Here is a 144,179-nt window from a genome sequence, read left to right as displayed (position 1 = left end):
GTCTTTACTAAACCATAAACATGATGTCATTTTGCAAGGAAAGAAAAATCCTCTCTTCCCATGTAATTTCCATGTTTGGACATTTGTAAAGCGGTATGTACACAATATCCAACTCTCCAAGAAATTTAGGGGGAAAAATCAATGAAATATTCATTTGGGTAAAAAATATTCCAGATTCAGTGCTGGAAGAGGGTGTTCTTTGCATTTGCATCAGTGAATCTATATGAAACAGAATAAATATAAAACATCAAAACACTCTGGTCATTCAAGCTCCCCTTCGGTTGTCTTTAATACAGATCAACCACATGAAGGAAAAGTTACACAAATGTTAGCTCAAAATGCAACCTTATTTATCTGCACTTTAATTTTAATACAACCAGAGGTATGAGGACATAAGTAGCTAAATATTGTGTTCATCATTCTATTTTCTTTGAAACAAATACCTTTTTGTGATCATGTCCAACCTCATTGTTTTTGTGTTAAATTAGATGTTAGTTAAATTGTGTTAGTTCTGTCTTTTCACATCACTACTTGGCAAATTAAAAGGTTGAAGTATGCAAGTAGGTACTGACAATATTATTTTTGATTAATTTACTTGTTAATGAAAAAAAATACGACTTTGTATTTAAAACACAGGTACAATGAGGACCTTAACACAATAAAATCAGAACATAGAAAAGGGGTCGTTGCAGAGAAAAGTCAGAAGGGAAAGAAGAATTTGCAATTGTGACAACGGAGTATATTCTGCAGCTCTGAGTTTTGTAAAAGTCGAGTCAGGAGAAATGAATTGCTCCCTGGTTCTCATCGCCACATGGCGTGCGATGCCAGTGCCCCAGCTCTTGCAGCTTGTGTCCCTGTTACCTTACATGACAACAGGGACTTCGCAGTTACGATTGTCAGGGTGGGGCCAATTAATCACAAGTCCTCAGAAGTTGGGGAAACTTCCTCAGCTACAGAAAACCAGAACAGGGGCAGGGTAAGAATTCAGCCCCAGTTGCTGCTTGTGTCCTGCAGGGAGCTACAGGCAAAGACTGGAAAAGGCAATCAAGTGGATTCTTGCCTAGATGCTTCGGAGAGAATAGAGGCCGACCTTGGCTTTAAGACTTCTGACTCCAGAATGATAAGGTAATAGATTTCTGTTGTTTTAAGCCACTGAGTTGGTGGTAATTAACTAAGGCAACAATAGGAAACTAATGCAGATACAAAGATGTAGCCTGTTGATGGAAAATTTTTAAAAAAAGGTTTTTTTTGGTTTTGCTGGTCTTGACCTCCAAAAAAAAGAAAAAAACAGAAAGAAAAAAATATACACCTAGAAGCTTTATAACAGAACAACGACTCTAACTGAAATATTGGAAGGAAATTTCAGAGGTATTCTTAACATGGCTTCCTTATTAATTTTAATTACTAATTTTAATGTTTTTATTTTTATTTTTTTAACTTTTTTTTTCAACGTTTTTTATTTATTTTTGGGACAGACAGAGACAGAGCATGAATGGGGGAGGGGCAGAGAGAGAGGGAGACACAGAATCGGAAACAGGCTCCAGGCTCCGAGCCATCAGCCCAGAGCCCGACGCGGGGCTCGAACTCACGGACCGCGAGATCGTGACCTGGCTGAAGTCGGACGCTTAACCGACTGCGCCACCCAGGCGCCCCATATTTTTTTAACTTTTAACAATAGTTTTTTTAAGAGGGAAAACACAGTAGGAAGAGGGAGTGCTGCAGTTCATATGAAATGTGGTGAATCTTTACGAATAGTTAACATACACCTAATACTTGAAAAAAAACTGTATAGTAAAATGCCATTATTTTGTTACCACTCAAAATAACTGAAAAATAATAGAAGCACTGTACTGTCCATTAGGATCATGACTTTGGCCTGGACAGTGACTTTCTTTCTTCTCTTCTCTTTCCTTTTCTTTCTTTCTTTCTTTCTTTCTTTCTTTCTTTCTTTCTTTCTTTCTTTCTCTTTGTCTTTTTTTCTTTTTCTTTTTCTTTTTCTTTTTCTTTTTCTTTTTCTTTTTCGCAGAGAGAGAGTGGGCAAGGAGCAGAGAGAGAGAGAGAGAGAGAGAGAATCCCAAGCAGGCTCCACGCTGTCAGCACAGAGCCCGACTCGGGATGCCAACCCGCGAACCTTGAGATCATGACCTGAGCCGAAACCAAGAGTCTGACACTTAACCAACTAAGCCACCCAGGTGCCCCCGGACTGTGACTTTCTTGATTTGAATTCCCTGGAACATCAATTATGAAGAACACATTTACAAAATGCCTTCAAAAAAGTCATACGCTGATCCATACCGGTCAGTGTGCCGTTAAGCATATGTGACATTAAGATACGTTACAGACTTTAAATATCTTCATCCAAGGAACTGAAATGACAGAACCACGACTTTCCTATATTTTAAACTTTCCAGCTTACACAGCAGTGAGGGGCCGTAAAAGTGACGGCACAGGCTGAGACCAGGCAGTGGAAGCCATGGAAAAAATACAGCTGTTCTGCGACCTTTAAACATTGTGTCAGGGAGCGCCTGGGTGGCTCAGTCGGTTGAGCCTCCAGCTCATGATGTCTGCTCAGGTCGTGGTCTCGAGGTTCATGAGTTCGAGCCCCACATCGGGCTCTCACTGACAGCAGGGAGCCTGCTTGGGATTCTGTGTCTCCCTCTCCCTCTGCCCTACTCTGCTTACTTTCTCTCTCTCTCTTTCTCTAAAATGAATAAACGTTTAAAGAAACTGTGTCAATACATTAAAAACTCTGAGAATGTCGGTTATAAACGTATAAAGGAATCAAAATTAGTAAAACGAATTTATTTAGTACATCATAATCTCAAACGTGAGCAGCAACATTGCAGGCATGTGGTATGTTCTTTGCATACAGCGCTTCTCAAATAGTCCCTGGAGCAGTGCTTGTTTCTCTATTCCTAGCACACAGGACAGTAAGGGGTATCTTTTGCGCACCTAGGAGAGTTAGCTTACTGTAAGTTGCCCACAGCTTTCAACATTTTATCTTCTGCTTTACAATGACTTGAAACAGCTCTGAGAGTTCCTTTGATGTGAAGTCTTATGTTAATGTCATTTGCTCCGCGACATCTTTATCCTCCTTGTCACAACCACATTCCCCGTTCCTGTCTGCAGGCAGGTTACCTGTTTCCTTACCTAGGGTGGAGGGCAGCTGGATCAACATTCCTACAAGGAGCTGTTTCTCTTACAACTCCATCAACGAGCCACCCCACCTGCACCCCCGGTGTTACCACCTGCACCCCCCGTGTTACTATGCTTCTTGGCTGGGCGTCTCTATTTGGTGGCATATCTCCAGCTTCAAGTATCTGTTTTTGTGCAATGTCACCCGGGTTTAGCACTGAGCGATAACAAGGGCTCGCAGCTACACGCTTTGCTCTTTGTGTGTGTGGACCGAACCACCGCTGCGTGGGGACCAATCACCGGCAGAGTTTGAAACAAGGGACATGATGGGTCAAAAGCAAGGATGCTCAAGTGTCGGGATGCGATTGCTGGGCTGAAGAGTGGGCAGCTGAGCGTGTACTTTATGCGATTACCCACAGCTAATACAGGTGGGACTTGAGACTTGCATGGACCGTTTGGGCACCGATGTGGTTTAACTAAACCGGGATAACTGAAGTCTGTGCCCATCACCAGCAGGCAAAGCAAGGATTGTCTGTCCTGGGATCTGAGGACCCAAGGAGGTTGAATAATGAAAACTACCAGTTTTGAAAAGATGCGAGGGAGAAGAGGGGTGATGATTTAAAGTTATAATAACGTTTTTTTAAAGAACACACACACATTAAACAAAGTAAAAATGTTACTGAACACATACAGATAATCCCATGCAATATGGGATTAAGAGGTACTAGCAAGTGGGGGATGATATAAAAGAAATGTCTTCCTCCTCCTGAATATAAGTGACAAAAGAACCCCTAAAGAAATCAATATGGATGGCTACAGAGAAAGGGTTGGGGGAAACCCAGCCGGAAGTTGCATGTGGAACATAAAGATAGTTTCATAAAGGCAAAATGTGCTAGAATTTTCCCCCATGAAGCCCTTGAATTATGATGACTATGAGTGCTATGGGTGTATATTTGGAAAACCAACTATGCTTTCTGCTTTCGTTGCCTTTTGTGCACCAATAATTTCTTAAACAATATTCTATTTCTACAGCAGGGCTCTGTCACCACGATGCAGCCAAGCTTTACTTTGACAAATCAAGTATTAAATAATTCATTGGTGCTCCGAGGGGAAAGATATCCAGAGCACATCCCCGCAGAAAGTTCCCCTTCCTCGTAAACAGAACAGCATAGCACAGATATGCAGAAGCACGTCCCCTCCATGCGTAGGCGCCTTCGAAACGAGTCAGGATGGAGTGTCTCTGCATTAGGAAGGAGCTGGGCCCGCTGGTCAGCAGTCCGTTCGTCTTATTAAATCATCTTTCCTTCTGCTGTTTTTTAACGGAGGTTAATGGCATTATTATTGGCTTAATTAGCTGGGCATAAAATATAGTCTTTCACTAAAGAAAAATAGTTTTTCAGTAAGAACTGATAGTAATTTATAGGGTTTGTTTTATGTATTAACAGTCCCTTCATTTCAGATAGTTTTCTTACATTTTCTTACAAGAGACAGGAAACTATAGGAGTAGGGAGAGAACGCATGTGCTTGAACAAAAAAATTATGTTGACACAGAACGGTGCAGTGGCTATTGGCAAGGATTAAAATACATTAGATGTGGGGAGACATAGTAAGGATATGGATATCATGCCAATCACTAACGAGGACACGAACAAGGTAAAGTCATTTTTAAAAATGTTACCTTTGCTCAAAATCCAAAGAACGGAGCCAATGAAATCTGATTTTGTTTACAAAGAAACATCAATGTTTCTGCTAGACAAATGCATAGATCTTTCTCTCCCATTTACCAGGTACACAACAAGAGGAAGGAATAATGTATACCATCATAAGATATTTATGTTGCCTATCTCTAGGGGTCTTGAAGTGCCTGACAAAATTCATACCATTAATTCTCCCTCTGTCCCTGGGAGATAGGAAGCAAGCAGACATTATTAGACAATAATATAACTAATGTGCATATGTGGAAGCAGGAAGGCTGGTGAGGCTTCAGCTGGATCAGCTGCTTTTCTGCCTTTGGGGACGGAGAATGGCTGCAGGGAAACTGTACTCTTTCCCGATTCTGCCAGTCCCTTCCCCAGCGCTGGGACTTCTTTGCCTCCAGTTCTTCGAGAACTGAATTTATCTGAGTAACTCCCTAAACTGAATACACAGATGAATCTTCGAGTAAGCGAACGCTCTGTCTCTCTTCGACTCACTTTCTCCCACCTCCTAATAGCAGATTGTCCTGTGGTTCTGAGCTGCTTTGTCCATAGCCAGTTACTGAGCCATAACTGCCCCTACGCTGCACATCTCAGGCTCTACCTCCACGGGCTCAGAAGGAACTCAGAGCCCTCTTAATTTTCTATCTGCTATTTCTGCAAATCCATACAAGCTGCCCCTCTCATGTAGATCCCTTGCGAATTCAAGTCCTCTCAAAATCCTACTGGAGACCTTCTTCTAAGATTCTATACCTTGACATTGCTCCTTCTCTAATGGGCCATGGAGGGCTGGCTGGAACAAAGGTGTTATATTCAGAATCATGTCTGCCCCGACTTCAGCCTTTGAAGGATGGTGGCATTATCTTAACAACCAAATCTCTGTGATAATAATGATCGAAAGATCGTGTTACCTTTACCATGGTTTTCGCAACGTACTAAACACTTTACGTTCATGGCCACGTACGGTCCTTATGAGGCTGGTGTTTTGATTTGACGCATTTTCAGCTGAAAGCGGCTTTAAAATCCCAATTTTATGCTGTCCGAAATCACAGGTATGGACTAGAACTCAAACCCATGTTTCTTCCACTATGAGTTATACGTTCCACACCGCTAAATTTTAATGCTGCTGAAAACTGCGTTTGCCAGCCAATGCTAAGAGCTATACGTTTTTCTTATTATTAATAAATAATTTCAAGAGGGCAAGAGGGAGATTCAAAATTGAGGTGTTAGGATTAGTTAGGTAATATGCCAAACTCCTTATAGTTTTTCTTTTTTCATCTTCACACACACAATATATTTTACCCTGTTGCAGAATGGACTTAGGTTTCACAGCTTATGTAGCTGCGGGCATATGTCGTGGATAGTGCTATCGTATTTCCAACAAATATATTTGCTCCCGGCCCCACCTGCAACTTGAAACCTTGCATTATTAGAAACAGGTTTCACTCCATCGTGATGTGTATGAGGTGACAGAAGGGAACATAATGAATAAGTGGAAGTAGGAACATGGCCTCAGCTTCCCGACATTTTCAAGAGGACGTACTATGTCTCTACTGCTTCCCTATCAAGAAAAGAACACCAGATCTGTGTGTTAGCACTGTTTCAGCAATATATAACGCAGTGGCTACTGTTTTGCTCTTTTCTTTCAGTCCTGAAGTGGAGGTTTTAGGTAAAATATGAGAATAATAGTATCATTATGTCAGAAGAAATCATGTGTTTGGGATCAAGGTTTCTCTCACTACTTAAGTAGTGTATACAACAGAAGCTCGGCGAATGTTGACTGTGCCCTGTAATTTATTTAAATGCGTTCACTCTTGCAGGGGATTATTTACAGAATTATTGTTTTGCAACATGCAGGTAATGTTGGGGTATTAAATAATTCTCCTTTTAGAACTTCGCACCAGTTTAATTTCATATAACAATAATTGAAATGATCACAGACCTTCTGGGTCTCAGCTTTCAGAGGTACGTTACAGAAAAAAACAAACAAAAAAAAATCAAACAAAAAGGACCAAATCAAAAGGATGAGTAAAATGGGTTGCAGAGTGTTTGTTAAAATATCCACAGCCACGTTTCAAGTACTATGAGTCTAGCCTAAAGCAGATGATGGGTACCAATATCCCTTTTTCTCTTACATTTATGTTTTTTTTCTGAATGTTATTGCAAAGATGAATCTGTGCATTACTGGTTCTTTATGGCTGTATTCACCTCAACTATTTGGTTCATTCATAATTTCTAAGTGCTCATTTTGTGTAGAGGAAAAGCATGTGATCTCATGCCTGAGGACATCATTTTATATATTAAAATCCATAAATTTCATGGTATTTCATTCTACAAGATTTTTATACTGCAGGATTGTCTCCGTTGTTTAAAGCTGAATAATATTCCATTGTATGTATATGCCACAGTGTTTTTTTAATCCATTCATCCATCGGTAGACATTGTTTCCACATGTTGGCTGCTGTGAATAGTGCTGGAATGAACATGCAAATGCTAATATTTCTTTGAAATCCCTAACTCAAAAAAGAGGGAAATCCTGCAATATGCAACAACGTGGGTGAACCTAGAGGACATTATGCTAAATGAAATAAGCCAGTAACTGAAGGACAAATACTGCATGATTCCATTTGTATGAGGTATCTAAAATAAACTCATTGGAACAAAGAATGGAACTGTGGTTGCCAGGAATTAGGAGGAGGGAGAAGCAGGGCGTTACTAACCAATGGGTATGAATTTCAGTTATGCATATAAATAACCTGTAGAGATCTTCTATACAACACTGTGCTTATATATAATAATACTTTGTAAGTATCAGATACTTACAAGTCTGTTAACAGGATATGTCTCAGCTGCTCTCAACACAGTGAAATAAAATAAGAAAAATATTTTTCTAGCATAATAAAGAAGAGCAGATCAAGGACTAAACTCATCTAATTATCAATCAATGCTAATTACTAATGAGTGAATGAAAATAAATAATAAAGCATGATTGATAACCATTTTAAATTCATTCAAGTAATACTCACTGATCACTTATTATGTGTTAAGATCTTTGTGGGACATTGGAAATATAAAGATGAAAAATTACAGTCATTGGTCCAAGAAGTTTAAGTTGATGCTCAAATCGCAGTAGATACTCAAAGGACTAAGTCATCAGTTATGCTTGGGACGAAGGCAGGGAAACATAACAGTTGTTGACAACTGAATCTTAAAACGTGAATAATAGCATATGAGATGAAAGAGGGACTAGCAAGTGAAGAGATTTCTAAACTAACTGTAAATACTTTAGAGAAAAAAGATTCGTTTTTATATTTTGAGAGAGAGAGACAGAGTGCAAGAGGGGGAGGGGCAGAGAGAGACACACACACAGAATCCGAAGCAGGTTCCGGGCTCGGAGCCATCGGCACAAGGCCCGATGTGGGGCTCAAACTCACAAACCGTGAGCTCCTGACTCGAGCTGAAGTCGGCTGACACTCAACCTACCGAGCCACCCAGGCGCCTCTAACCAAAAATACTTTTAAAGTCATGAAGTCATGACATGATTCAAGGTCTTCAAAGGTTTTAATGTGATCGGGAGAAATGTAACCAGGACAGCAGGGAGTGAGGTAGGGCGAGGGAAGCCTAGACTCCTAGGCAATGAGGCTGATGGGAACATACTAGGTCTTAGCTCTGGAAGGCAGGCTAAAGAGTTTAGTATTTATTCCAGAGTGACAAAAAGGCACTAAAGGATTAAAACGGGCATATATGATCTTACGGTTTTCGCCTCAGTAATTCAATGATAGCAGCAACACGGCAGGAGGTTGGATAGGGAGGAAAACAAGACCAGATTTAGGGGGACCCTCTCATGGTACCTTTTCAGCAGTCTAGACCAGAAGTGATAAAGACTTGCATGCACGCGGCAGGACTACAAATGGATAGAAAGAGAGAAAACTAAGAGTCATGTAGTAGGATAGCGTGAGAGGAATTAATAACCAAATCTTTGTAGATTACGAAGAAGGGAGAAAAATTAATAATGGCTGAATTACCTGGTTTAGGTTGCTGTGTTGATGTAGCACTCATTTAAAAAGGACACTAAATTTTAGAGTATAAACTGATTCCAGGGAAAATAATGAATTCCATATTGGAAAAATTCATAACGGGGGACTCATAATTTAGAAGTCAAGCAACTCATCAGAGTCATTAGCATTCAGGTGGTAACCAAATCACTGGAATAGATAAGATTGTCAAGGGATTATATGAGAAAGGCAGTAGAGGGGCACCTGGGTGGCTCAGTCAGTTCAGCCTCTGACTTTGGCTGAGGTCATGATTTTGCAGTCTGTGAGTTTGAGCCCCGCGTGGAACTCTGTGCTGACAGCTTGGAGCCTGAAACCTGCTTCAGATTCTGTGTCTCCCTCTCTATCTGCCCCTCCCGCACTCATGCGTGTGCACTCTCTGTCTCTCTCAAAAACAAAAACAAACATTAAAAAAATAATTTAAAAGAAGGCAGTAGAAAACCAAGGATAAACACCAGGAAGCACCATCATTTTAAGAGAAGTAAAGGATAAGAAAAATGGTCAGAAAGAACTAGAAAGAGGACAGTCACTGAAGAAAAAGATGTTCTGAAATATAGGAAAAGGTCGAGAGAATCGAACACTTAGGACAAAATACCGTTAAGAATTGAAATGTGTCCACTGGTTTTAGCCATGATTGATTTGGCAGCACCAGTGAGGATAGAAACCGGATGAAATTATGGGAGAAGTATATGTGATCTAAACACATGGAGAGAGCAGAAATAAAAGCAGTAGACTCTTGTCAGTGAGGGAGGAGAGGGGTCAGATACCAAGGGGAGAAACAGAATTCAGACAGTAAGAGTGACTTCATCAAGCTCAGCATTTGAGAAGAAAAAAAAAAAAAACAAAGAAAACAAAACACTGGAAGAAAGGTAATGGATGAAATTGCGTGGGCGATGGAATACTTACTGGAAAAGATCCAAGAGAAGCTGAAGACAGTGGAATAAAGACTGTGGTTAGAAGCATCAACCTTCAAGGGGGTCGGGAGGTGATGAAGTTCCAGAGGTCTTTATGTGTGGAGGCAGGGAGGTGAGAACGCTCCCACCTGAGTTCCTCCCTGTTGTCTGTGCAGGTGCTTTCCAGGGTATTGGCTGGAGGGAGGTGAGGGAAGGGGGAGGCTTGGTCAGAAAGCTTGACGTTTAGAATAGCCCCTGAGAGAAAAGGTAGGGAAAATTCACCAAGGAAGCACTGGCTGAGATCTGATTTGGAAAAAGCATAGTGATATTTGCTCATTCATTTACATGTTGATGTACTCGACTAATATTTATCAAGCATCTCCTGCGTCCAAGGACTAACAATGAATAAAAACAGAAATCTTCACTCACTTGGAGTTGGGGGAGTAAGTAAGAAACTTATTTGTGTACAACTAGACCATCTACTATGGCACTCTGTCCCTGTTCTCTGGCTTTTTCCTGACGGGGATTACCGTTCTTATCTTCATAAGTTAATGTTAGCTTTAAATGAGCTGATTTATTTTTTATTATTTAAAAAAAAATTTTTTTTTAATGTTTAGTATTGAGAGACAGAGAGAGACAGAGCATGAGCAGGAAAGGGGCAGAGACAGAGGGAGACACAGAATGTGAAGCAGGCTCCAGGCTCTGAGCGGTCAGCACACAGCCCGACGCGGGGCTCAAACTCACAAACTTCGACCTGAGTCGAAGTAAGACGCTTAACTGACTGAGCCACCCAGGCGCCCCAAATGAGCTAATTTATTTACTTTTAAAGTTTGTTTGTTTAATTTGAGAGGGAGAGATAAAGTATGAGTGAGGGAGGGGCAGAAAGAGAGAGAGAGAGAATCCCAAGCAAGGTCCACACGGTCAGCTCAGAGCCCGATGTGGGGCTCGAATTCAGGAACCGTGAGATCATGACCTAAGCCGAAGTCAAATGCTTAACTGAATCACCCAAGTACCCCAACCTAATTTATTCTGGAAGCATTTTTTAAACCATCAAAGTATCCCCGGGTGATAACCCATGACCGAGATCTTGAACACAAGTGGCATAGTTGATGAGTGGGATATATGGACTTAAGACAAATAATAGAAAAGAAAAAAATGCACATTCACTGCAGGATAAAAAATTATTAAACATAAATTATGAATGAGGATTAATATCAAGCGAGTGCTTCTTTGTGCCTGCTAAGTTTTATATGTGCCTAAAAACGATAGCCCCACAGCTCAGCTATCGAGGAACGGGAAGAGCAGAGTCCAGTCAGGGATGCAGACGCCTGGCCAGGGAACGCTCTGCCAGTGCATAAATGTGAGGGTAGGGACCCAGAGACAGTGCTATGAGGCCACTGAAAAGTGACTGGATCTCGCTGGTGTCGCCAGTGAAGTCCTCACAGCTAACCGTGCTGAGGCTTACTCTTGAATAATGTGAAAAGAAGCGAGTGAATCGGCAGCAGGACTTACAGTCACACGCTCTATTTCCACGATTGTATTATGCAAAGACAGGACATTAAAAGTCCTGTGTAATAAATTCGACATTCCTTGCCATAGGTTTCGACTCTTCCACCCCCCAAAAATGCAGTTCCGTGGCCAATATCCATTTCATCCTCACAGCTGAGGCCCCACTGGTCTCCCACCACCATTCATGGAAAGGGAGGAGACCGGATAAAATAGTGTGAACAACCACCCTTCAAACACAGAGACAGTTTTGTATTGAATCGCCTCGGCAGACTATCCGGGTCTCCGTGTTCTTCAAAGTATTTCATTTAAATTACCATTAAAGTAAAATTAAGTTGGTATTAACCTTGTCTGTTCAAATGATGCCCCTGAAAGGTAAGCACAGCCTTCTGACATGCATGGAAATGAAATGATGAATTGATACATGTACCACTTGGGATGGATGGAGTCCTTCTAATGAGTGATCACCTGTGGTGTAAATGTATTGATTGTGTTTGTACATGTCAAATGAGGCTGGCAAGGATGAACTTGAAGAAATCAATCTTGGAACTTGCTAGGATAGCAGCCTCCTACTTTCGCAGGTACTAAATCATGAACTTGCAAAAAAAAAAAAAAAACCCATACACAAAAAACCTGCAAAGTTTGTAAAGTACCAATCTCTTCTTGACACTATTTGGTTTGGCGAAGGATTTCTTGTCAACTTAAAAGATAAACATGTGCTCAGAGAATGATTTGTGGAGGACGAATCACGGCAAGAGTTCATTTGGAGACGCACGTGCTTTCAGCGCTGTCCTCTCGATACCACGAGGAAGAGTTGTTTCCATTTCTACGTATTTTTCTTACAATTACAAAAACACGTGGAGAGATCCACATTCTCCTGCCCCCTCTTCTCACACTATAATGATGAGTTTCTGGGCCTCTTTCTTTATGTTGGATGTAACACTGATAAGAAGAAATGTGTGAAAATGAAGGTGATGAAGTTTATTTTTTTATATTTTTACTGGGAAACGTTCCAGGTCTGTGGGCGTGTTCACAGGTGGTTGTACACACGCAGCCCCATCCTCGCACACACACGCACTCGTGCAACAATGTGGCGGCGTGTGTCATTTGGCAGCGGTTGGCTGGAACAGCCACACCTGCCCTCTCGTGGCGTTGGAACTTCCATGCGTGTGAAATACCGTTTGCATTTCAGCAGGAAAACTTCCTAAGGCAGATATGGGGAGAGGAATGCTCTCAGAGCAGATAAAATGATGCAAGGCCCACCTCCCGAATTTGCTTCCCCGCCACGACGGAAGGGTGCCAACGCCCTTGATTTCTGAAGAAAGGCTTCTGTAACCTGGGGCTCCAGCGTGCAGGTGGGGTCTTACTGACCCAGCTCTCTCCTTATGCTAGGGAAGGATCTTTTCAGGATGTTGGTTTTTGTTTTCGTTTTTTTAATTTTTAAATTTTTTTAATGTTTATTTATTTGTGTGTTTAAATTAAAAAAAAATGTTTTAACATTTATTCATTTTTGAAAGGCAGAGAGAGACAGAACGCGAATGGGGGAGGGACAGAGAGAGAGGGAGACACAGAATCCTAAGCAGGCTCCAGGCTCTGAGCTGTCAGCACAGAGCCCAACGCGGGACTCAAACCCATGAACCATGAGATCATGACCTGAGCCGAAGCCTGACACTTGACCAACTGAACCACCCAGGTGGCCCTGTTTTGTCTTTTAAATAGGAACAAAATAAAAAGACATGCATAATGTCTTCATCATCCTGACACAAGAGGCTGGCTGAACAATTACTCTCTTCTTCCACACAGTAGTGAAACAGGTGGTTCAGAGGGACACGTAGACTTTACGGTAGCAACAGAACAGCACCTACTCGCCTGTCACTTCCATTACTTTCGTTGCTTTCAGTTTTATGTTTATTTTTGAGAGAGTGAGCGTGTATGCACGAACGGGGGTGGGGCAGAGTGAGGGGGACGGAGGATCCCAAGCAGGCTCTGTGCTGACAGCAGACAGCCTGACTCGGGGCTGGGACTCAGGAGACGTGAGATCGTGACCTGAGCCAAAGTCAGATACTTAAGCGACTGAGCCACCCAGGGGCCCCTCATTGCTTTTAGACCCTTTCAAAAACACCCTCGAAGGACAGAATATCTCATATATTGAATTTGCCAGGGATTCCTGCTTGTGAACATCATATCATCGTATGCCATGTTGGGCTAAAAAGCAAACTCACAGAATTACCACTCTTCTGTGATGATCTGGGCTGGAACATTCCGGTGAAGAAACTGAGACACAGACTCTGTTGGCATTTACATGGACCGTCTGCCTGCAGTGGGCAAGGGGTGTTACAGACTGTAACAGGAATACAGGAGACTAGCGTGCTCGCCTCCTTAGCGGTGTATCTCAGTTCCTATCAGTCTTGCAATCACCCTTTCCCAACCTTTTGCTCTTATGAGGAGGAAGGTATGGCTCACCATGGGAGGGGCCAAACATGAGACCATTGCCTTACATGCAGGGATCGTATTCTGAATCTATAACTTAACACATGGCTTTTAGGCAAGACATTCTAAAGGAATCACACTAGATGCATCCCGTCCTTACTATCTCAAATATTACATATAGCAAATCTCGGGAAGACGAAACTTTCACCATGATGAAAGACTTCTTGCAACATTCTCCCTTAACTCGTTGAGAAAAAAGAAAGAAAGCGATGCATTTTACTTGGTTTCCCAACTTACAGGCCTATTCATTACTCCTAGTCTCGTTGATGAACAATACTGCAATGTTAAAAAAAAATGTTTGAGGGGCGCCTGGGTGGCTCAGTCGGTTAAGCGTCCCACTTCAGCTCAGGTCACGATCTCACAGTCCGTGAGTTCGAGCCCCGCGTCAGGCTCTGGGCTGATGGCCCAGAGCCTGGAGCCTGCTTCCGATTCTGTGTCTCCCTCTCTCTCTGACCCTCCCCTGCTCATGCTCTGTCTCTCTCTGTCTCAAAAATAAATAAACGTTAAAAAAAAATGTTTGAACTCTTAGACGCTCAAAGATTTTCCATCTCTCCTTTTGTCTTTCACCTTACTGAATATTATAAATACTTGAAGAGATGATAGACAGTCAGCTTCTTGAATGAAGTAACATTTATATGGGTTAGATATCAGGCATATTTTTATCGTTTTACAAACCAGCTGAAGGGCTGGGCCAAAGTTTTTCACTTCCAATTTTTGGATCAGTAAAGGCGTGAAACTCGTTTTTGTTTTTAAAAAGCAGTCTGTGTAATTATTGCGGCTACGGATTTTCCATTTGGTCCAATATGTTGGTACATTTAAAAAAAATATATCAGAGTGTTAGTTGTGAGAGAATGGTGTGTGTGTCTGAGTATATGCACACTTTCTAAGTGAAATTAGTACTGAACTCGACCTCCTCGAAGGCGGCTACGAACTAGTACTGATCAGCCTTGGAGACACGGTGGAGTCATCCCTCAGATATAATCCTAGGCTGGGCAGAAAAGTAAATAAAATAAAACTTGAGAACCCCCACTAAGGTCTAAGATTTCAAAGAGTAGGAGTATTCACTGGAGCATGAAACACAGGTTTCACTTTCCGTTTCACTCAGGTAAGAATAATGACACCAGCAATATATTCTCATTAAATCGTGATAGATTATAATGGCAATTTCCAAAATGCAGAAAATTTGGAAAATGCATAGAAGCATCAAGAAAAACAATAAGATCACCTCGAATCTGCCTATCAGACAACCCATGTTAACATCACACCTTCTAGACCCATGTCCAGTGTTTCCCTGGGCGTAATTTCCTTAGAATTCTGAGAGCTGAATGGAACTGTATCCTGCTCTTCACCAGAATCATTAGGAGAGCATTTTTCATGCCACTGAAAGGTAACTGAATGGTGAATCTCAAAAATAAAGATAGAGATTGAAAGAGGGGATTAAAAGCACCGCTTCATTAAAAAAAAATTGTTAATGTTTATTTATCTTTGAGAGAGAGAAAGGCAGAGAGCGAGTGGGAGAGGGGCAGAGAGAGAAAGAGACACAGAATCTGAAGCAGGCTCCAGGCTCTGAGCTGTCAGCACGGAGCCTGACGTGGGGCTGGAACTCACGGAGTGTGAGATCATGACCTGAGCAGAAGTTGGCCGCTCAACCGACTGAGCCACCCAGGTGACCCTAAAGGCACTGCTTCATTAGGTCATGGATTTTGCTTTTGCGTGAGTGTGTGCATGCGTGTGTGTCCGTGCGTGTACGTGTGCATGTGCACGTGTGCATGATATTTAGGGAAAGTGACACATTCAAGGCACTCATCATGTGGGTCTTATGTTTCAGTTTTGATGGAATGTGAAAATTAACTGGTAAATAGATTTAGGACCATAGACGTCAGTCATCTGGAGTATAGGTTATTGCTTGTGCAAGCAGATATCTCATAATAATTTATTTCACTATTTTAAACTTTTCTCATCGACATGCAAAGCAGTACACCAAAGACTTTTTGGAACCGTTACATCTCCAGAGTCCCTTTTGCGCATGCGCCATGCTTGTCCCCACCCCCTGCGTCCCCCACCCGGCCATCCCTACTTCCTTGTCCTGCATCATCTCGTATCAAACTTTTAAGAATAGAAGAAAAGCTATGGATTTCCCTACAAGCTAAAACTCAAGTTGCTTGTCCTAAAAACCTAAATGGACTCTTACTATTAATTTCACAACCACATCTTTTTCAGTAATGACCTTTAGTTCGACGACTCTAGAGATAACTTTACTGTTGAAAAATTGAATTCTACAGCTCAGTGTCTTCATAGTTGAATCCCATCGAATTCCGACTTCCGCCCTGTTTCTCTGCTGTGTCCTTTCTCCCTCTCTCTGCTGTCCTCATTCATTTTACCTTTTGGTTTTCCTTCCTGACGGCCTTTCTGTTTTCCTTCGTTCTTCCTCTGCTCCTGCTCTCTTTGCATTTGTTATACTTTTATGCAGTAAACTGGCTTGAATGTGTTCAACGTGTTGAATTGCCTGAAATGTGTGCATGCACAGTTTGTGTCTTCCCCTGCAGCCCGAGGCTTGTGCGTTAACAGCCATGACTCTGCTATCAGGAACCAACATATCAGTGCCCCAGAATCTCTGTTACAAACCCAACTTCTCCTCTACAGACAGAACAACAAATGAACTGAAAGCTTCACCAACCTTGGAGAGCCTTCAAGGTGCTAATGTCTGACAGCTGAGAGTCTTTGCAGGCTGCCTGGCAAAGCAATAAAAGCCTTAAATGGTTTGGGGACCACCCAGTCCCTGCTTTCTAAAGTATTCATGAAATGGAATTACGATACCCGCTACCTTGATATAATTTCTAGTTGCCTCAAGCTCTCTCTGCATTCAGTTTGACCTCCTTTGCTACCTCTGACATTGATCTATTCTTGAGATTGTAGCTATAGGCTTTATGTTTGAACTTGAGATTAAAGTCGGAAATAAAAGTCACCGTAATGTCTCTGCCTGTACGTTGACGGGCTGCTGTGGTTGTGGTCGTTTGTGCTAATCCGGGTGGCCGCTGAAGGGTCGGCTTGGAAAACGAGATCTTGCAGGACTTGAGTTGGCATGAAACTACAGTAGGAGGTTGTAGGAAAAGGAGGACGAAAGGAATAGTGTGGTGTTGACACTGCTCCTGAACCAGACAAGGAAAGCCGAGAGTGTTGCCGTCAACGGCCACCTGCTCTTTGTATTTGAAATGGGCTCGTCCAATAAGTTCAGCGAGAAATGACCAAATCCATTTTTTTTTTCCCTTTCCATTGGGGACTTGCTAAGATGCATGGCTGGGTTTCATTTCCATTACTGTTTCCAGTCTGTTTGCTTTACTACGAAGTAGCATTGTTTATTTCTTCTATGCCCCATTCAGGATAGTCTGGACTATTTTTATTTCTCTGTGCTTAATATCCTATATCCCCCTGTGCCCTTCGTGGCTCTTATCATGATCAGCACTTTCCAAATGGGAATAGATTTCTCTTGCTTCTTCTCTCCTGTGTTTCTTTTTTCACCGTTTCTTCCCCTCCGCTTTCTCCGGGACTGTCCTGCAGGTATTCAAAATAAAGTGAAAGCTGCCCAATAGGAATGTCATGCCAATAGGAAAATATACCTGTACCACCCGGACGTTAAAAGCAGGAGCAGGAGGGAGAGGGAAGCAGGAAAAGAGTCTGAGAACCTGTTGCCTTGCCTTTCAAGCAAAGGGACTCTTTTCTGGAGCTAATTTCTACTTAGAAACAAAAGGTTTTTCAGAGAACACAGAAAGAGACGGGGCTGAATGATGCTCCAATTTGCATTTCTGTTCACATAATAGTCTTGTTCAATTGACTAGAGACAGGTTCTTTTTTTTCCTTGTTACAAACAGAAGCACCTGTTCAAAAATAGTTGAATCAAATCCTATTCACAATTGCTGTTTTTCTCAAATTTATCTCTGATAACCAAAGAAATAATTTCTGAAACCTCTTCGTTTTCTTTTCTTTTTTCAGATCTGCACTGAATAACTTGAGGTAATATGGTAATGGTAAGGGAACATTGTCAGAAGATGTAGTTTATAATCTAAACTCTATCTCATTAGCTGTGTGATATTAAGTAAATCATCTAGACGTCCTGGTCTCCATTTCTTTTCTTACGAAATTAGGAGTTTGTATTAGATAATCTGTACTATCCCTGTCAGTTAAAAAAAAAATCAAGTTTAGTCGTCTTTCACCTTTATCGTTCAAAAGCTGTTTTTCCTGAAGCAGAAGGAGTCTGTAGCCTGGCCTGTTGTAGGAAAGCCACTCTCGTGGAAATTCCCAGCACCACGATTGAAGAGCCACATTTGTGAACTCCTGTTTCTCAGACTCTGGGCTGCCATCTGATGTGGCTGACAGCGGTCTAGAATACTCATTGGTGCTTTGGAAATGTGGTTCTTTACTGCTGAATTCTGTGGCATCATTCCTTAATGGGTTGTTAGTGAGGTCAGGGACTGGAAATGAGAATTACGTTGGTAGTGATTTTAAAAAGAGGAAGTGCATTATTTTATTTTATTATTTTATTTTATTTTATTTTATTTTATTTTATTTTAAAGTTTATTTATTTTGATGGGGGGAGGGGCAGAGAAAGAGAGAGAGAATCCCAAGCAGACTCTGCACTGTCAGCACAGAGCCCAATGCGGGGCTCAATCCCATAAACCAGGAGATCATGACCTGAGCCAAAATCAACAGACTGAGGTTTAACCGACAGACCCCCAGGCATCCCAGGAAATGCATTTTATTTAAAAAAAAAAAAAAGGCCACTTAAAGTAGTGATTCCTCATGACACTAGACTATAGGCTTTTTGAAGGCATGGAAATAATTTTGTTATTATTATGGTACATTCTGTGTCAGGCACTCAGAAATCATCCATAGGCAGCCAGTATATGCGAGATTGAGAAATGCTGAGAATTCTGATATTTTAAAAACAATCTCAAAGTAATGGTGTTCTGAAGGCGAGAATAATTTTTTTGAGCTGTGAAATACGCACTATACCATTCATTCTGTGGAAAAGAACAAATATAGTCTGCTGTGGATTTGCTTATCTCTGTGATTTACCTTTCTGCTTCCCTTCTCCCCTCCCCCACCTTACTGTTCCTTCCACCTTTGCTCATCTGTTAGGAAGGGGTGCAGGACACCCAGGTGAAGTGGGCTTGCCACCCCCACTGCCCCCCGGCCCTTCCCCTAGCCCCCAGCTCACTCCTGTGTTCTCTCCATGACTCAGCTCTGGCTCGCTTCTTTCTGGAACCCTTCTTCAACGGCCAGCTTGCTAAGACGCCTTGCAGTGTGTTTTGCACAGTATCCCGACCTTACCTTTTCCAGTAGCACTAGTCAGACTCATTGCTAATATGATGGCTTCATTTGTACAAATTAGGGAAGTATATTCCCAGAGATGAGCAGTGCTCTCTGGAATATGCCGAATATGACAGCTGGCAACACTTACCAGTGTCATCACATTTCAGTAGAGAGCCTCCAGCCTGTTCCACTTGTTTTTCCCAATTTTCTCCTCTCAGGAACGCCACTTTACTCCACAATGATTTGGGAAATACTTATTCTTGCTACTGCCCAACATGCTTTACAGCCAAACAGAATCTTTCTCCAACCTCCCTTACTCCAGTCTCCCTTCCCCACCTGGCTCATAGGCGCGGGTGACATGCTACCCAGCTGGCTGCCCTTTCCTCCTTTGTGCAAGGAGCTCCTGTGGCAGCCAGATGGCCTTAAGGTCAAAGCCAAATCTCCACGCACGGGGTCCCTGGCCAGTGTGACTTCGGGCTGTGCTCCCAACATCCCTTGCTACAGATAACTGCATTTTGTTTTCTAGACACACAACATTCAATTTATATCTCTCCCATTTTGAAATGGTCACCTCCTCTTGTTTCTCCTCATCCTTTAGAACTCAGTCCTGAGAAACTTTAGCAGCCTCACTGTATCCAGAAAGGTAATTAGAGAAAGACACACACACACACACACACACACACCTCTCCGATGGCCAGGTTTCTGATACGCTGGAAAACCGCACTACAGACTTACTGAGGCCCGTGCACATAAACATAAGATAACAATACAGGAAAGAAAGCGATCTCGTTGGCTAGCTTAGGCATATATTACTTGCCTGGAGAATGGGATAAAACAAGGTACTTTTTCATTTCTTTCGTATTTATTTTTGCACTCAAAGGTAACTCATAGTTCCCTTTTGAATTCACTGATAATTGTGAGATAGATTCTCCCATCTAATCCTGCGACAGTAAAACACACAGCCGGGAGACAACATTGATATGGTCTGCTGCAAGGATCCTACTAATTCAAGTCATGTGGGATCGCATAATGAATGTGTTTCCAAATATTCTAATATTGCACAGTAAAACACATCTGTAATATAAATCTCAAACGTTTATAATAAGCTATACATTGCAAGACCTCTTGATATTTCAAATAAACAAGGGATACATATTTGTCATGATGTTAACAAGTAGACGTTCAAACCATACATTTTCACACATATGCTAATTACTATACTATGAATAGCCAATAATTGATTAAAAGGTATTTTGCAGATGATACGTCTGTACAAATACATGATCATCAAAAGAATTTTAAAAACCCAATAGCTAAAGGCAGAGATGGAAAAAAATAACCACACTCCAATTACTTTAATATCGGAACAAAAGAAACATATTTCCTACAAAACACGAAAACAAAATGGGTTTATTGCATTTAATGACACCATTGCTGATACTACTGGAGTCATATGTGGGAAAACTGCCTTTTACTCACAAATGTGGGAGCCCTTCTGTTACTCAAATGGTGTCAAGAAAGGTGAGTTGGTAAGTGCATGTAGCTCCAAAAATAAGATAGTTTTGAAATTTATGAAGTAACTAGGAAAATACAGAGTGCTGATCCAACAAGTATAATACCAATGGGAAAATACTGCTGACCGCTTTTAATCTCTCCTTTGATATGTTGACGTGTGTTAGGTCCAACCAGTTATAGGATCAGGTGACGAAAAGAAGAAGCTCCTCTTTTGTGCACTCTTTATGCTAAATGTTATCACATAGAAGACTGATCTGTCTACTATCTAGTAATCTATTTATTCGTCCATCTAGACACCTATTATGTACCTATCATTTACCTATCTATCCTTTCAAACCTGTAAGATAGTGATTATTCTCCCAATATTACAGATGAAGACAGGGCAGAGAAAGCCCATCATACCTTGCCCACGGCCACCACAGCAAAGTGGGAGCTTGAATCCACATCAGTGTATTCCCAGGCTAATACCACCTGAGGAGTCTTCTGTTTTTGTGTCTGTGTTTGCAGTGGTGACCACGTTGTATCATAATGGGCTTCCTGAGTGCTGTCTTCTCCAATAGCCTATAGGTGGTAACCTAATTATTAATATACCCGTATCCACTAGCAACATGCCTGGAACTTACAGGCCCTCCCCAGATTCATATTGAGTCCAACTGAAAACATACTACCTGTGCTGGTTTAACTACAGTCTAATCCTGGATGTTCCAACAGTCTCAGTCTTGGAAATGAGGACTCGTATGAACTGACCTAACTCCGCTGCCAGCTCTTTTCCAGTGTCCTCGTTGTTAAGTTAAACATCACCTGATATTAATTCACTTCACAGGAGAACAAAGGAAACTTTCCCCTCATGACTTTTATTTTGGCCAATTCAGTTTCCATTTCCTTTTTTTCCACTCAAATATTTATTTCCCCAACACTCAGGAAAATTTTATTTCTCCTGTTTTCCAAACAATGGCAACCATTGGTTCAGCTTGTAACAATCTCATATCTTCACTGTGGGCGAGTGCGCTTGAAATTCAAGACAAAGTAAATAAATTCTATTAGCACAAGGTTGTTATTTTTATCATTCTAGTCATACATGTAAGGAAATGTTACAATTCACAGTGAATGTTGCTGGCATGAATACAGAGACCACAGTAGAGAGAGATATATTTAAACTGACAGGTGTGTTATGCCCTAAGCTTTATCAGAACATATGGGGGGAAGGTCCTCTTTTCACCAGGGTTCATTGTCCTGACTTGCACAGTAATTATTTTCCCTGTAGCTACCCCTCCCCCCGCAGACTACTAAAGACTGAAGCTCAGGTAAAAATGATCACCACAGCCTGCCTAGGAACTTGGAGTGCCATAACTCTGGTTCTTATTGGCCACCAGTCCGTGGCTGGAAAGCATAGCACTTGGAGCCACAGAGAGACACAGAAGAGTAAATAAACACCTTTCTCCTCTGCCCCGTAACTAGCAAACCACACTCTTAGCACAAGGTGAGGGTATTAAGCTGACAGGATATTCCATTGTGTCCATTGGGATTGAAGCCTAGAAAAAATGAGTTTATCTCCAAAGAGAATAAATGGTTAGAGCAGAGGTCACCAAGCGATGGCTTCTGCTTCCTTTTGTATGGCTCACAAACAAGAATGTTCTTTTTTCCTTTTCATGTTTAAAGGGTTTGGTAACAATAAACAAACAAGCAAACATACAGGCGTCTTTAAGATTTTTAGATGACTACATTTAATTTGGCTCCAATCTACAGCCTAGACTTTTGACCAAAGATTAGCAAATGTTTTAAGGTTTTGTGGGCCACATACATTTTTTTGAGTTTTCCCCCCAACCCCTTACAAATGTAAAAATATATTATTGTGGGGCAAAAATAGAAACACACGTGTGGGCCAGATTTGGCCAGCAGGGAGGCCCCTGCCCTCGTGGATGGTTGACTCATACAAGAGAATGGAATCACCACATGGAGAAAAGTACTCTATCAACCACGAATTCTTCCCAACAGGATCACCTGCTTTGGACTATTATGAGACTGAGAAATAAACATCCATGGTATTCGAGCCAGGGTGCAGACAGTTCCAAGAAGAACATTCCAAGCAGAGGCCCCAGCTCAGGAGCATGTCTCTAGCATTTGTAGAATGCATAGAAGGTAAACATCCTGCATTAGAATGACCAAGATGGAGAATATGAAGATTTGAGGCCAAAGAAGAAAGAGACAACTAGATTTTCATAGGTTCTCATGGATGATTGTTTGGTTTGTCCTGAGAGCAACCCAAAATGGCAACCCACTGGAGAGTCCTGAGTTGGGTAAGGCACAATGTTACTCTGGCTGCTGCACTGAAAATGCATACAGGGAATCAGTGCTGGACCTTTGCGGGGGCAGGTGGAGGTAGAAGACTGTTGCATCACTCAATGGAGCTGGAACCAAATCGCAGCGAAGGATAAGGTGGGGCCCACAGCACTTGCTAATGGATTGACATGGTGCACGAGAATGAGGGAGAAGCTTAAGATGACTTCACATATTTTGTACTGGGTGAGGTTGATACTGAATTGAAGAAAACTGGAGGAGGAATAGGTTGGAAAACATTACGGGCCCGGTTCTCTGCATCCTAAGTGTGAGATGTATATAGGACCTCAAATGGAGGTGTCATACTAGCAGTTGGATAGAAAAGTCTGGGGCTGAGGGGAGGAGTTAAAAGCCTCCCTCTCTAATCTAGACTTTTTTCCGCAGAACCCCTATTTCACTGCATAGGAATATCATGTTTTGTTTGCATTATTTTTCTCTCTTTCTAGGTTGTTTACTCGTTGAAGGGAGGACTGGTTTATTTTTAAATAATTGTGTGTCCTCTACAGTACATGGCACAAAGAATGTGTTTCGCATGAACAAATGAGTGTAGATATGTGAGTCCACCAACGCCAGAGACAGTGTGTCCCTAAGTAAAGTTCCCAAGCTTGTGAAATACAGGCATTGGCCACAGAAAGCTTCTACTCTGAAACACAAAACATTTTCTTTTTAATGGGGAATAGCTAAGGCCTTCAGAAAATAGTGAAGACTGTATGTCTAAAATATTCACATGAGTTCTCAGGGCAATTTTAGTGCTAACTAAAGTTTAGGATTATTTCTATGGAATTGTGACTATAAGCATACATTTCTATTATGTGAAAGTATTAATGACGATTATATTCCATACCCGAGTTTCATGGAAAACTACCATCAATACAGCTTTTATTTTTTTTAATTTTTATTTATTTATTTTTTAATTTGAGCGAGCGAGCGAGAGAGAGAGAGACAGCATGCCCAAGAGCCAGGGGGAGGGGCGGGGGAGGGAGAGAGAGGGAGAGAGAGAGAGAGAGAGAGAGAGAGAGAGAATGAATCTTAAGTGAGCTCCACACTCAGCATGAAGCCTGCCGCAGGGCTCCATCCACGACCCTCGGGTCATGACCTGAGCTGAAACCAAGAGTCGGACACCTAACCAACTGAGCCACCCAGGCGTCCCCAACTAAGCATTTTATTCCCGTTCTCACCCTTGAGATTTATTTGCGAACGTTATGTCCACCTGACTGTAGGAAAGTAGCCTGAATTTGTTATTTTCCAAGAAAAATCACAATAGAAAATTGGAAAAGGGACAATCGCCATCATGACGTACGATAAACGTCTGAATGTCCGCTGAAATAAGTTTACAAAGTGTGCAGATCACCTGCGGAACCTATTTCTTCTGTCAGAGACCAAATCAATGCTGTATTTCACAAATGAATTATAGGCTACAGCTTTCCTTAAAAAATAAACTGCACCAGATATTAGATGGTATCTTTGGATTCACAATTGCACCTCAGCATCTTTTTTCTAGCCTCCCAGGGAGCGTTGCCAGGGGCCTTAAAAGCAGCGTGGTATTTGCCCTCATCACACCTGTGAGTAGGCTGCGGTGGGTGGAAATGGACTTCGTGATTTAAACAGATTACCCGGGAAAGGGATCTTCAGCAGGTTAAAGCAATTACTCCGTTTTCCTGGTTGTGACACATTTTCATTGTTCCCGAACATAGCCCTCCCCACACAAGGGAGGTGCGTGTTTACTTATGTCTCCTCTTCGGCAGCTGACTTCTCTTTCTTCTTCCCACCCCCGTCAGACATCAGACTTCTGCGCCCATCAGATTCCTGCGCCCACTGCACCCAGCCCCCCTCACATCCCCACACCCACCCCAACGCCAGCCAGCAGGCTTACAAATTAGCAGTGTTTCAAATTCATTTGTAGTTTGTAATTTTAAAATGCTTCTGAAGTTAAAAAAAAAAAAAGGTTCAATCATTGACTATCTGTGAACATTCTTCATTTCTAGTTCTAGGCCATTGCGGAGACAGGGGTCTCTCTCAAAGGACCATCTCCCATTACATAGAAATTTTACCCAATCTTTCAGATTCCTGGAGTTTTAAGAGTAAATGACGCCTGTAAGTTTGGCACGTGGATTTGCTGTATTTCAGTTCTGACATGCGGAAGCGTCAGAGGTCCCCATATGGATGCCTGATTTTTTTTCAATTAATAAATAAAGAGGGAGGGAGGGAAATGCAAACTGAATATCAAAATCCAGGGGCGCCTGGGTGGCGCAGTCGGTTAAGCGCCCGACTTCAGCCAGGTCACGATCTCGCCGTCCGTGAGATGGAGCCCCACGTCAGGCTCTGGGCTGATGGCTCAGAGCCTGGAGCCTGTTTCCGATTCTGTGTCTCCCTCTCTCTCTGCCCCTCCCCTGTTCATGCTCTGTCTCTCTCTGTCCCAAAAATAAATAAAAAAAAGTTGAAAAAAAAATCAAAATCCAATGAATATGACAGTGGTAACTCAAAACGTTAACCGCAATTTTCTCTAAATTGAGTTTCAAAACTTCTTTTTTCTTTATCACCAGTGGTTTGGGCAGAGCTCAGTGAAAGAATGACATTCCGTGCCTCCCCCCCCCCCCCCCCCCCCCGCATTTCCTTGGCCACATTGGTTTGGGACAAGATAGATGGTGGGGGTTCAACGTACAAGAAGCATCCTGCAGCTCCCTGTCAAACTAAAAGGTTTAAAAAAATGGTAAGGGTAAAAGCTTTTAAGGACTGTGACATAAATGACATTTGATGGGGTAGAAAGCCTCACTGTACATACAGCTTCTGTTTAAGACTGGAAGATATTCAGACCAGGTTTTTCTAAAATATGTTTTAGCATCTAAAAAATGACTGATGGGATTAGAAGTTGGGTTCGTTTTGTCTCTTAAGTTCACAATCAGCTTTTTTTTCCCCCCAGATACTCAAATGTCATCCATAGTAACTAACTCTGCTCCTTCTTTATTTACATTTTAAATGTGAGTGGCATTAAGGACTTAGAATGGCCTCTGACCTGTGGCACAATCTGTAGGATTTGTCCCCTTGAAGCAATATTCATAAGCTCTAATAGGATAGAACTCTATTTTCTATCAACATCACATCACCTTGACAGATATGGACTCCAACTTCATTTATAATAGAGCATAGAGTATATTTAAGTGCATGAATAACACTTATAGCTAAAAATCATTTTCTTCACCTATGCTGCAAATGGATCCAGGGATTTAGAAAACAGTCTCTTTAGTCCCTCTCTTCTAGAACTCAGGGGCCAGGAAAAAGAAAACACAAACTGGTTATATGATTGAGTTTGAGCCACAGATATTTCGGTCCCTGATTCTTAGCCTGTTGTTAAATGCTGCCCTCAATCTGATAGCAATTTAAAAAGCCCGGTCCAGGGACACCAGGGTGGCTCAGTCGGTTAAGCATCTGACTTCAATTTAGGTCATGATCTCACGGTTCATGAGTTCGAGCCCTGCATCGGGCTCTGTGTTGACAGCACGGAGCCTGGAGCCTGCTTCGAGTTCAGTGTCTCCGTCTCTCTCTGCCCCTCCCATGCCCGTGCTCTGTCTCTCTCTTTCTCAAAAACGAATAAACACTTAAAAAAATTTTTTTGAAAAAAGCCAGAAAGCGCCAATGCCAATCAGGAGTAGGAAAACTAGAAGTTGTTTTCAGCTCAGCTCATCAAAGGATATGTAAGTATTTTTCAAACATTAATCAGCAAAAAGGGACTTTGATTCACAACAGACATGATCTGTTTAAAGTGCAATCAACAAAGACCATGAATAACAGGGGTCCCCCTCTTTTTCTAATTCAGCGTACAGTGATTGGATTTTAGGGGGATTCACACTCATCGCACTTAGCTCGGTATGCCTGCATCGCCACGTAGAAAACTCCCATGTCCCCGTGGTGCTCTTCCTGACCCACTCATGCACCTGCTCAAGGCAGTAACAACGATTAATTTCAGTATCCTAACCTCTGTCTCTGTTTTGCTATGTCTCTCCATGTCTCTTACTTCCTACCCTCACCTCCACCCATTACCAGTAAAAGTTCTGTCTCCTACTTGACTGAGAAAATTTCACTCATCAGACGAAACTTTAAGTTCTCATTTTAAAACTTGTGTGTCTAAGGGTGTTCTATCCTCATTCATCCCAGACTCCTATAATCAACCATCTGACATTTTTGAATGAGAAAAGGCATCTCACCTCAAAGGTAGTCCTCTTACAATTCTGGACCTTTTCTAGGGGTCTCCTTCTGAGTGAGAATGAAAGAATCACTCACACGGTTATGAAAGCCATATACATGGCTGCCATTATGAAAACCTTCAGTCATGCCCCAGACACCAATACAGAACAAAATCCTTTTGCTTCTATGTCCTCAGTAGAAGCCCATCTACTTTCCACCATCCCTGCTACCATCAACATTGTTCATCTGTCACCCAGTATATGATGACAACTTCTCACGTGGTTTGGTTTCTCAGTATCCTGTCTTCTGCCTTCAATGCTTTCTTCACAGTACACTGGGATGATCCTTTCAAAATGTGATGCAGTTAAAATAACTGACTCTTGGGGCGCCTGGGTGGCGCAGTCGGTTGAGCGTCCGACTTCAGCCAGGTCACGATCTCGCGGTCCGGGAGTTCGAGCCCCGGGTCGGGCTCTGGGCTGATGGCTCAGAGCCTGGAGCTTGTTTCCGATTCTGTGTCTCCCTCTCTCTCTGCCCCTCCCCCGTTCATGCTCTGTCTCTGTCTGTCCCAAAAATATATAAACGTTGAAAAAATAAAATAAAATAAAATAATTGACTCTTCATTTTGCTCTTGTAGAATATCATTTATCTTGATTTCCTTGCGTGGTATTGGTATAGACCTGTTGTCCCAGCTGTCCCTTGATTTTTGAATGTTTAATAAAGTAGCATTATTAAGAGTTGAATTTTTAAAAATCCAGGGGGAGGAGTGCCTGGGTAGCTCAGCTGGTTAAGCATCAGACTTTTGATTTTGGCTCAGGTCACGGTCTCAAGGTTCGTGGGATTGAGCCCCACATCGGGCTCTATGCTGACAGCACAGAGCCTGTTTCAGACTCTCTTTCTCCCTCTCTCCCTGCCTCTCTTTCTCTCTCTCTCTCTGTCTCTCTCTCTGTCTCTCTCTCAAAAAGCCAGGGGAAAAATGAGGGTGTGTTTGTTTGTACTTGCAGTTTCTGCCAAATGTCCATCTGGTCACGTGTGGCATTCCTGAGCAGTAGATAGAGTTCTCGCTCTAAAGTCTATTACATTTGTAATGCAACCAGCAAAAACTCATCTCCCTTTCTCTGACTCAACACAACACCTCTCTTTCAATTACAACGTGGGGCTTTTGCTGTTTAAAAACATGCATTCAGACACAAGCAGCTAGAGACAGATCACCGAGGTCTACGATAAGCGTGAAGCCTCCAGGCTGCCAGTTGGCATCGTCAACAACAAAAAAATAGGAAACTACAGGTGTTTGTAAAATAAGTATGGGAGCTTAGCATTTATTCTGTAGAGGTTATGAGAGCAGTCTTAACTCCTTTGCTACATATTATTTGTCAGTTTTTTGGTGTCTATCTATAATGATGTTATTGATTATAAACTTTTGTGTGATGAATCTTCCATCCACAATTAGATTACAAAATAAAGTTGCATCTTTAATGAAAACTTAAAATACTAACATGATGTTTCCTTTTCAAGCTGATAACGAATGTGGAACTTACATAAAATGATTTTGTCAACATCTACCATCCAGAATAGGGACAGCAGTGATGTCACAGATAAAATGAAATGAGAAGTCAAAAATCTGCTGAGATAAAAATAATTTATTTTTATAAATTATAATTTATTTTTTAAATATATTTTATATTTTTTTATATTTTATATATATTTTTATTTATTATATATATTTTATATATTTATATTTTATTTTCTATATTTTTATATTTTTCTAAATATGTTTATAAATTTTTATAAAAATATATTTTTATAAATTTTTATAAAAATATATTTTTATAAATTATAACTTATTTAGAATTTATAAATAAAAAATTATAAATAGTTTATCTGATAAGATAAAAATAATTTTATTTTTAAAATAAAAATTTTCCATACCTGTAGCTGCAAAAGTTATATTTACCTATAACTGTGTGAACCGTGACTTTTCAATTAGGTGGAATGATTATTTTAATACTTAATTTCACTCATCTTCAGTTCCAAATGTTCTTATGAACTAATAAAATCAAAATGATAGAGTCAATTACCTTGGCCCCATTAGCAGAACTTCAAATTATTGAAACAAGGAAATGCTTCAAAGAGAAAATTATTTAGGTGGGTGATAATAAGAATACATATTTTGAGAATCATTCCATTACTGTAAAAAATGCCCTTACTGAGTAAAATCGCAATGGAGAAGAAATTTACTTGGAAAAGAGAAGTTAAAAATGGCTGCAAATTCCTGGCTCCTCCTCTTTTTGAAGGGTAAAGGCTACTCGCCTTCCCCTAGAGTCTGTGCTGGCACGACCAACTTGCTTGGCAATGAAATGCGGTAGAGCTGACATTCTGTCCTTGTGAGGTTAGTTCATAGAAAGCTATCCAGCTTCCACCTTGGCCCCTTCAAAGACACATCCTTGGGGAAGGCAGAAGCTACGTAACAAACTTGGAAATCAACCTTAGCTTCTCCAGCCATCCTCACACAGGCATTACCCATGGAAGCCCCAGTACACAAAATGTGGACAAGAAACAAAAGGGCCTCAGTCAAGCTGTCTGGGACATCTGTAGCCATGTGAGCCACGGCTCTCAAGTTGAGAGCCCAATAATTATAGAGCCAGAAAGGAGTTATGTCCTGCTAAATCTTTAGCCAGTCCATTCACCTTCCAACTTCTACCCACCAGCCAGACAGTCCACTGTGACTTCTGACTGAATCAACCAACACTCAAGACGGCCACCAAATGGGAATCCTCATGCCCATCTTTCTGCCTACATTTATTGTCTGAGATTCTACTGCAAGGACGGACTTTTCTTTCTCCTCCCAATGTCATATAATTATTCATTTGTTAATATCAGTAGGATCCCAGTTCCAGTCAATAACTTTGGATAGACTCATTATTTCTTTTGATTCTCAAATTTCTTAGATTTGGTCCTTCAAGCTGACTCCTGGGTCTTTCTGATGTACTTCCATTGTTATTTGAGAAATTTCTTGGGCACCTGGGTGGCTCAGTTAGTTAAGCGTCTGACTTCAGCTCAGGTCATGATCTCACGGTTCGTGAGTTCAAGTCCCATGTCCTGGCTCTGTGCTGACAGCTCAGAGCCTGGAACCTGCTTCAGATTCTGTGTCTCCCTCTCTCTGGACCCCTCCCTAGCTTTCTCTCTCTCTCTCTCTCTCTCTCTCTCTCTCTCTCTCAAAAATAAATAAAACATTAAAAAAAAAAAAAGAAATTTCATTCTTTTGAGAAGAGAGACTCCCAGTTCATCTCCTTTCCCTTTCCCAGATATGTCTCAGAGCATTCCTGGTTTTCTTTTTTAGTGAAGAATGGTATTTGGAATACAAATCCCAAATGCTTGGTATGTTCACTGCTACTTGGATATAAATGCAATTCCAGTCCATCTCACATGGAATTTTTGTAGCCTTCCCAATTACTGTTTGTAAATATTTCTCAGACAGAATAATGACTCCCATTATTAGTCACTTACTTCCTTGCTCAGTCAGTTAACATATTTGTTCAATATAACCAGTCACTTATCCACCTCTCCCACCTATCACTTCTAAGCCCTGCTCCTATCATCCAACTTTTGAACACCGATGTCTCTGTTAGGAGAGAGTGAAGGAAGCAATAGAATTCTTTTTTTTTTTTTTTAATTTTTTTTTCAACATTTATTTATTTTTGGGACAGAGAGAGACAGAGCATGAACGGGGTTTTTTTTTTTTTTTTTAATTTTTTTTTTCAACATTTATATTAGAATTCTAAGTCACCATGAGTCAGGGGCACCTGCGTGGCTCAGTCGGTTAAATACCTACTCTTGATTTCAGCTCAGGGCATGATCCCGGGGTCATGGGATCGAGGCCCACATCGGGCTCTGCACTGTCTGTGTGGAGTCTACCTGGATTTTCTCTCTCTCCCTTTCTCTCTCTGCCCTATCCTGCTTGTGCACTCTTTGTCTCTCTAAAAATAAATTAATAAACAAATAAATAAATAATATGTTTAAATAACCATGAGCCAAACAAAAAAGAAATCACAAGGGAAATTTAAAATATGTTGACCTGCATGATAATGAAGATATGAAACAACAAGCCTGTGGCCACAAGTAAAATATCATGGTCTACAGAAAAAAGGGACAAATGTATCAACTATTTCAATATTATTTGACTACAAAACGCAACTTTCCAACAAACTGCAGATGATTTTATGGCAAATATTAAAATAACACTATATTTAAAAAATTCTTCTCTTGACAAAATACTAGAGACAGACATGGCTGAGAAATGGGTTAAAGAATTTGAAGATGTACCATAAATAATTATCGTACATAGGTCATTTTAAGGTTCATGTCGTAATACAAAATGTTTCTGCTTTTAAATTATGCTTTCAATATACACAAATGCTAAAGTTTGTTAGGCGTACTAAATAAGATAATAAAATAAAAAATAAGTAAAAGCTGAGAGACTGGTATTTGGCGGCCAATTCGTTAGGTATTCCTTCCAAAGAGCACAGTGCTGTATTTATGGGTGGAAATTATGGTCAAGGTGTATCTCAGCCTTTCCCACCACTTTGATGTGCCTGTGCTCAGCCTCTGAATTTCTTTCAGAGAGAATTGGCCCATCTCAGGGGTGCCTTCACTGTGTCCATAGGAAGAGGGGAATTCAGAAATGATCTATGCAACCACTCTGATTAGAACTATTTTAGGGGTGCCTGGGTGGCTCAGTCGGTTAAGCGTCTGACTTCGGTTTAAGGTCATGATCTAGCGGTCTGTGAGTTCAAGCCCCGCGTCGGGCTCTGTGCTGACAGCTCAGAGCCTGGAGCCTGTTTCATATTCTGTGTCTCACTCTCTCTCCGGCCCTCCCCCATTCATGCTCTGTCTCTGTATCAAAAATAAATAAACGTTAAAAAAATTTAAAGAAAAGAACTATTTTAGGGGTGCTTGGGTGGTTTAGTCAGTCAAGTGTTTGACTTTTGATTTCGGTTCAGGTCATGATCTCACCATTTGTGGGATTGAGCCCCATTGTCAGGGTTTGGGACACTCTGTCTCTCTCAAAATAAAGAAACTTTAAAAAAAATTATCTTTAAAAAAAAGAATGATTTTATACACCCACCAATATATTGGTGGAAATTAGTAAGACTAATTTCTTGTTAGCCAATAATATTTCAAAAGTATATTAAAATATCCATTTATTTTATACAATTATATATATTTATTATATACGTATACACATATATATTCCCTCTGATCACCTTCCTTACAATAGTCATTGTGTCACTTTGAACAACTCAGGATAATGTGTTTTTTTAAACATCTTTCCTCAGCTTCAACCCTTCGCCTTTATTTTTGGAGGTTTGCAAACTGGCCTTTTTTCATTCCTTCATTTATCAAACTTCATTTGCCAAACTGTCTTCTCCTCAGGGCCTTTGGAAATGCCCCTGCATTTACATGAAATGTTCTTTACTTTGTCTCCACATTGCTAGCTTCTACGTATCTTTCAGGCTTTTGCTAAATAGTTGCTTCCGGGACCCATCCTGAAGAGGGAAATCTCCATTATAAAATCTCTCAAAGATACAAATCCCCCTCTTCTCCCTAGTATTTACCACAGTTGGAATTTTGTAGGTATTCATGTGAGGATATGTCTCACATACCATAAAGTAGCTGAAAAAAGACAAGGAACACATCTGTGTTTTCTCACCGCCGATATTAGCCCAGTACCTGTTATTTAATACATGCTCAATAAATATTTACTTGCTGAATAAATAAAGAAATGAGTGACACTGTAAATTAGCCTGCTCTTCCATTCGGTTCCTTACGTATTCAAAAGATCTTGCCCTACTCTCTCCCAGGATTCCTTCCGTTCTTGGAGGTATCACAGACTGTCAGGCATCTTCCTGGATAATCTTTTCTATAAATTGAATTAAATAAATATGTTTTGCTACCAAACAAGGTGTTAAAGAAAATTTTGATAATATCATACTACCTTGAATGATTATATCAGTTATAATTAATCTGTTTTTAATAATGATTTCCACAGAATTTTGGATATCAGGTCTTTTGATCAAGAATGAAACTTCATCACTTAAAACTATTTTAGAAACCCATCTCTTTACATTTACATGACTTTCCAAGCAACCTAACCTGAAGCACTGCTGAAGACAGGTATGCTGGCCTTGAAATAATACCTTTAGTTATGAACGGCTTTTTTCCCCTTTTTAAAAATTTATTTATTTATTTGGGGGGTGGGGAGAGAGAGAGAGAGAGAGAGAGAGAGAGAGAGAGAGAGAGAGAGAGAGAATGAATCCCAATCAGGCTCTGTGCTGTCAGCACAGAGCCTGAGGCAGGGCTTGAACTCAGGAACCATGAGACGGTGACCTGAGCTGAAATCAAGAGTTGGACGCTTCACCAACTGAGCCACCCAAACACCCCATTTTTTTTTTTACATTTTTAAAAATATTTTGGAATTAAATATTTGTTAGAAAAGCTAGTATTTTCAAAACACCTTTTGTAAAGCAAGGCTGCAGTTTGGGGTATCTGGAGAGCAGACTCTGAGCCAGAGTTCAGAGTTGGAGCTGTTTATAAGATCAGCTCACCCTCTCTGGAAGGGAGGGAGAGGAAGCAGGTGCCGGTAAAGTGTGACACAGGCAGCCTGACTCAACTCCACTGAGAGCGGCAGAGATGAAATGACCTGTCACAGTCTGTCCTGCTTTGAACCTAAACGGCAAGACTGTTACACCTACACTCTGATCATCAAGGCGCACGTCTTCCCCAAGGGATGCGGTATCTCTCCGCAGCAGGGCAATCCCAGAAGGCACCGCCAGCCAAATGCAGTCTTCTGACCACATTTACAGCAGCGGGGCCTCAGGTCCTTCCTCGAAGGGGATCTGCACCCACATCTCCGTGTCCATTACTAGCAATTTGTTATTTCATTATCCTTTCCTGATTTTTCAAAAAAAAGAGGAACAGATATTTATTAAATGCCAACTCTGAGCTAGAGACTCTAATAAGCATTCTAAATGCACCATCTCATTTAATGCTTACAAAAACTCCATCATCTCCCAAAATTTTAGCTCCATTTTACAGGTAAGGACACTTGGACACAGCACGTAGATTCCCAAAGGACACACAGAGAGAATTTAGACCCAGACACTCTAGCTGCACATGCAGAACATTTTGACCCAACTAATAGGAGTATAGAAAGTATGGCTGCTTTCTAAAAGGAATGCAAAAAAACATACAGGCAATAAATCATCTTGAATGTCCGAAATTCATTTTCGGTTCAGTGTACCTGTTTCCATTTAGATTTTATTAAGGTGAGTTACATTTGTATGAAAAAGAAAATTTTCTCTAATTATGCTATTGGACTTAAGAGGGTGACCCTTGTAATGATTAATGTTTGGTGTCAGAGAAAGGACAAATACAAATACATACAACCTCGTGTGAAAAAAAATAAACCAATATCTCCATCTAAAAGTGTTCCATGTGTATCAGAGATATAAGAATGCAGAATGAAGGAGGGTTACAGAAGTAATTTTATTTTTTACATTTATATCTCACTAGGTAACTGGCAGGAGACATGATGCTAAGGTGTATATATATATACATATATATATGTATATATATATATCGTATATGGATATATATATATATCGTATATATACGATATATATATATATATCCATTTATGTGTATATATGGATATATATATATATCATATATGGATATATATATCTCGTATATGGATATATATATCCATATACGAGATATATATATCCATATACACACACATACATATATGTATATATATATCCATAAGATTGAATTTAAGGGCCTAATTCTCAATGCAATATCATGTTAATGAAATGATTTAAAGCATACTGCCTTGGATTTTGTAGGCATTTACAAATAGCTTATAAATCTGAAAATGCACGGTACACTTATTCCCCTAGAGAGTATTCTGTACAAACCTCAACCAACATATTTTGCTATATACATTAAGGACTAATTTTTAATGTTATTAGAAAAGAAAATATCTAAACATTGAGACCTATCATTGTGTGGATTTCCCACAGGATATGACAGATGAACCAACATTAGAGTTATTGAAACCAAGAATGGACAAAGCATATTTATGGAGTATAGAAAAGGCAGAAAGGTACAAATTGACCTAGTGGTTCATTTCTATTTCTGAATTCGTAGACTGAAAGGTTATAAATTATATTAAATAGATACAGAAAATATTAGACACAGCTTATTAAATCATTACAACCCATCCACAACCACCAAAACACATTTATTTTATTTTAAGGGTTACCCATTTCATTATGAATGGTTTAAAAAAACTTATCTAAGGTATTTAATATAATATAATGGGTGGTTTTTACAAATAGAATAAAACAAATGCATTTGAAATGGCTTGATATGTTATAATTGCCATACGCCCAAAGAAATTATTTCCAAGACTTTTATATAAACTGGAGTCTACCCACACCATCCTTATAAATATATTAGTACATCTTCTTAATTCACTTATAACAATAAAATAACTACCACGGCTATTTCAAAGAAAATGGAAAATCGAGGTTAAAGGTGGTAGAGACTTAAAGGGGACTCAGACTACAGATACTACCTGTGTGTGTGTTTGTGCGCACATGTGAACACATAAGCATGTGTGTTTGTGCACACGTGGTGTGTATGTATCTCACGTATACTTTTTAGGACGCCCACCAACACTGCTCTTCTGAAAAGACGTGTGATGTTACAATGCCAATGCCAAGCATACTGAGAAAACAAAAGCAGCCAGGAGATAATGATGACTAAAAGCTACTTTTCCACCCAAGTGACTAAATGAGAGTGTGAAACTTTTACCTTTCAGCTGCCCGCCGGGACTTACCCCAAACTTTTTAACAGATCCCCATGACCACCTTGTACTTCTCCTTAGAACATTGATTATACACGCAATAGAAAGCATCGTTTTAAGAGAGACAGTGGAGACTGGATGCCATTGTCTTCTATGGGCGCATTCGTTTGCCTCTCCTTCGCTCGTTTTCCAGCCATCGCAATACATGTTCTGAACTTCTCCTACATTTTCACCATAATCCTGAAACGTGCGTTAAATTCTCCCCTGTGCGTTCAATTCCCAAATTGTACATGTGGGGATCACCTGAATTACTTCCAAGTCAAACCTTTTCAAGAGGATATTTGGCAATTTCTCGGGAATTCCTTAGTCTACACCCCTAACTACAATTTGCTGTCTCCCTTGGGTATCTACATGACAGGTGACATTCTATCTTTTGTGTTACTTTTTGTATCAAAGTCCTTCATTCTTCCTGTAAATAATGCAAAGTATACTGAAATTCTATGTCCTAAAGGAACTTAATTTGTGTCTGTTTTGTCAGTGATATATATTTTTAAGAGCAATTAAATAGTGAGCCAAAGAATTCCTTGGTGATCGGGAACATCCTATTTGTCAATTTAGAGTAAAATACCTAAGCTCGTTTTCCCTTATGAGCTCGTATTTTCTGCCACATGGTTTGCCTCCAATTTGCAGCCTGGCCTATGAAAATAATGCATTCGTATTTCTAAACACACCCAGAGATTAGAACAGAATAGATTTGTGGATGACAAAACACTGCTGTCTGGATTAAGCTCTGTGGGCATGACTGCATGGAAGCCTGCACAGCCGATAAGGGTGGAAATTTAATTTCTGCCTAAATGGAGCCTTAGTGGGAGGGCATATCTCTGAAGACTTCAGAGGTAAAAATCTAGTGATCATAATTTTACCCAGATGGGCTTTTTTTTCTTGTATTCTAACTAATATAGAGCAAAATGTCTTTAAGTGGGTTATTCCCATTGCAGGGGTTCAATTCAGGGAGTATCACACTTCTCCAGCATTGATCTGTGTTGTTGAACATGATTTCCAATTTTCTTAGATTTTTTTTTTTTTTGCAATTTGGCAACAGGGTGTTATTTTAAAAAGGGAGGTTGTATACAGAAGTATAGAAGTCAGTGAAACTTTGCTCTTCCAAATATCTTCTATCCTATCATCACCGTGACTGGCTCATTCCCCTAGTCCTGGGTGGCTTTTTTCTTACTCCCTTTAAAGATCCTTTTCCTGCTGACATGGAAGCAATTCACGTAATAAAAACAATTTTATCTCTAACATGCAATGATTCATGCACCAAACAGGCGGTCAATAGCTGGTTTCCACATCACAGTAAATGAAGCTAAAAGAACAGGTACGTGGATGGGGCTGGAAGCTTTAGAAAGCCTGTGCTGAGCTTAGCTGTTTATTCACATACTCAGTGTGAAATTAATGAAGATACGTTTGGTGGCCAAGATTTCTATTACTTTGAAATACTATAATGTAGGTAAGTACACAAGAGTGTGTTTTAAAACACTATTACTGGAATCCATATCTTGTCTTTTCGGGAAATAAATGCAGATTTATTTCCTTCATTAATGAGAAACCTAATTCCATCTAAGATCGTGCAGAGCACAGTACAACGTTAAGGTGTATAGGCAGTTCTGCTCCGCCCCGTAAATGGAACACTACTTAAAATGCAATTTTAATTCCGGTTTAATTCCACCCCGTAAATGGAACAATACTTAAAAGGCAATTGTTCTAAAATTTCTTGGCAAACAGTTTCCCTAAGCGTTGGCCCAGTTTCTTCATCACTGCATTTAAGTAAGTTCCCAACTTTATTAAGACTTCAGGCTCTTTGTTGCCAAGAAGAAAACCCACTGAAAAAGTAAACAACGGGAGTTGGGTTTTCAAATAAATTTGGGTTTGCTTAGGCTGTTTAAAATTTGGTTTGGAAGAAATCAAACATTATTCAAGCTTTCAGAGAGATGAATTGTGTCAGATCCCCCATTTTTATGAGCTTTTCAACTGAACTGTTGCCTTTGGACTGGAAAAATTTATTTTCATAATCATTGCATTTACCATTCCTTTTATTTTAAGTAGGCTTTAATAAGTAAAAAAACAAAAACAAACACACAAACAAAAACGTGGAACTTGCCTTGATTGCTTCAGGTTTTTTTTTCCTTTACCAAAACTATTTGGTGATACTAAATGTAGGCTAAATTGTAATCCCCCAGGAAGTAATTTTTATTGCCAATCTGGCTTCATCTGCCAGGAGACTATACATCATCTACCAATGAAATATGAAATACTTCCTAAAGAAAACAAACAATGCATTCCTTTGTGTTATTTTGGTGTGCCTGATTATAAGAGGATACAAAATACCGAGCATTTAAAATTTCAATCCATAGAGATAATTGGTGTTATATCGGAAAGGAAGATGATAGGAAAGCCTGCATGCTTTTCTAGTCAAAATTGGCATGAAGCCTAGGGTCAAACCTGGCAACTGCTCAATAAAGTCCAAGGGTCACACACATGGAAGATACTTTGCAAAGTCATCTACTGCTATAGCCTTTAAAAGTGGCTTGCTCTCACTCTCTGCCTTTCAACGTCAGTTATCTGAATCTCTTCTCTATTTTTAAAGATTAAATAAAGCGAAAAGAAACAGTATTGTGCTTTGACCATCCATTCCTATCTTTAATCTCTGACAACTCTCCCTTCGTGGCATACTTAATCAAATCTCTCAGGTAGCATTTTGTTGTCTGCTTCTTCTCATCCTGGGGAAAAGCTAGCCACCATTATCAATTAGCTAACACTGGGTACTTCTAAAGCTGTTGGGAAACCACTTCTTAATCACCTCGCTTCCAAAACTAAATAATCCCAATTCCTTTATCCTACCCTCAGAGGCCCCATTTTACACTCTTTAATCATCTCTGTGGCTCTTCTCTGGAATCCCTGCAAGTTCCCAGTGTCCCTAAAAGGCTTTGAAACCCCAAACTCAGTAATAATTTGTCTCTCTTTCATCTGTTGTCATGCGGTGAGAGCTGAGGGTTTGGCTTCTCCTATGACCTAGATTGTAGACAACTTCAGGGTAAACATTATGTTTCTTTGCATAAGAAGCATTTTTGTTGATAGTAATTTCCTGTAGAATCATGTACATCATGGATGCTTTCCATTAGGTTCCTTTGTTTTGTCTTGTTTTGCTTATTGCCCTAGCCTCATTATCATTGAGAGGAACACAATGACTCTCGTGTTACATAAACTTATGTAGGTGCTCTGGTCCCTTTTCCTATTTTGACCTGCCACCTAAAAGTGAAAGGTTGTATGTACTCTGTTGAGAAGGCTCTTAACACAAGTCCTATGCCACGTAACAATTGTTAAGTGTGACTTTGAGTTTTATATGTGTCTTTAAACATATTAAAAAGGAAACAGGTATTTGTTAGGAAATATTCACCAACTTTGTTTCAAAATGCAAATGAATAATCTTGTCAACCCAAGCTATAATAAAGACACTTGAATGGGGGCAGGGGGAAGACCCCAAACATTGATGTCTCTTTGAATTAAGTGCACTTGTACTAAAACTGGCTAGTTGGAATACATGGAAAAACTAACACACGCCAGAAGTAGCATTCATTAATTCTTGGCAAAAAACTAAAAATGAGGGGCGCCTGGGTGGCTCAGTTAGTTGAGGGTCCGACTTCAGCTCAGGTCACGATCTCATAGTTCGTGAGCTCGAGCCCCGCGTCGGACTCTGTGCTAACAGCTCAGAGCCAGGAGCCTGCTTCATGTTCTATGTCTCCCTTTCTCTCTGCCCTTCCCCATTCATGCTGCCTGTCTCTATCTCTCAAAAATAAATAAACATTAAACAAATAAAAAACTAAAGATGAAATAGCCTATTGAACATGGAATCTAGATTTGCAATGTAACGATAAATCATAGAAGATAAAATGATGAACAAGGCATTATGGAGTGTGTTGAAGAATTTACCCTAGAAAGAACTGGAAGAATAGACTAAGTGTTGGCTCATGTTAAAGACATGAAAGGAATACTAGTAATACTTATACAACCTAAATTATTTACTAAAAGTACTTTCCAAAGGTATACTCCTAAAATCAGAGTTTTGTTGATTTATTAAGTCTATTCATAGATTCTGAGTTGCACATCAAGGCCATGACTTTATTAAATCCATTCGTCAAACATTTATGTATTAAGTACCTATGATATGGCAGGGGCTGTTCTAGATTGAGCAATAAACAGAAAAATGAGAAAACTCTCTGTCCTTATTAAAGTTACATTATATTTATGGAATAGCTTAATAAAAGATGTATATAATTCATCAGTAGGTTGTATATACCAAAAAGAAAGAAAAAGATATAGCAGGTAGGAGGAGTTGGGAACACCAGGAACGGGTAGGTTGCTTTCATTTAGGGTGGTCAGGAAAGGTCTCTGATATGAGGCCAGATTAGCAGAGACCAGGAGGAAGTGAAGGAGAGAACTTTTCAGAGTTCTGGGAAAAGAAAATTTGGGCACAAGCATCATCAAGTGCAAAGACTACAAGGGTTGTGTATACTTAGCCTGTTCAAGATACATCAAGGAAGTCAGTGTGACAGCAGAAGAGTCAAAGAGAGGCAAAGACAGAGACAGAGAGAGGATTCGAAAGCAGAGGGACGCTAAAGAGGCCAGATTAGGTCATGCACAACCTTTTAATCCCATGGTCATGACTTTGGTTTATACTCTCAGTAAGATGAGGAGCCATTTGAAGCTTCTGAGTCAAAGATTGGTATCACCAAACTTAACTTTTACAATAAGTCCTTTGGCAACTCTATGGATGATAGACTATAGAACAGGAAAGTGTAGATGTATCAAGACCAATTAAAAGTCTGTCAATAATTTGGATAATAAGTGGATGGTGGTGATAAAAGTAGAGGAGGTGAGAAATAGTCAGATTCTGGATACGCTTTGAAGGAAGAGTGGACATGATTTTCCAACAGATTAAGCATAGGTGTGAGAGAAAGAGCAGAGTCAAGGGTGACTCTAGTTTTGGGCTTCCCAATGTTGTGTCAGCCCCAGTGTATTGAAGGTAACACTCTCAGCTAGGAATACCTGAAGCCCTCATCCAACTTGAATTACTGATGAAGAGCCCCCATAGACATTAATCCTACCAGGGCCAAGCCCTTGTAGTTCTTATTACAATCACAGGATGAAGTTCACCAAGAAACCATCAGGGAGCTTTGAGGAACTCGATGTATTACTTACAAGTCCTGTGGGGTACATTTCATGCCTGAGGGCCACATAGTGACTTCACGGGGAGAGACAAATTGAGAGACTGGACTTGGTACCCTGCCTTGATAAGGGTGCAAGGGTAAGAAGTTTGGGGTTTCTGGGGTCACTCATCGCTCGTTCATTTGAAGCATAAGAGCAAGAATTAGGGCATGGGAGAGTGGAGGCAGGGTTGCTCAAGCAATCAATTATTTAGGTCACCCAGGGTTTTCTGAAAGAGGCACGTCTTGGGTGGCACAGCTGGTGGTATATTAATTCAAGAAGAATGTCTCTCGAAACAGATGCCTCAGCACTGAGAAGTTTAATGTCAGGCACTTAGACCACAACCAAATAAAAGGATGAAGATTCAATGAACTGTCATAGGGAAGCCTGGGTGAAGATCAGACCTTCCTTTGTTGAAAAACAGTTGTGCTAATCTGTATTAATTTGTCCTGTTCTATTGAGTGATGTGTCTATCCCTTTGCCAGGACCACACTGTTTTGATAACCGTAACTGTAAAATAAGCCTGTATATTGAGTATTATAATTTCTCCAATCTTATTTTCTTTTTACAAAATTGTTTTACCGATTCTATTTCTTTTACCTCTCCATATTAATTTTAAACAAATTTCTTAGTGTTTATTTACTTTTGAGAGAGATAGAAAGAGCGAGTGAGGGAGGGTTAGAGAGAGAGGGAGACACAGAATCTGAAGCAGACTCCAGGCTCTGAACTGTCAGCCCAGAGCCTGACACGGGGCTTGAACCCATGAACTGCGAGATCATGACCTGAGATAAAGTTGGATGCTCAACCGACTGAGCCACCCAGTCACCCCTCTCCATATTCATTTTAGAATCAGCATGTCTATATCTTCAAAAAATACTGTTAGGATTCTGGTAGCAATTACATTAAACCTACAGATCTATTTGGAAAGTATTACCATCTTTGTTATGTTGATTATTGCAGTCCCTGACCATAATCTGTCCTTCCATTTATTCAGGTCTTTGACTTTTTTCATTATCATCGTGTAGTTTCCTATTCAGATTTTATACATGTTTTGTTAGGTTTGTACCTAAGGTTTTAACTTTTGGGGGAACTATCCTAAATGATATTTATTTTTAGTACGAGTTTATATTTATTCATTGCTCAAATGCACACATATGATTATCATCTTCATATAGTGACAGAAAAGTTTCCTTTCTTTCTTATCTGTATGCATTTAATTTTCTTTTCTTGCTGTATTGTACAGGGTAGCATTCTAGTACTATGATGAATACGAATGGTAAGAATGGACATTCTTGACTTGTTTCCCATCTGAGAAAGAAAGTATTCGGTCTTCTATCAATGTTAACGGTAAGTTTTCTAGTATATGCTTTGTATCAGGGTGAGGATGTTCCATTCCACTCTGAATTTACTGAGATCCTATACCATGAGTGGTTGTTAAATTCTGTCAAAAGCTTGTTCTGCATCAATGGGCATGATCACATGCTTTCACTTCTTTGGGATCTTAATTTGCAGTTTACTTTGAATAATCTTTAGAATATTACTCCATTCTTGCAGTCCTGGAATAAATTCTGCTTGACATTAGTGTATTGTTCTTTTTATGTGTTATCATATTCCATGGGCTAATATTTTCTTGATAATTTTGGGGTCTATGCTCATGTGCTCACGAGGGATGTTGTTCTGTAGTTTTCTGATGTTTATTCTCCTGGTTTTTCTATCAAAGGAATCCTGACTTTATAACATGAATTGGGAGCTCCCATATTCTGAAAGAGGTCATACAGAATTAGTGCTATTCTTTCTTTAAATATTTGGCATTGTTATATTTTAAAAGATTGCTCTGGCAGAATGCATTGAGGAGATGTGCAAACAAAACAGGATCAGGAAGGAGTCTACTGAAGTTATTTTCCTGAGAGATAAAGCTGTCCTGGATGTATGACAAAGAAGAGGGATGGAAATAAGTATATATCACACCTAGAACTCATGTTGGCCCATAGTAGGTAGTCAGCCACTTTTTAAGTTTCTTCTCTGTTTCCCCTTAGCTTCATTTTTGTGGAAGAAGTATAAATAAATCAGATGAATCTCTAGAATAAAGGTCAGCAAACTATAGCCTGTGGCCTGCTTGCATGTTTTTGTAAATGAAGTTTTAGTGGGTCATAGCCATGCCCATTTTATACAAATGGCCTATGGCTGCTTTTGCACTACAATATTGGAGTTGCCTTTGTTGCAACAGATGCCATGCTGCTCATGAGCCTAAAATATTTATTATCCAGCTCTTTATGAAAAAGAGGACCAATCCTACCGTAGACAAGTCTAAAGATATGAATAAAATTGGTAACTTATACGCAGAGGTTTCCAGTAAACATTTTCACTCAGAATAAAAGCCAACATCCTTACAATTTCTCACAACGACCTACACCACCCTGCTACCTGCCTTGCACACTTGCCCTTATCCCTCTCTGACCCCAGTACTTATTACCTTTGCGTTATTCACTTCATACCAGCCTGCTTACTCTTCTCCAAACATTCAGACAATTTTCCTTCTTGGGCTCCTTCTCTGGATATTTCTCTGGCTGGAATTTTCTTCCCTCAAAATCCCCCATGACTCGTCCCTCATTTCCTTCCATTCTCTGCTCCAGTCACCTTCTTCATTTCTTCATGAGGCCCACTCTGACCATCCTATTGTCATTAGACTTAACGAACCCTAAACTAATGTCTAAAACTTTGACAGTCCCCAAATCTATAGAACATTTAAGTTCTCATAAGCCCTTTAACATGGATGCCTAGATTTTATCATCCCCCAGTACAAATCTAGCCATTTCAAGTTGTTTAAAAATCCCCTTTGGTGCACAAAACCTAAATTCTGCCAATAGTATGGAACCACTCAAATATGATTTGAGATTGGTGAGCAAATACTTTGGTAGTGGTCTTGAACATTTCCTAGTTGCCTCTTCTGAAATTCTTCTACTGGGAGCTTGAAAATATGAATTGAACTAGTAGAGAAGGAAAACATGGGATAAAAAGGCCAACGGGGTCAGTGATATATTTTTTTGTACCAAGGGACTATTCTTTTATGAGATGCTTGACATATAATTGGCTCAGCCTAGCAATTAGCTTTCCTTCACAGAGGTCATCCCGTTGGGAAAAGCATCATCCCTGAATTCTACACATGCACCATCTCTTAGATAAACGTCATTCTTATCCTGGGAAGTGTAGAAATGACCATGGTGTTTCTATCTGAGAATGCCAGCTGCGGAATGCAAGAAAGGAGGATGGGAGTTTTGAGAAAAATAAATCTCATTATCTCAGTTTGGACTTAAAGTTCAGGAGAGCAAACCATGTATTACAATGTCAGTTTCCAAAAAAGATGGTAGGCTGAAATGCTTTGACTTCACGATGGCATCACTTTTTCTGCCACCTATTCTGTCTTCCTTAAATTGTGTCTTCAAATATTCAGAAAATCATAAAAGAGTCTGACCCATTTAAGAAAGAGGAGCACTGGGATATCGTTCGAGGACCCAAACTGTCAAATGCAGAATAAAGTGAATAGATTTGTTTCAGTTCGTCTTTTAAACTAACTTGCACTTCATGGGAGAGAAAATGAAGGAAAAAAGAAAAGAGAGAAAGGGAGAGAGAGAAGCTGGTTGCTAGGGTAACTGTGTCCTGATTGGAACAGAGAGGGTCGTGGGATTTGATGTCACTGAAACAAGCCTGTCCATGGCTGTGTTTTCTCTCATCTGCTTGGGAACAAGAAGACAAAAATCAGAGAAGGCCTGGAAGAATATTATTTAAAGCAGACCACAGAGCAGAGGATAAGATGTGGCAGGAACTCAAGTATTCTCTCAGAGAATTGCGTAGATAGGTAAGATAACAATGTGCACTCTTTTCTTTTTTTAATTTAAAAAATTTTTTAATGTTTTTATTTTTATTTTTTCGAGACAGAGAGAGACAGAGCATGAGCAGGGGAGGGGCAGAGAGACAGGGAGACACAGAATCCAAAGTAGGCTCCACGCTCTGAGCTGTCAGCACAGAGCCCCATGCGGGGCTCGAGCTCACGGACTGTGAGATCATGACCTGAGCTGAAGTTGGACGCTTAACCGACTGAGCCACCCAGGCGCTCCACAATGTTGTGCACTCTTAAGTACGTTGCAATTCGCAAACATTTTGATGCCTCTCATATTCCTGCAGTCCACCAATGTTACTCCATTCACAAACATCTTCCAGTGTTCCCTAAGAGCTCTCCTGCTGGTGTGTTTCAAAGCGAGATCATTCCTCCCTTCCTAACATTTTTCACATCTTCCTCCTTCCTCTCCATCCCCATCTCTATTTACCATACACCAGAGCTTTGTCAATTGGCAATTTGGGATTTTGGCAACAGACTGCTAACTGGGTTCCCTGATGGCGGTCTAGTTTCCACCCCTCGCTGTAATCTCTCTCTCCCATTTCCATTAGATTTAAATTATATTGGAGAGCATACACGAGGTGCTCAGCGCCGTGCCTGGGTTTGAATAAATGTTCGTTGTTATTTTTATTGTTCAGCTTAGCAAACATCTCAGGCAACATTTCCTACAATAGGACCAATCACCATTTTGGCTATATGTATATGTGTATACACACACATATACAGAGAGAGAAGGGGGGGGGGCTCTTAAAGAGTAACCCATTGATTAGCTGCAGGGAGTCTGGATCCTCTGAAATGTACTCACCTGTACACACAATACATTTTCACTTTTATCCACGACTGGCCCCCAAACCTACCACAACCACAGCTGCAGTTTCAAAGCCTAACTAGAACTTCAAACTTAGTGCCAGAGTCCACCCTACACCTAGCACCAACCCTGACTCTCAGACCCCAGGTGGCTTCCTGCTGTAGTTCAACAGGATTCCATCCAGCATTGAAGGGTCAGCATGATCAGCCTTGCCTACACATCCAACCCGATCCACTCAAGGCACATCTTCCTACACCAGCGATGCTGGCTGCCTCCTTGTTCTGTGCACATTTTCTTCCTCTGCCCCCATTACTTTGCTCATGCTCTCCCACCCACCCTGCATGGAACTGCTTCCTGCTCCCCTTTGTTCAAACCCAAACTATCCTGTGAGACTGACCCCAACTGCTCCCCTCCCATGGGCACCTGTCTTACTTCAGTGGATACTTTCTTGCTTTTTCTTCTTTCTTTGATGGAAATATACCACCTCTGTTAGGAATATGATATTGTTGTCATTTACACACTGGTGAGAGGACTTGGGATATATTCTAAACAACCAGAATTGGACTAAATAACTAGAAGTGATGTGTGAATATAGAAAGAGAAGACGAGGACCCAGAGTGACCATTTGCTTAAAGCCTTATGAACCCACTCCCAACTTAATGGGTAGCTAGTCTGGCCAAAGAGAATTATTATTCTATCGCCTACCATACACAAGGGATTCCATATGGAATCAAATAGCTAAGAAACATAGAAAGTTCTCTATGTGCCCGGAACTAAGATAAGCATTTTACCTACATCATACCATTTAAATCTAATGGTAACCCCACATTTTTTATATATTATATTATTATATTATTCCTATACCAATTTAGCATATGAGAAAATTAAGCCCTAAAGATGAATGTATGCCATGTCATACACTTAGTGTAGAAACCTTAGGTTTCCTGACTTCAAAATCTACGCTTCTAATCACAGATCCTATTTCCATATATCCCGGATGTACAAATGATAGCAACCCCGATTTCCATTCATACATTGGTTTTACTGTGAATTCAATCATTGATTTTTTAAACTGGCCTGGAAACACCTTGATGCAGAGGTGTTTAATCAAAACAGAGATGTCCTGAGATGCTCACTTAGGGGCTGTCCTGATTCACATTGACTTTGGTGACCAGTTCTTCCCAGTTATTCTCCTGCAGAAGGTTCTTTTTCCACCTTTTATTACCCCGAATTCCATTACCTAGCAAATATGGATGTTTCTTTCTGAATGCTTTGATTTTACAGTATTTTGTTAATATAAAGGATAGATGTTACATTGCCTGATTTTAGGTCTACTGATCCTGGATGTAGGGAAAGATAGAAAGGAATGTATGTGGTTCCAAGATTTTGAGGAAAGCCCAGATTGATCGATAAATGTTCCAGTATTCATGAAAAATGCTAATTGCCACAAAATTCTCCATGCTCACAAAAATAATATGTGAAACCCTCAAATAAAAATTGAAGGAAGTAGAGGAGATTAGAACTGGGGGAAATTATTAACAAGTGGAATGAGAGAACTCCTATATTTTATTTTATTTAATTTTTTACACTTACGCCTACATAGAAAATATAGCCCCTTGGAGCTAGTATGATGGCCTCAAGACCCTTCCCTTTTACAGCAGCCCTCAGAGGAAGACAGAGAGTAAGAAGGATGTGCTCGGTGTGGAGGCCTATTTTATTACTGACATTGTTTAGAATTGCTGGTGCACAATGATAATAAAAACCGGAGTAATTTTCGTAAAGTTTACTATTGTTTTTAAATTCTCAGCAGACGATGCACTCCCTTATTGCCTGTTCAGGGGCAACCCACTCTCCCTAATCTCCCCACCATATGTCAGTGCCTGTTTAATGCTAGGAGAGGTCAGGACCCCAATTTCATGTCCCGAGGTTCTTTGAACAAGCAGGTTTACATCTTCTGTATTATACAAGAGAACCCAAGGGAACCACAAACAACAAAAGGGCCCAGTATGGGTAACAACTTAAAGGCATGGAATTCTATAATATTTAATATATATATCAATTTTGAAAAGTATTCAGAAATAATTTGCCATTGAAAATTCTAGGGTAAATGTCCTAGAGTTCTAGTATCTTCTTTTTATTTTAAGTATATGTGCTGTTGAAGTGAGCACTCCAGTATTTTCTCATAAGTCACATTATTATTGAGTCTGCTTTTGGACACTGGAATAGATGGAAACATCATTGGCAAAGGATAGAAGGCAAGAAGGAATTGATAGAAGAAAAGGTTAATTGCATATTTCTCTTAATGGAATGATTCATAAAATTTAGGGAGAGAAAGTGAACATAGCAACACCTCATAACCCAGTGGATTGCTTCTGATCAAAATTAATGAGTTGTGATCAAGTTGGATAAATGAGTAGCTAGCTAATTAAGAAAAAAAAAGTTTTGGCTGTTCCTTCCAAGTTGGAAAATACATCTACTTAATGCACACCAAGTCTATCCAAGAAACTGTCAGCTGGGATTATCAGGATGGCCTCTCAAGACTTGACCCATCGCCCGGGAGGCCAATGCATGACCTTGATCTCCTTGGTAAAACAATATCTATAAATAATGCATTAAGCATTTTCACATGCAGGCTGAGTAACATTCTTCATATTTGCTCACGAATTCACGCCGCTTATGATGCTGCTTCAGTTTTCTGTATAGTAACCTTTAAAACGTGATTACATGCTTTCCTTTAAAATGAGAGGCTAGTGCCTGTGAATTCCAACATAAAGCCTAAAGCTGTGAACTGTGTAAGGGGAAAAAAAATTCCTGTAACATCAAATTAAATGTTTGACAAGGTTTTTTTTGATAAAAACATTTTACCTTTTTACTACTTTGTATGCAAAATGAATTAGTGCCAGTCCAAGTAAACCTTTGTTTTTGTTTTTGTTTTTGTTTTCTTGCATATTTCTCTCAGATAGTTCCCACCTAGTAGGGCGTTCTGGGGCTCTGGATTAGCTGACCAAGAATATTTTACAGAAACTGATTTTGTCTCCCTCTAAATCCTCAGCAGATTCTGCAGATTTACACAAACACAATGAAAAGGGGTCCTCATTATATCAGGAGCTTTTGATTTGGTTTGGTTTTCCTTCCAGTCATCCTACTCACTGTTAATGGGCAATACACACAAGGCTCTGAGTTTGCATCTGACCATCTCTGTCTAGAAAATCCAGGTTAATGTTGCATAAAGGCATCGCCAATCTGCTGGAAGAAGCATAGAATTTGAAAAACACAGAAGCGACTTCCTTTCTTTCTCAGAAATCCACGTTTACCTTCTCACTTAAGCTAAGATTTCTGGCCCAACAAATTTCCTTTTGTAATGAAACTATATCTGAAAAAGAGTAACAAACAAAGAAACAAACCAGAAGACCATCCCCCTCCCCCCAAAATCCCCACAATGCCTGAATTTTCAATATTGTTTAACATATATATTTTTTTCCTTACCAGCTTTAATTGTATATCAGCTTTTCTGAATGAATCTTGTACAAAATGAACGGATTTTATTTGCATGTTTTATTCCATATTATCTTGGACAAGAAAAGGTTGTGTGTGGGGGTAGGGGAGACAGTAAATGGACGCCCAAACTGGGGTATTACTGCCATCTAGTGTGATGTGCCGTAACCCAGAGGGGGAAAAAGAAAGAGCATCTAGGAGACAATTCTATTTGAGATTGTAGAGGTTTTGAGGGAGGAAAGCACAACTCTGAAGAAAGAGCCACCAGACCAGTGCCTTCACCATGTGACGATTCCTTCGCTACAAAGGCTTTCGTATATGTGGTCAAACAATACAAAGGAGTCTATTTCTTTCAGCAAGATGGAAAAACTCTGGTCAACTCTAAAAGCAAGTTCTTTATGAGAAGGCACGTCCCAACTGTAAAGGTTGTTAAACAGCAGGCGTGATTTATTCAAGGGAGGAATGTCCATATCCTCTGAAAACAGTACAGATCCTCATATGTCCACAGCTTTCTGTAAGGATGGTCACGTTTGCACACAGCCAGGCAGACAGTTTTAATGGCCATCTTAGTTTCTTTTCAAGCCTTCAGATTCCATGAAATGAAAATAATATTTGTCATTCAAGCAAGCCCATAAGCGGTTCACAATATTTTTGTTGCTGATAGATATAGGAGGTTGACAAAGACTCACTTACAGGATTTTCACAGTTCGACGTAAGCACAAAACATGTCACACGATACACGGCACTCTGGCCAAATATTTTAATTTATTTTTGCTTCACATGGTACACACGTATACATAAAAAGTCAGGAGGGAAGAAACACTGTCCTTCTATAATCTTCCGTAATTCTCCCTTTTCATAGTTTTTTGTTTTGTTTTGTTTTTCCAGATCTGGTACAGATTCAAGCGGGTATTAGCTGGTACCTTTGAGGCTGACATCCAGCACCATGTCTTCTATTCATCATGGGACAATTCTTCACGTCTTTATTTCACCAACTACAACTTCCCCCACCCCTGCTAACATACACACGCATCCCTCCCATCCCATCCTGCAGCGATTTGTGACGACAGACGAGGACTTTGGGGCCCTGGTTATAGTAGACACTTTGGACTCTAAAAGCCCAAAAGGCAGAAACCCACAGGGAAAACAAGAGCTAATTTGGAGAATTGTAAGTGTAAAATCTAAGCTCAGAGGAATTGTACGTCATTACCAATGTCAAAGTAACCTAGAACTGCAAGGTGTTTTTGCTGGTTTAAGCGGTGACCTGTAACCCCAGGTATCTCATTTGAAAAGAGCACTGCTGACCCATGTGAGCCCCGGACATGCTGAATGAGGAAACATCAGCAGCCATGCTCTTGTTAGAGAAAATGTAGGTAGGAAGATGAGTTGACCTCATAGCCCGAACTGGCACAATCCCCAGCTTCTCGGGCACCTTTTGGGTTGAAAAATATAGATGGGATTGTGTGTAGAATGCTTCTCAGGTTTTAGGAGGGGGATTCAGGTAAGTGTTCTTCTGGTGCCCTCCTTATCTGTGAGTTAGGAAGGCAAGAGAAGGAGGAAGAGTCCCCTAGAGAAAGGAGACACATGAAGAGGGGGGTCTCAGGTTGATGCGAGTTTCATAACATGCATAGCATGGGGGAATATTATTTACAGAAATAGTATAGAGTTTAAGCAATCTTTCATCAGCCAAGGAGAAGCACAGATAGAACTATAAGTCTTGGTTCACATACCCCAACAATCTGCCCTTTATAGAAAACTATATTATATAGTTGAATATAAAAGTAAATCTGTTCATTTATCATGAAATGTAGATCAGAAATAAATAACATCTTAATCTTGGTTACCATAGAATTCAAGTTGACCTGCTTCATCAGAGACCCTTGAGTTGAAAATTGAGCTCCCCTGGAAAAAAAATGTTCCCCTTAGCCTCTGGTGCCAAAGCCCAGATCTCCCTATTTCCTCACTCCATTTTTCCTGCCGCTCTGTATTTGTAGGTTTGCATCTGACATGAATAATGTTGCAACCTGGAGAAAACATAGCCCTCTGGTAAGGCACTCACCCAGCTTTTCTAGGATTAATCACAGACTAAAACCCTAAATAATATACTGATATATTAACTCCATTAAAATCTAATTCAGTGGCAATAACTTTTAGAAAGCCAACAAAAGGCTTATGAAGAACAAAGTGAGAAAACACTAAAAAAAAAAAAGATAAATCAGTGCTTTGACTGAAAGTAAATCAGAATTAAAGACAAGAGTATGAATTAAAAGAAACCAGTCTCAAGTCCCAATCCTTACCACAAACTCATATATTCTTGTGAGGTTTATCCTTGAATCTACATATAAATTTAAGCAAGTAATATTGATGAGCTTTTAGCTGATGAAAGGCTTGCACATGTTAGGACACCCCACTCAAAATTTAGGAAATATAATATCGCCGAATGGATTCCATTCCCACTTTCAAAGACACTACCTAGGAGTTTCCTTGAATTAATTTTTTGAAGGCTTCTACATGGAGGACGCTCTTCTCAACTGGGGCACAAAGGAGTGAAGGAAATCGAGTATGCCTCAGCTCTCATAGAAGTTGCTAGAATGAAGAAGACATGGAATAGCATTGGAAAAATCCTGAGAGGACAGAGAACAAGATGTCCATTTGAGAAGGTACAGAGGGAAGATATGAGGACATGGGGAGAGTTCAGCCATCTACTAGACAGAGAAATCTAGAACATGTTCTCCCTCACATCCCTCAGAAGGGACTAACCCTGATGATATCTTGGAATTTGGACTTCTAGCCTCCAGAGCTGAAACAAGAAATTTGTGCTTTCTGAGCCATGCATCTTGTAGAATTTTGTGATGGTAGCCCTAGAAGAAGAATACAAATTCTGGATCTGTATTATTGACTGTATTCAATATCTGATGCATAAAATACAGACAAGGATTACACCAGGGACCAAGAGAAAGACATTCCAGGAGGCTGGGCCAGGTTGAGCCAGGGCACCAGGTGGGAAGTCACAATGCACTTCTGAGTCCTGACTCAACGTGACCAGAGGTGCCACTCACATCATTCCTATGTCTCAGAAGTGGCCATTCTTGTGATTTCAATCCTGATTTTATAGGAGAGGAAAATCCTGATATTCCACCAGAAATGCTGTTCGTCCAAATCTGATATTTAAAAGAGTTTTGGACACAGACAAAAAAATATATGAAAAAAAAGAAATGGGTGAGATATTTCTGAACACTTTTTCTCCATTGTATATAGTACTGGGCTAGATCTAGTTAACATCAAGCTTCTAGACAAAAAATGGGAAATTCTGTAAGATAGACAATATTTGGTTTCATTTAACTGCTGCCTCTGTTTTAGCATTTCACCAAGAAACAAAAATTAACATAAATATTAAAAATAACAAAACTGAAAGACTAGAAGAAAATGACAATTTTTGGTCCCACAAATTGCCTGTGTCTGTGTATGTGTGCGTGTGTGTGTGTGTGTGTGTGTGTGTGTGTGTGTGTGAAAACCTGCACTAATTTTCCCTGGTCTGATTAATGTGGTCTGTGAGGCTACCAAATGCTAGTTTGTAAATCTGCTGCACAGAGCAATGAAAGAGTATTTGTGTAAGACTCACACATGGTGATTCAAGTTCTCACTGCAACCATTCACATTGTGGCTCTGGGTCAGCTCTTCCTTCTGAGCCTCAGTCACTTCATCTGTACAAGTGTGAATTTAAAAGACCCATCTGGCTTATCTTAAAAGGTTACTGTGAGATCCAGGTGGCATTCTGCAATTGAAAGTGTTTGGCAATAGCAATAGTATGATATTGATAGCAGGTCCCTGGGTCACTATCCTTTAGAAGCATATTAAAAACGCTACCAGTTGTAACATTCAAGGACCAGTATATTTCAATATCCTTCTTGCTGATGGCATCGGAACCATTGCTTGTACTGAGCGCTGTGTTTTTCAAGGAATGTCATGATGTAAAATCAAAGGCGTGATCTTGATACCTGAGGTTCTCAGTGCTATTCAGGAGTGGATCGGTAGCTTTAGGCAAATACCAGAAAGCTTCATGCTTATTAAAAACAAAACCGAAGCCAAAGCCAAAGCCAAAGCCAACGCCAAATAACAACTCACCAATGTTTTATACACTCAATAATACCAGTTACCTAATATCACTCAGCTAAGGGCCAGGTAATTAGCAGATTGAAGGGGAAAATCTAGAATCTAAGACTTTAATCCACAAAAATAACTTAAATGTACTTTTGGGGGGTCCATGGAGACCTTGCTGAAGTTCTAAAGAAGTAAAGAAACAGACTACCTGTTTACCTTGGCCTCTGTGTTACTCTCCACTCACACTCTCCTTTAGATGGCTGGTGCCTTGGCGATGTGCATCAGGTTTCATACCATCATAAACTCCCTTCGACTACTCTTAGTTTTTTAATCTGACAACTGCTATTTGAGAATGACTCTTACAAAGCACCATGGTAATAACAATTATAAATGTAGAGTTGAAGGTCAGTGGAAGCTGTGGATAGGCATACAATTTTCTATGAAATTCTCAGTGTGTTTATTGAGATGTAGATCATATTTTAATACTACACTTGAGGAGTGAAATGATCTCCATCTAGGGATACCAACAGGAAAAGATTTCATTTCACTGGTGTCACTGAGGCTGGATTTCACAGAATGGAAAGAATTGGGCCTTGCAGAAATGTCAGAAGCTTTCAGGCTCAGGGAACAGGAACAGCATGAATCATCCACGGAGACCAGATAATACAAAGTGGTTATTGAGGAGTGGAGACACTTCTCCCACTACTATCAATCGGGCAAGAATTACCTGGGACCAAACTGTAAGTGATCTAAGGGACTCTGACATCCTTTTCTTACCCAAATTATTAAAAGTTATTGATACAAAATGTTCGTTTAACAAGGCGAACATAGGGAGAGGCTGTAGTTTGGTGGTCAAGGTTTCAATGAGGATTTGTACCTGGAGAATAACAGGAAAAAGGGGATACAAAAGAGCTGTAACAGATGTAACTGGTGTGGCTCATTCATGGAATGCACGTGGGCATCATGGCCACTGAATGAATGTGACAATGCACTTGAGTGGCCCCAGAGATTCCAGGCTGTTAGCCCGAGCGAAGGCCAATCTCAGGGAGAAAAGATGGTGGAAAAGGCAGAACTCAAAACTCCCCCTTCTTGCTCATAAACGTACGAAGGAAAGAATTCACTACTCCTCCCAGGGCAGGGCTGAGTCCTAGAGGGGCAGAGAGAAGTCAGTAGGATGTGTCTGACTGGGAGCACCACCACTTGATAACAGGAAAGAGAAGGTGTTTCCTGCTGCCCCCATCCGAAATGAATACACTGAAAAGAAGACGGCCAAAGACCAATCCTTCATTAACACTCAGACCTGCTCCTCTCCCAGCAGTCCCCATGTCAGTCATTGTCACATCTTCAGGCTCAACTACTCATGTCAGATATTTAGAAGCCATTATTAGCACTCTCAACTCCTTTGCTTGACAAGTTCGGTCTATCTCCAAATCTACTGGTTTAATCTCAGAATTGTGTCTCCTTCTGTCCATCTCCATGCCACCATATGGACCAGGTCTGGGCCACCATCATGAAGCTGACGTGGTGTCCTTCCTGGCCTTCTGGCTTCTACTCCTGTCTCTCTACCATCAGTTCACCACACAAGAGCAAGGATGAGTTCTTTTACAATATAGGTTGGATTCTGTCACCTTATGCTTCCAATCCTCAAAAGCAGCCTCCAAATTCTAACCACAGCTTGCCAGGCCCTCAGTTGCTCACAGTACGGCCCTGCCCACATCTGTTTGAGTCTCCCACCACACTCCTTATCACTCTCGACCACATAACCTCACTGGCCTCCTTTCTCTTCTCAGGGTCGAGCTCCTGCTGGCCTTACGGGTCTGGCCCTTTCCACTGCTTTTGTCTTGAATGCTTTGTTACCCATCCTTGTGACACTGGATCTTTCCCACAATTTCCAGATTCAGCTCAGATACCATTTCCTCAGAGAGACCTCCATCCTCCTGAAGGAAGACCTACTACATCATTTCATGTAGCCCCATGTCCTACCTCTCAGTCACTGTCTACAAGGTCACCTAATTTTATTGTCTTTACAGTACTTACCGGTATGTTTGTTAGGAACATCATCAAAAAGACTTGTCTGCCAACTGACCCTTAGCTGAGCCTGGGCCCTGGGAGATGCCTTACCCCTTCCCTGTCCTGGAAATGTAGGCTCCTGCTCCCAGAAACCACACAAGTAGAGGTGACGGAACCCAGTTAGGGCTCCTTTATAAACCCTCAAGATTTGGCAAGTAGGTGCAGGGATCCATTCATCTTGCAAGTTCCCCTTGCTTCTTAAAACTGCAACCTAGAGTGGCCTGTCTCTTTCTTGGGTCTCTATCTGCCCTCCCCATAAGGGGGCAAGTTTCAGATCCCTCCCGGGAAGCTTCCAAGAGGGCTGTGAGCCAAAACCGTTCAAATATCTTGTTTATGTGCATGTTAATCATGTATTATTCTCCTACTGTACCCCCACCCCACAGCATACTGGAGATTAAATTGCATGAGAGCAAGGGCCTTTGCTGTCCTGGATGGAGTCTTGCTCCTAAAACATTGATGCTTAAGTGAAAAGAACAACATAATATGGGGAGATCTGAGTAGAGCTATCTGGACAAAGGTGTCACCAAGGGAGACTTGGCCGGGCACACAGACTGGTGGGGAGGAACCCTGTGGAGAAGAAGGCAATGGAGATACGTTGCTGGAATGAGGCTTCGTACGCATGAGGAGGTAAAACACTTAATATGAGGACTGATTTATCTGGAGGACAAGACCCAGTTCTTTCTCACAGGTACGAGACTTCCGTGTCTCCCCTCAGGAATCTGCTCCCCATTAGCAAAAGGGATGGGCTAATTGTGCCAGACTTGCAAATAACACCTTGGCCAAAAGGAAGTTTCCTGTTTTCTGTTGACTGGCTGTATATGTCAGATGCCCTGAGCACTGGCCCCTGAACTCCCAACATCTGGTTAAGAATTACTGGAGGGCGCCTGGGTGGCTCAGTTGGCTAAGCGTCCGGCTTTGGCTCAGGTCGTGATCTCACAGTTTGTGAGTTCAAGCCCCGTGTCAGGCTTGTTTCGGATTCTGTGTCTCCCTCTCTCTCTGCCCTTCCCCCCACACACACTCTGTTTCTGTCTCTCTCAAAAAAAGTAAACGTTAAAAAAAATTTTTTTTAATTTTAAAAGAATTTAAAAAAATTTTTTTTTAATTTTAAAAAAATTAAAAAATTAAAAAAAAAATTTTTAATGTTTATTTATTTTTGAGACAGAGCATGAACGGGGGAGGGTCAGAGAGAGAGAGGGAGACACAGAATCCGAAGCAGTCTCCAGGCTCTGAGCTGTCAGCACAGAGCCCAACGCGGGGCTTGAACTCACGAACCACGAGATCATGACCTGAGCCGAAGTCGGACGCTTAACCGACCGAGCCACCCAGGCACCCCTAAAAAATTTTTTTTCAAAGAGCTAATCGTAGCAGAGATAATTTTACCTCTTCCTTAATGGTGCCTTTTAGATGGGACACATGCATAGTTCACCCCGTAATCCAGCTGTTACAGCCAGTCGTGTGAGTTTAATAAGTGAATGTCAGGACTGCATTTTAGAAGGAACCTTAAAAATCATGTGGGCCAGCCACTACCCATATCACAAACGACCCACCCAGCCTGTATTACGAATGAAGAAAAAAACCCCAAGAGTTTGACTAAAACTCTCCTTTCTGATTCCTAATGGAAGACTGTTCCCATGCTTCATGCCATGAAGATAAAGCCAAAAATCTTTGCTATTATCTGTTCCTCTTCCTTCTCTGCCCCAGGAAGGTCCCAAAGTGCCATATAAGCTGGCACAAACAAAGCATGGTGGGAATCCCTCCTGTGGACGTCGGCCAAACGACTTGAGTGTTTCACTTCAAATTCAGCCAACCCTATGGAAATTCTTTTCCAAGTTTCTCAGGCCTCGGTCCTTTTTCTTGGTGCACTGAGCCACACTCTTTCCAAGGCTGCTCAGAATACATCCCCCAGTGAAGGCACAACACATCGGCAGGCTGGTGTAGACAATCCACCCGTGCATATAGCGCATTCTTCATATAGTGTTCATTCTTCCTGCTAAATCCAGCTTTTAGGTTTTCAGACGTGACAACCCCCTCTGTTCTCAGCACTTGTGGTTGTGTGACTATGATAGGCACAGCATTAAGAAACGTCACCCGCACACTTCCTTGGTCACCTGCGCAGAATCTTCGGGAGATCGAGGCCTCTCTCTGAGCTCCGGGAAGTGTCTCCTTTCTCCAAGGAAACCCATCAAAGACGAAAGTCCCTCCTCCACAGGTCACCCAAGAAATACGAAGAGAGGCAGAAAAGGAGACAGGAAAGGGAGTCACTGCTGAGTGCATTAGCCACGTGTGTGTTTTCTGAGTGCCCCACTCCCCGGTGGCCGCGTGCCATGACGCTAACACTGAAGGGTGACACTGGAGTGTGTGATGTGCTGGGCTGTCCGATTTGTCAACTCGAAATTATCTGGTGGAAAGGCAGTTGTCTGTCCCTGCCGCCGTCCTCCCCTCCCCTGTACTCAGAACACAGGGATTTCTTATTATCTTCGAGGTCCTTGCTGACTTTTTCTCGTGGTGTTTTGTCTGCTAGAATCTGATTGAAGAGTGTTTCTGTTCCTCCCCCCACAGCACACCGGCAGTCCTGACGCTTTCCTGACATTTCTAAACAACTCAGCCTCTTCTTGCCAACTCCCAGTTGCTCCCTAAACCTTTTTAATCCTGGAGAATGCAAACTAATCTACAGAGAGGAAGGCGCCAGGCCTGGTCTGGCAGCCAAGCTAGGAATGTCAGACTGGGGAAAATGATAAATACACCTGCCACAGAGAAAGAGAGAGACACGGCCAGACTCCACACCGCAATAAGGTTATTTAATGTACGGAGATAGGCAGGACACTCTCCAGTACCCTCGAGTGCAAACTGCATGCAGGGGATTTGTTCAGGAAGAAAAATGACAGCTATTAATCATGTGCATGGAGGCGGCCATGTTTAGGAAGACAGGCAGATGAGGAGCAGGAATGTTCCTGTGTCCCCTCAGACCACTCTCAGGTTTTCTCTCTTTGATTCGGGGTCGCAGAAATCACTCGTGCCTTGTGAATCACCTCTGTGCTGTGGAAGGAGAGGAGTGGCTGCCTCCTTCGTAGAAGCAGCTGGATTACGTGCGTATCGGGATGGCCAGAAGCAAAAGCGTGTCTGTACTCTGTATGTTCATCCCTCCCAGAAGCGGTGTGGCGGGGGCAAAGCACTGAGTTCTGAGTTACATTTGAATTGGAAAATTGTGAGAATGCTTCCACCATCTTTATTTTTGTTTGTTTACTTATTTTTGAGAGAGTGCAAGCAGGTGAGGGGCAGAGAGAGGGGGACAGAGGATCCAAAGCAGGTGCTCTGCACTGTCAGCAGTGAGCCAGGGGCTTGAACTCATGAACCTCGAGATCATGACCTGAGCTGAAGTTGGACGCTCAAACAACCGAGCCATTCCGACGCCCCAACTGTCTTTCTTTCTTAACTCAATCCATCGTGCCACGACTATGGCCTGATTCCATGTTTCCACGTAATTAAGATACAGGCACATGACTTTATGTGTACTTGTGCAAACACACACACACACACACACACACACACACACACACACACACCCCAATGCAACCTTCTGCTCTTTCAATCAAAGGCAGTATATCTGGGAATAGAGACTTGGAAGGGGGCTCAGGAAACAATCACAGCCTAAATCGCAGAAAAAAAAATGAAAGATGGAGGTCTGCAAGACTGCCTTAACCAAATCTTTCTAAGATTATAAACTCCTAGCGGGCAGAGACCACATCACTTCCCTTAATTTTAAACCTGAAGATAAGGAGCCATATGTAGTTAGAGAGTTGGGGGAAATTATTTGGATGACAATAACATTGACAAGACAGTTGCAACTGTTAAATGAAATTATGACATAGGCAATTGAGTCAGTTTCTTAGAACAAAATGAGATTGGTGGATACACAAATGAATAATGACAGACTGAATACTGAGAACTAAACACTTAGGCACCACAGGAATATTGAACTTAAATCAAAAGCCATTCTTTCCTTTTCTATGAATACAGAAAAATCAACTAGAAACTAGACCTTCATATGGAATCAGAGATTCCAGATAGTCGTCGTCTTCTTCTTCTTCTTCTTCTTCTTCTTCTTCTTCTTCTTTTATTTTTATAAAGGAAATATGGCCACAATTCTATCAAATTTACCTGGATTGAAAACAATGTAGCCTAATGAATAATATGTATCCATTCTTTCAAAATGTTGGTCTTACAGCATGTATATATATCATAAAAAACAAAATAACCTGATTTCCTATAATACTTTTTTAAAACTTTTTTAATGTTTATTTATTTTTGAGAGAGAGAGAGAGAGATAGAGAGAGAGAGAGAGCGCACAAGCAGGGGAGGGGCAAAGAGAGAGGGAGACACACAGTCCGAAGCAGGCTCCAGGCTCTGAGCTGTCAGCACAGAGTCTGACTTGGGGCTCCAACCCACGAACTGTGAGATCATGTCCTGAGCTGAAGTCAGATGCTTAACCGACTGAGCCACCCAGGCACCCCTCCTATAATAATTTTTATATGGAAAAATCAAAGTATGTCTTAGGTCCCCAAAATTAATTGTGAGTTATTCTGAAGCATACACTATAGCTTTAAGAAATAGATTTTAGGGGTGTCTGGGTGGCTAGGTTGGTTAAGCATCCTACTCTTGATTTCGGCTCAGGACGTGGTCTCACAATTCATGAGTTCAAGCCCCACATCGGGCTCCCAGCTGACAATGTGGAGCCTGCTTGGGATTCTCTCTGTCCCTCTCTCTCTGCCCCTTCCGTGCTTGCATGAGCTCTAGCTGTCTCAAAGTAGATAAATAAACTTAAGAAAAAGAGATAGATTTTATAAAACATTTTGTAATAATATAAATACTAGCCACAGATAAATTTTTCATTTAAAAATTATTTTTCTTTGACATTGAGGCCAATATTTTTCAATGTTATAGCCACAAACCTCAAAGAGAATGTATGTTACTTTATATTTCTGTTCTAAAGCTAATGGAAGCAGCCAATTGGCCACTGAAATCAACAAACACCAATACCTGATGCAGTATTTTTACAGTTCTTACAAATTCTAGAACCAGACGTTGGGGAGTTTTGATCAATGCTAGACAACAGGAAATTGAACTCTTTCCAGAACTTTCCATCTTTGAACTCTTTCTGAATAGCTTTTACTGAGAAAAAAACAAATCATACTGACTTCATGTAAGAGGAAGGGAAAATCTTGGGAAAATGTATTTAAAATTATAACATTTTCTAAATACATAAAAGTTATATTATTCATTATTGTATATAATTACATATTTGTGTATTCAATATGCATTATAGATAAATATATGATAAATAAACATTATGTATATCATATATAATTACTTTGGATAAGATTCATTGTGCTCCTAAGTCAGGCTCAGGGTCTTGTGAGTTTCTGAAAAAGGGAAATAGATCTTGAAAATTATCCAAGAAATGCTATCTTATCATAATAACATTTTATTCCCCATGATCCAGAAAAGATGAAATTCATCACACAGTATGCAGGGCTCTACCTTCGAAAAGTCAGTGAAGATGCTCATGATAACTGTATCTCCTAAGGTGAACCCATGAGATTTCCAAGGCATTGTGTCAGACTTCTGCATTTGTTAAAGAAATATCATGAAGTTCATCAAACTCAACACAGAGTTACTGAGCACTTATTAAACACGCAACCTGAGTACTCAGAACACTCAAAAAAGCCTTAAAAACAAAATTACTCCCCAAATGCTTCAGAATCATCATGATACCTCAGGTATATGTCTAGTGAGACAATATTTAAATGCCCAAACAATATATACTCACCTTACATAAATCTATCTCAGCAATATCATTTAAAAATTAATCAGAAAAAAAATGTATTTCATTTTTGGTCAACTGAACAGTTCAGTAGCCTTCTGTCTACTGAGACAAAATTTTTTTATAGTCTTTTAATAAAAATATCTTATCCAAGTAAGAGGGAAATGGGTTCACTGCAGGAATGACAGTGTTTCAGGAACTCAGAGCAGATATTAGGAGATCAAATAACTTGTTTTTGATTGATGAAGAATAATGTATTTCAAAAGAATGTGTTAGAATCCTCCTTCCTGTTTTTTCTGTTTCAAATCTGCATACTCCTTAAATCTCCATTGTACTTCTACTAAAGGAATTCTGATCAATGAAATCTTGTGAAAAATAGCACAGCAAATAATATTAAGACAAAATATTTTAACTGAGTCAATGCTTTCTTCTAATAACAAATTTGAATATAAACTTACTTATTCATGTTAAAAATAAAACAAATAATTCTTCATGTATGAAAACATAAGGTTTAAGTAGAAGCCACAACAATCCATACAAACTGTTTGAAACTGACAAAATTTGATCTCACATTGCCCACTACAATAAGCAAGCATTATATGGTTTGGGTTGAAGTTGGTTCCAATTCAATAAAACATCGTTCTATGAAACTTGAGATTATACTGAAATAGTTTATTCAATCCTATATCAAGGTAGAATTATCCTTACTACCATGTTACAGAAGGCAAGAATAAGCATCTGTATGAAATTCATAATTTTAGATGACCAGGAACATAATTATAATTATTTTCTATTAAAGGCACAGGTCAACAATTTGAAGACCATTTTTCATATCCAGATAATACTACAATAACAGCAATTATTTGCCTTGGCCATTACTTGACTCCGACCTGGGGTTATTAATCGCGTATTTACTCTCCACTCTCCCTTGTGTAAATGTGTTATTTTGAAAGTACAAAAGACCACGTTCAAGCATTTAATTAGAACACAGGCAAATGTTACTTCTCAAGAGTTGCTCCACATTCATAGCTACGTAATCACTTATTTCTGCTACCTTGTTATTGAAGCAGAATGAGTTTGGAATGACAACTGAGAGATTAGGAAAATCTAAGAGAAAACAGTAACATAGGAAGGGTCTCTGATGTAATACCCAGAGAAAGAGGCGGGCTATACCACATACAAATTATTACTTTAACTAAGTCAACATTCTAGGCAAGGAAAATACCCAAGAATCACCTCAATTGGTGTGCTGAGTTGGTAAAACTCTATAATTCCCATTTTATTTATGCTGCTTTTCAATATTGCCAATTTTTCGTAGTATCTATTACTTTATATATTTAGTCCTTTTCTGAAAAAGCGAAAGATCTTATATTAAGGATTTTAATCATTTGTATTAGTATAGTACAGACAGCAGCATATATTTGTATATGTGTGTGCATATATATATATATATATATATATATATATATATGCATTTATAAGCATGTGTGTTTATAAGCATAAATCGGTGCTAATGTGTTTAAGTTTTACTAAGTTTCTGAATGGTTTTATTTTCATTCTTATAAAAAGCTCCCTTGGGTGCCTGGGTGGCTCAGTCTGCTAAGCATCCAACTTTGGCTCAGGTCATGATCTCACAGTTCGTGAGCTCAAGCCCCGCATCGGGCTCTGACCTGTAAGGGCAGAGCCTGCTTCAGATCCTCTGGTCTCCCTCTCTCTCTGCCCCTCCCCCACTCACGTTTGCTTTCTCTCTCAAAAAGAAATAAACATAAATAAATAAATAAATAAATAAATAAATAAATAAATAAATAAATAAAAGCAAAAAAGCCCCCTTAAAGTAACTGTCTAAGTAGTTGGTTTTAAACATCTACTTAAACTGGAAGAACAACAAACGTTTCACAGGATTTCACAAATGAGAAGTACTTAAATGTCCCAAACATCGGAACCAAATGGCAAGAATAAAAATTTCTAAATGTGCTCTTCAAACCAAAGGGCGAAGTGATAAAGAAAGAACATTAGCCTGTTTATAAGATACCTAGAATCGTTGCATCTTGAGACAGACAGTCCATTTTGCCATAGGAACACTTAAAGAATAAACAAGCAATCACAGAAGCATTATGGAGAGTCGGTTATGTGTTTTAAAATCTATGGTGTAATAACGCTAATTCAATATGAAAATCATCCCAATTAGCCATTTCAGGAAAATGGCAAATTAACCAATCTCTTATTATAGAAAGTGCCATTTTCACAATTTAATAAAACACAAATCCATTATGGCAAATAAGGTTAATGTGGAAAAATGCCATAGAAAGTTTAAAAATGAGACTTTGTAATGTGCTAATGAGTTCTCCTAAAAAACAAAAACAAAAACAAAAACAGTAGGCCATTCTGACTCTCCTGTGCCATTGTTCTGAAACTAGTCTAGGAAGAAATATAGAGTAATAACATCAAAACAGAAACAAACACTAATTATGAATTCATTTAGGCTCATAAACCTCTTTGTGTATTCCTATAAAATATTTCTTTCAACAACAACAAAAATGTGTTGCTCACAGCCCAGGACTTAGAAAGAGGAAGAATAGAAAGATTGTCATGTCTCCTCTGCAGGTGATTACACAGGAAGTATCCACATACTTGCTATCTTGTTATCTGTTAACTATAATCTCCTAATACACTTTTATGACATGCCCATAGAGCAAAACATATTTCTAGGGCACCAGCAACGCCGGGATTAACAAAAATAAAAAATAAAAATAAAAACACAGAGGTTAAATCTTAGCTTTGAATAACTTACCAAGATTTTTGCAATCTGAAATAAAGCTATTTTTATGTTGCACCATAAACGTTGTGCTTTATAGTTTAGTGTTGTTTCAAGTTAGAAGAAAGAGGGAAGAATGTCATTTCTCATTGTACTTGGTCTATAAGGTGGAAGTAACTGAATGGAGGAACAGGAGAGATTCAGAGATGTTTGGACAGAAGTTATAACATGGCTTTGTGATAGAATAATACAAAGGGTAGAGAATGCAAACTCAAAGACAGTTCTAAGGATTTTAGCTGCGAAAACAGGGGAATTGTCTCCAGAACTGAGACGGAAGAAGCAGATGAGAATAAAGATATGTTACCTTTGATCTTCCTGTTTAGTTTGAAGAAACCACTAAGTAGCATCAAACAATTTGGTCCCAAAGACTACACATAAGACTCTCCAAATCATATTTGGGTCTGATGATGAGGGAGAGGTGGTCATTATTAGGTGGAGGTGGCCAACTGAAAAATACATTTATGACTTGTCCATGAGTAACTCAAACTTTTCTTAGCCCCCACGCCTAAGGATTTGATCAGATAATATTAAATAAAATGATCATGTATAACAGTAGGCATTATTTTGTTTATGATGGTGCTGCCTGGTTTTGTTTTCACCGTCCTACGGGTATTAATCTCCAATCTTAGAAACATATGACAATGGAAGATAATCTAAAGTAATCATACCAAGTTACTGCCATGCAAATAAACAAAGTAAAACCCTTCTGCCATGCCATGCCTTTGCCATGCAAATAAACAAAGTAAAACTTATTTGGCTTTTTGGGGGATTTTTTTTTCATTCACTTAGATCATTTTTATCATGATGGTAGCACAATCTTCTAACTAGTTGAATGTACCATCCTGGTTGGGAGTGAGGAGGTAATAAAGAAAGAGGGAATTCATGGGTTATTGGTATATTTTAATTGTTGGGAGTCAGCTCTCACCTTCTGTTTTGAATTCTATTTTATCAGGAGACTGCGGGCCTCTAGTAGGTAAAGTACAGGGAAAAGAATATTCGGGAGTGAGTGACATTTTGATATGGATGGTGGATTACCAACGTTAAGTTAGATCTCTGTGTCCCCTCTGGGGCTTTAAAATACCTGTGTTGCTAAGGCCATTCTCCACATTCCATGTCCATGAATCCTTCAGAGAGCCCAACTACGTTTGCTTGAAAGGGGATTTAGAATCCATAATTTGCTCTTTTTAAGAGATGATGAAACGATGCTCAAAGGCCATATAATAAGTCCAGGATGATTTGGCAAAGTAAAAGCATGGGCCAGGGTCTTCGGTTAAACCCCAGAATATACAGAACTTGTACACTGCCACTTCCAAACTTACCACAAGAAAATAAGCTGAACTAACTGAATATCAGTGACTTTTCTTGAATAATCTGAGACCCGTGGTCTTAGGACAAAATACCAGCCTAGAATCTAAAGAGACATGCATCTAGAGAGATACAGCTTCTGAGGTGTGTTTACTTGGAACAGAAGCCACTAGAATCTATAGCCATTGGGAACAGTTGAATGACTGTTTCAATAAAAAGGGATTGAGTTCAAAATAGTGGGAAAGTGAGTGATTATTGGGGGTAGCGGTCTAAGGGAGGTCCCACACTCCCCTAAGCTTCCCACTGCAAACCCCCACCAAGTTCTCATGGTGAGGATTGGAGAATGATCCCGTCACGGCCCAGGCTGGGGGAAGGAAAGAGCAGTAATCTTACAGCCCACACAGATTCGGTGCCCTAACAAAAGGCTAGACCCCAGAAGGAAGGGATTCACCAAGAGCAAACTTGAAACCTTATCCCAGTTCAGGAAGGAATCCTGCCCCCAACTCCTGCCTCCATGTCTGACTTAGGAAACAAAATATATCAGGTAAATAGATTGGGAATGTTGCAATCAGAGAAGGGAGCAGGAGAATGGGGATAAAAATCTACACTCCCCAAGGAGGAACAGAAGCACTGTCGGTCTTCACGTCTGAGACTCAGATGTGATGAGGAAATTACAGAATGTCCCTCACTCCTCCAATCCTGCAATGCCAACAAGTATCCAATAAAATAGCGGTGGATGATAACTGAAAGACACTAGTTGAAGGCTTCAACATCCCTGTCAGTAATTGAAAGATCAAGCAGGCAGAAAATCAGTAAGATTATAGATAACCTGAATGACACTATCAATCAACTTGATCTAATTGACATTTATAAAATATTCTATTCAATAGTAGAATACACATTATTCTCAAGCTCCCATGGGATGTTTACCAGGATAGACCATATTCTGTTCCATAAAATGTACCTTAATGAGTTTAAAATGATAGAAATCATACAGAATACGTTCTTAGACCACAATAGAATTAAACTAGAAGTTAAGAAGAGAAAAAGAGCTGGAAACTCCCCATATATCTGGAAATTAAACAACACATGCTGGGGGGAGCCTCAAAGGGATGTAAAAAGTATTTAGAACTAAATGAATGTGGAGACGTACCTTCAAAATTTTTGGAATGCAGCTAATCATATTTAATAATAATATATTTTAGAAAAGAAGATCTAGGGGCGCCTGGGTGGCGCAGTCGGTTAAACGTCCGACTTCAGCCAGGTCACGATCTCGCGGTCCGTGAGTTCGAGCCCCGAGTCGGGCTCTGGGCTGATGGCTCAGAGCCTGGAGCCTGTTTCCGATTCTGTGGCTCCCTCTCTCTCTCTGCCCCTCCCCCGTTCATGCTCTGTCTCTCTCTGTCCCAAAAATAAATACACGTTGAAAAAAAAAATTAAAAAAAAAAAAAGAAAAGAAGATCTATCTACAATCAGTAATTTCAGCTTCCACCTTAGTGAACTAGAGAAAGGAGAGCAAATCAAACCTAAGGAAAGCAGGAGAAAGAAAACGAAATTTGGAGCAGAAATCAATAAAATTAAAAGTGGAAAAGAAATTTAAAAATCAATGAACCCAAATGCTGGCTCTTTGAAAATGATAAATCTCTGGTTAGGCTAGCCAGAAAAAGAGAGAGGGAAAGAGAGAGACAGAGAGAAAAGAGCACTTTCCCATGTCAAGAATTAAGGAAGGGTGGGGGGCGCCTGGGTGGCCCAGTCGGTTGAGCATTCGACTTCGACTCAGGTCATGATCTCACGGCCCGTGGGTTTGAGCCCTGTGTTGGGCTCTGTGCTGACAGCTTGGAGCCTGGAGCCTGCTTCAGATTCTGTGTCTCCCTCTCTGTCTGACCCTCCCCCATTAATGTTTAATGGATAAACATTAAAAATTTTGTTAAATAAAAATGAATTAATAAAAAAGAATTAAGAAAGGGATAGTCACAACTGAGCCAGGATCATAAGGGCATACCACAAACAATTGTATAAATACAAATTTGAGAACTTAGATAAAATGGACTTATTATCTGATGAACCAAAATACATAAGCAAGGCAGAGACAGGTAACCCGAATAGTTTTATAATATTTATTGAGGATGTTGAAGTAGCAGTTAAAAATCTTCCAAAAAAAAGACAACAGTTGGCCCAGATGGTTTCATCAGTTAATTTTTCCAAACACATACGTACGAAATAAACTAATTCTACACAACCTCCCCCCCCCAGAATAAACGAGGGAGCACCTTACGACTTGCTTTATGAAGACTACATTACCCTAATAACAAAATCAAATAAAGCTATGGCAAGAAAAGAAAGCACAGACCGATTCCTGATGAAGATAGAGACAAAAATCATGGACAAAATATGAGCTAATCTAATCTCACATAACAAAATAAGTCATCACAACCAAGTTGATTTCATTCCTGGAACACAGAGATGGCTCATTATTCAAAATTAAACCAACATAATTCATCAGAGTAACAGACAAAACAAGAAAAACAATACGATCGTATCAACATATTCAGAAAGATCATTTGACAAAATTACTTATTGATAATAAAACTGTTAAAAAAAACAGTTAGGATGAGACGGGACTATCTATAACCTCATAAAAATACAAAAAATACAAAAATCTACAGCTAACAGAGTCCTTAAATACAAAAGACTGAACACTTTCATGCTAACAGCAGGCCAAAGCAGGGGAGTTGTCTCTTACCACGGCTATTCCGCTTCACACTAGAAGTCATAGGTCGCACAGTAAGACAAAAAGAGGCAATAAAACTGTCTTCTATTGCAGGCAGCATGGTTGTCTATGTAACAAACCCAAGGAACCTGGTTTTTTTAAAAAAATTCCTGATAACCTAAGTTCAAACATGTACTAAAGCTCTGTATCTTTACTCTCCCTCCCCACAACATCTTATGTTTGATTTCACAATTTACATTTTACCTTGCGTTAACAAATTTTGTAGTTAAAGTTACTTCAACTTTTGTCTTTTAAATTTCAATAAAAGTTTTCAAGGGCATACAATAGTTCCTCTCCCTGCCTCCCTCCCCACCCCCCCACCCCCAGGTCTTTTGTCTTCTGAAAAAGCATGAATTTGGAGGATTTTGCATCACCCAATTTCATGACTTATTATAAAGCTACCAGAATCAAGATAGGGTGGTATTGGAAAAAGAAAAGACATTGACAAAGGGAACAGAAGAGAGAGCCCAGAAATGGACCTACACCAATGGAGGCAACTGATTTTCGACAGAGGCACCAGGAGGATGCAATGAAGAGAGGCATCTTTTCAACACATGGGACTAGAACGTTCAGATGCCCATATGCAAAAAAAAAAAAAATGAGCATAAACACAACTCACTCACAACTTACACGAAAATTAACTAAAAACATATCTATGATTTAAAGCGTACGATATCAGGGGCGCCTGGGTGGCGCAGTCGGTTAAGCGTCCGACTTCAGCCAGGTCACGATCTCGCGGTCCGTGAGTTCGAGCCCCGCATCGGGCTCTGGGCTGATGGCTCAGAGCCTGGAGCCTATTTCCGATTCTGTGTCTCCCTCTCTCTCTGCCCCTCCCCCATTCATGCTCTGTCTCTCTCTGTCCCAAAAATAAATAAACGTTGAAAAAAAAAAATGTTAAAGCGTACGATATCAAAAGTCCAGAAGAAAACCTAGGAGAAAAATCTATGTCACCTTTAGCTTAGTGATGAGTTTTCAGATACAACATCAAAGCATGATCTATGAACCACATTGTGAAGATGGAGTTCATTAAAATTAAAAACGTGTGCTCTGTGGAAATCACTGCCAAAGGACAAGTCACAGACCAAGAGGATGTATTTGCAAATCACATATGGGATAAAGAACTCGTATCTGGAATATACACAGCACTTAAAATTCGGCAATAAGTAAAATCCATTTGAAAAATGGGCAAATAATCTGAACAGAAAACTCACCATAGAAGATGTACAGGTGGTAAGTGAGCCTATGGAAAGATGCTCAACACCATTTGTCATCAGGGAAATGCAAATTAAAACACCGAGATACCATTCCACACCTAGTAAAATGGCTAAAAGAGGGAGGGAGGGAAAATGACAATACCAACTGCTGATGAAAATGAAGAGCAGGAAATCTCATTCATTGCTGGTGGAAATTCAAAATGGTACAGTTCCTTTGGAAAACAGTTTTAGCTTCTTACCAATCTAAATAGAGCCTTACCATACAACCCAGCCATCACTCTTGTAAATATTTATTCAAATTCTTTGAAAACTTATGTCCACAGAGAAAACCTGCACGTAAATGTTTCTTGCAGCTTTATTCATAATTGTCAAACACTGGAACGTAACCAAGATGCCTTTCAATAGGTGAACACAGAGACAAAGTGTGGTGCATTCATTCAATCGGATAACACTCAGCAATAAAGAGGAGTCAGCTACCAAGCCATGTCAAGACAGGGATGGCTGTAACCTGAGTGTTATTAAATGAATAAAGCCAGTTTGAAGAGGCCATCTCATGTAGGATTCCAAGTCGGAACTCTAGAGATGGAAAACAGATCAGTGGTTGCCAAGGTTTGAGGAGGGTTATGGCTAAAGAGGTAAAACACAAAGCATTTTTAGGGCAGCGAAACTATTCTATATGATGCTACCATGGTGGACACACAGTAGCACTCATTTGTTAAAACTCCTAGAACTTTTCAGTACAAAGAGTATCAGTCAAACGAATGAGGGCTTCTTGCAGCAAGGAATGGTTCTAGGGTTGGAGCAGAGAATATGGAAGCTGAAGCTGAAGCTTCATGCAGTGCTAGAAATCAAGAGGTGCTAAACGCACATGCACACACACACACACACACACACACACACACACACACACTGATGACAGCATGTCCAAAGGACACAGGAGCCCACTGAAAAATCTCTTAATGACTAAATCTGGAACAATTTGAGCAACAAAATAAATACTACAGTATTCACTTATCACCCCAAATACATAGTTAATACCCAGGAGCCCATACTGATATAAGTCCAGGGTAGAATAAATAAATGGAACATAAACACATCTCCCATACAGAAAACTTCGAAATAATTTTGGTAAATGCTCACCCCATAATTCTCCACCCTTTAGTGTGACCTGCACAGAGCCAACTTTCTCCCAAAGAGGGCATTATGAACAGCAAGCAAGGAGGGGCTTTACAGGGAGGAACCTGGCCAACACTAATTCAGACAAGTGATCAAGATTAATAACCACAGCGTTAAGTCATGCTTTTAACAGGTACCATGTATCTATCCTCAACGGAAGTTGGTTTAGACCCTCTGTGGTCTTTCTTCCCCAAACCCGCAAACCTTATTTAGCCATGAGAAAAACCAACAGAAAAAAGATAAATTGGGGGACATTCCACAAAGCACCTGCCCAGTAATTCTCAAAACCGTTTAAAGTCTTCAAAAGCAAGGTAAATTTCATAAATTTTCATTCCCAAGGAGCCTATGGAGCATGCTAAATAAATGTAATGTGGGATCCCATATAGGATCCTGGGACAGTCAAAGAACATTCAGGAACAAATAGTGATATTGGAATAAAGTATGAGGTTGGGTGGTAATAACGTATCAACACTGGTTGGTTAGTTGCACCAAATGTACCACAGGAAGATTAACAACAGAGGAAACTTGCAGCTGTGTGTAAAGGACTCTGAAATAGTTTTGCAACTTCACTAAAGTTAAAAAAAAAAAGAGTATAGCATACCACATACCCTGCTAGCTGCCTCAAATTATCTAGGTACTTTTTAAAATATAGCAATGTAACAATCTATAGTTGTTTAGTGTTACGTTGTATTCTTTCCCCCAGCGCTTGGTACATAGCAGTCACTCAATAAATATTTCCTGAATGCGAGCAGAGTGTCCTTTATTAAGTTCCCGGGCAAAAATATTGTAAGGGGGAAAAATGGTACAGACACCAACAATATGGAAACTCTTCATCACTGCATTGCTTGAAAAGCATTCTTTCCAATTCTAACTACTTGAAAATAGAGGAAGAACCAAACTGATCTCTAATAGACAACAGCATGGAAGCCAGAAACCAAGTTCTTTCGCAAAACTTTTCTTTTTGGTGTTACGAGAACCACAATAAAAGGCCTGGGACATTCTTAAATGGGAGAAGGCAAAAGAAAAATACACGTGAGCTTACACAATTACACCGTGGAGGGGCTCATGAAGGCTCTTCAATTACAGAATTTATCCTGATGGCTGCTCGGTCTTTTGGCTAAGATCAAGTGTAGAATTCATCCTGGAGTAGAAGAGAATTCCAGATTCTAGAGCTCATGTCTGAGAAACCCTTTCCCCCTCCACTGGAGCTTTTAACACTGCTTTTAACAGGCAGCTGTTTTAACCAAGTGGCTTCAAGTGGCTGAGGTAAATACAGGGGTTATAGGTCTCACCTGCCTCAACAAAGTCCCAATTCACAAGCGTCTAAAAGAATTATCACAGAATTGCTGAAAAATTCACGTCAATAATTCTCACTATGGAGATACATTTCAGGAACATTTGTCCCCAGATTTCTAGTAGACAACGGAATAGTAGCATACTGTTAAGTCTTGCTTAACAACGGCAAATTCATTAAGGGTCTCTATTTTGCCCATCTGGAAAAGATAAGAAAAGGAAAAAGAAAATGACCTACCCTTTCTTTTCTCCACAATAACATGTGGGAATATTGCCCTTTGGAAGGGGCAGAAGTGGTGAATCTCTTTGTGTTACTAATATATTAGAACAGCTTGCTTCTATTTTAAAACTGGAGATCTCGCTGGGATCCTTTCTCCCATAGTCACCTCCTTTTATCGCCCTTCCCTTTATGAGACCAGGATGCAGACAGAATGGAAACAAGCATGAAAGAGAAGAAGAAGAAAAAAAAAAAAGAAGAGTTTCCACAATGAGTTAGAAAATCCCCAGTTAATACGGTGTGCTGTATTTTTATTTCCTAGTTATACACTCAAGATGCTCCTGTTTAAACATTTTATGTCTTCCTTTTATAAAGCCCTCTCTCTTTTAGTGGTTAAGTACCTTGAAGCCAAGATCTTACATTAAAGTAGAATCTAATTAGACCTTTCAATTCAGACAAGCTACTGGATTCTTTTAGCTCCATTATAGAAATGTACAGTAAAACCCCTTTTCCTCTCTGTGGTGAAAATAGCAGTTATCTTCAAGGAAAAAGAAAAGAAGGAAAAGACGTGAATTAGCCCACCTCAATTTAAGCACAAGGCACAGGAAGGTGACCCTGCTTCTTTGTCTACATAAGAAGGTTTTCAAATTTTGCTGGAGCCACCGGAAGCAGAGGTGTGGAAAGTGGGTTGTGGCTGCTTTTAAACCCTGAAATGCACCACATTGAAAATGCCTTCACATTGAACGCATGAAAATTGCAGTAACTACTTCAATAAGCAAGGAGTTTAAATATGATTTCTGGCAGCACATATATATTCACAGGGAAAATGAGTTAAGAAAGACAGTACGCAGTTTCGTAAAAAGGAAAACAGAATTCTACGTCATCTTGCCAGTGTGCACCCATGAAAGTAATGCCATTTACAAAAAAAAAAAAAAAAAAAGAGGAAGAATGGGTTATTCACTCGGATTCGTATTATTCGTGCCACATGTCCCTTGCTGTCATATAGCCTATGGAACAAGGTGCAGTGACAGGAAGATACCAAGTATGTCCCAATGCATCCTGTTGTGTTGTTAAAAGATGCTGAAATCTTCCAACAGCACTGCACCAATGTAGATAATCAGACACGCCCGATGTTTATAGCCAACCTCTCGCCAAGCTCTGAAATCCGCAATTAACACAAGGTTTGAACTCAGTGGTAAATATTTGGGTCGGGAAAGTTAGACAGAAAGAAAAAAGAAAAAAAAAAGAGGAGGCAAAGGTCCTTTTCACTGTTTGAGGTGGGCTAAAAAAAAGTGATACTTTTTTTTAAGATGTCAGGATGCAAAAGCACCTTGGCCTGAGTCCTGATGTGGGGTACACAGTGGCTGAGTGGTATTTACCTCATTTATTCGCTCTGAATTTCAGAGTCCTTATCCACGAGGTGAAAACAAGCATCGCTTGGGGGCTAGCGTCCTGGGTACAGCGTTCCATGCACGATAAGGATTCCTGCGGACCTCACATCCTTCATGTCTCGGGTCATATGATACTGACAGACGTGGTCTCTTTTGGGGGTTGCCTGCTGATGTATCGACCCGGTGCGGAAACAGTATAAATCACATCTTAACAATTCACTTGATCCAAAGATTTGGGGTTTCCCGATATGTACTCAAGGCTTGACTTGGAGCTCAATTTCACACCTTTTATGTAAGACTTAACTCGTATTATTAAGGTTGTTATAAGAGTGTCATTTTTTCACAAAATTCAGCCACACCGCAACTCCTCCTGCTTTTTTCATTGTGATTGCCCCCATCACTACCAATAGAGTGACAAATCCAGGTGAACGAATGCTATTTTCACCCACTCATTCTCCTCTACACTCAACATGGCACTGTTTCTAGTGTTACGTGCAAAGAGAACTGTGTTACATGGGGCTGGTGTGGTGACAAACACTATCATTGTGGGTATAGCATTTCTTGGGTTAAGCCAACCTGTTTTCTTTTTCACGCGTTCAGAGGCAGCCCTGTGTGTGCATCACACAAAGCAAGCGACCGAGTGCCTTCGGAGATGTGACAGGATAAGAGAGCACGCGCACGTGAGTCTTCCCCACCATGTGTCACAGCAATGCCACCTCTGTGCGTCTGCTAAAGCTGTGGATTCAGAAGGCCACCTGCAGAAAACCCTGCCTTCAGCATGGAATCTTTAAAAGAATCATAAAAAAGCGTGCTTGAGTTTTCATTTATTTGTTTTTCTTGTTATGTCTCCTCCACAGCTACAAATGGCCTTATAAGACACCTCCAGAATGAAAGGAAGTATACAGATGAATATAAACGAAAAAGAACATCACGGAAATCATTTTGTGATGTATAAAAATATCAAATCACTGTGGTGTACACCTGAAACTAATAGCATATCACATGCCAACTATACTTAAATTAAAAAAAAGGATATGCGGTTTTCAGAAGCAAGAAATTAAATTGCAATCTTTGTCACATGGCCATAATTAAAACACCACAAAACCTGTTCTATGTAGCAATCTATTTGCCAATGATCAAAAACTTAGAAAGAGGTCTAGGTAGAGGAAAACTACTAGAAATGCAATGCTCAGGTGTACCATGAAATTATTTTCAATGTGTCATCCATTTTCAGGAGGTCAGAGACAAAAACCCTTACATTCGTTCACGTAACACAATGTATTGTGTCAAAACTGTTCATCTGATCCTTGGAAATAAATTATCACTGCGTTCATCCAAATACCAACGTTGCCATTTTGTCCATAAAAAAAGGATATTTCAGCAGAATCTGGGCATATTCGATTTTTTTCTTTCAAATGAGGAAATTGATTATTTACCCTAGAAAGCCGAGATTAGCAATGATTCGTGAGGGCTATGATTCAATCAGAAGGGATGGTAAAAATGAGGGGAAATAGGTAAAAGATGAATATACTGCAGTTAACGTCAATAGAAACAATATGCATTTTTCTTCCAGTTTCCCAATTTGCACAAGTGTCCATTTCCCACCCCCCACCCCACCCCCCCAGGTCTCCATTGCAAGGCCAGCTCTAAGGAGGATGATTACATCCTCCAAGGGTTTACCTTAAAAATGACCAAAATAGGGGGCACCTGGTTGGCTCAGTCTGTTAAGCCTCCAACTTCGGCTCAGGTCATGATCTCGATGGGTTTCGAGCCCTGGGTCAGGCTCTGAGCTGTCAGAGCAGAGCCTGGAACCTGCTTCAGATTCTGTGTCTCCCTCTCTCCCTGCCCCTCCCCTGCTCTCTCTCTCTCAAAAATAAACATTAAAAAATTTAAAGAGTAATAAAAAAAGACTGCAATGAGACCCATTAGAACACTAGTGATGGAGGAGATCTGTGACCTACACCCTGTAAGAGGCCCTCCTCCACCACTGTCCCCCCTCCTCCTGATATTCTGGTTCCTCCCTCACTCTCCAGTCATACTGGCCTCCTTGCTTTTACTCAAGACTCCTGTTCTGTCTCATGTTAGAGCCTTTGTGTTGACTTCTTTCTGGAAATTTCTTTCCCCAGAAAGTTAGGCCTCACTCTAACTCTGTCGCCTCCTTCAAGTCTTCCTGAACATAGCTTTTCAATGTTGTCTACACTGAGAACCCCTTGCATTTTGCAACCCCGTCCCAAGGACCACACTCCAGTCAATTCTGACCAACGCCTACGTTCTTCTTCACAGCACTTCTAACCTTCTGACATATAATTTATTGTGCATTGTGTTTATTGTAAATTGTCTCATTCTTCATTTAGGGTGAAAGGTCTATTTATTATCTTAAATAAATGATTTTAGCTTCCACCCTAAGAAACCAGAAAAATTGGGGCACCTGAGTGGCTCAGTTGGATAAGCGTCTGACTTGGGCTCAGGTCATGATCTCACAGTTCGTGGGTTCAAGCCCTGCGTCGGGCTCTGTGCTGACAGCTCAGATCCTGAACCCACTTCAAATTCTGTGTCTCCCTCTCTCTCTGCCCCTCCCCTGCTCACACTCTGTCTCTGTCTCTCTCTCAAAAATAAATAAACACCAAAAAAGTCAAAGAAACTAGAAAAATTAGAGCAAATCAAACCCAAAATAAGTAGAAAAGATAAAATAATAAGCATCCGAACAGACATCCATATAATAGGAAAGAAAAAATAAAGTAAATGAAAATTTAAAAAGCTGGTTATTTGAGAAAATCAATAAACCTCTAGAAAGACAGATAGGGAAAAGAGGAAATAAACAAATCACAAATAGCAGGATTGAGAGAGGCTCCCCATTACAGAGTGTACGGATTTGAAAGGCTAATAAAAGAATACTATGAACAACTTTGAATTTGAAATTGACATATTAAATGAAATTAACAAATCCCTTAAAAGAAGTAAATTACCAGAGCTCAGTCAAGAAGCAACAGACCAAATGAATAGCCCCGTATATTTTTTGAAAAACTTAATGCATATTTAAAATCCTTTCCATGAAGAAAGCCTCAAGCTCACATTTTCCAAGAAGCCACATGCTAAAGGGAGAAAACTCACCATTACACATAAAGTCCGAAAAACTGAAGAAGCTATTCTTCCCAACTCATTCTGTGATGGTTGCCTTACCCACAGACAAAAATCAGACACAGACATTGTAAGAAAAGTAAACTACTGACTAATATCCCTCATAAATAGAGATGTGAACATTCTAAACAAATTTTAGCAAATCTAATCTAAAAATACTTAAAAGTATTAATAGGCCATGACTAAGTGGGGTTTATATTAGAGATACAAGAGTCTTCTAGCATGAGGAAAGCAATCATTATAATTCACCATAGTAACAATCTAAAGAAAAAGAGACATACGATTACTGAAATAGAAGCCAAAAACACTATTTAACAAAATCCAGCATAAATACTAAAAAATAAAACAAAGAAAGCCCTCAGCAAAATACTGAGAGGACCATCCTCAACTTAATAAAGGACATCTATGAGAAACCTATGACTAACATAATATTTGATGACAAAGACCTAATTTTCCACCTTTTATCAGGAAAACCCAAGAATATCCACTCTCACCACTTCTATTCAACCTTGTACTGAAGGTTCTAGGCACTTCAATAAAGTAACGAAAAAAAAAAAACAGAAGACCTCTATATTAGAAAGGAAGTTGGAAAAAATTGAAGAAAAAGAAAAGGATCTCAGGGTCTCATAAGGTAATAGCAAAACATCTAATGTTTTAGTAAATGGAGTCCCAAGGATAGCAAATAGAAACACGGGCAGAAAAATATTTAAAGTAATAATGGCCCCAAACTCGCAAATTTCGGGAGAGACCTAGATTTCCACTTGTGAGATGCCTACCAAATTCCAGACAGAACAAATAAAATGAAAACCCCCACTCTTGCAACCAAAATACAAAGATAGTAAAGTCCCCAGAAACACATACTAACAGGTGACCGCAGATGTTAGTAATCACAGACGTCTTCACTAAAACATCAGAGACCAGGCATCTGCGAAGGGCTGAAAGACAAAATAACCCCTGACAATCCAGAATTCTCCACCAAGACAAAAATAGTCCTCAAACATTAAGATCAAATAAAGACATTTTCGGATAGTAGAAGAACTCATTGCCAGTCGATCTGCATCACCAGATAAAGAATGTTCTGAGGCTGCTGCAAAGGAATAAATAGCAAGCCCCCTGCAAAGAACGACAGCTCTGGAAACGATAAATATTTGGAAAACCATAAGACATTTTGTTCTCAAGTGAGCAAATATGTATTTGTAGATTCCAAGATGGCTCTTCCGCACACCTGCGCAGCCGTGTGCCCAGGAGAAGCAGGTGTCTGCACTTGAAGCACCTGTTCTTATCTTTATTATGTAGAAAGCTCATTCCTGGACCTGGGTCACACTAATGTTTGCCGGAGGGTAATTCCCAATAAAACAAACAAGCAGGCAGGCACACAGAGAGAACCTCTGGGCAGAGGCATCTATGTTTGTTTATTTAAGTCTCTAGCAACACAGCTTTCCCAGGCATGTTTCGAATCTTGTTATTTATGGACCTTCAAAGAAAGGAAACAGGTAAAAAAAGGCACAGAGGTGTATATCTGCGGTCTCTGGTGGGTTTTAATGCTGGCTACTGTAATACCTAAGCCCTTAAAATCTCCACGCCTTCACCCAATAACTAGTCGTCGGAAGTCCATTTGGTCGGGATAGGGAAGTCCTACCCCATCATTCAGGAAAGCAGACATGACAGGGCTCTTTCACCTTCAGCTGGAAGCTTCCAAGGCTACCCTGGCTTTTACATCCAGCTAGGAAATAACATGATGGAATCTGGTTATTCTTCCTCTAATGTCTCCATAGAGTCATGATATTTTTAGGAGACAAAAAAAAAGTAATGAGGAAAGTTTATTTCAAACGATGGAGAATGCTGAACTTTATAAGCTGCTCTAGGCCAGAATTTCCCTCATAACCCTCTCATGTATACCCTTCGTTAACACCGACAATGCTTTCTCAATCCAATGAGGCAACCTGATGGGAAGTGCTCATCTCTATTAGGCGAGCAGAGAGCTGGCGGACGGGGGTTGGGAGGCCACAATGATCAGAAAGAAGGGAATAACAGAAACTCAGCAATCAATGAGACACACAGGGAACCAGGTTTCAGCTATGAAGACAGAGAGTAAAATGACAAAGGAGAAATAAAGCTTGAATATGTTAAAAGAGCAGTGAGCTGTTAGAGGATGGGGACTCTTTAACTCAGGCATAGATCAGCTAGACCCTTGAAACTCAAGAGTCAGTAGATGATGTTTTGAAACGTGAACCGGTTGGCCAGCATCAGCTCTGTTCGTTCTGCACACTCCTATCACCTCTGTCCCTTCAGACAACAAACGGCCCTTCCAAGCTTCTGGAGTCCTCAGGGAAAGTCTAGGCCTCCAAGGGTTCTGTTGAAAACCCACCAGCTGGTATATACCCTGAGGTCATCGCAATGTCCACTGCTGTCACTCATCATTTCATCTTGGGCAAAATCCTACACGTTTCACAGTGACCAGGTCCTACATCAGGGTCTGTCCCTGTTCCAAAACCCAAGAAGAACCCACTCCTCTTCTTCTGGACCCTACTCAGCACAGCCGACTCACCAGGAAGATTGCTTGGTGTTCCTGCTGATCGTCCAACACACCCTTAGCCCCAACAGCAACGTTATTCCCCAGTGACAGGTAAGGAGCCCCGTCTGCAGCGCGGGCCCCACCAGTGAGGGACCTCACGCCCCAAAGTGAACAGAAGCCATCTGAATGGTCCCGAGCTGCACGGAGCAGAGCTGAGCTGACCGAATGAAAGGCAGAGTTGCACGGGGGTAGGTTTCTGGGTTTCTGGAAGAATCAGTCATGAGGACTCAGAGGTCAAGAGAAAATGGAAAGAACTTCTAAACACCACAAATCCCAACTTGTGCCTGACTGGATTCAATGTTAATAGTCTGAGCCCATGGTTGGATATTTGCCTGTAATTTTTACGCAACAGAATACCCCACAGTGAGGACCGAAGTAGATTCTGTGCTTTGGCAATCATGGATCTCAGGATGTGTTAAGATTGCTGACTTAGGATTTGGCAGAGTGGGAGGGTCATGAGAATATTGTATCAAAATGCAGAAAAGACCATATATCCAATACAGGAATGTGAAGAAGAAGGAACACTCCAGACCATGTATTATTTTATTTAAGTTTACTTGTTTACATTGAGAGAGGGAGGGGCAGAAAGATTGGGAGAGAGAGAATTCCAAATAGGCTGTGCATTGTTAGCGCAGAGCCCAACATGGGGCTCAATCCCACAAACCGTGACATTATGACCTGAAATGAAATCAAGAGTCGGAAGCTTAACCTACTGAGCCACCCAAGCACCCCCAGAACATGTATTATCTCAAGAAAAATTACAGGAAAGGAAAATGGTAAATTCAAGAACATTTTTGAACACACACCATGCCAAGCACTCTTGGTAGGTAATTTCCTTTAAATTCTTTTTTTTAAGTTTATTTATTTTTTTGAGACGGGGGGGGGGGGTAGAGATAAAGAGGGAGAGAGAGGAGAACACGAGTGGGGGAGGGGCAGAGAGAGAGGGAGAGACAGAATCCCAGGCAGGTTCCACGCTCTCAGTGCAGAGCCCAATGTGGGGCTTAAAGTCAGGAACCCTGAGATCATGACGTGAACCGAAGTCAAGAGTCAGACGCTCAACCGACTGAGCCACCCAGGCGGCCAAGATAATTTTAACACATGATATGCTCATCTCTCCCAACACCCTGGAGATTTTGTAGAGGGGTCCTCTACAAAGATGACACATAGGAAAGTTAAGGAACTTGTTCAGGACTGTGCATCGGCCATTCACACAGAGAGATGTTCGGTTTCAAAACACGTGCCCTCACCGGGAAATCAAACCTCAGTGTGCATGTCCTCTCATCTTTCTGTTACGGGGACAAAAGCCCTGCCTGGTGTCACACACTAGGATCTCAGCGACAGTTCCCAGCTAGCTTTGGGTACTTCAGGTTAACAATTCTTGATATTTTTGACGTTATTGGTTAGCTTGCACATCACCTGGGAACAGATAACCCCACTGTGAAGGATGACAAATAGAATTGGAACCTCAAGGGCGATGGCCAGGGGACTTTCAGGGAGCTGTGCAACAGAAGGTGTATAACGAACAACTTCCCAAATCTCCTCCCCAGCAATATGAAACAGTTCCACGTCGATGAAAACTCAAAGCACAACCACAGGCTCAAAATTACTTGAAGACATGGGGCACCTGGGGGCTCAGTCGGTTAAGCCTCCGACTTCAGCTCAGGTCACGATATCGCTGTTCATGGGTTCAAGCCCTGCATCGGGCTCTGTGCTGACAGCTCCGAACCTGGAACCTGCTTTGGACCCTGTGTCTCCCTGTGTCTCTCTGCCCCTTCCTCACTCACGCTCTGTCTCTGACTCTCCCTCAAAAATAAACATTAAAAACAATTACTTGAAGACATAGCAAAACTAATTGACTGTAAAAAGAGAAAAATTAAGACAAGAAATCTCTAGTCTCGCACGGTACCCATGCCCTTGGTATGGCCAGCAGCAGAGATTGAGAAACAAGAAAAAAAGAAACAGAAAAAGGCCTCCAGACCAATATTACTTCTTCAATAAAGTCAGAATTCTAAAGAAAATATTATCAAACTGAGTCAATACCTTAATAATACATTAATTAATACATTAATAATAATAATAATAATAATAATAATAAAGTATGACAAGTGGCATTTATGCAAAAATACAAAGTTGGTTTGATAGGTCAGACTTTTGTCTCTAGAACTTTGAAAGGAGACATTTCTGTTACATTAAATTTCCAGACTGGGGAACCTGGGTGGCTCGGTTTGTTAAGTGTCTGACTTGGGCTCAGGTCATGATCTCAGGGTTCGTGGGTTCGCCCAACATCAGGCTCTGTGCTGACAGCTCGGAGCCTGGGACCTGCTTCAGATTCTGTGTCTCCCTCCCTTTCTGCCCCTCCCTTGCTCACACTCTGTCTCTGTCTCTCTCTCAAAAATAAATAAACATTAATTTTTTTAAAAACAATTGCCAGACTTGGATTAATATTGTGGCAACCTTTGAAAAGTAACTCAGACGTATATTTCTTGGTTTTGCTTTCTATAAGGGTCTAGAAACACTACCATGAGTTCTAGGTTTCTAAGTCCTATTCTCCACAGTGAAGGAACCAGGATTTCTTGGGAGAAATTACTGACTCCAGGGCAAAGGCAGAGAATATGCAAGATAAGTCTGGGACATCTAGTGGTATCAGAAAGGAAAGATGTACTCAGAAAGGATGAGGGCTTGTCAAAGGAAAGGGAGCCAACCTGAGGCTACTCCCAATAGACACGGCTGGAATAATCTAAATGATAAAATAAATAGTAGGACAGTTAGATTTTAATCTAACACAGACAAACAGACCAAATTTAAAATACATAAAAAACAAATAATTAGGAAAGAAGGGAAACTTCTTCCTTACAGTGGAATTCCAAGTAATAACTACAGAAACAAAGATGAAACATCAAACACCACTATGCAAACACTAGGATGGTAACTGTTGCAGACAAGTTAAATTCAGTGAGCAGAAGACAAGCCAAATTCAGTGAGCAGAAGTTTGAGGAGTCACACAGTCTCAAAGAATCTTCCCTGAGTTACTTATTAACCACAGAGGGTAGGATAGTAACTTCACAGTGGGAAAATCAACAGAAACCGTCTTAACCAAGTAAGCAAAGTCAGTGTCACCAGTAATAAGATATCTGAACATTATGAGCCCCATGAGAAGATGCACCAAAAAGGACACATCATTTCTTTGATACTCTTGCCAAAGGTGTATAATAACCTCGGCACGGTGATTAGGAAACATTGAACAAGCCCACATTAGGAAAAAGGGGGGAAAGGATATTTATATTTCAGTCAAGAGTTAGAAAACATGTTTAAATTAGTTTAACCCCACTTAAGGGACATTGGAAAACGAACTGATCAATATAACCTTTAAAAGTGTCAAGGTCTTGAAAGAAGGGAAAAGTGAGGTCTTCTTGCAGACTGCCTGGGAGTTAGGAGAAATAACTACTAACCACAAGGTAAAAACCTGGATAGGCTATTGGAACAGAAAAAAAGGACATTACCAGAAAAATTGGTGACATGAAAACACAGGGATTACTTTGGTTACTAGTAATGTACCAATGTTAATTTCCTGGTCCTGATCCTTGTGCCCTGGTTATGTAAGATGTTAGCCTTAGAAGAAGCTGGGAGAGGGAAGCTGTATGGTTTTTGTGACTTTTCTGTAAATCTCAGTTTAGTTCAAAATTTTAAAAAGTGACTGAACACACACAATAGATGCAAGTAATACAGTTTACTGAACAGTTTGTTTAAAAAAAATCACATTCACAAAATTAAATACCATTATTAATTTTTTCCTTCCCTCCCTTCCTCCCTCCCTCCCTTCTCTCCTTCTTTCTTTCCTTCCTTCCATCTTTCCTTTTATGCTTGATGAGGAAACACATCCCACAGCAGAACATTTGTTCAATCTTGTTATAGTTTTGGGAGACTTTCAAAAGCCTCATTAGAGGGACTCAAGATACAATTATTTGATTAAAGTCAAGCCTGGAAGTAATTTGTTTCCATTTGACAAACAACCTCTTTTCTTTCAATGTTTATTTATTTTTGGGGCAGAGAGAGACAGAGCATGAACGGGGGAGGGGCAGAGAGAGAGGGAGACACAGAATCGGAAACAGGCTCCAGGCTCCGAGCCATCAGCCCAGAGCCCGACGCGGGGCTCGAACTCACGGACCGCGAGATCGTGACCTAGCTGAAGTCGGACGCTTAACCGACTGCGCCACCCAGGCGCCCCCAACCTCTTTTCTTTGAACCAGGTTTACCTCCACTGCTCAGACTGTCTGGGGCAACTATAATCAAGAGCTATTTACTCCCACTAAGCCAAGGAAAATAGGAAGGGATCATAAAAACGAGAGCATGTTGGAATGGGAACAGGTGTTCAAGAAAAAAAAAAGGAAAAAGACAAAGCCAGTAAAATGTCTTTTCAGAAAGCTCTTTTTATTTCATATTAGCGCAAAATGGACAGCTTGCAATAACTATTACAGATTAGGTGGTTTTTTTTATTTGAGGGAGGATCTTAAAAATGTACAATCTATGAAATAAATATCACAAGTTTTGGCCTTATTTAAATTATAAGATATAGGACAAAATCCGTTATTCCTTTCTTGCCTGTGGGGGCATTTGTGTTATGTGGGAACCAGAGGTCAACTACCTGTCTATTCATACCTCTTGTAAAATTTTCCAATCCCCTCATCATCACCAGCATCTTAAAAAAAAAAAATTCTGTATGTCATTACCTCACTGCCCATGCTGCCCTGTCCACAACCATAAGCTGACAATGCCATGGTCTTTTTAAAAAAGGGGGGGGGGGGGAAGAGAGGGCTGTTTTCCATCCTGAAGAAAAGAGGAATCTATTGTCAAATGGAATATTAATCTCTCATATCATATAATTATAATAATGTCAGACATTTTTCATGAAGGGGAGAAAACCAGATAAAATAATTAACAGAAAATTCGAAGGCCATGTGCCACGTAGTAGAGGGAAAGCTTTGTGCAAATAACCAGAACACCTGGGGGTCGTGGGTCCTTAGGCAAGTTAACTTTTTCAAATTTCATTTCCCCCTCTAAAATTAGGAAGCATAATTATATTGCTAAATGCTGCCCAGACCTCTAAATTTGTGCAATTTCAGTAAGTCTGTTGAATTTGACTTCAAGTTTAGTGATAATTTCGCTCAGACACTTGATTCTTTCCCAAAAGCCTTTTTTAAGTCTCTGCTTTCACTCATATATTTTTCTTCTGTCTCTAATCATCACCCTGCAGTTGAGAAATTTTGATTCTAAATATACAGAGGGAGGGCGCATATTATATGTAGTGCACTTACCTAATTCTCCCAAAGAGTGCAAATGACGGTTTAGACTTCTGTTCTTAAAGACCAGAAATCACAGCTTTAGGGGAGTTTTATCTGAGATGATCAGGGAAAGCTAATATCTACATAAATCTCTCATCAGGCATTGGGTCCCACCATACCCATGAAATACTTGTTCATGGCGTTAATGAGAACTTCACTTTGTAAGCCAGTGGATACTTTTTCAGTCCTTATTTTAACTGATGTGGTTAACAAGTATCTTTATTTGAAAATAAAAAAAAACAATACTACTAATCAGGCTTAGCTCTCCGGGTCCTCCTCGTATTCATTCGGCTTCTAATGCCCTGATATACACTCTGTTCCTCAGCCTTCCATCTTTGACCCACACTTACTTTTCACCTTCTCACTGACTGCTTGTTTCAACATTTATTCTCAGGATTTGTTTTCACCAGCAAGGTAACAGACATGAGACAATGCCTTTGAAAGAAGAATTTGTGACTTACATTTCCCGAGAGAACGGGGGCATGGCATACCGCACCCCCCCACCCCGCCAGGCCACATGGGGAAGCACCTCATTTTGCCAGGAAGCATGAGGAGGTGATTAGATTAGGTTACAACTTCCTTTGGGGTTACCTACGGGATAAACAATTTAGGATGGGCTAGTTTCAATGACTCTGGCGGGCCTTCCAACATGGGGCTATTCCCATTGTCTACTACAAGGTCTTGGGTAGATTTGGGGCAGGAGAAATATGGGCTTGGTGTGTTAGAAAAGGTGCAGAACATAAGTTCTAGATTGCAGGAGAGGTAAACATCCTTGGTCATTAGTTTGACCCGGTAATCAATGGATGCCTGATAGACAAATACAGAATCCGAGAAAACACAGCCAGAGTTTACTGTCTACCTGTGGATTTTTTTTTTTAACAACACTTACATTCATCTCTTAAATCTAGACCTCACTAGAGTCTGCAAACCTCATATATAAGTGTGTGTATATATGTATGTATATGTATACACATCTGTCTACTAGACAGTTCTTTCTGAATATAAGTGAATATCTCAATCCCAAGAACTCAAAATTGGTATCCATGCCTAGTAAACTTGGTCTTTGTCCTCTTTTCCCTACCTTGTTGCCATTATTATACATCCAATCACTCAAATCATAAATCTGAAAGACAAGGTTGCCTTCTTAATTATCCTTATACCTATGACCAGTTGTCACTCCCTTCTGTCCTGATCTCTTAAATAATTTTATTAATTCTGCACACTACTTTCAATTCATGATACCCTAATTTATCAGAGTGTTGTTGCACAACATTACTTGCCAAATGTCTCTCTCTCTCTCGTTCTACAAATTAGGGACTTTGTGTTTTCCATACAAAGCAAAAGGGAAGTTAGTTGAAAATGAGATTGGGGAAAAAATTAAATGTGTTGACACCAAAGGCTTGGGTGCTAACTTCTCTTTTGTGCATTATGCTAGTATTAAAATAACTGTGATTCCTCTAAAAACTAATCTGTTATTTCACACCTCTCTACAGCTCTCTAATATGTCCCCAGTATTAGGGATGTCCTCTGCTCCCACCCACGAAGTTGGCAAGTTCTTTATTGAAATGTCCCTCAGAACCAGTGAGGGCTTTCATTCATTTTGAGAAACTTCCCTAACCCATCTTTTTTCTCCAAACTGCCTTCCCACTCCATGCTTTTCGTTGCAGTTTTCCTAATGTATGGAAAACATGGAAACTGCTTCCTACCAGCACCCCCTGCTTTAAGTTTTTAAAGGGCGGGGTTATCTTACACATCTGTATCTCACTGACTCCTGTCCACAGTCTGTTTCTTCAATCACCCTGAGCTAAATTTGAAAGATTCCAGAACACTTCTCTGATGGAGGCTCCCCAAATTAAAAGTTACGGAGTAATTTTGCTCCCAATAGAGAAGAAGCATTTCCTGGTAAGTCTATTGCTAGAACTCCTGTCCAAATATTTTTCTTTTTTGGGTTCCCTATTAGGCAGCTGTGGGACAATGCACAGTTTGCATACATCAAACAAAGCCTTCATTATCGATATGTAGTGTATTCTATGCCAAACGAGCTGTACCCAAAGATGCCCCTTTTAGAGAATATGTAGAGGAGAACATGCTGGGCAGACAGTTTATGTGAATATACAAACAATGATCGAAGAGCAGGGTGTTGTAACAGAGTTTAAAACCCTCTGAAAACATAATTTTCTTTAGGAAAAAAAGGAAAATTTCTCCATGCAAAAAGTATCAGGTTTTAAAGATATCTGACAATAGTGTATTTTTTTTAATTTATTAAATACATTCAATCATGTATTTTAAGCTACAGGCATCAGTTACTAGATATTCAATTCTTTGGAGTAGAACCAAATTTTCTTTTTATCTCAAGCTATATCACTAGGTAAACAAGTCAAATATACTTACTTGCCAGCAATAAATTTTTTAAGTCAGTATTCCAAATGGTGCCTTCCCCTCTTGCTGGATATGTTTAAAATAGACTCACTGTAGGGAGCAATATGCTTTTAAAAATGTGTGTACAAGACAAAATCAAGACAGATAAGTTGATATGTGATAGTGAAAATAAAATTAAATAGTCTTAATATTAAGGCTTTCTTAATATTACACAGAAAACATGGTAGGAAATCATGTTCCCTAGATTCAAAATTCTACTAGTACTAAAAAATAGAGAATCAGAGTTCAATATTTATACTATAAAAAGAAATGGAGAAAAAATATTTCTAATTTTTATTTAAAGACATTTTCTCTATATATGAAACTATTTTGATTCTGGAGTAAGGTAGTCTTATTTTGTTCATTAAAATACTATTTTAAGGGGCGCCTGGGTGGCGCAGTCGGTTGAGCGTCCGACTTCAGCCAGGTCACGATCTCGCGGTCCGTGAGTTCGAGCCCCACGTCAGGCTCTGGGCTGATGGCTCAGAGCCTGGAGACTGCTTCCGATTCTGTGTCTCCCTCTCTCTCTGCCCCTCCCCCATTCATGCTCTGTCTCTCTCTGTCCCAAAAATAAATAAACGTTGAAAATACTATTTTAAAAGATATCCATTTTACTAAAAATTAAATGAACAATTGAAATTACTTTAAAATTCTTAATAGGCTTCTTGAGAGTAAAAAAAGTCAACGTTCAGTCGTACAGCTACACAAAGACTTTTATTATGCAAAATTAGGGGGAAAAAGTCCTTAGATATTGGTAATAAGTCAAAATCAGCAAATAATACTGCATTTACCTACTAATTCCATAATTTATTAGGTAAAAATGTCAGTGTAGTTGAGGTCTTTTCAAATATATAATCTATCACTCTTTCTTTTCTACGTGTCCTTTTTTGTATAGAATAGCAACCTGAGGAATTTCTGACCCAGTAGTTAGGGTCACATAAACAAATATATGAGGTCTTTTGATGAGAGGTAAGGAATATACAAGAATGCAATATATTTGCAAAATGTCTAACCTGACTCACACTGATCCAAGATGTTGGTTTGCTTGTTTGTTTTTTTAATGTATATTTTTGAGTGGGGGGGGGTGCAGAAGGGGGGCGGCCGAGGATCTGAAGCGGGTGCTGACAGCAGACAGCCCGATGTGGGGCTTGAACTCACAAGCTATGAGATCATGACCCAAGATGGAGTCAGAGCTTTAACTGACTGAGCCACCCATGCCACCCCAGGGTGTTGCATTTTTATGGTAGTTTAATATATAGCAACATGAGTCAATAGTTTAGAAATATTTTTCCCACTGACCAACTAATTTGAGTTCTAGAATGTAATATGTAAGTGTTAAAAAATAGCCCCAGGGGCGCCTGGGTGGCGCAGTCGGTTGAGCGTCCGACTTCAGCCAGGTCACGATCTCGCGGTCCGGGAGTTCGAGCCCCGCCTCGGGCTCTGGGCTGATGGCTCGGAGCCTGGAGCCTGTTTCCGATTCTGTGTCTCCCTCTCTCTCTGCCCCTCCCCCGTTCATGCTCTGTCTCTCTCTGTCCCAAAATAAATAAAAAACGTTGAAAAAAAAATAGCCCCACTATTACTAACAATAATAAACATTTTATTTTTTAATTAGTTTATTTTTTTAATATGAAATTTATTGTCAAATTGGTTTCCATACAACACCCAATGCTCATCCCAACAGGTGCCCTTTTAAAACCTAATTGTGAAACCACAGGGAGATGATTATGTGTTCTGCATTGATCGGAAAGCATGTACCTATTTTGAAAAAATAAATTTTTTTTCAAAAAATATTTAGAAAGCTGAATAGGGCAATAAAATATTCTGGGCATAATACTTTGTGAACAAACCACCATATAAAAGTGCATATACATCATAAACATAACTGAATGCATGTATCCAGGCAAGAAGAAAAGTGTTATCAAAATGGTCAAAAATGAAATGCTTACAACTTAATGGTGGAATTATCTCCTCCACATTGCTCTTTAGAATTTTCTAATGTTTTGGGGCGCCTGGGTGGCGCAGTCGGTTAAGCGTCCGACTTCAGCCAGGTCACGATCTCGCGGTCTGTGAGTTCGAGCCCCGCGTCGGGCTCTGGGCTGATGGCTCAGAGCCTGGAACCTGTTTCCAATTCTGTGTCTCCCTCTCTCTCTGCCCCTTCCCCGTTCATGCTGTGTCTCTCTCTGTCCCAAAAATAAATAAACGTTGAAAAAAAAATTTAAAAAAAAAAAGAATTTTCTAATGTTTTAAATAAACTCATGCAATCTTTGCAAGTAAAATTATATTTAAAGAGAAAATTTTAGCAATAGCATTTGGGTTCAATCAATCAGTATATTAATTAAAAGCAAGGGATATCTGTATGGTGACAAAATTATAATATTCCTTAGAATTAATAATCTCTCTGTTATGTATTTCATAGCGTGTTTGATGTTCTTGAATGCAATGGAAGTACATGCAGTCATGAATGTTCTGCAAACCATCTTCTTTGAATTGGAATGAACTTACTACCAACTGATGACACGATATAGCACCAAATCTCTAAATTTTGAAGCCTGTAACGTGCCACAAGTAGATTCACCAGTACAAATACCGTGAGTGACAAGTAAGAGGCATATTACAAAACATATTACAGTGACAAATAAGACAAAGTGAGGTCCAGAGAAGAGAAACAGGCTTTGAACTGTCCACCACCCAGTAGTATAGTATGATAAAAAAACAAAACAAACAAAAAACAAAAAACAAACAAAAAACAAAACAAAAAAAACCCCAAAAACAGAAAGCAAAAACCAAAAAGCCACCTGCTGGGTGACTGAGCTGGCTGAGCATCAGACTCTTGATTCTGGCTCAGGTCATGAGATCGAGCTTCGTGTCAGGCTCTTCATTGGGTGTGGAGCTTGCTTGGGATTCTCTCTCTCTCCCTCTCTCCCTGCCCCTCCCCTGTTTAATCTCTCTCTCTCTCTCTCTCTCTCTCTCTCTCTCTCTCTCTCTGTCTCTCAAAATAGTAAATAAACATTAAGAAAACCCCAAACCAGAAAATAACAAGTTTTGGCAAAGATGTGGAGAATTGGAACCCTTATGTACCACTGGTGGGAATGTAAAATGATTCAGGCATCATGAAAAACAGTATGGTAGTCCCACAAAAAATTGAAATAGAACTACCATGTGATCTTACAATGCCACTTCTAGGTATATTCCTAAAAGAATTGATATCAGTGAATTAAAGAGATATTTGTATACCCTTAAGGCTTATGGTAGCAGTATTCACAATTTCCAAAAGGTAAAAGCAACCCAAATGCCCATGATAGATGAATGGGTAGACAAAATGCGATGTATACATACAATGGAATACTATTCAGTCTTTTCCTTAATTTAAATTCAAGTTAGTTAACATACAGTGTGGTATTCATTTCAGGAGTAGAACCCAGTGATTCATCACTTGCATATAACGCCCCAGTACTCATCCCAACAAGTGCCCTCCTTAGTACCCATCACCCATCTAGCCCATCCCCCACCCAGCAATCCTCCAGCAGTCCTCAGTTCGTTCTCTGTATTTAAGAGTCTCTTATGGTTTTTATCTTATTTTTCCTTCCCTTCCGCTATGTTCATCTGTTGTGTTTCTTAAATTCCACATATGAGTGAAATCATATGATATTTGTCTTTCTCTGTCCAGCTTATTTTGCTTAGCATAATACATTCTAATTCCACCCGCATTGTTGCAAGTGGCAAGATTTTATTCCTTTTGCTTGCCAAGTAATATTCCATTGTGTGTGTGTGTGTGTGTGTGTGTGTGTGTGTGTGTGTGTGTGTATCACAACTTCTTTATCCATTATTCAGTTGATGGACGTTTGGGCTTCCTCCATAGTCTGGTTATTGTTGATAGTGCTGCTATAAACATTGAGGTGCATGTGATCCTTCAAATCAGCACTTTTGTACCCTTTGGATAAATACTAGTAGTGAAATTGCTGGGTTGTAGGGTAGTATCCCTTAATTTTTTGAGGAACCTCCATACTGTTTTCTAGAGTGGCTGCAGCAGTTTGCATTCCCACAAACAGTGCAAAAGTGTTCCCCTTTCTCTGCATTCTCGTCAGCATCTGTTGTTTGCTGAGTTGTTAATTTTAGTGATTCTGACAGGTGTCAGGTGGTATCTCATTGTGGCTTTGATTTGTATTTCTCTGATGATGAGTGATGGTGAGCATCTTTTCATGTTTCTGTTAGCCACCTGTATGTCTTCTCGAAAAGTGTCTATTCTTGTCTTCTGCCCATTTTTTTCAGGTTTATTTCTAGGTATCTTATGGCTTTCAGTGAAATTATAAATGGTTATCAATTCCGTGGTTCCTCTTTCTGTTCCATTGATCTATGTGTCTGTGTTTGTGACAGAGATCTTGATTACAGCTTTGTAATACTGCTTGAAATTTGGAATTGTAATGCCTCCAGTTTTGTTTTTCTTTTTCAGAATTACTTTGGCTATTCAGCGTCTTCTATGGCTCCATATAAATTTTAGGATTGTTTGTTCTAGCTTTGTGAAGAATGCTGTGTTATTCTGATAGGGATTGCATTGAATGTGTAGATTGTGTTGTGGACTATAGACATTTTAACAATATTTGTTCTTCCGATCCATGAGCATGGGATGTTTTCCATTCTTTGTGTCTTCTTCAAGGTCTTTCATAAACTTTCTATAATTTTCAGCATACAGGTCTGTATTCTCTGGTTAGGTTTATTTCTAGGTACCTTATGGTTTTCAATGCAATTAGAAATGGGATCTACTCCTTGATTTCTCTTTCTGCTGGGTCATTATTGGTGTATAGAAATGTTACTGATTTATGTATGTTGATTTTACATCTTGTGACTTTGCTGAATTCAGGTAATCAGTTCTAGCAGCTTTTTGGTGGAGTCTTTCAGATTTTCCACATAGAGCATCATGCTGCCTGTGAAGAGTGAAGTTTTGATTTCTTTCTTGCCAATTTGTGTGCCTTTATTTCTTTTTTGTTGTTTGATTGCTGAGGCTAGGACTTCCAGTACTATGTTGAACAACAGTGGTGAGAGTGGACATCCCTGTTGTGCTCCTGACCTTAGGTGGAAAGTTCTCAGATTTTCCCCATTGCAGTTGGTATTAGCTGTGGGCCTTTCATATATGGCATTTACGATGTTGAGGTATGTTCCTTCTATCCTTACCTTCTTGAGGGTTTTTACCAAGAAAAGATGCTGTATTTTGTCAAATGCTTTTTCTGCATCTATTCAGAGGATCAGTGATTCTTATCCTTTCTTTTATTAATTTGATGTATAATGTTGATTGATTTGTGGATATTGAACCACCCCTGCAGCCCAGGAATAAATCCCACTTGATCATGATGAATAATTCTTTTAATGTATTGTGGGATTCGATTTGCTAATATCTTGTTGAGAATTTTTGCATCCATGTTCATCAGGGAACTTAGTCTATAAATCTCCTTTTTAGTGGGGTCTTTGTTTGGTTTTGGAATCAAGGTAATGATGGCCTCATAGAATGAGTTTGGATGTTTTCCTTCCATTTCTACTTTTTGGAACAGCTTCAAAATAATAGGTATTAACTCTTCTTTAAATGTTTGGCAAAATTTCCCTGGGAAGCTATCCAACCCTGGACTCCTGCTTGTTGGGGAGATTTTTGATTACTGATTCAATTTCTTTACTGGTTATGGATCTGTTCAAATTTTCTGTTTCTTCCTGTTTCAGTTTTGGTAGTTTATACATTTCTAGGAATTTATCCATTTCTTCCAGATTCCCCAATTTGTTGGCATATAATTGCTCATAATATTCTCTTATTATTGTTTATATTGGAATACTACTCAGTCTTAAAAAGGAAGGACATTCTAGCATACGCTAAAACATGGATGAACTTTAAGGATATTATGTTAAGTGAAATAAGCTCATTACAAAAGTAGAAATGCTACACGAATCCATTTTTTAAAATACTCACAGGAGTCAAGTACATCCAAAAAATAGAATGCTGGTTCCTAGGGTCTGGAGGGAGGAGGGGATGGGGAGTTACCGTAAGTATAGAGTTTCAGTTTTGAAACATGAAAAGAGTTCTGTGAACAGATGGTAGTCCCGGTAGAAGATGAATGTGATTATACTTAATGCCATTAAAGGGTACACTTAAATATGGTTAATATGGTAAATTTTACGTAATGTGTACTTTCCCACAATTAAAAAAAAAAAGAAATAGGCTATTAAAACAAACAAATAAAGTACCTGAGTAGCTACGGTGACAAAAACCGATGTAATATAATGCCTAGTTACATTCCTTAAAATATATCTTCCCTGACATGATAAAGACCTAATTAACAAAACCATGTAAATTCCTAATAAATAAGACAAAGCAGAGTCTAGATATCATTGCCTTGTCTTTAAAATTTAGTATTGACTGAAGGAAATAGATGTGTATCTAAGGACAGCAGGCTTCAAGACAATATTTAGAAATGCATGAATGAGAGATAAAAGTCAGGTGTTTTCCTTTCATATCTATTTTACAGTGTTATTTAGGAGATCAGAAACTATTGAATATTTCTCTTTTATTTTATTTCTTTTTAATGTTGAAAGGAAGTATAAAAACCCTAAGATGGAAGAATAATGTTGGCAAACTCATTTCTTTATTAAAGTGTTTTATATGAGTGCAATTTTTTTTTTTTTAGCATAATGCCTCCCAGTACAGGGGAAAGGCTATATATGAACTCCTAAGAAAAAAGGACTTGCTTTAAAATTTTTCACTCAATTCCAGGGCAGCTGGGTGGCTTAGTCAGTTAAGCATCTGACTTCAGCTTAGATCATGATCTCACAATTTGTGAGTTCAAGCCCCTCACCGGGCTCCGTGCTGACAGCTCAGAGCCTGGAGCCTGCTTTGGATTCTGTGTCTCCCTCTCTCTCTGCCCTTCCCTCACTTGTGCTCTGTCTCTGTCTGTCAAAAATGATTAACTATTTAAAAAATTAAAAACTTCACTCAATTCCTTATCAACAACAACAGCAACTTAGGTATGAGGCTTTCTTCTCTGAGTCTCAAAATTTTCTGCTTAAAATGGGTAAAAAAAACTGGCCTCCTGGGTTATTAGGACCACTCAAGCCACATTTAAAAGGCACAGGCTTGGCAATTAAGAGAGCTAGTTTTCCAAATAGCACTCAGTGTCACTAAAAACTAACAATTGGATATCTCAGAATCATTCAGCAAATGGTGATGACCACATATTTGAATATTGAGAGAACCAAGTTTTAGTGGATGCATGATTCAAAGGAGATTACAACCTATATGGATATTGAATAAATTTTCTGCAAAACAATATAACGAGTTACTTACTCTATGCATACTTTGAGTACAGGAAAGAATAACTAAAAACAATGACTTCCAGAGTTAAAGAGAAAAGATGCTCATATTTTTGATGCCTGTCTTAGCAATGTTTCCTTTCAGTGAACGGGGAAAATTGCAAGATATTCCAAGTCAACCAAGACAGCAACAGGGGAGGGTCCTGAGGCCCTCTCCTCCTGGGGACTCACTGAATGTACAGCTACACGTGGGGTAATTCCTTCTAAAAGAGATTTAGAAACTAGACGAGTCACTCCTACACATTAGATGAATAAGAAAATGCCCACATCAAAATGGGTAAGAAAAATTGAGGTGCACTTTGCCATAAACCCCACCCATAACACAGTGCCATACAGTCAGAAAGGGACCCCCCAACTCCTAGTTTCTTCCTGAGAAGTGAGGGGTTTGAACACCAGTCCGACTTTTGAGATACCCAAGGAAGAGATGGTATCCTAAAACACCTAGCTCTGAAAGTCAATAGGGCTTGTATCCCTGAGACTGGCAGGTTTGCTATAGCAACCAAAGAAGCAATTCTTAACAGGTGCATGAGAATTCACAGTCCCCAGGACTCAGGAGGGAAAATCTCCAGTCTCTCAACTTTCACTAAAAGAGGCTTATCTGCATACTTTAAAGTTTCTGCATGAGGTCCAGCCTTCTAATCTAACAAGCCTCTAAGGGCAGCTGTGATTTTTCCTGGAGACTAAGGAAACTGGCAGATGCCTTTCATGCTTTCTCCCTCTAGTCTACTCCAATAATAAAACCAAGTCACCAGTAACTCCATAGAAGGAGCCAGTATACACATGTGGAGCCACAGCTTTTGTGTCAGTGTCACCTAAGAGAGGCAGACCTGTACTGATAGGTTCTAATAGCCAATGGGACTTGCATTCACAAGTCCTACCAGACTGGAGCAAATAAACACAGTTCTTAATGGGTGCTCTAAGAGCACCTCTGCAACTATAAACTTGGGCCAACACAGAGGGAACATGCAAAAACAAAAAACAAAACAACAAACAAACAAACAAACAAAACATCTATCAGTCTCTCACTAGGAGAGACTTAATTACGTACTTTTCCAGCTACTGCCTTGGGGTCCAGCTTCTAATCAGCCTGCATCTAGGGTCTGACTGCAATGCTCCCCTTTTGGACACTGATGAGTTTTGGCACACTCTCAACTATAGGGAGACACTAAGAACAAAGAAGGAAGCTTGGACAAGCACAAAAGTTTGAGAGACAACTAGGAGCTTTGTCTGACTGAGTGATGGGGCTTGTCTCCTACAAGAGATCTCTATTAAGACTGGGAGAGGTATCTCTTTTATCTAATGCACAGAAACTAATATAGCTGCAAGGAAAATGAAGAAACAGAGGAATATGTTCCAAAAGGAAAAAATGAAATTCCAGGAATAGATCTTAATGCAAAGAAGACAAGTTATTTATCTCAAAGAGTTCAAAATAATGGCCATGAAGATGCTCACCAAGGCCATGAAAGCAATACATGAACAAAGTGAGAATTTCACTAGGAGATAGAAATTTAGTTTTTTAAAGTTCCAAACAAAAATTGGAGCTGAATCAAAATACAATAACTAAGCTGTAAAATTCAATGTAGGAATCAACAACAAACTAGATCAAAGAAAGGATCAGAGAACTCAAAGACGATGGAGTAAGATTCATTTAGGGATGCAAAAAGAAAAAAAAATAATAGAAAAATAGTCAAGACAGCTTATTGGACTAATCAGACACCATTCAGTGAATCAATATATGCATTATAGGGAGTCCCAGAAGGCAAAGAAAAAGGGGTAGAAAGCTTATTCAAAGAAATAATGACTGAAAATTCCCTAACCTGAGGAAAGAAACAGACATCCAGATCCAGGAAGCATACCAGACAGCAAATACAGGAATACAGAGACCCACACTGAGACACATTGTAATTAAATTGTCAAAAATTAAGGGAAAAAAACCAAGGAGACAGTTTTAATTGCAGCAAGAGAATAACTTGTTATGTACAAGGGTATCACCATAAGACTGTCAGAAGATTTACTGTCAGACACCTTGCAGACCAGAAGGGATTGGGGTGATATAATTAGAGTGCTAAAAGAAAAAAAAAGCCGTGCAAAATAAGAATAATATACCCAGCAAAGTTGTCCTGCAGAATTGAAGTAGAGATAAAGAGTATTTCAGACAAGCAAGCTGAGGCACTAGAGTAATCTCACAAGAAATGTTAAAGGAAGGTCTTCAAGCTGAAATGAAAAGACACTAATTAGTAACACAAGTAGAGATAAAAGTATAAAGCTCAGTGAGAAAGGTAAATATATAGTTAAATTCATAATATGCTAATGTTGTATTGATGATGGATAAATCACTTACAAATCTAGTATGAAGATAAAAACAAAAATATTAAAAATAATCATAACTACAGTAATTTGTTAATGGATACACAATGTAAAAAGATGCAAATTTCAACATAAAAATATAAAATGTGGGGATGGGGAAGCTTTTTTATGTGTTCAAAATTAAGTTATTATCAACTTAAAATGGAGGTCAAAAATATAAGATGTTTTATGTAAGTTCATGCGACCTCAAAACAAAAGTCTAAATAGATACACAAAAGATAAAGGAATTAATGCATGCCACTATTGAAAATCATCAAATTACAAAGATTGAGACTAAAAGAAAAAGAAATGAGCAAAGGAACTACAAAACACACACACAGACACATACAAAATGGGGTTCCTGGGTAGCTCAGTTGGCTGAGCATCTGATTCTTGATTTTGGCTCAGGTCATGATCCCAGATTCGTGGGATTCAGTCCTACTCCATGTTCAGCTAGGAGCCTGCTTAAGATTCTCTCTCTTTCTCTTTTTCTCTCTCCCTCTGCCCCTCCCCACTCTGCTCTTGCACACATGCAGGCTCTCTCTCTCTAAAACAAAACAAAAACAAAAAAACCTACAAGACAATTAGAAAAATGACCATAGAAAGTCCCAACCTACCAATAATAACTTCAAATATAAATGGACTAAATTCTTCAATCAAAAAAACATAGAATGGCTGAATGTTTTACAACAAAACAAAACAAAACAAAAAATAAGACACAGTTTCATATTGCCTACAAGGCAATCAGCTCAGCCTTAAGGACACAGATAGACTGAAAGTGAATGGATATAAAAAGATGTGCCATGCAAAAGGAAATCCAAAGAAAGCAAGAATAGCCATTCTTGTATCAGACAAAATAAACTTTAAGCCAAAGATTGTAACAAAAGACAAAAAAGGTTGCTCACTAATGATAAAAGAGTCAATCATAAGAAGATGAGACAATTGTAAGTATTTGTGCACCCCACATAGAAACACCTAAATATATAAAGCAAATATCAACTGATCTGAAAAAAGAAACAGCCAACAATACAATAATAGCAGGGGACTTCAATGCCCTACTTCCAACAATGGATAGATCATCCAGACAGAAAATCAATAAGGAAACAGTGGATTTTAACAATAGTATACACCAAATTGACCTAACAGTCATATACAGAACATTCCATCTAACAGCAGCAGAATATACATTTTTCTTAAGTGCACATGGGACATTTTCTAGGATAAATCATGTGAGGTCACAAAAAAAAACTCTTAATAAATTTATGAAGACTGAAATCATAGCAAGTATCTTTTGCAAGCCCAATGATATGAAACTAGAAATCAATTACAAGAAGATAACCACATATCCAATAAGGTGTTAATATCCAAAAAATATAAAAAACCTATACAACTCAATAGTAGAAAAACAAATAACCCAATTTAAAAAATGAGCAAAGGACATACATTGACACTTTTCCAAAGAAGACATACAAATGGTCAACAGACACATGAAAAGGTGCTCAACATTTCTAATCATCAGGAAGATGTAAACCAAAAGCACAATGCGATAGCACCTCACACCTGTTAGAATGAGTATTATCAAAAAGACAAGAGATAATAAACACTGGCAATCATAGGGAGAAAAGAGAACTTTTGTGCACTGTTGGTGGGAATGTAAATTGGTTTGGCCACTATGGAAAACAATATAGCAATTCCTTAAAAAAAAATTAAAAATAGAACTACCATGTAATCCAGCAATCCCACTTCTGGGTATATATTCAAAAGGAATGAAATAATTATCTCAAAGAGATATTTATACTTCCATGTTCATAGCAGCATTTATTCACAATTGCTAAGGTATAGAATTGTCCAAGGTATGGAAGTGTCCATCAATGGATGAAGGATAAAGAAAATACTTCTTTTTCCTGTTCTCTATTTCCCTTACCCCCCAGAAGGAACAAAACTTTACCCTATCCATTTACACTGAGATCATCTCTAATCTCTATTTTTTCAAAATGAGGTTAACTTTCTGGGGGCACCTCGGTGGCTTAGTTGGTTAAATGTCTGACTTCGGCTCAGGTCATGATCTCATGGTTCATGGGTTCAAGCCCCGCATCGGACCCTGTGCTGACAGCTCCGAGCCTGGAGCCTGCTTTGGATTCTGTGTCTCCCTGTCTCTCTGGCCCTCCCCTGCTCACTGTCTGTCTCTGTCTCTCTCAAAAATAAATAAACATTAAGATTGATTTTCTCGTCTCTATTTCTGATGGATTTTGAAGGTGAGTACCAATATCATTAAAATGAAGTAGTGGAGAGAAACTGGATTACAGAACACCTCTGCCCCACTCTATAATTAAATAATTAAAAATGCTTTTTTTAAAAACCCACCAGAGATTCTGGGAAGATGGCAGCGTAGGAGGACGCTGGGCTCACCGCGCATCCTGCTGATCACTTAGATTCCACCTATACCTGCCTAAATAACCCAGAAAACCGCCAGAGGATTAGCAGAACGGAGTCGCCAGACCCAAGCGCAGACGAGAGGCCCACAGAAGAGGGGCCCCTCCTGAAAGTGGATCACCTAAGGAGAAGCAAGCTAAGCCTGCCCCCCCTGCCGCCGTGCACCTTGCCTACCCACCCCAGCTAATACGCCAGATCCCCAGCATCACAAGCCTGGCAGTGTGCAAGTAGCCCAGACAGGCCACGCCACCCCACAGTGAATCCCGCCCCTAGGAGAGGGGAAGAGAAGGCACACACCAGTCTGACTGTGGCCCCAGCGGTGGGCTGGGGGCAGACATCAGGTCGGACTGTGGCCCCGCCCACCAACTCCAGTTATACACCACAGCACAGGGGAAGTGCCCTGCAGGTCCTCACCACACCAGGGACTATCCAAAATGACCAAGTGGATAATTCCCCTCAGAAGAATCTCCAGGAAATAACAACAGCTAATGAGCTGATCAAAAAGGATTTAAATAATATAAAAGAAAGTGAATTTAGAATAATAGTCATAAAATTAATCGCTGGGCTTGAAAACAGTATACAGGACAGTAGAGAATCTCTTGCTACAGAGATCAAGGGACTAAGGAACAGGCACGAGGAGCTGAAAAATGCTTTAAATGAAATGCAAAACAAAATGGAAATGACCACGGCTCGGATGGAAGAGGAAGAGGAAAGAATAGATGAACTAGAAGATAAAGTTATGGAAAAAGAAGCTGAGAAAAAGAGAGATAAAAAAATCCAGGAGTATGAGGGGAAAATTAGAGAACTAAGTGATACACTAAAAAGAAATAATATACGCATAATTGGTATCCCAGAGGAGGAAGAGAGAGGGAAAGGTGCTGAAGGGGTACTTGAAGAAATAATAGCTGAGAACTTCCCTGAACTGGGGAAGGAAAAAAGCATTGAAATCCAAGAGGCACAGAGAACTCCCTTCAGACGTAACTTGAATCGATCTTCTGCACGAGATATCATAGTGAAACTGGCAAAATACAAGGATAAAGAGAAAATTCTGAAAGCAGCAAGGGGTAAACGTGCCCTCACATATATCACCTCACATATCACCTCACGCCAGTCAGAGTGGCCAAAATGAACAAATCAGGAGACTATAGATGCTGGAGAGGATGTGGAGAAACGGGAACCCTCTTGCACTGTTGGTGGGAATGCAAATTGGTGCAGCCGCTCTGGAAAGCAGTGTGGAGGTTCCTCAGAAAATTAAAAATAGATCTACCCTATGACCCAGCAATAGCACTGCTAGGAATTTATCCAAGGGATACAGGAGTACTGATGCATAGGGGCACTTGTACCCCAATGTTCATAGCAGCACTCTCAACAATAGCCAAATTATGGAAAGAGCCTAAATGTCCATCAACTGATGAATGGATAAAGAAATTGTGGTTTATATACACAATGGAATAGTACGTGGCAATGAGAAAAAATGAAATGTGGCCTTTTGTAGCAACGTGAATGGAACTGGAGAGTGTGATGCTAAGTGAAATAAGCCATACAGAGAAAGACAGATACCATATGGTTTCACTCTTATGTGGATCCTGAGAAACTTAACAGGAACCCATGGGGGAGGGGAAGGAAAAAAAAAAGAGGTTAGAGTGGGAGAGAGCCAAAGCATAAGAGACTGTTAAAAACTGAGAACAAACTGAGGGTTGATGGGGGGTGGGAGGAGGGGAGGGTGGGTGATGGGTATTGAGGAGGGCACCTTTTGGGATGAGCACTGGGTGTTGTATGGAAACCAATTTGTCAATAAATTTCATATAAAAAAAACCCACCAGAAGTTTACTAGCTTACCTAATAAGAAAATAGCTGATAGTCTCAAGCTATCATTGTAGCTTACAATGACCATGTCCCTCACTAGAAAGAGATGTGTTTGTGGCTAAAGTTCTAATCTCTCCATCTTGACTCTATATAATTTCTATCCCAGAGAAGGTGCAGAGAAAGAATCTAGGCAGACAACATACTGAGAATTCATAAACATTCTGCAAATGAAACGCTGTCTGAGGCAGTATGTTTACAACAGCTTTGGGCATGGTTGCATTAAACTGCTATTTTTAGGAGTCCATCAAACCCCTCTAGGACTTTAGCACAGACAAGGGCCTCAAAGGATCTTCCAGGGTATAGTGTTGGCCGGAGGACCAAGTTGAAGGACTTTATAGGTATATCAGGCAGTGATGAAGTTCACTTAAAAAGTAGCTAAGAACATAAAAACTCACTCAAGTCTCCCATCAAGGAATATTTATACTGATTAAAGGCAACTCAAGGAGAAGCATTACCCATCTCTTAAATGGTAGTTCAAAGACACAGACACAATATTCCAGCTGAGGATAAACGAATATCTATTAAGTGTCACCCACACAATATCAGAGCTATTAACTTTGCTTACATTAAGCATGGGTGTACTGTGGGGGGGGAGGTTATGTTAATTTTAAAAAATACTATTTGGAAGTAGTAATGATGACTAAAGTGGCACAGCTTGCTATGAAGTGAAAACACCTGATATGAAAGCCAATGAAAGCAATAACAGAAGACAGTGTCCCAGCAGTGTTTTATAGTATCGAAGACTGTCATAAGAATAAAAGTTCAACGAAAGCAGATTTGAATAATAAAATTATAAAATTATAGAATGGGAATTTTTATTGTAAATTATAGAATGGAAATTTTCCTTATAAATAAGGAAGCATAATAACATCACAGAGCTAGAATATTATAGTGGTTATTAGCACATGTATGGAATAACACTTCCTGAACTTGAAGCCTAACCCCTCCCTGTACTAACTGTGCAATACTGGGAAAATTACACAACCTCTGGGTGATTTCATTTCTCATCTTTGGAATGAGAGTAAAAAATATTATCTTCTGCATTTGGTCTGATGTGCTAAATAATGTGGCTATTGTTAAATAAATTGCCAAGAACACGGAATAAAATGGCCCCAATTGAAAATTAATTTAGCACAACTAGGAAATGACTTGAGATAATTTCAGCAAGCTTAAAGAAAAAAGGGAAATCAGTAAAATTAAAATAATATGATAGACTTTAAGGGTAAGATATTAGGTTGAATATATACAAATAAGTTCACTCCATTCTAAAAATCATTACAACTATGATGAAGATATTCCTTTAACATGAAGGGATGTGAGAACACAGGAAGTGGCAATAGTAATAATTATTGGAAACTAGAAAACATAATCAATGTGCACTAAATATCCAAGAATATTAAAAAGTGTAGTTCACACTCTAAAATCCTCAAAAGGCTCAGAAACCTAGAGGAATTCATTGTGTCCCACTATCCTAGAGCCAGACACTCACTTTCTAGACAGGAGCACTGGATGAGTGCTCTTTTTCTTTTAAAACCTTTTTTTAAAAAAATTAATTAATTTTTAGTTTTAACTAGGCTCCATGCCCAATGTGGGGCTTGACTTCATGTCCTTGAGATCACCAATTAAGCCAGCCACTTAACCCTGAAAGAATCCTTTCAAAGAATGCCAATCAGCCCTACAGAAAAGATCTAAAGATTCTGAACTTGGGTTCAACAAATAGCCTAACAGATTACCATATAGTAAAGCACAGTTTGACAAGCCCCACTATGTCCTGAAAACTTCTAACTAGCCTTTTAACCACACCCCCCAACACACACACACACACACACACACACACACACACACACACACACACACACCTTAATCATGAGCCTCAAATCTGAGAATTTCCAAACTCTCATATATAGCATAGAGACTCAAACAAGAAAACAGAAGAAAAAAGTGATTTGTAGAGAGAAGACAAATATAGAAAGAAAAGAATTTTTAAATCTATCATTTGTATTATTGGAGAGGTAAGAAAAAAGAATTCATTCATGAAACAAGAACAGAATGAAATGAAATAGGAATAAGAGGTAAATAAAGACTCAGAAATTTAAACATGTCAGTAATTATTTTAAAAATACTTTCAATTACAAAAAGCTTGCAGTGTAGGATTGAGAAACTCTTCCCAAAATAGAGCAAAAGGAGAAAAAAGAAAAGTAAGAAAACTGGATAGCTAGTCCAGAAGGTCTAATATCTGAATAATAATAATAATTCTCCAGATAGAACAACAGGAAAAAAATAAAGATGAAAAATCATTCAAGAGCTTTTTGCACCAATAGCACATTATTGTGAAATTTCATAATTCCAGGAATCAAGGCACTAGATCCCATAAAGTTTTAAAGACTTCACAAATTAATAATCAAGAATCAGAATAACTGGATCTTATTGCCAATATTGAAAAGCAAGAAAACTCTATCAAAATTATGGAGTAAACCAAGAACTTTTATAAAATAGAAAAATAACAACTAGAAGAGAGAGAATAAAATAAGAAAAAAGGGAAGAAGATATCAAGAGCAGTAATGATAGGCGAGCCTAGAAAGACCATTGTGCAGGTATAGGAGACAACTAGTTGAAATGGAACACTGTGACCTGAAAGATAGGCCCCATGGTGTTCTCTGCTACTGTACAATCTATATAACCTCGCCATACAACTGCAGAATGGGATGTGCCAATATACAGGAATAAAACAAAAAGAGGACGATAGGAGGGTCATTAATTAGGGACACTGACATGGAATTATGGTGAAGGATGACAGTAGTCCTGGAGAGCAACCAACCCACATCAAAAGGATAACTGATGTTTCTGGGAAAGATATTTTCAATAAAAATATAAAACATGTTCATCTGATATGATTAATATTGTGGGAAATCATAGTGAAAGGCTAAGCTGTGAGAGAACATATACAGCCACACTTAACCTTGGAAGACAAGGGTTTAGTGTCTCCCAAGCCATGGATCTAACAGTCATCACTGCAAGTATAGAAAGGCAATAGGCAAACTTTCTCAAATGATAAAAATCAAGGAAAACAGCAAATAGAAGTCCTTTGCAGACAGTTGGAAAAACGGAGGTGATGACATTCATCCAAGCAATCGCTAAATCAGAAACAGCACAAAAATCAAGAAGGAGGAGGGAACATTAATCCTTCAAACCATAGAATCTGCACTAAACAAGTATAGGAATTATAATTATAGAATATAATGTCATTTCTACACATACAAATAGAAAAGTAATTTAAAAATAATTCGTGGGAAAGTGTTGTCTTATTCTTTATTTCCTTTTATTTCTATTAATTGAAACTGAAGAATGCAGTTAAAAAAATAACATGGCTTCAATTTCTCAATATTTTTCATGGTCATTTACCTTGAGAATCCATAGAAATAGTATCTCTTGCAGCAAAAGGAAATGGAAAAAATGTTTATTGGGGATTTGGGGATTACAGCCCTTTTATTATAATTCTTTTTTCTTTTGTTTAATGCATGTAATATGACACATCATATTTATCATCTTTTGTAGAACTTTTTTTTTAAAGCACATGTAGCATCATTTCTTTTTATAAAGTTATTTCTATTTTTCTGTCCACCCATCTATTTGGGAAGCAAAACTCTCCGTCCGGAGTCATGGGTTAACAAGTGGTTACTACTAGAAATTTGGGGAAATTTATTGTTTTCTTTGTGCTTTTATATATTGGCTAACAAAGGGTTCATGGATCATTGTCCTTAAAATTTAACAAAAGTTCAAATTTTGTTTTAAAATCTCTGCATGCATAATATAGAATAAAAAGTAAACTCTTAAAAATTAAAACAGAAAATTCATATACTCCATTCTTGGAAAACTGATACAAGTTAAGTGGACAATACAAAGTTTCAATGAAACGCATTACTTTGGAAAAGAAGTCCTTGTAATGAGATAGGACTTGAGAACAGGTCTACAGCATTGGTTAGAATATTAGCTCTTCTCTGAGCATGCTTCTCTGGGGTATGTAGAGTGTCCACCTTGAGTTATGTTTTGAAATATTCAGAGTTTGATAGAAACTAATTTAATAGATCCCCACTGGCATCAGGAGCTGTCAACACAAAACCTATTCGCTAGTGAGGGGAGAATATTTTTGACCTCCTCTCTAGAGAGTGAAGTGTTTCTGGAATGGCAAAAGGGTACCTATTCTTAGAAATGTCCTGTCAATTAGAGAGTCTTCCTCAGACAGTACATAGGATGTGTGAAATTCAACAAAGTTTCTCAGGTCTTTATTCTGAGTAAGTGTGTCCATATGGTGAGGTCATATCTGCTGCATAGATAAGAGACACTGTTCCTCATTCCCATATGTTCTCTCAGGAGGAGAGATAAAGCTGACCAACAAAGCACTGAAATCTCTACATATCATTAATTTGAAACAAATTCCACTTGAGTTAATAAGTAATGGGAGAGTTTACACAGAATCACAGATCCCTAAGCAGAAGTGCATAGGTATTTCTGATAAGGCATTGTTTCCAGTTATCAATGCACTATTTATATAGTTGAGATAGCTTATTTGCCTTCCCCAGAGTCGGTTATATTGGACTGGCCTTTACACTCCTTGTTCCCCCTGTATTATCATGTTTCTTAGGTGGTAATCACTCCATCCTCCCAACATGCAATCAATTCCTCTCTGTTGCTTACCTAAATCCACCATTTTTAAAACTGAGATGCCATTGACAAATAACATTGTATAAATTTCTGATGTACAGTCAGTTGATTTGATAGGTACACGTATTGCAATATAATTACCACTGAAGAGTTAGCTCACATCTCTATCATGTCACTTGTCATTTTGTTTTGTTTTGCTTTGTTTTGTTTTTTTGTGGTGAGAACAATTAAGATCTAGTTTCTTAGCAACTTCTATAATAGTATTGTTAATTATAATCACTGCTGTACATTAGATCTCCAGAACTTATTTATCTACTAGCCTCAGCCCCTGGTAACCTCTACTTTCTATTTCTAAGAGTCTGGGCTTTTTAGAGTCCACATATAAGTAATATTATACAGTATTTGTCTTTCTCAGTCTAACTTATCTCACTTAGCATAGTGCCCTCAAGGTCCATTCATGTTGCAAATGGCAGTATTTCCTTCTTTCTTATGGGCACGCGTGTGGGCATTTAGTTTGTTTCCACATCTTGGCTATTATGCATAATGCCATAAGAAACACGGGAGTACAGACAGCTTAATCAACATTCTGCTTGTATTTCCTTTGGATACATGCTCAGAAGTGGAACTGCTGGATCATTTAGTAGTTCTATTTTTAATTTTTTGAGGAAACTCCATATTCTTTTCCATAGTGACTGTACCAGATGCTAACAGTGCACAAGGGCTCCCTTTCCTCCACATCCTCACCAACCCTGTATCTCTTGTCCTCTTTGATGACAGCCATTCTCATAGGTATGAGGTGATATCTCACTGTGGCTTTGATGTGCATTTCCCTGATGGTTGGTGATGTTGAGAATAATTTTCTGTGTCCTAGCTTAGTTATCCAGAGAATTGCAAACTTCTGGTGTCAAAGTCATTTCTGATGTAATGGTACAATGAGAGGCACTGAGCAGATATTAAATACATCCTGGTTGATTGCTTTCAGCCCAAGGTTGCAAAAAAGTACTGGACCAGAAAAGAAGAAAATAAGGTTTATTTTTCTGCTAGATCGCCATCAAGGATCAGAGAACTTGAAAGAGTCACTACCTTTCTGGGCTTCAATGTTCTCATTGATAAAAGTAAAGCAAATCTAAATTTCTAAGACGATACACACAAGTCATTTATATGAACCATATGGATGATGGTGTATATATGAAGGGAAGATTCCAGAGAGAAGTCCTTTTACTTTATGTTTTGTCTAAATTTAAATGTATGCCTTTCTTTTTCACAGTAAAAAAAAAAAAGTAAACATCTTTTACCTACCTAATAACAAAGGAAAACCTACCTCCCCCACCACCCCCAAAGTCAGCTCTTTCTCATCAAGTAGAGCTGGGTGTAAAAAATTTAACATATGTCAAAACACATCTTGGAGACTGTCCAGAGCAGTCTGTAAAATTCTGTGAGGTTCAGGCTCCAGGCAGCAGCTTCTAACTTGGTATGTTCTGGCTATGTGCATCTCATGCATTTTTTAAAGCTCTGCTTTAAATGCAGGTTTATCAATAAAAATGCCACCAGAAAACAGCTTTGAAATTTTAATCTCTTCCTGAAATAAAAGGTTTCCTCAAGGCAGGACTGGAATTGGTTGTGTCTGAACGCCATCCACTTTCATTACACAAGAAATTTTCTTAACAGCTGCTAAATCCTAATTTTGCAAAAGTTAAAAAAAATGCAGCTCTGTATCTCTCATCATCAAAAGCAGCATAATTTAAGCCTTTATTGTGTCAGTCATGAATTGTCTCTCCTGTAAGCTCACAATGTCATAATATTCTGTTAGATTAATGAGGATCCCTACAATTACAGAGTGGGAACCGACATGGTGCACAGCAGGCCTGTCTAATGGCCGAAATTACTGTGAATGCTAACGCATTAGCCAAGAATTACAAGGAGAATTACTCCTGCCACCAATCTAAAGGGCCTACCATGGAAAGACGGTCAGCTTTACCATCCTTCAAAGTGATTCTGGGTAGAAGGTGAACTACCACAGGGGATCTGTTTATTCCTTTGTTACATACTGCATGTAATGCCTCCACTGCCTTGGAGATTAGAAAAGAGATTTTTAAGCTTTTTACATTTATTCATTTATTTTGAGAGAGTGGGAACAGGGGAGGGACAGAGATAGAGGAAGAGAATCCCAAGCAGGCTCCGAGCTGTCAGTGCAGAGCCCAACGTGGGGCTCGAACACACGAACCCTTGATCATGACCTAAGAGTTGGACGCTTAACCAACTGAGCCACCCAGGCCCCCCAGCAAAGAGATTTTTTTTGAAACTTTTATGCTGTAAGGAATTCAGTGCCTTTACTAACTAGTTTGCACAAACAGAATTGAAACATGTGCATCATTCTCGTACATAAATTCTGCACATTTTCCTCAACTCTCAAATCTGGGTTACTGTTTGGCACGTACCATATGTATATTAATGGAACACTAGAATAGGAAACTTTGTTCAGGGCTCTCCCTGCTCCAACTCAATTTCCATTCTGCCTCCAGGTAACGTTATGTTTTAAAAATATGATCTCACTTACATGTGGAATCTAAAAAAGTCATACTCATAAAAGCACAAAGTAGAATGGTGGGTTCCAGGGGCTGGGGATGGGGGCAATGCACAGTCCAAGGGTGTAACATTTCAGTCCTACAGGATGACAAAGTTCTAGAGGATCTGTTGTAGAGCATGGTGACTATAGTTAATACAGTATGGTAGATTTGAAATTTGCTAAGACAGCAGATCTTAAGTGTTCTCAACGCGCACACACACGCACACACACACACACAAGATGGTAACACTATGGGTATGTTAATTAGCATGATTGTGGTAATCCTTTTCTAAGGTGTATGTATATTAAATCCTCAGGTTGTACACCTTAAACGTATACATTGTTTGTCAAGTGTACCTCAATAAAGCTGGAAAGCATAAATAAAAATAAATGTGAATGCTCCACTCTCCTCTTTTACAACCATGGACAAAGTTCACATTCTCCAGCATGGTAACTGAGTTGTCTACAAGTTACCTTTGCAGCCTCGCTTACGCCCAGACCCTGTGCTCACAGTATTGTATGGCATTTCCTTCTCTCTTCTGTGCCTTCACACATGTCATTTTGATATCTGAAAGTCACTTTCCAGCCCGACAAAGCCCCACTCTCATGTCATTGTTTTTGTGACCGTCACTGACTCCACTTTCCTACAAGATGCCCACTTTCATAACGTACACTACACTGAATTAAGGTGACTTGCGTTTGCTGATTTCTCCTTATAGAACTGCTCTGTCCAAGCAATAGCTTCCAGACACAGGTAACTACTTAAGCTTAAATTAATCCAAATGAAATAAATTGTAACATTCAGTTGTTCAGTTGCACTAGCCATATTTCAAGTACTCAACAGCCACACATGACTAATGGCCACTGAATTAGACAGTGTAGACAGAAACAAGTCCATCATCATAGAACATTCTATTGGACTCTGACACTTGAGAATGTGAGAGTGGGGACCATTCTGTCTCTTACAGTCTAAACAGAAAAACAGGACAGTCTATAGTAGATTGAATAGGGGCCCCCAAAAGATATGTCCAAATCATAACTCCCAATACCTATAAATGTGAACTTCTTTGGAAATAAGGTCTTTGAAAATATAATTAACATGAGGATCTCAAGATGAGATCATCCTGGATTTAGGGTAGGTCCTTAATCCAATGACTAATGTCCTGAGAAGAGAAAATAGAAGGACAGTTGAGACAGGGAAACATAGAAAAGAAGGTTGTGTGGAGTCAGGGGCAGTGACCAGAGTGATACATCTACAAGCCAAGGAACATCATGAGTTGGAGATACCACCAGATGCAGAGAGAGAGCATGGAGATTATCCCTTTGGAGCCTCTAGGAGGATCCAACCTTGTGACTTAATTCTGGCCTTGTGACTTTCTGAACTGTGAGAAAATAAATGTCTTACTTGAAACCACCCAATTTGTGGCAGTTCATTCACACAAAGGTCCAAGAAAACTAATACATCTACCCTCTTCCTAACAAAGGAGTATTTCAAGGACACTGTAGTTGCAACAGAGAGAACGGGGATGGAGACTCACACAGATGGTTAGTTTCTGAGAGGGAACGGGGGGCAGTAAGGCCACCATAGCTTGGCTGTAGCAGGAAGCCACCACCGCACCAGGCTGAAGAGATGAAGGGCACAGAAACCTACTGAGAAGTTTCTGGAACCCTGGGGCCAAGGCCACACCTGTCTCCAGTAGGGACACCGCAAGCCTGAAGCCAAGGAGGCGATGCACTGACCTTATTAAAATGTGACAAACTTCGGGAAAACTTATGTAGTTACATATTATTTCAGCTGACTTGAAATGGAAGTTTACAAATACATTTGTTCTTTCCTTTGTCCCTCTTTCTTGATTCCCCAGTAATTGAGAGTAAAAATCTTTGTCTTTTCTCTTGATTTCTCCAGGCACTTCCCTAAGTTCAGATCTGACGAATGCAATCCCCCCCATCTTTGGACATTTCGAGTGTGGCATTCAGAGCCTGTATACTTCTGATTTTATTTTTAAAAAATTACTCTAAAACAACAGCAAAAAAATTTTCTTTTCCCCTGCATACTCAGTCCCTGCCCAGTTCTTCTGTATCCTGGCCGATTCATGGCTGTGAAACCCGATATGCTTTGACTTTCATTTCATCTTGCTCCCCATATGCTCAGTCCAACTGGTGTCAAATCACCTTACCTTTTCACCACTACTTTCCTTTATATTATCGTTTTAGCCCATGCTTTTCTGGCAGCATCCTTTGCTTCTGTTCTGAAATGCTCTCCTCGTTACTGACCTCCCTTGCAACTTTGAATTCCCCAAAGCTCATATTTCCATATATAATGGCTTCTGTGACTAGATCGGGTCTCACTTAGTTAAATGCAGGTTTAAGGAGAGAATAGTTTTCTTCCAACTTTCTATCAATTTATCTTAATTGTTTAACTTGGAGGAGAATCTGAATGTATAGGTAAATTCTAACTCATGGGATATTCTAAGATCCTCGAATTGTCTCAACAGTAGTAAGTGATGAAGAATATGTGGTCTAGACATGAATGGTGGATTTGAATCCAGTTCTGACTTTGACCGACTGTAGAATTGGAGACAGCTCACTAAGCTCCCTATGTCCTAGTATTCTCCACTCCATATATAGATAATTAAAGAGCCTGTCACATAGGTTGCTTAGACTCAATTACATAACACATTTTACCCTTGAACACAGGACCCTTTGAACTGCACGGGTCCACTTACGTATGGATTTTTTACAGCATAGCACTGGGAATGTATTTTCTCTTCCTTATGATTTTCTTAATAGTATTTTCTTTCCTCCAGCTTACTTTACTGTAAGAGTACATTATATAATACCTATAACATACAAAATATGTGCTTGTCAACTGTTCATGTTATTGGTAAGGGTTCTGGTCAACAGTAGGCTCTTATCAGTTAAGGTTTTAGGGAGTTACAGGTTATACACAAATTTTTGGCTGACTCACCCCCATGTAGCATAGGCCAACTGTATTTTTAAAATATATACAACATAGTAAGCACTTGATATCCCCTATGTGACGATTCTTCTTGTCACTATTGTTACTTTGGGAATTAGGACAAGAACTGATGGGCACCTGTGGGAAGAGTAGTTTGTAGAAATATCAGGGCTACAAGTTGAAAGATTAAAGCCAATGGAATGAGTGAAGTGTACTCAGAATACTTTGGTTCTGAGATGCAGACCTCAAAGAGGCTGGGACATCTCATCTGGTCATGTGTAAGATGCTGTACCAGGCACTTATTTGTTTGTTTGCTTGTTTTGTACATCATCACATGCAATCCTCACTGCTGTGAGCTAGATTTTCACACCCTCATTTCACACATGAAGAGACTAGGGTTCAGAAAACCAAATATTGCACAAGGAAAACATGAGGGCTTTGGATCCAGGCAGATACCAGTCTCGGTCCCGGCTCTGCTATTTACCAGTCACATAGTGTTGTGAAAGTCACATCACCTTTCAAAGCTACACGTTTCATGTGTCATGTGGAGATAATACCACTGATACCACAGAGTTTTGGAAGGATTAAAGATGCTTGTATAGGCCCTTGAACACTGCTTCTGTTCTCAGAAAATGGCAGTTATTTTTATTGTTGTAATATTATAACCATTAATACGTAAGCTAGTTTATCTGGACACCAGATAAACAGGCTAAGGGGAGATCGCCTACTTATAGCCACCATAAAATTCTGAACTTCTCCTTCGTGGGATCTTACTTGTAATCATGTTTCTTCCTTGCCAGAAAACACGCTCCATGAGAGCAGGGACCATATTTATCTTCCTCCATATGCCCACCTGACTGGCTGACTTTCAGAGTGAGTGGTGTTCTGGGCAGAGAGGAACGCTGGCTGCCGAATGAGCCAAGCACTGAGCCACGCTCACACTGAGCATCAGTGTCTTTGGGAATCACCACGCATCGTCCACTAGGAGAAAAATGCAGAGATTTCAGAGAATGAAACTGTGCACATAAATGTCAGGGAAAGTGGAGCTAAGAGATCCATCTGGAAGTGTCAGTGTGTATTCTAAGATAATTTTTAGAATTGTTTACAGTCCTTGATTTCTTCCATCTCTCCTCTCCATGTGTAGGTCTAGCTCGATAGTTTATCCCTCTCACATCGTGTTTCTGCTCTCAGGGAGTGTCTTCTGTTCCCTTAGGTATAATTAGCAATACCACACAGGAAATATCTGCAACATAACAAATGCCACATCATATGTTTGTGTCTGTAGGGAGCTGACTGAGAGAGAACTAAAATTTAGAGCAGACCATATCCAAGCAGGCTCCACTTTTGCTACCTAAATAAAGTCTTTGTGATTTCAACCTAGGATTCAGTAGTTTCCACATATACAGGGAAAAGAAGTGTGCTCCTTATAAGCAGATGAACAAATGCAGCCCTCAGTTTACCTGGGATAGTCTAAGCATTCCTGAGATAGTAACAGTTACACCCATTATTCTATAGTAATTATTAATGGTCCTACTTTTTTAAGTGTATTTATTTTGAGAAAGAGAGAGAGAGAGAGCATGGGAGAGGAAAAAACAGAATCCCAAGCAGGCTCTGTACTGTCAGCACAGAGCCTAACACAGGGCTCAATCCCATGAACCATGAGATCATGACCTGAACTGAAATCAAGAGTCAGACACTTAACAGACTGAACCACCCAGGTTCCCTAATGGTTCCTATCTTTACTCTTAAGCATATCCCACTTAGGATAATAAAGTTCACAGTCTCCCTGCTTATGCGGAAATTTATAATCAGGTTCTTCTGAATCTACCCTAATTTATCATCCATGCCTTGATGTAGAACCCTGTGATTATCCCCTTTGGGACCTCTTCCCCAGCTCAGACCCATCCCGATATCTGCACCTAATCTGACCATGTTGGGAATGCCTCATTGGTCTCCTCTGTGACTGTGCACCCTCCTCCTGTCCTTCATTGTCAGTCTCTGTCCCCCATCCTTTACCACGTCCTCCCCATGTCCGCTATGCTGATTGTCTTTGACCATGTGTCATGAGGGCAGTTTAGTTGACACATACAGTTTAGTTTTCCATTGATCTCTGTGTCTCCCCAGTCAGTTTGCAAATTTATCAACAACTTAGAATGATTCACACATTTTGGTCCCATTTTATCCTTTTATTTTCTTTTCCTTACAGAGTACCAGGTACTGAACATGCATAGGCTAAGGAATCAGAAAAATTGGAAAATCATTTGAGATGATTCAGTCTAGCTCCTGCAACGGAAGCATGAGGAAATGCATTCAGAGGTGCTGAGACATTACAGTCTCAGAATTTACCAGGGAAAAAGTATGCCTAAGAACACTTGTGCCTCCAATATTCAGTCCTATACTTTTCCATGTTACATTTCTCTCCTGTTTAGTATTTTTAACTGACTTTGTTATCTTACCCATGTTTTTTTTTTAAGATGAAAGTATGTTTCTCATTTCATTTCTCAGAAAGAGATTCAGTGCATCACTTCCAAGGCAAATGGGACAACCACGCTGGTTTCACAAGTAAACAAACAGAAAATACATTGTGTGAGGTCAGCAGTGCCATCTGCCCCCACATAGCCTAAGTACATTCTCAATGGCTTCCCTGCACTTAGATGCTACAAGTTAGAGATGCATTCTTTTGATGTAATTCTTACTCTTTAACTAAAACAGTCATGAGAATGATAGCTAATTAAACCTTACTCTGCATTTGTATGTAGCTATTCCGATTTATTAAACTCTTTACTGAAAGTTTGAAAGGTTGGAGAAAGAAGAAAACAAAGTAATTTTAGGGCTCTGTGAGAATAGGCAAAGGAGGATTCTCTAAGGAATCAAAGGGCACCAAAGGGGGGGGGGGACCTGGACATATATATAACAACTCGAGAAATTTATAACTGGGTCCAACTCTGAGGATTATGATCCATGATATTTAAAGAAAAGCTATCCTTTTTTATGCACTGATTTCCAGGGCGGGGGGAGCATGTTTTCTTTTTCTCTTGTTAGAATGGCTTTTCTTATTTTTATAACTCTCTTCCTAAAAAGGAAACATGCATTGAGTGTGAACTATCTTTTAGACCAATTTAGAGTTAGCAAAGGGATGATCCAATAACTAAATGCCTGAAGTTAAGTAAATAAACATTTTACACTTCCATTTTTGGAAAGCCCTGTAAACCAAATGACTTGGGAAAGATTAATAAACTTTGGGAACAGTAGATTTCTGAGATGCCAAATAAACCATGAAAGGCTATACAAAGCCACAAAATCAGGATGTGGGGAAAAATGAGAAGAAAGGGGGTTTAAATAATAGGCAACAGGGGCGCCTGCATGGCTTGGTCAGTTAAGTGTCCGACTTCGGCTCAGGTCATGATCTCACGGTCCGTGAGTTCGAGCCCTGCATCGGGCTCTGTGCTGACAGCTCAGAGCCTGGAGCCTGTTTCAGATTCTGTGTCTCCCTCTCTCTCTGCTCCTGCCCTGTTCATGCTCTGTCTCTCTCTGTCTCAAAAATAAATAAACGTTAAAAAAAATTAAAAAAAATAAATACTAGGCAACATATGTTTGTAGACTTCTTTTATGGAATGTTATTGGGGCTTTATATCATTTTTCTCTTTTCTTCATCTGTTCAGTTAGATACTAATCTCTTTTTTGGGTACATTTAAGACACTGCTGGTTGCCTACTCAACACCATTTCCTTACTATCAGAATCCAAATTTTGTTCAAATATTTGAGAGTGGGGAAGGTACTGTGTTCAAGAAACATAAATTCAGCTTTAGGAGATGAACATATTGAGTCTAACTCAGTCATATGAGTCCTGTTCAGCCTTTGACATTACGGACTAGAAGTGGACAGATAGCTGGATTTTTACCAATACAACCTGAGGATACAGTTGATCCTTGAACAGTTTGGGGGTTAGAGGTGTTGGCTCCCTCCATCCCAGCAGTCAAAACTCCTTGTAGAAATTTCGACTCCCCTAAAAACTTAACTACTAATAGCCTACTGTTGAACAGAAACCTTACTAATAACACAATTAACACAAATATCATGTTATGTATTATATATATATATATGTATTATAAACTGCTCTTGCAATAAAGTAAGCTAGGAAAAAGAGAACGTCATTAAGAAAATCATAAGAAGAGAAAATACGTTTACAGCATGGTACTGTATTTATATTCAAAAAGACCTATGTATGACTGGACTTACACAACACACAACCCAGGTTGTTTAAGGGTCAATTGTGTATGTAATGAAGGTACTCCGGAGAAGGTTTTCTTCCCCAGTCGAAAGAGAAAAGTACTAGGGGAAGTCCTGCCTTCCTTCCTTCCTGTGAACCTTGACAAGTACTGATGGAACGCTTGGTGCAATGGTGACCACCTTGTCATTGTCAGGTATCAGCCAAGAGAGTAACATTCAGAGTTCTCCCTCAAGAATTTTGAATTGGGATGAAGTAACTGTAGTTCAACCTAGCCAGTCTTTTGGTTTAAAAAAACAAAAGTGAAGCTTGGAACTGGGGGCAATATTAGGCAAATATTGCTTTTCTGCATAAAATCTTCAGAAGTTTCCAGGGCACCTTGGTGGTTCAGTTGGTTAAGCCTCTGACTTGGGTTCAGGTCATGTCTGTGCTGACAGCTCAGGGCCTGGCACCTGCTTCGGATTCTGTGTCTCCTTCTCTCTCTGCTCCTCGCCCACTCTTGCTCTGTCTCTCTGACTCTCAAAAATAAATAAACGTTAAAAAAACCTTCAGAGGTTTCCTATCTCATCAGGAGTAAAACACAAAGTTTCACCATGGCCCGAAAGACCCTATGTGATCTGCTTCCAGTTATCAGTCTAACCTTAGCTCCCATTTGCTTTATCCTTGCTCGTACTGGTTCAATCATACAGAACTCCTTGCAGTCCTGGAGAGCAACCTTCAGTGCCTCTTTATTTGTTATGACAGATACCTGGATGGCTTGCTTCTTCAGTGACTACAGTAGAGACCTTTCCTTTAATGATCATAAATAAACAAATAAATACCACTTGTTTTTGATTCTCTTATCTTGATATACTTTTCTTTATAGAAGGCATCATCAATTGACATCATGCATATGTATATATTTCTTTATTGTTTTTCTCCTCCAGAGCTGCCAAAGCCCAGTCTAACCAGTGAAGCCTCCCTTGGCCAAGTGTAAGCAGATCAGTAAAAACCCTCTCCCTTCCCTTTTCTCTTCCTTTATGCTCTCCAGATCTAAGGAGTCAGGGGGAGAGAAAAGAGCAATAAAACTACTTAGATTAATGAAACTTGAGTCTTTCCATAATTTTTCTTTTGATTTAATTTGTGACTAACTTCTGGGTCAAAGAATCAGCTATGAAGAAAATCTAAGAAAATTTAATTGATGTTTTGAAATGTTATCCTAGGGGCGCCTGGGTGGTGCAGTCGGTTAAGCGTCCGACTTCAGCCAGGTCACGACCTCGCGGTCCGTGAGTTCGAGCCCCGCGTCAGGCTCTGGGCTGATGGCTCAGAGCCTGGAGCCTGTTTCCGATTCTGTGTCTCCCTCTCTCTCTGCCCCTCCCCTGTTCATGCTCTGTCTCTCTCTGTCCCAAAAATAAATAAACGTTGAAAAAAAAAATTGAAATGTTATCCTAAAGCTATGTACTCACTACTTCTCCTGGGCACACATAAGCCCTTTTGAATCATCACTTGGGCTGCTGTTTCTCTTCATGGTCCAATATGGGGACCCAAAATCCCAAATGAGGATAATGCTCTTGAATCATCCTTGTTACAAGGCCACACATTTAGGTCTTTAGTGTTATAAAGATATTTCAAGAACCAATTACTTTAGTTTAAAAAAATTTTTTTTTAATTTAACGTTTATTCATTTTTGAGAGACAGAGAGAGACACAGCGTGAGTGGAGGAGCGGCATAGAGAGAGGGAGACACAGAATCCGGAACAGGCTCCAGGCTCTGAGCTGTCAGCACAGAGCCCGACAACGGGCTCAAAATCACGATCCGTGAGATCATGATCTGAGCCGAAGCCGGTCGCTCAACTGACTGAGTCACCAGGCACACCGATCTTTTTTTTTTATCTTAAAGTTTAAAAGAATGAGCAGAATTCATACTCATTTCAGGGCATGATATGAAGTTTGCTTTTTAAAATAAACACCCATAATTGGTTTGCATTTTCAGATCTTGCTCATTCTATTAAAATTGAATTATTAAAATAATTTATTACGGTAACAATTTTATTTCAATTGACGAACATTTTTCTTTTAATGATGTCTTAGCATTCTGCCATACCATACATAAAGAGATATGTTAATATTTATACAAAACAGTACTTTTAGGATGAAAGAATGCATAAGGAAAGTGAAGTATATTTATAGATCTCCAAGGAAAGATTGCCATCATGGAAGAAAAAAGTCTGAAACAAGTATTCATAAAAAAAACAACAACATATCCTGTAGACATTGAATCACTACTTACTTCAACAATAGCCAATGAGACAGGTAACAACTGGGATTGCTGATTTTTCTCCAGTATATCTGGCAGAAAGTTAAGTTGTCTCCTTCTGAAATTACCTCTCTTCACACAACTTTAGCCCCTTGATTCTTCTCCGGGAGGGTTCAGAAACGCTATTTCAGAAAATTCAGTGTATACCCCTGGAGCCACTTTCATTGAAACTTTGCACACTTGAATGCTACTGACTGATCTAATCTTGTAAAGTAGAGCAGATAGATAAACTCCAGAGGGACGTGATAGATGTTGTTCATTACACATAGGTAGGCCTGGGCAAAAATCATTGATTTTGAAATGCCAAGACTTTTTTTTTCCTGGTACCCCAAGGAAGTCTTCCAGAACCAATAGAAAACTTGTAGAAATATAAGTGAAAGAGTCTACCCATTTCTATGAGTAGGCTCAAGGTCAAATTTTCAATCCACCTTTAATAATTAGGCAGGAATTCCTGGCATTCATTTTGACTGCCAAGTTTGTTATTTTATTTTATTATCCTTTTTGCCTTTACATAAATCTCTTTACTTATGTTGTTTTATCTTATTATACAAGCATTGTTATAAAGCTACTCACATCTTTTTTTACGTGATTAAGGAAATAAGTACTCTTTTTACCCACGACTTTGCTCTATTTCGGTTGTTCTATATTCAAACAACAAACTTTGTCTAACTGACAAGTATTTTAATACAATGGTTTACTTAATGTTTATGATGAATTAAAAAGTTATGCTTTGTAATAAAAAATTAAAAAGAATCATCCTGTTTTAAGTGACTTATATTCTCTTTTGGGGAAATAAGACCTTTCCATATATTCAACTCAACACACATTTCTTATAGATCACTGGAGTAGGCAATAGGGAGAAATAAACATTTACTAAGCTTGTGATGTATATCAGGTCCTTGGTATGTTTATTTAATTTAGTATTCAGGACAACCCTTGGTGGTAGGTGACATGGTTTTCATTTGAAAAATTAGGAAACAGAATCAGAGAATTTAACGAATTTTCCAAAGTCACTTAGCTCATCTTCTGGTTATAAAAATCTTGGATGGGAACTAAGGTGTACAAACTCCAGAGCTAACGCTCTTTCCCTTAACATTCACTGATAATGACACAAGGTGTCTTTTCATTGGGTGTGATATCATTTTGTATGATTTACAGAAAACCTGTGTTCTCTGACATAGAAAGGGAGCTGACATAGTAGGGACAGCTCTCATGCAAAGAGGTGGGATTTGAGCTGAGATTTACAGGATGGATAGCATTTGCATGGGCAAAGAAAAGAAAAGTCAAGAGGACTCCAGGTAAGAGGATCTGCACAGGTAGACCCACAGAAAAGGGAATGAGCATCTCACGTTTAATGGTCAGCAAGATGCCCATCTTTGTGGAGGGAAGGATTCCACTTTAGTCTATATAATGGGGACCTATAATCCTAGGATTATTTTAATGCTATGTTAATGCACCATCATTGTAGATGACAGAGATGAATGAAAACCAAAATGATGATAACAATAATCATTGCAATACACTCTGCCAATATTCATAACAATGGCAAAAGATCATACCAATGCGCATAGCTTACAGTGGAGGAAACTAAGGTTCACAAATTAACATCCGAACCAGGATCACGCCAAGAGTGAGTTCCTATGCTTACCTGCCAAATAGTTCTGCCTCACTGTGGGTTGACTTTTGTGAGCTCCATCGAAGAGATGGGTGCATGGGACCCCTGGGGGGCTCAGAACCTTAAGCATCTGACTCTTGATTTCCCCTCAGGTCATGATCTCACGGTTCATGAGTTCGAACCCCATATCAGGCTCTGTGCTGAGAGCACAGAGTCTGCTTGGGATTCTCTCTCTGTCTCTCTTGCTGCCCCTCCCAAGCTTGTTCTCTCTCTATGTCAAAAAGGAAAGAAAGAAAGAAAGAAAGAAAGAAAGAAAGAAAGAAAGAAAGAAAGAAAAGAAAGATGGAGGCAGACAAAAGTGAAATTCTAGTTGTCAAATCACACTAAAGTTTACAGATCTACTAAGTAATACTAATTAAGGGAATTTTAGAGACCTATGGCAATGCCATAGTAAAATGTAACCTCTTCTGCAAATAAGCAAACAGGCCCAAAGTATTTAATTGTCTATATCATATAGGCCAAACCAAGAACATAATACTAACCTGGGCTTCCAGGGAAATGTAGGGCTTTCTATTGTTTTTATTCTGATTTAAAATACCATTTTGGAAATATTTTTTATGTTTTCAATCTCTCTCTCTCTCCAGTTTTTTCTATTTTTTCAGTCTAAAATTACAGACTACAACACTGTTATAATGATCACCATTATATTCCAACAGAGATGTTACCTCTCTCCATACAATTAATAATAGCTTTTATGATTATCTGTATTTATTAAATAAATCATGCTAAAATCAAGATGCCTTTTCCCAGAAGAGATAAATTACACAGGTTGTAAAATGGAGATACATTTTGCTAGTCTGATGTTTAATATTTTTAATTAAAAATAGTGAAACTGCCTAGTGAATTTGCCTCAAGTGAGAAAACTAAATTACGGTTGGATGATGTGATTAATAACATCTGGGCCAGAGGAAGAACTTGTAAAGGTCACAACACCTTTTCCCTTTGAAGCAGAAACCCAGTTGCAGAAAATCTTCTTAGTCCATTTTCCCCCAAAGCAGGGGTCCAGACAGCTACTTGGGAGAAAAAAAAAAGTTAATGTAATGAAAAAAAATATATATCCCATAAGTAGATGGGTAAAACTAGTATGGGTTGATATCTGACTTTTTATTTTTTATTTTTATTTTTTTGAAAGTATAAAGTATTTTTTTCCTTTTTTTCTTTTTTTTTGTTTCAAGTTTTTAATTTAAATTCTAGTTAGTTAACATATAGTGTAATATTGGTTTCAGGAATAGAATTTAGTGATTCATCGTTTACATATAATACCCAGTGCTCATCACAACAAACATCTGAATTTTTAAATAGTGTTTAGGGGAAAGGACAACAAAGCAAGAAAGAGGAGAAAGAGTAAGAAAGGACAAAAGAAAAAAAAGAAAATGTTAAGTAATCTGAAAATCACTTTACCCTTGACATATGTATTTTTAGGTGGACTTTATTTCCTTTGCCCTTGGCAAAGTACCTTTTATGTATAGTACCTAGGAATAGTTATTCATAACATCCCACTGAACTCAGTTCATCAGTTTGGTTGACAGATTATGTGGTTGCTTTTCTTATTTTGAGTGAACTCCAGTTAGGCATGAATTAGATAAAGCAAGCACCTGGAATTTCAAAGGGGTTCAGCCACTCCCCCTGGGACACAGGGAGAGGGGACAATGAGGAGGGAAGAAGATGATAAATCTCTAACCCTCGCTGTTCATTTCAGGCAATCTTAACATTGAGGAGGAAGACAGTTACATGGCCAACATTTCTCTCTGGCCATCATTATTTGAGGGGAAGAGCTTTGTTTGGGACCCATAACGTTGGCAATAAGTCCTCATACCTCTACTTTAAGAACCAGAAAATGTCATCAAGCTGTGATCATTGTAAGGGTCAGGGGAAGTTTTTGTTACAGATACAGCTATGGGGCCTTCTTGATGCTTTCTGAGGGAAGGGAAGAAAAGTCCATTTGGGGAAGTAGACAGATTTAGGAAGGGATGAGGTAGTGAGAAGAGAAAGAGCTGAGGTAAAAGAGCCGAGTAAACAGCTTAAGACCAAGATGTAAGAGTTGAGTAAATGAAGTAGGGCCCAATCCAGACGGGTTGATATTCCAAGCATTTACTGAATCAGAGTAACTTGAGCCCCAGAGATATACTGTATTGTGAATGAGTTACCTAGGACAAGATCTCTACCTTATAGAAAAATAGCTGTGCTCTCAGATGAGCAGAGCAATAGTCAATGAGGTGAAGGAAAGTTGCCAATAAAGAAGGAAAAAGCCATGAGGAAATGTTTTTAAATTTGCATGCCTATTTTTTTTTAATCTGGGGAGGAGAGAGAGTGGCTGTGAAGCATGGGCAAAATAAACCAGCCAGTTGTGAGCCAGCTGGGCAGTCCCATTTCAGGGTAGCCCTGGAGGCGCCATTTAATTACAGATCATTACACAAGTAAATGCTAACTGGAGGGGGCTTACTGTTTCATATTTTTCTCCTGTTAACCAAACCAAATGGTGGGCACAGCTGGGAGGTGACTGTCATCCAGAAGAGATCCTTTTACCTAGTCTTTAAATACTACCAGAGAAGAGTGCTCAAGTAACAATTACTAGCCACTGTTCTAGAAAATTCCTAAACAGAAGTAGTGTCTGCTTCTCCCGTCTCCTGAGATATATGCTAGTGGCCCAATTAAATACACCAGAAAGTCAGTTAGTAGAATACTTAGGGGTCTCAGCTTCCGAGAAACACACCTAAGTTCTAATTTCAGCACTGCCAACTTTTGGCCACCTGATTTCAGTTACAATAGCGTTATGTTCTCAGATTTACTTTCCCCCACTTAGGAAGTGATTCTAGGGTTGTTGTGAATATGAATTAAGTACAGATAAAACCATTAGCCCAACGCCTAATGTACAATGTGCACTCAAGAAATGACAGCTATTTGTACAAAAACTAACTTCAAATATGATGCTTCGTTACACGAGACACTTCAGTGATCGTAAGTTGTACTTGGAAAATACACCAAACCCTAAATACATCCCTTCGTGACGGGCACCCCACACATGCCACTCCAGCCTCACATCATGCCGCTCCTTCTCAATGAGATGCAACTGTTTTCCTTCCATTTCTTTCTGTTTCGTTGGCATAACGAATTCTTTCCCCACTCTGAACCACTGCACCTTCAGTGCTGAGCACAGTTCCTGGCAGAGCGTAATGTCTGCCAGACCCACAAGCCCACTGACCCAGGCCACTGGAGAACAATTCAGAAAATGGTTCTGATTGTATGGTCCAAAAGGATGACTACAGTTTCCAAGTGCCTCAGCATTATCATGTAGGTCCAGGCGGGGGGAAAGGCATTTTACTGAGTTTTGGACAAAGCACATTCCAGACATCCAGTTATTAAAACTTTGGATTCTCTCACTGTTTTGTGTTTAATATTAGCTTATCGTTCCAAAACTTCTAAAAGTATTTTTGTTTTTATATATGTTACTGACAGTTTTCCTGTTCAGAAGTGTATATATGTATATGTACTTCTGTGTGTGTGTGTGTGTGTGTGCATGCACGCGTGTGTGGAGACAGAGGTGGGGGGGGGAGAGAGAGAGAGAGAGAGAGAGAGAGAGAGAGAGAGAGAGAGACTGTATGTATATATAAAACTCTCAAAAAGTCACAAAAATAAATAAGAAAGATGGTGGTTCATACCCCATTTATTTTTTATTCTAAAGGGTATGGAATATCTCCTTTCTCTACTAGTGGGCTCACAGCACACTGTCACTCTTCTGTAAACACTTTTATTTGATCAGCATTATAATCATATGACCCATTCAAAGCTACAATGCATTTTCACATCACTTCATTTCTTTTGCTTTATATAAATGGTCCATGTGGGAGGGGGGTGTTCTTATTTTCATTATTAAATGCCGCATTCACTGTTATGAAGAAAATAATTTTGAACACATTTCCAGAGAGAACTTCTCATTTCCTATTTTTTTCTCTTGCTTAGTCAAACTTAATTGCACACCCAGATGAAAAGTGCCAGTGATTCTCATTCTATTTCATTAACAATGATAACTCAAAGAGGAACCGGGATGCCATTCCTTTAAAACAGAGCAGAACCATTCCCAAAGAGTAGGACAGAGGGTAAAAGAGGGACTCTAACAGTGCCCACGCACAGGCAGTGTCACTGTGGAGCAGAAGTCGTGCGCGTAGAGATGGCGCATAACAACAAGGATAGAACAGTGGTTAGTTCACAGAAGGGAGTTAAAGAGATAACACCATTTCCAACTATTGTCACAGAATTAATCATTGAAGCCTATCCAAGATGGCTGGCTAAGAACTCAAAGCCTCCATCCATGGGCTCACTTCCAATCCTTGTTAAAACTGAAAAGCAAGAAAATATTGTACTTGGTATCTCCCTACCCCCACATCAATATGGCAAATTGATCTCTCCTTGAAGCCGTTTCTTAAGAATACTGTTTTTCTTCTAAGGAGAAAATGACTTAGTAGCTGAAACGTTAGATGTTACTGCTTCCATCACTATGACACCACTAGAGTACTACCACGGATACTGCTACTGCCTCTACAACTAGTCCTACAGCCACCATGTGGTTTCATGTATACACAGGACTCAATGCCTGAGGGTCACACACACACACACATACACACACACACACACACACACACACACAGTAACTGATCCCCTCTTTGAAGAGGCCACCTTTATGAGGCAGGGAGGAACTGGAAATGCAACACAATGCCTTTCCCCTACCAAATACCTGTGAAAAGGTAAACTCAAATACTTTCAAATTTTCCCTTTGTCTCCCACTCTAAAATGGTGAAAATAAGAGTCAGCCTGAGAATTGTGTTTCTGGACACATATTTGGCTTTACTCAGATAACAAGATTAGTACACATAATAAATAAGAAATTACACTTAAAGTGCAGAGACAAAAAAAACAGTAAGTGAAGCAAAATATGAAGCAGAGAAATATACCCACACATTATTTGAAAACTTGATTTATGATGGAGGCAATGTTAGAAAGCAGTAGGCAAAAGCTGACTGTTGCTGAGATCACTGGTCTCACAGATGAAACAATTAAAGTTTGATCCCAACCTCACACCATGCAGAAATGGAAATACAGGTGAAGCTAAAACTTAAATGTGAAAAGCAAAGTCAATAAGTTTTTATCAGAAAATAGAATAACAATACTGTATGTATCTGGCCAGGAAATCTGTTAAGACATAAAAATTAGAAACTAGAAAAAAATATGTTTCAACTGTATTAAAAGTAAAAACATAGGTGCACTTTAAAACTTAGAAAAGACAAGCTACCATTTGGAAAAGTATATCTTCAACTATTCAATCAATAAAGAATTAGTATTCAGATTATACAATTATCTTCTCCAAACCTACAGTAAATGAACAATCACTCCAAATGGAAAATGGGAAATCATTTAGAATAAGGAATACCTGAGTGAGGAAACTCAAATGGCCAAAGAAACAAAAAAACATGCTCAATTCCATCAGTAATCAGGGAAATGCTAATTAAAATACTGAAACGTAACTTCACATCTGTGAAAGCAGCAGAAATTAAAAGTGTGTTGAGAAGTTATAGAGAAATGGAAGTCTCATACTGAGATAGAGGAAGTCTATATTAGCTAAACTTCTTGGGAGAGCAATTTAACAATATTTGGTAAAGGTAAATATGTGAATACACTCTAATTCTATAATTCTACATCTTCATATATACATCACACCTAAGAAGATGTATAAAAGTATCTACAGCAGCATTTCTTATCATAGGAAACAAAATAGAGATAACTGAAGTATTCAGTGATAATTTTAAAATCTTAGGCACTTCCACACACTGGAATGCTAAATAAAGTTAAAATGATTGAACCAGAACTACACGTATTAATACGAATAATGTCAAAACTATAATGTTGAGTAAAGAAGGCAGACGGCACGAGAATACATACATTGTGTATTCATTTTTATCAATTTTCAAAATGTGCCAACCACTATTGTATATTGTATGTGGATACCTATTTATGTACCTATTTGGAGAAATTCATGAGAATAATTAACACCAAATTCAAGGTGATTATTATCTCTGAGTCGAGAATAAGTACATTTTTACTGGGTACCTAGTGGTCTTCAAATGCTTCTGAAATATTCTGTTTCTTAAAAATATCTGAAGTAATCATGGCAAAGCATTAGGATTTGATAGATCTGAGTAGTTGGTACTCACTGGGTACAGACATGCCACTTTATTATTCTTCATGCTTTTCATACATATGAAATATCTCCTAATATAAAATGGCACAAAGGTTAAAAATATCATAATATAAATTGAATTAATATTCCAATAAAATAGAACCCTTTTTTATGTTATTAAATATTAAAGTATCTAAACTGCACTATGCCTATCCAATTCCTAAATATTTCATAAGGAAATGCATTGTGTAAATTTGAAATACATTAACATAGGATTATTTTGTTTCTAGGAGGAAAATTCAATTAGCTTGATGTAAGAATATCAATGTGCAAATGAATAATGAGTCCACAGCTTCCATTACTGCAGACAGAGCCTAATTGCCACAGTGGATTGGCTCAACCAGCAAAACAGCTATAGCCCACAACTTGAACTGAAAAATTGGAAACAGCTGTCAACATAACCATAATAATCCTTACTGGACAAGCACGTTGTGACCTTTATCGTACTGCCAGTCCCTTCACAAGGCGAAATTTAGATTTCCCCCAGAGCTCCACCTTCTTCTTCCATTACGAGGAACTCCCTCCCTCGTCCTCACCTTGGAGCTGGTGGCCAGCCTGGTTGGTGGCAGCATCCTACAATGGATAGCTCAGAGTATCCATGCACTTTTAAGTTTTTGAAAATATTCAGATAGGTCTTAAAGATGGATGGTCCCGGCTCCTCATAAAGTAGTTTTTTGTGTATCTCATTAACAATAATATATTGGATTTTAGTCTTCAATTGGATCTTTAAATCATCCTATCTAACTTTTCTGAGCAGCATTATACATATTTTTATTACTCTCATTTTACAAGTCAGAAAACTGTGGCTCGGCTATATAACATGACTTGCTGAAGAAATGACAGAGCTTTGATTCAAATGCAATGCTTTTACATCCAATTACTCAGCAATTCTCTTGTACCAGCCCGCTCTGCTTAAGGGAGATAACAAACCATCACATCAATCTGCTTAGGCTTTCAGCAGACTCACAGGCCAAACTCAGACGATCTGATATAATGGGAATCATAGAAATCATCTATTTTACTTATGTCATATTTTTATCATCTTACTTTTTTGCATCTTTACTTTATATCTTTTTATATCTTATTTTTATATCTTTTCATATTGCAAATATTACACAAAGTTGAATAAATACAGATGTTACATGAACATAACTTGAGAACACAAGCCTCTGCAATGTTTACCAATCGATAATAATACTCTAAGTAATTCTATGCATGTAACTCCAATGCTTTCCATGAGTCTTAACATACATATATACCATTAATATTACCATCATCTTTACATATGAATAAAATAAATTCCATATTTTCCAACTTGATTTTTTTCCAGTTAATATGATTAGGGCATAGTTTGCTCGTCCATATATTACCTACTTCATTATTTTCAAGGAATGTATTGTTTGTCATTATTTAACCAGTTTTGTCTTGGTAGGTATTGAGATTCTTCTTCCTGGTTTCTTTCGAAGGAAGCTTCGAGAAACTTTCTTGTAGATATCTCCTCCTACACTTGTGGAAATGTTTATGTAGAATAAAATCCAAGAGGTAGAAATTCTAAATATAATGGTATAAACATTTTTAATTTTTATAAACATTACTGAACCGTCCTTAAGAAAAGACTATCCATTCCCCACTAACATTACACTTTTAAAGAAATTTCAGCATGCTCCAAGGCTGGTGAATTTGAGAACGAAAAATATTGCAGTTCATGATCCACTATTATAAAATGGGAATAACAATGTTTGCCGAGTCCATTTCTCAGCATTGCTGTAAAGACCAAATAGAACACTCTGCATGCAAACATGTTGTAAAAGCTTTTATTTCAAAACGCAACTTTTAATCAAAATAGAGTAGCTATGTATGGTAAAAAGTACCTGCATATGTGTAAACAATACAAAGGAGTTTTACAATAAAAAGTAAATATCCCTTTCATACCAGATGCCCAGTCTGTATCTGTGAAGGCACAGAAATGTTCTGTTTAAACACAGCAGTCATGTATATGTATACGTATATGTATATGTATATGTATATGTATATGTATATGTATATGTATCTCTCTGTCTCTCTCTCTCTCTACACACACACACACACACACACACACACACACACACACAAATTAGATGCTGTTGTGATGAGTGTGGCAGATGGTGTTCAAAACCCATTTTTAAACTTCCAACATGCAGATGCACAAAAAGCCTATATTATCTGGAATCCTTACAACTAAAATTCCAGATGTGTTGTACTCCCTGCTAGAATGATGTAGTGGTGTGAGATTTCCAAGGAGAAAATGGGGCAGTGATTAGATTTTTATGCTTTTGGATTTGCTGCTGAAGAGCCCAGTTATGGAGGCCTGTGGTTTTTCCCAGCAACCTTAGTAGAGACCCTGATACTCAGTAACTACTTTATCAAGAGTCAGACGATGGGCTACCCACCCTGATGCAGCCTGATTCTGGAGCTTAAAATGGGAATGCCTTATCCTGATTGTGGTGGAGACAGAGAAATATGGGTTAACAAGTTAATGGGACTTTCCAAGTACCTATCGTTTCTTTCCAACACATGCATCACACATAACCTAACCCAGAGTGTTATGTTCCTGAATTTCTATGTGACATTTAAGTATTTTTCCACAATTGTAATAGTGTAAGATGATTTAATTTAATCTGTACTGATATAACTTTGTCCACCTTTTCATTTTTTTTGTTTACTGAGTCATTGGTTGTCAAGAATGTATTTTTATAAATATGATACAGCTCCTGATGACTTACTTGAATTATACCTGACATGAATATGAATTTTCTTTTTCTTTTCTTGAAGTGAAACAAGCTGGTCTCACTTATTTATTTACTTATTTATTTATTTGTTTGTTTGTTTATATTTACATCCAAGTTATCTAGCATATATAATGCAATAATGACTTCAGGAGTAGATTCCAGTGATTCATCCCCTACATATAACACCCAGTGCTCATCCCAGCAAGTGTCCTCCTTAACTCCCCTTGACCATTTAGCCCATCTCCCCACCCAAAATCCCTCCAGCAACCGCTCAGTTTGTTCTCTGTATTTAAGAGTCTCTTATGTTTTGTCCCTCTCCCTGTTTTTGTATTATTTTTGCTTCCTTTCCCTTATGTTCATCTGTTTTGTATCGTAAATTCCACACATGAGTGAAATCATATGGTATTTTTTTTCTCTGACTGACTTATTTCATTAGCATAATACACTCTAGTTCCATCCATTTTGTTGCAAATGGCAAGATTTCACTTTTTTGATTGTTGAATAATATTCCATTGTGTATATATACCACATCTTCTTTATCCATTCATCTATCGATGGACATTTGGGCTCTTTCCATACTTTGGCTATTGTCAATAGTGCTGCTATAAACATGGGGGTGCATGTGTCCCTTCGAAACAGCACACCTGTATCCCGTGGATAAATGCCTAGTAGTGCAATTGCAGGGTCGTAGGGTAGTTCTATTTTTAGTTTTTTTGAGGAAACTCCATCCTGTTTTCCAGAGTGGCTGCACCAGTTTGCATTCCCACCAGCAGTGCAAAATGGTTCCTCTTTCTCCAATCCTTGCCAGCATCTGTTGTTGCCTGAGTTGTTAATGTTTAGCTATTCTGACAGGTGTGAGGTGGTACCTCATTGTGGTTTTGATTACCTCTATTCTTCTCCTACACAGTCCATATACTGATCTTACAAATCAACAATTATTTTTTATTCTAAGATATTTAAGAACTTTTTGTTCTTTCTTCATAACCGTAGTTTTTACTAAATTGTATTCATTTATTTATATGCTTTATTATATTTGCAGTTTGCTCCCTTCTCTCTCTCTAAGGTTTGTGTTTGTTTTCATTAAAATATAATGTACATACATTACAACTGTTGTTTCCAGTGCTCAGCTCTTCAAGTTTTGACAAACACATGGGCGTATAAGTAAATACCCATCACTTCAATGAAGATATTCGTCCCCTGAAAAAAAATTCTTCCTTGTCTCTTTGCAATGATTCCTGGCTTCACTCCTATTCCCTAAGGACCACTGATAGCTTGACTTTGCCGGAATGTCATATAAATGAAATCATACAATATATGACTCTTGGAGTCTGGCTCCTTTGCGCAGCATAATGCACTAGCCATCCATCCATACTTCCGACTGTGTCAGAGATATGTTGCTTTTTATTGCTGAATAACAGTTCATTGTATGGACGTACCCCAGTTTATTTACCCAGTCCCGAGCTGAAGGACACTGGGATTGTTTCTATTCTGGCTAGTATGTTAAAGCTCCTAGTAACATTTGAATATAGGTGTCTGTATAAATATAAATCTTAATTTCTCTTGGGCAAATACATAGGAATGAATTTGCTGGGGGCATACAGTAAGTGTATGTTTAACTTGAAAAGAAACATCAAACATTTTTCCAAAGTCTTTGTATGATTTTGCATTCCCATCAGAAATCTATGGGAGCTCTGGCTCTCCACAGCCCTGTTAGTTTTGGGTAATGGTAGTTCTGTTTCATTCTGTTCTGTTTGCCATTCTAACAGGTAGGTACTGGCGTCTTGTGGTTTTAACTTGATTTTCCTAATGACTGATGATGTTGAGCATCTTTTTACATGCTTATTTATCACCCACAGATCTTTTTTTCAGTAAGTAATTACTCAAATCTTTTGTTCATTAAACTATTGGGTTGTTGGGTTTTTTGCGATATTTTTGAGTTTTCAGAGTCCTGCATATATTCTGAATACTAGTCCTTTAATCAACATGTAATTTGTATGTCTGTGATTTCTCTTTTCTGTGACTTATATCTAATTATCTTAGCAGAGTCCTTCAAAAAGCAGACATCCATATATTTGACAAAGTCCCAATTAGCAATTTATTTTCCTTATCGTTTCTGCTTTTGTTGTCACACCTAGGAAATCTGTGCATAGCGCAGATCACATGATTTTCTCCTTCATGTTCTCCTAGAGGTTTCGTGGCTTTAGATTTTACATTTAACTCTATAATCCACTGTGAGTTAATCATTCTTATGTGATGAACTCAAAGTGTGAACTGAGGATTATCGAGTTTGTCTAGTGCCATTTCTGATCCCCTCTTCACTGAAGGTGTATTTGTTGTTTTAAAAGCATGTCCTTGGGTGCCTGGCTGGCTCAGTCAATTAAATCTCACTCTTGATTTCAGCTCAGGTCATGATCTCATGGTTCAAGGGGTTGAGCCCTGTGTTGGACTCTAGATTAACAGTACAGAGCCTGCTTGGGATTCTCTCTCTCTCTGCCCCTCCCACATGCATGCATGCTCTCTCTCTCTCTCTCTCTCTCTCTCTCTCAAAATAAATAAATAAACTTAAAAAAAGAAAACATATCTTTATTTTCCTCAGGGGTAAGTCATTGTTTTTGGTGAGTTTGACATCTACTTTCTTTGTTCTAGCTTTTCATTAATATTTGGTGATTTTCATTAATATTTGGTGATCTTCATCTTTGCAATTGAGATTATTCATTAAATTATCTGCTGCCCTGTGTGTATAGCCTGATTTGGTGATGTGGGGGTCTCAGAAGCAGGTGTCCTAGCCAGAAATGGTTCATCTCAGACCTTGCCATCCTCCTGGGCATAGACAACATAATGGGTCTCCTTTTTCCACCGCCTACGTCCTCACTCGGCACTTCGACATGGAGACACACGTTCTTCCCACTGCTGATTAGCCTGCCTCATGCTTTTACTACTGCTGGTTTCTCTGGGTCCCTTCTAACATCAGCTTCCACCCTGTGGGCACAGGCAACCCTGATGTTGTTCCTACTTACATGATTGCATCTGTAGACAGAGATGTATCTACACCTCCACGTTTTCTCTCTGTGAGAAGAACGGACACCCAATAGATATTCTTAAACAAATACAAATGAACTAATCCCAGAGAATTTCATAATGTCCCAAATGCTGGTGCAAACTGATATGTCTCCAAAAAAGTATGACGAGTACGTACTCATGGCAGTAGAAGCAAATCCAACACCAGAAACTCACTCCAACAGACCAATGACAGGTGGTCTGGAGGCCATAAAAATCTCCTTCGTCTCATTGTTCTCTTCAGGTTCAAGTTCTCAAATTCAGTGATAGTATATCCAAAGTATTTCATGCTAATCACTTTAAACTGCATTCAATTTAGCCTCTACTACAAAGCTGTAATCATCAAGACAGCACGGTATTGGCACAAAAACAGACACATAGACCAATGGAATAGAATAGAGTCTCCAGAATTGGACCCACAAAAGTATGGCCAACTAATCTTTGACAAAGCAGGAAAGAATATCCATTGGGAAAAATGACAGTCTCTTTAACAAATGGTGCTGGGAGAACTGGACAGCAACATGCAGAAGAATGAAACTAGAACACTTTCTTACACCATTCACAAAAATAAACTCAAAATGGGTAAAGGACCTGAATGTGAGACAGGAAACCATCAAACCCTAGAGGAGAAAGCAGGAAAAAACCTCTCTGACCTCAGATGCAGCAATTTCTTACTTGACTCATCTCCAAAGGCAAGGGAATTAAAAGCACAAATGAATTACTGGGACCTCGTGAAGATAAAAAGCTTCTTCACTGCAAAGGAAACAGTCAACAAAACTAAAAGGCAACCAATGGAATGGGAAAAGATATTTGCAAATGACATATCAGACAAAGGCTAGTATCCAAAATCTATAAAGAACTCACCAAACTCCACACCCAAAAAAACAAATAATCCAGTGAAGAAATGGGCAGAAAACATGAATAGACACTTCTCTAAAGAAGACATCCAGATGGCCAACAGGCACATGAAAAGATGCTCAATGTCACTCCTCATCAGGGAAATACAAATCAAACCCACACTGAGATATCAGCTCACGCCAGTCAGAGTGGCTGAAATGAACAAATCAGGAGACTATAAATGCTAGAGAGGATGTGGAGAAACAGGAACCCTCTTGCACTGTTGGTGGGAATGTAAACTGGTGCAGCCGCTCTGGAAAACAGTGTGGAGGTTCCTCAGAACATTAAAAATAGATCTACCCTATGACCTAGCAATAATACTGTTAGAATTTACCCAAGGGATACAGGAGTGCTGATGCATAGGGGCACTTGTACCCCAATGTTTATAGCAGCACTCTCAACAATAGCCAAATTATGGAAAGAGCCTAAATGTCCATCAACTGACGAATGGATAAAGAAATTGTGATTTTTAAACACAATGGAATACTACGTGGCAATGAGAAAGAATGAAATATGGCCTTTTGTAGCAGCGTGGATGGAACTGGAGAGTGCTATGCTAAGTGAAATAAGCTATACAGAGAAAGACAGATACCATATGTTTTCACTCTTATGTGGATCCTGAGAAACTTAACAGAAGACCATAGGGGAGGGGAAGGAAAAAAAAATGTTAGAGAGGGAGGGAGGCAAGCCGTAGGAGTCTTAAAATCTGAGAACAATCTGAGGGTTAATGGGGGTGGGAGGGAGGGAAGGGTGGGTGATGGGTATTGAGGGCACCTGTTGGGATGAGCACAGGGTGTTGAATGGAAACCAATTTGACAATAAATTTCATATTAAAATAAACAAAGAAACAAACTGCATTCAATTTTTGTAGTACTTCTCAGTGCTTCTTGATATCTAAATAATTAATATCTATTTATCCCAAGTTATGTTAAATTACTACAGAGTTGACCTACTTTATACACTTAATCTCCAGTGATATGATTATAATTAAATGCTTATTGATTATGTAATTTTAAACTCACTGCTAAGTAACATTATTGTACATATTTATTGTCTCCAATTCTTCCTTATGTTTAAATCACTTAATCAAATACTTACTTAGTCGGAAGTCTCACCTAAAAGGGCTTTTTAGAGAGAATCAATGTATTACAAAATAAAATTAAGTGAAACTATGAGTATTTCTTAGATTTGCAATATAACCAAAGTAAAATGCTTATATTCTGAAACCCTAAAAAAATGTTTGAGAAGGAACTTGCTTCCTCACTGTTTATGTGAAAAATCATCACATTTTCTGTAGGGACATGCTATTTAAGAGCTATTTAGGCAATGCTAAACTTGTGGATAAGGTTAATCACACAAGAAAATGCGATCACTTTCCAAACCCTTATGATGTTTGTATATATTAACATGATTAAACATGAAAGAAATTTTTAAATATAAAGATTTTTATTTCCACATGTAACTAAACATTTAGCTAAAAGAAAATATTTGGATACCTGATTTTTGTAAGTATCATTTAAATGAAGACAGAAAAAAAATTGTCTGGGTTATCATTTCATAGTTCTAGACAGAAAATGGAATTTTATCTACAATAGAGCACCCAAAGGAAGAAAGTTTTGAGATCTCGGTCGTAGGCGTAACGGGATTTGCCGACGTTACTAAACTCATGTGTTATGTCCTAAGGAGAGAATAAAACATGTTTGCTGAGGTGGTCAGAAAAGCTTGCAGACCCTATATAGTCAAGTTTCTCACTTGACTTTCAGAAGTTCACTTCTTCAGGCAAATTCCAATCATTTTGAATGAAGAGCTCAAAAGTCATCAAATTGGAATACAGAGGGGGTCAGAGACACTGTGATGGCAAAGTACCAAGGTAATGATCTCTGTCTTCTGGGTTGAGTGCCTAGAAAACCGGGTATGAATGGCTTCATATTCTGAGTACAAGATGAGAGAATTCCTTCAACCTGCCACCAAGAATAGACCTGAATTCACTTCCCCTGAGCAAAGAGTACAAATGAAGGACCTGGAAAAATACACCTGCAATCCTGAACTGGAGGAAGAAATTGTAGATGCTGTCGTTGGTGATGGAAATACGCCAAACCTCCCAGCTACATTAATTCCACGTCCACCATGTGAATAAGTGTGAAAAAAAAAATCTGTGCCATGATGTCACAGCAAATTTTAGCTCAGCAAAATACTGAAGGGACTAGTTCCAATGTTTGCCAATTATTTGAGAGAGTGACATTTTTAATACAAATGGCATTTAAAATAGATGAATTAAACACTTCAAAAAACGTGTCACCCCAGATCTCAAACTCTCCATTTTGATTTGTTTCATCCATGCTTCCTAGATCATACAAACAATAGTAGCTACCAACGCTCTTGGTAGTTATCTTCAAATGGTAACTATTATTATTGTTTAATACCAATTGCTATTCTCTCCACAGCTGTGTCATCCTTAAATAACATGTCTTGCTTAAACCCAAATTTAGGTTTTTATTTTACAAACGAATAATTGCCATGAAAATCTGTCTCAAAAAATCCTTAATTATTGTAATATTTTAAAGAAGAAAATACTAGAACAAACACAAATGTTACAGGGTTTCTATTTGACTTTACGTTTGGATTGCCAGGGGATTCGAATCTGCTTACGGTCAGACGGAATCTTTGCCAGATATGGAACACTTACCTATCTGGCCCAAATGGCAGAAATCACCAAATTTACAGGATTTTAAGAATTGAGAGAGACTATACAAAAAAGTTAGTCTTTATTTGACCAATGAGGGAATGGAAATCAAGAAGTTACTGAATCACTGAATGACTAAGGTTCCACACGTGGCAAATGGCCATGGCGGAATCAAATGTAAGCTCTACAATACCCAATGGTTATATTTATAAGTAGTTTTAAAATACAAAGGAGATTTTTCTCCCTTTACAATATTGAAGTTAAAAGCTCAGAAGGAAAATTATTATTTATAATTATTCAACTTTAATGTTTTGCGAAGTGTTTGTTTTATAAGAGATACCGTCATTAAAAACAATCTTTGTGATAAGAATTAAATTGAACCACATCAAGTGGTTCAGTACTCTCTACCTAGTGACTCCCCTTTTCTGTTTTGGCACCTAGGTATCCCCAGTCTTGTGAATATTTGGTTTGTTCCTCTCCAGCTGTTAACGGATGGTAGTGAGTATAAAAACAAAACCTAGACACTAAGTTTACAGGACAATTTAACAGAGTCTCATTAAGTGGGAAGTTTGGTTTGCTTATTTTCCCTTTTTTTTTTTTTGTTTTTGTTTTATATTTGTGTTTGTTTTGTCTGCCTGGTTTCTTATCCAGTCCTTAAGAGAGAAAAAACTATATAACTTTCTCATGAGACTTTATCAGACAGAACTATTTAAAGTGTATTTTCAATGAAAAAAAGTATTTTAATTTATTATATTCTCAATGAAATCTATGTAAAAGAATAAAAGAAAAAGAATAAGGATTTCCACACGATGAAAATTATTATTATGAATAACCCAAAGAAAATATTACCTAAAGTAAGTAAGTGTGGTTGAATCTAACTCTTCAGGTAAACAACCCAAAACCTTAGACAAATATTGCTAACATGTATAGAATAATAATTAGGGGCGCCTGGGTGGCTCAGTCGGTTAAGTGGCCGACTTCGACTCAGGTCATGATCTCATGGTTCATGAGTTCGAGCCCCACGTCGGGCTCTGTGCTGACAGCTTGGAGCCTGGAGACTGCTTCGGATTCTGTGTCTCCTCGCTCTCTCTGTTCCTCCCCTGTTTTCTCTCTCTCTCTCTCTCTCTCTCTCTCTCAAAAATAAATGAACATTAAAATTTTTTAATTTAAAACAATAATTAAAATTTATTAGGATGTATTAATAGTAGAAAATTAAATCAGAACTATTTTAGAGACTCTTAGGAGTGATGCTTAAACGAAGCACATGTTTTAGGGAGAAAGAAACAAAAAACTCAGTGTCATCACAGAATCATCAGTTATTGAGAGAACATTTTTAAAAATCAAGATTCAGATACACACAGACTCTAACAACACATGGAGTCTGCTGGGAAATAAAAACAGCAGTTGTTTCTAAAGGGCAGCCCGACTGTTGCGGATGGATGGTTTGCCTCTCACGGGAGGGGAAGGGAATATGTCATCCATGTGGCCATTGGACAATTGTTCTCCGTAGCTTGTGGGGACTCCATTTCTTGAAGGACAGAGAGAAAGAAAGGAAGCACCGAGAGCTGCCCCCCAGGAGAGTGGGAAACAACAGGTGACATGGCCACACACAGAAGCCACCAGGTGGGGACTTTTCAGCAGCAGCTCTGGGCTAGCTGGGAAGTGGGGACAGCCACTGGCTTCCTTGCCGAGGGGGGAGCCCGGCTCCTTCAGGGGCCTGAGCCTGGTGTCCACCTGTCTGCACGAAGTGGCTGGGTGTGGGGAGGTGTGGCAGCGGGGGCTCTGCAGTTCCGGGAACTGTAAGTGCAAGACAACAACCGCGTGACCCTGGCAGCCACCTGGACGTGAGGACACGGCTGCCGTGAAGCACACCGGGGTTTGGCTGACCCTCCTGTTAAGCCAGAAGGAAAGGTCTGGAGAAACCGCCATCCCCGCATTCCCACGTGCTGGCTCAACAGGGAATGACTATTTTGTTAATCTCAGACTTGAAAAGTAACCCTAGTCGAGAGACACGGCCGCCAAGAAAGTTAAGAGGACACCGTTTTCCTTTCCTTTCCAGTGTCCTTTCTTTGTGTCTCCACTACGTTAATGAGGCACAAGTTGGCCCTATTATTATTATTATTACTTTTTATTTTTTTAGAAAAACAGCCTGATTCTTTATTTAAGTTCAGCTGAAGGTGATCGCAAGTCACATTCATTTCAAAGTTAGGATTAGGAACGTGAGTTTTCTCTGCATTTCTAAGAAATGAGGAAGAACATATCAATTTTTCGAATAAAAGCAAAAAGTAGCTTTGAATTAAAAGAAAGACGGATATTCATTACATAACATTTAACTTCCAATCACTTTTACGAGCAGGCACTGGTAAATGGGCAAGGAGATAAGATTCAGAGCGACAGACAGGAGAAAGAATAATCCTCCTAATTCAGAAGACATCTGGGTTATTCAGACAACAACAGTCGACATTTAGAAAATATGCAAGCCGAAAGTCTTACGAATCTGTCCGGCTTTTAACAGCATGTTCATTTTACCGGAGACACTTTGGACTTTAATTTTAAAGTTTAGGATAAGCTTCTCAAGAGTCAGATTCTCTTTGGAATTGCAAAACCTGTGCATCTAGGTTGCATTTCTAACAGTAAATAGACAACGACGGGACAGAGATCGCCTGGTGTTTGAACAGCAAGCAAATTCCTAAAGAAAACTGTTGAATGTATATCAATTAAAAGCATGTATTATTTCTCTTTAAAATTATATTTAAAGCTGGTTTTTTCTCAACAAGAAACTTGGATGTTTTGTTATTTTTGGAATTCTAAAACACTTGAAAATCAATATAGGCCAGAGATCAAATGGCTTCCCATTTTGAGAAATTCTAGAACATATAATCATACGTCTTGTGCCTATTCACTGAAAAACTGTTCATGAGCCACGTATGACCTTGACCATGTTCTCCAAGCCAATGTCAAAGCAGAAAGGGCTCTGAGGTAAAGGGGCCTTTCTAACATTCTATTTAGGGCCACTTTGAATTTGAGTATTTCATCCAGTGCCAAGAAGTCACAAAGTTTTCAGTTTCTTTCTTCTGTCTTTTCTTTTCCTTTCCCTTTTTTTTCATTTTTTAAAGGTCCAGTTTATTCTTAACATTCCCATAGCTAGGTTAATTCAGCTGTCCTGAGTGATTAATTGCTGTGCTCAGAAGTAAATATCCTGTGCCACATCAATTTCTTTGCATGTACTGTGTGTGGTCCCTGCATTCATCTACAGATACTTATATATGGGACTGAGTGAAAACATACTCTCTCCTACCCCCACTCTCTTTATCACAAAACAATTCCAAGTGAGGACATATTCCAGGAGCAGTATAGCTACAAAGAGAAGAGATTCACTGTTTTACAAAAGCATCACAATTAATGGCATTTTATACTCCCCAAAAGTATTTTTATCTGGAAACTTTCCATTTGCGTATTGTCAAAAATACCTTAATTAGAAGTTGAAAATCGAAGAATGACCAAGTAGTCTTTCTTCTTTTTTGAAATTCTTAGCATTCATCCAGCCAGCCTATTGACATACAGGGACCACACAAAAAGTGCTTTAAGCTAATGGACGGAAATGAACCCATTGCTAAATATTACCACCAACACAAATACTGCTTATGATTTGAATATCTGTACAGGTCATGGGACTATGGTGAACTGAGAACAGGATTATCTTAGTGATTCTGGGTTCACCCAATGAAGAAAGAAATCAGAGTTGGTGTCTTGACCATAAGTTGCTGTTCACTGTGGAATAAAATAGGTTAAAGACATACAAAAGTGATTCCCAGTGTATCTAGTTACAGGTGTGAATCTTGTTGCTGTGCAGACTGAAATGTGTCTGCTTCTTGGCGCATAAAGACTTTTGTTGTATAATAAGGGATGTGACCACAACAAGAACTCTGAGAAAGCACCCCCTGTTGCTCAAAGAACCATCATTAAAAAAAAATACCAAAAAAAAAATACCAAGTTGAAATTATCTTACAAGTCTACCAAAAAAAATCTAATCTTGACTTGAGAAAGAAAGAAAGAAAGAAAGAAAGAAAGAAAGAAAGAAAGAAAGGTAGGTTTGCCATTGGGACACATTAGCTTATATTTGAAATAAAAGATTGGTAAAATATGAAAGTAAATATTTCACAGGCTGTCTCAGCTGTGATCAAAATAGAGCAATGGAGAAATTATCCTGAGCCTGGAAAATTTTAAGGGCATAGAATAATCTTTATTAGCTGTCCACAAAGATTACATTTAGCATTTAAAAACTGAAGCCTCCACTGCATTGGTCTGTAGAGATTTTTCCTCCAACATCCCAGAGACCACACAGGGCAGAGCCACAGTAGTAAATATGCACCAGATGAAAGTTCCGCAGGAGAGGGAGAGGCTTTGGCAATAGCTTTGAGGCAAGGCAGTTATATAATATCAAAGGAACATCCTGAAATACTTTGAGATTGATACAAATGCAGGATCCTCCTTCTGATCAGTGAGTCCCCAAGAGCTGAGCTCTCTGGGGTGGGGAGCAGGGATGCATGTATTTGGGGAGGAAGTAAGAAAGAGAGGATTAATTGCAGGACATGAGCAGATGTACTAGGTCAGATCAGGTCATTTTCCTGGGATGCATCTCTTGTGGGAGAGACTTGGAAACCAGAAACCAACAGAAACAGATCTGGACCAGAGCAGAAATGTGAGATTACAGTGTGAATAGCAGGGCTATCAGTTTAGGACCCACTTTTCTGTGTGTTTGTTTTACTTTGTTTTTCCTCATTGATGATATAAACTACCCAAGTTAATACCAACCTACTCTGGTAGGAATAACTAGCCATGGAAACCGACCATGGTTATCAAATCCTTATTGAAACATGGATGGCAGCCTCTCTTGTCAAAGATTTTCTAAGAATAAACAAGAAAGTGTAACAAAATGCCTATTAGTTGGAAGAGGAGTTTGTGTAAAGCTTGTCCTTCACGAGGAGGCACAGGAAAAGCATATTGGGTTGGAGCTTCATGACTCTTAAAAATAGGGCAGCTTTTATAATCCCTCTTCCACAGATGAGAAGTTTAAGGTTCAACCAAAACGAAGGCAGCAGAGAGATTGCTGATCACGTATCCACATGCTCGGCATTCACTTTGCAGATGTTCTTGCCCTGAAAGTGGAACTTCGTGATCTGTGTGTGTGGCTAGCAGACCACAAAAGGGAGTGACAGTGTCATTCTGAGCTGGGGCAGTGAGCCGCCTCCCGTCCCTCCCCTGCTGCAGGGTCCTCAAAGCCCATGTGTTCCAGACGCCGCCCCCCCCCCCCCCCATCTACACAGCTACACAGTGGAGGAGGTTGTCCAACAGACAGGGGACAGCATGAGTATGAGAAATGAATCTTTATTATATTAACCACTGGATTTGAGGGTTCATACTGGTGGCCCCAAACAAAAGTACCCTGACTAATGCAGAAAACAGCACTTGAGGTTGGGTGTTGCTGTGACAAGATAACCACTGGTACAGAGGTTGAACTGGTACAGTGGTGATTTAGGTTAGGGAGACACAAGACATACAGCGACGGTGCCACATGTGATCACACGGGAGGTGAGCCACAGGCCTATTGCTTTTGCAACTTAGCGAAAAGGCTTGAAAAATGGAAATGTGTTTTGTGAGATGGCCGCTATTGGTAATATTTGGCAAGAGGCTATAGACATGAGTAGAGGAAACAAGTTACCAGAAAGCAGCTAGAAATTTAAAGGAATAGATGACGTTTAGAAATTCAGGGACCAGAAAGATTGAGAAAGAGTGCTTATAAACCCCAAGCAAGCAGACAGGCGAGCAAACAAACAAATGGAAATCCGAGGTTGGTCAGGGGGGAGCCATGAGATCAAAAAGAGTCCCATAAAACTTTTATACCTGAGCTCAACTGGATGAAAGAAGTCAGCATCACTGTAAGGGAGTCTCCTTTCCACCAGCCAGCCCCCAGCCAGCCCCTACCTTACCCTAGGCATTCCTCAGAAGCAGAGCCTAAGCAGAAAGCTTACAAACTAGTAGTTTCTTTGGAAAGAATCTGAGAGAGAATGAGGGATAAGAAATGCATCAGGAAAAGGGAAAACCAGGGAAATGCTGTCTGGAGTTGGCCACTGCTCTAGATAATGGCATTCAATTTGCTTGATATTGTGAGATTTTCAGAATCCATCTCAGACCTGTGCACCCCGGAATAGAAGACCGAAGACTGTATCCATTGTGTCCCATTCCCCAGAAGCCAAGAGTGGACCCATTTCCACTCATTTTTTCGGCAATGCCACTTCTGGTTTGTATGTATGTGAGTACTGAACAGTCCCTGGGGATGTCACATCAGATGTGACATCAGAGAACCCTAGAATGAGAAGGAAAAGATACTGGGCCCCACTCTGTAGAAAGGTACTGACTGCCTGGTTATGCTTGGAGGAAAGTGGTCAAAACCTACATGCGCCGGGGTGAGCAGTGGAAATAAAATATGGGGCCCAGGCTTTGGCATGATGCACAAGAGGGATCCAGTAGAAACACAGCTGAGCTGAGAGAAATTGGCATCTAAGCAAAAAAGGAGGAGGGGAGTCAGATTAAGAACCATGTTTCAAAGAGAATTGGCGTCTACTTACTGGCCCATAAAACAGAGAGCGTGCAAATAGATCAGAAATGTACTAATTTGGGGTAGTTGGGGGGAGGTGATATATCATTTTCCCAAAGCAATTCCAAGCCTTGATCTAAATGAATAAGTAAATAAAATCCCTTGCATACTTTGAAAATGGAAATGATCCTCAGGCTCCTCATATTCTACATATATATGTGCGAAGCAGACCAGGAACGTTGGGCAATGTGCAAAGGGGTCACATTCCCCAATGTCCATTTCAGATGTTGCCAAAGAAGATAGTGGAAAAGGAAAAACAGCCAGGAGGGTCCAGCCAGGGTTCCCAGAAAGAAATGGACCAGGGAAGCAACTCTTCTGGGGACAGGAGCAAAAATGCAATCAAGGTACCTCCCGGGTCACAGGGAAGGGGTCTTCACAGTTTCTACACCATGTGATTTCATAATCGTTCTAGAGCATTTACAGCTGTATCTTATGCCTCTTCCTTCCCATTGGGTTTTGTTACTGCATCTATCCCAACCGTGTTTCAACATTTTATAAATATATGTGTGTGTGTGGGTGTGTGTAAGGGGTGAAGCACAGATCATTGGCCATGTTTTCCCCATGGGCCTCAGGAGCAAAACAGGTAGAGTCTGGATGGAGAAGACATGGGACCACCCAGAAACCTTGGACCTGACCTAAATGTAGTAACTAGATGGGACTTGGGCCATCTCCCTTGGGGAGGGGTGTGTGTGTGTGCTCTGTGTTCAGGAAGAGCAAATAGATATTGAGTGACCAAAAGATAGACTGGGAGAGGCCCTGAAGGCTTACAAATATCTCTGTGCTTCTCTAAGTTGAGTTAGAGATAGGAAAGCCACCTGGCCAAGTTGTTAGGCAGGAAAGTAGTCATTTCTGATCTGGGGAAGTTAAGAGACATTGTGTCCTGTCCTCCCTATCTTCCTCTGCCACAGTGAGGTGACACCGGAGACCACATGTTCCACTGGGTGTGGCCTGAATCCCCCTTTCTAGAAGAGCTATTCCAGGAAGTAGTGTCACCAGCATCAGCTTCTGACATGATTGAGAGTTTAGGTTTTCTTGTGTGAAACCATGGAGATCTGAGAACTTGTATGTTGCACTGATTACCCTAAGGAGACTCAAACCCCAATTGCTTAATTTGAAATCCCCTAATTTTTCAAGCACAGCAAAGCATTATAATTTGTAATTGAAATTAAGAGTGTTTGACATCTATCTGTCATCTTGCTGTCCATTCTTCTAGTATCTGTTTCAACCAGACCTTACTGAAAGGTCAGGGGCACCTGGGTGGCTCAGTCAGTTGAGTGTCTGACTTCGGCTCAGGTCATGATCTCTAGGTTCGTGAGCTCCACCCCTAAATGGGGCTCTGTGCTGACAGCTCAGAGCCTGGAGCCTGCTTCGGATTCTGTGTCTCCCTCGCTCTCTGCCCCTCCCCCAGTCACACTCTATCTGTCTCTGTCTTTCAAAAATGAATAAACATAATTTTTTTTTAATAAAGGTCAAATTACTACTATGTCTGTGGTCAAACAGGGGAGGCACGGGGAGATCTGTTCGCCTCTTGAGTCTCAGCTCAGGGGTGGCCTCCTCTAAAATTCTAGTGCTGACACCCTTCTTCACTCAGAAGAGCTGACCATTCTGTCTTGGGTTCCCTGTTGACCTATTTAATCTCAAACAAGAGAATCCAACTCTAGCCAGTTCATGCAGAAAAAGAAAATATTTATCTATTAAAACACATCGGGTAGCTTACAGATCCTTTGGGAGGACAGAGAACAAACACAGAGGGCCACAGCCAAACCAATGCCCGAAAAGCATATTGTAGAAGTGGGTTCGGTAGAAATGTCACTGCCGTTACCTACCCCAAGGCACAGACCTTTCAGTTTCCGTCAACACAATCCTGGTGGGCACTCGAACGTGCTACTCTCCCTCTGCTAGGCTAGGACTCAGAGCTACCAGCACCCACACGATGCCTGATTCTTTGTTTCACTCGCTCCCTCTTCAAAATCTAGGCCCCATCATAACTGAGAAGTAAGGCTGAAAACGTGAGTAGATGGTTTCCCCCAGACAGGAGCGTGGAGCCAGTAATTTGGGAAATTTCCCAAACACAAGACAAATGTTCAGGGTCTCGGTGGCCAAAAGAAAGGACCAATTGCCACCGCATCCATGTCTCTACTGCGGCTGTGGACCACCACAGGGAGGTGATAGAACTTACTAAGTATGCGTAGAATGGACGAGATAACAAAGGATGGCCAGGATTGAAGCATTTGGTTATTGCTACTCACACCGCCTCACTTTAAGTGGCACACGAGTGATTGGACTGTAGAGCAGGCCATATGGCTCCCGTGAGTGCAAACGAGTTATTATTTCAGCCCCATCCAGTTCAATAGCAATCAAAGCCGGAGGTACAGAGAACGAGCTCCAACTGGAACACTCAGCCCCGTCCACCACCAAGAG

The sequence above is a fragment of the Prionailurus viverrinus genome, chromosome B2 (genome assembly GCF_022837055.1).
Source record: "Prionailurus viverrinus isolate Anna chromosome B2, UM_Priviv_1.0, whole genome shotgun sequence".
Classification (NCBI taxonomy): domain Eukaryota; kingdom Metazoa; phylum Chordata; class Mammalia; order Carnivora; family Felidae; genus Prionailurus; species Prionailurus viverrinus.
This window is presented reverse-complemented; position numbering follows the sequence as displayed.